The 144,179-nt window shown below is 28.5% G+C and overlaps 4 protein-coding genes and 1 long non-coding RNA gene across 8 annotated transcripts; 3 read left to right on the top strand and 2 right to left on the bottom strand.

Annotated features, from left to right (window-relative positions):
• Window positions 1-9,569: 9,569 nt before the first annotated feature.
• Window positions 9,570-64,884, top strand: LOC122505813 (peroxisomal membrane protein PEX14). Its single transcript, XM_043617658.1, has 5 exons — window positions 9,570-9,802; window positions 9,891-9,992; window positions 10,878-11,189; window positions 57,370-57,605; window positions 64,379-64,884. Exons 2-5 carry the CDS (start codon window positions 9,945-9,947, stop codon window positions 64,545-64,547), a joined length of 765 nt encoding a protein of 254 aa, XP_043473593.1. The 5' UTR covers window positions 9,570-9,802; window positions 9,891-9,944; the 3' UTR covers window positions 64,548-64,884.
• Window positions 64,885-67,228: 2,344 nt separating this feature from the next.
• LOC122505814 (CTD nuclear envelope phosphatase 1 homolog) lies at window positions 67,229-78,301 on the bottom strand. 2 transcript variants are annotated; one of them, XM_043617659.1, is made up of 5 exons: window positions 77,848-78,301; window positions 77,183-77,249; window positions 73,680-73,881; window positions 72,223-72,440; window positions 67,229-68,012 (listed from the first exon to the last, which is right to left on the bottom strand). In XM_043617659.1, the coding sequence occupies exons 1-5, from the start codon at window positions 77,944-77,946 to the stop codon at window positions 67,867-67,869; spliced, it is 732 nt and encodes a 243-aa protein (XP_043473594.1). In that variant the 5' UTR covers window positions 77,947-78,301; the 3' UTR covers window positions 67,229-67,866. The 2 variants fall into 2 exon arrangements, with proteins under 2 accessions (XP_043473594.1, XP_043473595.1); XM_043617660.1 differs by having other exon boundaries at window positions 77,857-78,299.
• Window positions 78,184-79,421, bottom strand: LOC122505815. Of its 2 annotated transcripts, none has more exons than XM_043617662.1 (2): window positions 78,778-79,421; window positions 78,184-78,689 (listed from the first exon to the last, which is right to left on the bottom strand). In XM_043617662.1, exons 1-2 carry the CDS (start codon window positions 79,165-79,167, stop codon window positions 78,582-78,584), a joined length of 498 nt encoding a protein of 165 aa, XP_043473597.1. In that variant the 5' UTR covers window positions 79,168-79,421; the 3' UTR covers window positions 78,184-78,581. The 2 variants fall into 2 exon arrangements, with proteins under 2 accessions (XP_043473597.1, XP_043473596.1); XM_043617661.1 differs by having other exon boundaries at window positions 78,766-79,416.
• Window positions 79,422-96,495: 17,074 nt separating this feature from the next.
• LOC122505818 (39S ribosomal protein L14, mitochondrial) lies at window positions 96,496-98,126 on the top strand. Of its 2 annotated transcripts, XM_043617666.1 has the most exons (4): window positions 96,496-96,688; window positions 96,828-97,018; window positions 97,222-97,428; window positions 97,953-98,126. In XM_043617666.1, the coding sequence occupies exons 2-4, from the start codon at window positions 96,832-96,834 to the stop codon at window positions 97,958-97,960; spliced, it is 402 nt and encodes a 133-aa protein (XP_043473601.1). In that variant the 5' UTR covers window positions 96,496-96,688; window positions 96,828-96,831; the 3' UTR covers window positions 97,961-98,126. The 2 variants fall into 2 exon arrangements, with proteins under 2 accessions (XP_043473601.1, XP_043473599.1); XM_043617664.1 differs by lacking the exon at window positions 97,953-98,126 and having other exon boundaries at window positions 97,222-97,547.
• Window positions 98,127-98,858: 732 nt separating this feature from the next.
• LOC122505817 lies at window positions 98,859-106,603 on the top strand. The gene is made up of 3 exons (XR_006301947.1): window positions 98,859-99,015; window positions 106,083-106,198; window positions 106,331-106,603. It is a non-coding gene; the product is annotated as an uncharacterized LOC122505817 (long non-coding RNA).
• The last annotated feature ends 37,576 nt before the right edge of the window (window positions 106,604-144,179 follow it).

Raw genomic sequence — 144,179 nt, forward strand, 5'->3', positions numbered from 1 at the left:
TACCACATTAGATCCACAATAATTTTAAATTTCGAAAATGTGACACCAGATTCTTAATAAGCGACCTCAAAAACACTCGAGTGAAGAGTTTCAAGCGAATCCGTTAAATTTTTTAAAAATATGTTGCCATATTACATCCGCCATTTTGAATTTCGAAAATCTGACATCGTATTCGTAATTAGCGACCTCAAAACCCCCCGAGTAAAAAGTTTCAAGCGAATCCGATCAATTTTTTATTTTGACATACGCCATATTGGATCCGCCATTTTGAATTTTGAAAATCCGACATCGGTTTTCTAATCAACAATCCCAAAATATTAAGAATCAGATGCTTTAAGTTAAAGTACTTTCCAATTATTCTTTTCTTCCTTTTTTCAGTTTTTAGGTCGTGTAACCTAAACTTTAAATTGTTGTATCTTAGTAAAAAAAAAAGTCGGATCGGATCGGGTGTAGAATATTTTAAAAGGTGAATAATTGTACTTTCTTTTAAAAGTTGTTCCAATGATACAAAAAATTTTTTGTAGATTTTATGGAGAGTCGAATGTTGCCAAAAATGGCCTTTTTTACTCTTTTAGGTTAGAATATCTCAGAATCCTGACGTGATAGAGCAATTTCGCTGCCAGTTTTGGATTCAGGGTGACAAATTACATCGGAAATGACTTATCCCGTTTCTGGGTCTGAAATTTGTAGGCCTGTGTTATTATTAATACTTCTAATAAGCAAGAAAATTTATAAATTGAGTTAAAATTCGAAATAAATTATGTGATCGAATTTAGGCATTACAGTAAAACTTATAATTAATCAAACCTTTATTCCAGACCTTTATTCCACTGTTGAGGAATATTGTAGCACAACACTAATAGAATTTTTATTTTCGGAAATGACCTTTTATTCTCTTTGAGAATTCACTCCCGCACAACACAACACAGGTTAAGCAGGTCAGGAACATGTAGATTGATCACCGCCAAGGAAGAAGAATCTCAGGATTTCTGAAGAATCGTTTTGTTGAATTCAGCAGCAATATTTTTTTTTTAGTGAAAGATTTGATATGGTTAAATATTTGTTTTTTCTATTTAATAATTACACCTTATTTACCAATTAACTGTATTTAATAGTGTAATTAATAGTTCATAAATAAAATAAACCATAAAATTGTCTATCTAGCAGCACTTCTATTCAGATATTAAAATAGAAATTCACTGATTATATGTCATTCTCCTTTTTGTGTAAAGAAAACAAAACAATAAATTTCAAAAATGAAAATTTAAATTTATAAAATTTCCAAATGTTTACAAGTTTATCGCAAACAAACACTTTAAAGGTCTTTAATGAAAAGAAGATTGTCAGCACTTGTTCGCAATAACTGAGTTCAAAAATGTCACTTCAAGATGCACTTTTAATTTTAAAGTTTCCGCAATCACATTAAATTTTGAATTTCCGTACCAAATCCCGGGCACGAGCCCCCAATTTATGTTACGAGCACAAATGTAAATTACTCGCGCAAACGCGATTACTGCTCGGTGATTCGTTGAGTTCAGAATTTGGTTAAATCCTTGATAGGAACCGGGAAATTTCAAATAATAAACGTGAATATTCCGTTAAAACGGAGGGAAAAAGCTCACAAGTAGAATAAATCATTCAATAATTAATAACATTAATTATTGAAGGAAATCAGTCTTCTTGAGAGTAAACCCAAATAATTTATTTGCTAAAAGTTCAAGAATACAAGTTATGACTAAGGAAGCTTAGAAGCAACCTTTCTAGTCAATAGTCAACTTAAATCTGACTATATACAACGTCTCGAGGTAGTCTGAGACTCATGCTCTATGGTGTGATCCTTGGTGAGGGAGATGCGCATGCTCAGCCTCACAGGACCAACACCCACACACACACACACACACACTATGTATTTACACTCCATGCTATTCTACACAAACATAACATATCTCAGTTATACATTTGCGAGGATTATTTTATATTACATTTAGTGGATAGTAATTATATTAATTATAACAATATTAATTAATATTTGCGATGTTACATACACGAATAACTTTAGTATTTATTAATTATTATACTAGAACGTAGAGCGTAGAATATTCTTTTAGTTGATATTTATTTACAACAATCTCATTCAACAATGAGGATATTGAATTAAACATATAGATTAAAATATCATTAAGATACAATTATGAATAATTAATTCTATTAATTATTACCGAGTGTGAAGTAATTAATTATATACAAATGCATATAATTAATGACTTAGTTAATATTCTATTTTATACAAAATGCATATTTGTCGTTGTAGTATATAAAAAATACGAAATCTGGAATTTCCCAATACGTGATTTTATCCTGAGAAAAAGGATAAAATGTGCATTGGTCAACCGATGTGTTTTATGGTTTTACCTCCAAAGAGGGTCTACTTGAGAATTGAAAGACAGTTTTTTATGACATCTTTGGGGTTATCTCTCTTAGTTTATGGTTGACAATTGTGTTTGAGTTTTAAGGGTATATTGTCTTCAGAGTGACAATACACAAACTCATATTGCTCGAAATTTGTTTAAGACCTTACTATCTTTTGTAGCGATATTTTCAAAGACATACTGTGTCTGCGAAACATATTTATTTTATCTTTTGTTATATTTCGGCTATTGATAGAGAGATATTTGAAGAATACAATATTTTAGGAACATATTTACTAAATTGAACGCAGAAAGTTCTTTTCAATCTATGGACAGGATATTATTTTAAATATAAAATTAATATTATATTTTCCCGCGATTTCTAATCGCATTTCGATTAATATCGAATCACGATTCGAGCGAGATAATAGTCGCTCGTTACATCGCAGTTAACATCAGAAAGGCGAGAATCTACTCCCGAAAGGTAAGCAGCAACTCCTCAGGGGCAGCAGCTCACCTTTCGGGAGTAGATGCTCGCTTTTTTGAGGTGAGCTGCGAGCCCTGAGCAAGAGGCACTAATTTCGGACATTAAAAGTCAGCAGCCTCCCCAAAAATTCTTTCAGTGTAGATACAAGGAGAGATGTCCCAGTTAGTCCCGTGAGGGGAAGTAGCCTTCCCCCACCATACGGCACACCAAGTTGAAACTGAGTCCCGAGCAACCCTCACAGCGGAGATCGCTCGGACCCTTAAACCCTCATTAAGGAAAACTGTTAATGACTTTTTCTATAAAATATAATTTTTTTAAATAGTAACATTTTTTATTTTTCATTAACATATTTAAATTCCTTACTTTCTCACGATTCTATACATATGTTGTTTACCAAAAAAAAGTTTAAATTAAAAAAATTAATTATTTTTTCCAGATACATAGAATGAAGTTAACTCTACCAAAAACCATATACCTACACGGAAAAGTTTTTGGGCGAGCAACTCTATTTGCTCTAGTAACGCTGCGCAACTTCACGTTTGGTGGAGCAGTAGTCGCAAAAAGATAACGCAGCAGGCCAGCATTGGACGAGCTGCTCTACCAGTCGTGTATCTACCACTGACTTTCAGCGCAGCTCGTCCAGCACTGGGTGAGCAACGTTCCCAGTAGAGAAAGAAGCTCACCCATTTACAAGGCGATATGCCTTCTCTCTTTTAGGAAACCTTCTCTACGCGCGAAGAACGCAGCTCGCCCGAAAACTTTTCCGTGTATTATTAAATAAATATTTACTGTTTCACATAGGTTTTATCTAAATCACTTTAATGCTATTTGACCCAATATTTGCAGTATTTGATGCAAATACCATTCAACTTAATCTTTAAATTTTAACATTTTTTTAGTAAACAACATATGTATAAAATCGTGAAAAAGTAAGGAATTTAAATATGTTAATTTAAAAGTTAAAAATGTTACTATTTAAAAATTTATATTTTTCATTATTAATAGAAAAGTCATTAGCAGTTTTCCTTAATGAGGGTTTAAGGGTTCGAGCGACCCCCGCTATGAAGGTTGCTCGGGACTCAATTCCAAGTAGCCCTCGCAGCGGGGGGCTCTATGTCCCTTCTAACGGCGAACAGACAAACTAAATGCGAACAGACAAAATATATATATGCAAACGGAATACGGACTTTAATATTGTTAATTCTATAAATAAATTATACAATGCTGATGATCGTGATATCCCTGCCGGAAAAATGGACTGAAATTGTACTGGGGAATTAGTACTGAGAGCTCAGTGCTATTTCAGTGAAAATTTGCTGCGTTTCAGCACTGAAATTGTACTAGGAAAAATTACCTGCAAAAGGGTCGCTATAGGGGATGTTTATGGCCTGACCGTCATTAAGTTAAAGGACGAATGTTTCTTTGTTAATCTTAAAAATATTTTTTATTTATATTTCAACATTATATTTGTTTTTCATGAACTCAAATTCTTTACAAGTAATTATTCTGTATGCTAAATATTCATGTGAACCTAAATTCAAAAATAATATCCGTTTTTACGTAACAGTTAGAGTTTGCTAGATAGTTTATAACTTTTTTAATTAAAAATTTCTTATGCTGAATTTTAGATATTTGTAATCATGAAACATCACAGATTAAAATTTTTTTGTTTTGAAAATTGAATTATTTAAATTGTAAACTTTTTAAGCCATAAAATTATAATCCCATACAACAATAGGCTTTCGGGTCTATTGTTAAAGCAGGGGTCGCAATATAAGTTTAAAATTTAACGGGAATTTCGTTGAAAATTTTGTTAACCTTTTTTATTTTCACTTCTAAACTGTTAACGATGGTTTGTTGACATAACCTACATTTGAAACTATTAGTTAAAGGACTTTAAAAATGTCTACTGAAACATTAAAAAAAACGGACTGAAATTGTACTGGAGGCCAGTACAATTTCAGTACTTTTTCAGTCCATTCTTCCGCGGCAGTGTAGTTATAACAAATTCATTGTTTAACTATAACTCTTAAAGGTAATTTATTTACAAGTGTTAATTCACTACTAGTAATATTATAATAGTTGATTAAATTTTAGATTGATAGAAATAATAAAATATAGAAATTACGATTATTTATAAAAAGTAGTTGAGCGATTAACAATTCTAAAAAGTAATGAAAACTGGGTTTTTTTCAGTACGTGACAATTTTGAAGTTAAAAAGATAGAAAGTTTTTAGGTGTACAATTTCGGTAGTATTACCTGAACAAAGGATCTGGTCTATAAAAGTAAGCTGTTCTGATTTTATGACTTCTTAAAGGAGTATACTTTTTGGGTATTTTACAATTGTAGAGGAGAACGGGGCGAGGCAGCCAACGGGGTGAGGCAGCCAATTGCTTCTTATTTCTGCATAATTTTTCCAAATCGTGCGCTATTGCATTATTGCTGCAGCAGTTTAGCAATGACAGTATCATTTTTATGAAAACAGACTTTTTATATGTAACTTTTCTAAGAGTTATTTTGGTGATTTTAGTTAATAGAGTTACACGAATAAAATTCTTGTAAAGTGATTTTTAATGCAGAATTTAGTGCTGAAGACGATGGTGTTAATGAAATTCCGATATTTTTAATATTACGGGTTTTGTGGATGTTTCCTTAAAAAAGTACTCTTGGGGTTAGGCAGCCAACACTAAATTTTTCGTCTTTTTGTGTTGATTTTATTGGTTCTTCTAAATGTTTTCTCTTTTTTCCTATTCCAATACATTTTAAACTTAACATTGAATTTTATAAACCATTTTTTAAGAATAACAAATTTATATATCCTTAAAATGTTAAATTGAATTTAATTAATGTTATTATTGTAATATTATTTAAATGTAAATTTTTGAAGTTTACCAACAAAATAAAAGTAAGTTAAGGACAACTACCTTGTTATGTTTCACTAATTTTAACTTTAAGTTATGTTTTTTTTAACTATTAAAATAGTTGGCCGCCTCAGGCTGCGGTTACACCTCTGCAGGCTGCCTGCCTGCGCAGGCAGGAGCAACGAGAGTAAGGGAGAAGTTTGAAGTCACTGACTCTCTTACTCTTGTACGTTACCATGACAACCTGCAGGCAGGCAGGCTGTCTGCAGAGGTGTAACCACAGCCTTAAGGCCAACGCACAACTGCTTCGCGAACGTCGTTCGCGAATGTAAAGCATGAGTTAGAAAAGGTCATAAATATATCTCTGTCCTTTTCTAACCCATGCATTGCGTTTGGAAACGACTTTCGCGAAGCTATATTGTGCGTTGGACTTTACCCCACGTTTTTTCAAAAATGCCAAAATGTGGTCCTTTGGGAAAAGGGTTGTAGAAATTGTTAAGTGCAACCTACGTCAAAATATTCTATGGCGATTTTTTAGCCAATAAGACAAGCTTTCTAACGCGATATTAAAATTGAAAAAACCTATTTAAATAACTGCCTCGCAAACCAAAATGTGCCGTCTTGGCTGCCTCGCCCCGTTCTTCTCTACCTAGTGTTAGAAAAACATATTGGTTTGGAAGGAAATCGAAGAGTTTCGATTTTATTAAAACATCTGTTTCTTAATCTAGATTATCTTTATGATGTTTTAGAAATATTTTGAGTTTCTTAAAGTACAATTACTCATTCTTTAGAATGTTTGAAATAACATCCGCTAAAGCATAAAAATTTGTTTAGGTACTTTATTATACTATTCCTTTGCCATTCTCAGTCTCAGGTTTATATTTATTGAAATATGAATTCGAATATTTTATTTTAATAATTTTGATTTCACCGCGACGTACAATCGTGATTCGATTAATCTCGAAGTGTGATTCGAGCGAGGTAATAGTCGCTCGTCACAGTCTCCACTTGAGGTTTAAGGTTGAGTCCACAATAGGCACTTTTCTTAAAGCGATGCATACCATCTACATCGATTTCTATTGTTCGAACAATGGAAATCGATGTAGAGGGTATGCATCGCTTTAAGAAAAGTGCCTATTGTGGACTCAACCTAAAGTCCAACGCACAATAAGGGTGCGATCCCATGTGAGCAGAATACGTCGACCGAAAGCAGAAAATTATGAGAGTGAAAAGAACAACAATATCTACCTATCTCTTTTGCACTCATGATTTTCTGCTTTCGGTCGACGTATTCTGCTCACATGGGATTGCACCCTAAGGCCAAGGCACAACTACTTCGCGAATGTCGTTTGCGAACGCAAGGCATGGGTTAAAAAAGGTCAGAGATATATTTGTGTCCTTTTCTAACTTATGCTTTACATTCGCGAACGACGTTCGCGAATCTATTGTGCTTTTTATACGTTTTATCAAAGCCTTGTATTTTTATAACAGTATACAGTTTTTATAACAGTAAATAAAAATTGGTTAAAAATGTTTACTATGGCAGGTCATCTATTTGAATCTCGTTTATTTTGTTAAAAGACATTCTTTCTCGTCAATTTATCTTTATATTTGTTTTCTTTGAGTTTGTTATTAATTGTTGATTTATGGGAAAATTATCCTAATAATATCTGTTAGGGTACAGTCACACGATCAATGCATCTGCATGATGCATGCATGCACAAACATTTGACTGATCACACCTCAATTTTTCGCTCTCGAAAAATCATTTTTCTGGCGGGATATTTAAAATTGATTAAAATTTAAAAATAACGTATTACTAATTATTAAAATAAAAAATAAAAATAATTGAACGTTTATTATAAGGAATTAATTGTAAATAAATTTCTCTTAATTTGTGGCATATTTTAATATTGTGAATTTTTATAATTTAAAATATGCCACAAATTAAGAGAAATTTATTTACAATTGATTCCTTATAATAAACGTTCAATTTTTTTTATTTTTTATTGTAATAATTAGTAATACGTTATTTTTAAATTTTAATCAATTTTAAATATCCCGCCAGAAAAATGATTTTTCGAGAGCGAAAAATTGAGGTGTGAACAGTCAAATGTTTGTGCATGCATGCATCATGCAGATGCATTGATCGTGTGACTGTACCCTTACACACTGAATATAGGTTATGCTATACGCCTTATATATAATTCTGACAGTTTAACCGATTTCTGAATAAGAAATTAAACGTAGAAAGATTTGAATCAGTAAACATTTCATTTAATTATTAATAAAATAATAAAAATTGTGTTAATTTAAAAATTGACAACTTATTGTTTAATGAGTGAAGTTATAATTTATTGAGAAATTTCAAAACGCCGCCTTTAAGATATGCCATCAAATGTAATGGCGTACTCACACCTTTGGTGGCTGTCTGCCTGCAGGTTGTCATGGTAACACATAAAAGTAAGAGAGTGAGACAATTGAAATTATATGTTTTCTCTCCCTCGGCCTCTTACTCGAGTTGTTGTGGCTGCCTGCGCAAAAAAATGTGTGAGTGCGCCATAATATACATCATGTAGAAAACTTACAACCTAATGTATACACTGTAAAAAAATCTGGTGTAAATTTACTATGTCCGACGTTGGAAAGTTTGGTCACTATATCCGACGTGGTATTTTTACACGCCGACTGTAATCTACATAACCTGCAAATATTTTTTGAAATAATATTTTCAGTCGTAACTTTTTGTATTTATGAAATATAGCCCAAAACTTTTTGTAATATTATTATTTACTTATAAATTAGCATATACTTTCTATAAATGTACATTATATACACTTTTTAAGAGTTATTTATAAAAACTTGAAAATTTTTTGAAAATCTTAAAGGAATAAGAAAATTACATTCGCCATGTAATTGTACAGATCGTGCGACGTAATATTACGTCAAAGTGTAGAAATACACGCAATGTAAAAATACCACGTCGGACATAGTGATCAAATTTTCCTACGTCGGACGTAGTTAATTTACACAAAACTATTAAATTACATAGTCGTATAATGTAAAATTATTAAAAATAGTAAAACTACTTTTGGAACGAAATAAATTTACTACGTACAACCTATAATTTTGATGTGTGAAATTACAAGTTTCGTGTTATTTTACACCAGATTTTTTTACAGTGTATACACTGTATTCGTATTGGGTTTACTCACGAAGTGAGTTGGATTAATAATTAATTAATATCAATGTTAATTATCAATTGATCCTTTTTATATTCGCGACGTTTTTCCCCCTTTAACGGAAATTATTTTATTTAAAGGCCTTTCTCCAATAGGATCCCAAAGCTCTGCGTTTGTCTGCGAATGACTGCGTTGCCTTGAGGCCGCAGTCCCATGGCAGCGTTTTGCGTTGCGTTGTAATGAGAGAGAATGCAGCAAACGTATATTTGCGTCTTTTTCTCTCCCATTACGACGCAACGCAAAACGCTGTCATGGGACTCCACCCTGATTTTAGCATATGTTGCCATAGCAACCGACGCAACGCAGAGTTTTGGGAACCTATTGGAGAAAGGCCTTAGGCTGCGGTTACACCTCTGCAGGCTGCCTGCCTGCGCAGGCAGGAGCAACGAGAGTAAGGGAGAAGTTTGAAGTCACTGACTCTCTTACTCTTGTACGTTACCATGACAACCTGCAGGCAGGCAGGCTGCCTGCAGAGGTGTAACCGCAGCCTTAAAATTTTTACGTAAAAATAATGTAACTCCGCACGTATCTAAAATGTAAATTCAGCTTATTAGACATACATTCTGAAAATCTGAACTTATGTTTTTGGTACAGACAGTAGCAATCAAAAAATTGTAATGTTTTAAAAATTTATATATATTATTACTCGTTTCATTTAAAAAATTATTTCTTTTTGTAAATAAGGGCAATATTATTTCCCCAGAATTAATATAATTTTAAACAATCAAGAGAAATTGCTTGAAAGTTGCAAGTTCCGGGTGTACTTGCGCTACTTTATAACCTATATTCATAAGACATGACAGGTAATTATTGTGCTTTTTTATGCTTTCAATGAAAATCTGATTAATCAGCTTGCTTCAGTGTTTATTGCATAATTATGTACGTTCAAAGGCTAAAAAATATAAGGAATACATAACCAAAGGGAAATAATTATAAAGTGCAAAAATGGCAGATAATAATACAAACAATGAAACTCCTCTTCGAGAACAACTAGTAAGTATTTTAAATTAATTCCATAATTGCTTTTCATATTCTTTCTAAGGCACTCATAAATTAAATATTCAGTTATAATTAGTTGTTTAACATAACCATTACAGAGTATCCTAACTATAACCTTTGAACCTGTAGAGAATTTGAAAGTTTATTTTCAGAAATAATTTTATTTTATTCATTTAGTTTCTTTTTGTTTATTAAGAAAAGACCGCTTAATAGTTTCTTTTTATTTCTTGTAATTCTACACTGAAAAAAATTATGTGTGGTGATGGCGCTACATTCTCTTGCCTCGAGTGCTCTGCCCTTCGGTTTTCAGGTGCGTCAAGTTGAGTCTCCAATAAGACAAGGTGCGCATCGATGTTCATAGCTATAGGTATACTAAAGTATGCTGTGGTATATCTATAGCTATGAACATCGATGCGCACCTTCTCTCACATTGGAGACTCAACTTCAACGAATCTCGAGAGCAGGTAGCCTTCCCGAATAGACGGGGAGGCTGTCATTCCGATATCTCGAGATTGGTGCAAGGATTGGTGCAACCTCGTATTGAGCACGCGGTATTCTCTCTCGCGGTGAGGTAGCGTTCCCTTGAGAGCTAATCTCCCTTCCGAAATCGGGATAGTACTTACCATCTGATCTGTGTGGTAGCGACATTCGTAGGTAAGGTAGCGACACAGAATTTTTTTCAGTGTATTAAAGAAAGTTATTTTTGTACATATATTTATTTATTTATTCAAATATATACGGGCTGTGCCATTCTACAGTGTACTAATAATAAGAAAAATAACATAATTAATTGCAGAAATAAGTTGGCCGCATTGACATTTGCACGCAAATTTTTAATAAATTATATGTTAGAAATAAATTTAATTTTTTGTTTTTTAGATAAGCACGGCAGTGAAATTTCTGCAGAATCCAAAAGTCTCAGCTAGTCCTTTAAGTCAAAAACAAGACTTTTTAAAAAGAAAAGGTCTCACCGATAAGGAAATACAAAGAGCCTGTGATTTGGCGAATTTGTCACAAAAATCTTCAAGTCAAAATGAATACACAGCTGTGACGATACAACCTCCAAGACAACTATATCCATATTATTACCCAAATTACCATCAACCGAGTTTATTTTTTAAAGTGAAAGAATTTTTTAATCTTGCAGCTTTAATTGGTACTACTGCGTATTGTGTTTACTGGTTTTATAAGGTAAAATCTTACAACTTAAATTCTCAATTTTTTAATTATTTTAATATTAGTAATTACTAGATAATGATTATTTTTTATTAGTTATTAGGGGCCATCCATAAATTACGTAAGTCACTTTTTTTGAAAATTTGACCACCCACCCCCCTTTGTAAGATTTTTTACATACATTAGCGCCATTTTTTCTACGGTTCGTAAGATTTAGCAGACCCACCCCTCCCCCCAAAATGTCTTACGTAATTTATGGACGACCCCTTAGAGCTGTGCAAAATAATTCGAACCGAACTGTTCGAATTTTTTCGCCTAGTTCGAATGTCGAAAATTCGACATTCGAGTTACTACAAAATTCGAACCGAACCGAGTTGTGTTCGGTTTTTAGTACGCTAAAATGTCGAATTCTAAAATTCGACATGTCAGTCGTCCAGTTCGAATGTCGAATATTCGACATTCGAACTAGCCCAGTTCGGATGTCGAACATTCGACATTCGACATTTCGGCGCCCCAAAACCGAAGAAAACTCGGTTCGGTTCGAATTTTGCACAGCTCTATTAGTTATCCTAAGTTATCGTGCAAATAATCACGTGTATTTGCACGCATCGATTTAAACATGTAACACATGTCGGGTATCCCACATGTCTAACAAACGTGTTAATAATTTTTCCTTGTGTATTTAAGGTAAATGTCCCAATTTGTGGACTACTTAAATTTCCACTACACTTAATAGTAAAAAAATGCCTTTTATTTTTTTTACAAAAATTTTTTTCCTATGATATAAGAAGATATATCAATTTTTTAAGCAAATATAACTTTGTATAAAGTCAGGGTGTCTACAACACCTCGAAAACCGGGAAATGTCAGCAGGACTTGAACTAGGTAGGTCCGTAAATCCCGTAAAAGTCCGTAACTTTGCTTAAAGTCCGTAAAAGTACATTTTTTTGAAAAAAGGTCCGTAAATTGTACAATATAATTTGGATAATTTTAGAAAAATCACAAATGATTGTAGAAATTCAATTTTTTTTAAAAGTAATAGAATTCTTTCCAAAAATTCAATTATGTTCAAGAATTTTAATGAAATTCTTGTCAAAATTTCAATTGTTTTCAAAAATTTTCCTCAATTCAATGAATTTTAATAGGTATCTACTATTCTAATAAAATTTTCCAAAAGAATTCAATTATTTAAAAATTTGTTGATAAAATTCTTTATGAGAATTTATTTTTAAGAAGTAATTTAATACTTTTCAACTAACATTTCTGTAGAATTAATTTTTTTTTAAAAAGTTCTCGTCAAAATTTTATTTATTTTCTTTTCAAATAATAAAATTCTTCCAAGAAATTAAATTGTTTTCAAAAATTTTAATAAAATTCTTGGCAAAATTTCAATTATCTTTAGAAATAATTAAATTCTTGTTAAAATTTCAATTATCATTAGAAATAATTAAATTCTTCTCCGAAATTCAATTATTTTCAAAAATTTTAATAAATTTCTTCGGAATCATTCAATTATTTTCATAAATAATAAAATTTTTACAGGGATTCAATTTTTTTGTAAATAGTAAAATTCTTATTAGGAATTCAATTATTTTGATAAATAATAAAACTCATTGCAGAATTTCAATTAATTTTGATTACAATTTTAATCGAATTCCTCGAAAAAATGTAATTATTCTTAAAAATTTTATTAAAATTCGTCAAAAGAATTCTATTATTTAAAAATTTATTTATAAAATTCTTTATGAGAATTCAATTTTAAGAAACATGCAATCATTCAATAAATTGTTTTTTTTTATTTAAATATTTGAATTATAGTAGATAGAGGTGTGCAAAAAGCTCGAAACCCGAAGCTCGAGCGGGTATTTTCGAGCTTTTCATTTTTCGAGCCGAGCCGAGCCGAGCCTATTCAGTTCGAGCTCGGGCCGAGCCGAGCTTTATAAAAAGCTTGAATAATTTCGGGTACTCGAATTTTTCGGGTACCCGAAACTTTCGGGTACTCGAAATTTTCGAGTACTCGATTTGATTCGAGCCCTTGAGAAAATCCAAAATTTTCTACATTAATTTTTAATTAAATTTTTTTTTTTTTCAAAAAAAAAATTTTTTTAATTTAAAAGCTCGAATTAAATCGAGAACTCGAAAATTTCGGTTACCCGAATGTTTCGGGTACTCCAAAATTTCGGGTACTCGATACATCGAGCCCGGCTCGGGCTCGGTTCGGCTCGACTCGAAAAAATTGCGGCCCGGCTCGGCTCGGCTTTTCGAGCTTTTTACACACCTCTAATAGTAGAATTTTCTCATAAAAATTGATTTAAAAATGGATTTCAGTTAAAATTTTGGATTATAATTGAATATTAAAAGCATTTGAGCGTAAATTTTTAGAAATAATTGAATTTTCAAAAGTTTTCAGATTAGAATCTTTGAAAATTTGAATTTTTCATATTTTTAATTAACAATTCTGTGAAATAAATTTTTTTTTAGAAAGTTTAATTGCGAATTTTTTTATATTATTTGAATTTTTTATTTTTTAATATATATATATATATATATATATATATATATATATATATATATATATATATATATATATATATATATATATAGGGGAGAGTGGTCCTAAGTTGGCCGTGGGCCTAAGTTGGCCACCCTGCATTTCTCAGCGATGGTATACTGGACGAATCTATAATTTTGTGGTATGATGTATTGATAAACCATGATATAATTTATGAACCTAATTATAATCTAAGATTTTTCTACGCATTGTGAGGACAATAATATTGTTTTCGACTAAAAAAATTTGATTTTTCTTGTTTTTTCGAGAGCAGCTACAAGAGATAAATAATTAAAAATTTCTATATGAGCGTGTGTGCGCTAGTTCCTTTATTTAATGTTGTAATAAGAGGTTTTGTTGATTTTTTAATTAAATTTTTTTTATTAGCGTAATAATTTGAAACTTGTAAAAATCTACAGTGGTCCTAAGTTGGCCACCTATTGTTTTTGTTTGTTTTTATTTATGTTTTATTTCTTTTTTGTGTTTTTTATCACGAGAAAGACCGTTAAAGTGTAACGTAGGAATTAAACAAAGACAAAAAACAAAAAAAATGGTTTAAAAAACATTAGAAAAAATATAGCCATCCACCACTGTAAATAAATGAAATAAAATATTGCTTCATTTTCTAAACAAAAATAGTTAAATAATGCGTTTTTATTCTCCTAAATGTATCAAATTTGTAAAATTTCTGCGTAATTGAAAAGAATATGCATTTCTTCCTTACACACAAGCGAAAAAAAGTGGTGGCCAACTTAGGACCGCTATTTCTGAAATGTCCAAAATGCAGCTTTTCACTATTTATTGTATTAAGACTACAAAAGCCATTCTATAACGTTCTAAATACCACAAAATTATAGCAGAACGATCTCTGAACACTAATATATACTTGCCGAGGTGATTAAATTTCATTTTGTTACTATTTTCGACCAATTTGCTTAGGCGGCCAACTTAGGACCACTCTCCCCTATATATATATATATATATATATTTAATTGAAGAATTTACGAATTATTGAAATTTCGTAAAGTTGAATATTGTAAAAAAATGGATTTCAAAATTGTCAAAGAACTTTTTCGAAAATTATTAAAAATAATAATTGAATTGATAATGATTTTATCACTCCGTCATCTTTAATTATTATAAAACATGAAGTAATCGATAACTCCGAGTCTTCGACTCGAAATGATCGATTTCTTCATGTTTTATAGTTATGAAAAATTTAATTTATAGTTTTAAGTAAAATTTTCTTTTATTTGACTCGGACTGGTTATATTTTTCTCAGTAATTAATCCGTAAATGGTCCGTAATTTTTCATTTTTGGTCCGTAAGGTCCGTATTTTTAAATAGGGGAGTATAGTCGAGGTTGGACCATTTGCGTTTTTTTGTCAAGTTTACTAGCGCCACCTACGCGCACGCTTGTTGAAGCTTGTCTTAGTAAAACCTAACTTTTTGTTCATTTACATTTTCGGAGCATCGAAAATTGTGTTTTCTGTGACGTCGGTACAAAAAAAGCTCAAAAAAAAGTTTTGTGCATCATATGAAAAACCATTAATACACGGAGAGACTTTTAGTTAGAAAAATTACTTTATCGTATTTCGATATTTCTAATAAAACGTAAGAATTTAGGGATAATCGAGGTATAGTTAGAAGAATTCTAATAAAGATTATGAAAAGACATAGTCAACGTCACTTTTGGTAATAAGTCTCAAAGTTTTTTGAATCTTTTCTGAAGCTTATTATACTAAAAGTGAAGATCAGGTGACGCTACATATATATATATGTCGTAGGCAAGTAGAAAAATCCGGCATTTAGCTTAATGCCTAGGCATTGGGCTGAATGCCGGCAAGTACATAAATGAATCGTGAAAAATGGTTATTTTTCTATTTGCCTGAAATCAATTAGTCATTTAGCTTATTGACTAGGCGTTAAGGAAATTGCCTAAGTAGCACCCGGCAAATAGAAAAATGAGAATATGTGGATGTGTCACTCAACAGAAATATTAAAAAAAAAATGTCAAAATGAATTAACACAAATATTTTATTATCAATAATAATTATTTTTTTATTTATTTATTGCGGCAAACCGCACTTAGAATTTTTTAAAATTGACTTCACATTTTCCAATTGATTTTCATTCCACATACTTCGATTACTACAACCTTTAATAACTTCCTTACATTTTTTTTCGAATATATAACTATCAACACAGGCTATTTTGATAAAATACAACTGTTAGTTGACAAAATCGAAGAGAGACTAACTACGATTTCCAATATTATAATATTGGAAATCGTAGTTAGTCTCTCTTCGATTTTGTACAATATAAATTACAATATAAATTTAATCATCAGTTTTCGAAAGTGTATATTTCAAATTTTCAATTAAAAACAAAAATACTGATTTACAAACAAGCACTCGAATCTATCCCACAATTAATATTGCATTATATTGGAAATCAAAACGTCTAAGTAATTTTATTTTGTGAATTATATTTTTTATTTTATTTCAATCATTTTACTAAATATTTTATTATTATTATTATTATTATTATTATTATTGATAATAAAATATTTGTGTTAATTAATTTTGACATATTTTTACATTCTCATCACATGAGAAAGTATTAGTTTTGTTCGAAAATTGACTTTTACTAATTTTATGAAATCTTCACGTTTTGGGGTCCCCTGAACCCAAAAAACATGGTTCGGCGATGGTGTCTGTCTGTATGTCTGTCTGTCTGTCTGTAGACACAAAATGTTGTTCCCATGATAACTTTTGAAAATCTTATCGGATCGTTTTTAAATTTAAATCACTTAAAGTTGGTGTAAAAATGAAGGCTAAGTTCGTTAGCCAGACATTTTCGTCAAAAATTACAAAAACTACAGTAATTTCAAAATTTTGAAAATTCAATTTTTTCAAATTTCAAAATTTTTAACTTTATATTAATTTAGATTAGAAAAATACAAACAACTTTTCTCTACAACTTTTTTTGTCAAAAAGTCAAATTTTTTTTTTTTTTTTTTATAAGTTTTTGGGCCTGACCATCTCAACTGTGTTAAAAAAATTTTATTGATTTTCTAAAATGTAAAAAAATTTAAAAAAAAATTTTAATTAATATCTATAGTTCACATGATTTCAAAAAACACTTATAACTGTTTTTTGAAATTTGAAATTTTTGTTATTAATTTTTGCATTAACAAATTATTATAACCTTTTTAAAAAAAATTAATAACTCAAAAACTTTTAAATGGAAATATATGCATGATTGTTACTTTAAATATTCCATATTTTTAATAACTATTTTATAAGCAATTTGAATTATTTATGTGTTTTACCCCTCCAGTTACAATGAAATCTTTACTTTAAATTTTAGGGAAAAAAGTAATGTGTTATATTATAGCTTATTTTTATTTTTTCAAATTATCTATTTATATAAAAATAATGTTATATTTAAATATTCTGTCATTAACAGAATTTTTTTTATACACCTTATGATATAGGGTAACTGCTCCAGTCGTTGGCACTGCGCTAGTGGTTGGCACCCCTCTTAGGTTTTCTTTAACCCTTAAACCGCACCCTGGGTGTGCGACACCCATATTCTAGCTTTTTACTCTAATATTTCGGTTAAATTGTGTCGTTATTGGACGATACATTTTGTACTTAACTTTATGTTCCGTGAGGGACATTAGTCTCCCAAGTGTTTTTTGTGTATTTGATAACTTTATGAAGTTGTCGGCGAAAAATTTCTGCTTGTTTGACACCCAGTTTTTGGTTTAAGGTAATTTCAGTAGTTTTTAAAAACTCTTTTTTAATTATTAAAATTAAATAAATCATTATGAAACCTATTTTCCTTCAAAATAGATGTACTGAGCTATATAAGATAATTTTTCCGAAAGATAATATCCTATTCCAGCTTGGAGAACACACTTAAAAGTCCCCGGGTGTCGCACACCCAGTGTGCGGTTTAAGGATGGATTCGGCAGTGTGCGGTTTAGGGGTTAAATAACAAGATATAGCAAAAATCTAGCATGTTTTGCATATGATTATTAAAATTTCCAACATTTTTTACAAAAATCTAGTATATAACTTATTAGAAGTAATTACTTACTTGCATTAAAAAAAATAAAATTAATATCATTCTCAAAGTGTTAGGAAATTTTCGGTTTTTCTAAAGAAAATCTTAAGAAAACTGAAATTTTTGAACTCAATTTATTATTATTAGAAGTGGGTAAATTTGCTTTTTTCTTTGCAAATGTTTTAGTAGAATATTTAAATATTGATTAGTTTAACACGTCTTGTCTTAAAAATTATTAATTAATTTATTTCAATGGGGTGCCAATGAAAATATTAAAAAAAGCAACTGTTCCAGTCGTTGGCACACCATGTCAACGACTGGACAAGCCATATTTTTAAGCAAGCTTCAGTCGTTGACACCCCTCATTTCGCAATGAAAAGTGAGGTTATGTAACAATGTTTACGTCTAGTCAATAATTTCAGTCTCTCTGAAAAATGATATATACATTTATTATTGAATTATATATAAGTACATTATCTTGTATTTGTTTATTACTTAAAATTATAATGAATTATTCTTGATTAATTAGAAAATAAAAAAAATTTTAATTTGCTTGTTTGAAACATAAGAAATTTAAAGGTTATGTATGGGTGCCAACCACTGGAAACTGGTGGGTGCCAACGACTAGTGCTTGCAGTGCCAACGACTAGAAATTGGTGTCATTATATTATTATTAATTAATTTAAAATTTTCAGTTTATTTTTATTCAAAATTGATCATTTTATCGTATGCTGCATTAAATTCTGAATACATACATTACTATAAGTATTATATAATATTAGTTTTTATCTATTAAAATAATTCTTAAAGTCAAAATTTAGCCTTAAGGTTGCCAACGACTGGAGCAGTTACCCTATTTAAAAATATTTTTTACCTGCTTATGAATTTTAAACATATTTTCTGTTTATTAAAACTATTTTTAATGCATTCGAAAAATTAACCATAATTTTGTGTTTAATGCAAATCAAAACTAATTTTTACAATAAAAACTATAGTATTTTAATGTTTTAAATAATTTAGTATTAAGTATTAATATTTAATGATTTAATTCCTTAAGATTAAATGTATTATTTATGTATTATTTATTAATATTATAATTGTAATAAAATCTTTTTATTATTATTTGTTTTAAATTAATTTAAAAAATTTTTTTACATATTCTCATCACATGAGAAGGTATTAGTTTTGGTCGAATTTTGACTATTGCTAATTTTATGAAATCTTTACGTTTTGAGGTGCCCTGAGTCCGAAAAACATGGTCTGGCGAGTGCGTCTGTCTGTGTGTCTGTCTGTCTGTCCGTCTGTAGACGGTAATATGTTGTTCCCACGATAACTTTTGAAAAACTTATCGGATCGATTTTAAATTCAACACACTTAAAGTTGGTGTAAAAATGAAGGCTAAGTTCGTTAGCCAGCCATTTTCGTTAAAAACTACAAAAACTACAGTACTTTTAATATTTGAAAAATTCAATTTTTTCAAATTTCAATATTTTTAACTTTATGTTACTTTAGATTCGAAAAATACAATCAACTTTTCTCTATAACATTTTTTCATAGAAAATTAATTTTTTTTAAGTTTTTGGGTCAGGCCATTCATTTGTCCACTTGAATGAAAATGGCGACCTTTTTTTCCCCTGGGCAAAAAAAACCGCTAGTCCCATGCGTTATTTTTGCTCATGGAAAAAAAGGCTGCCATTGTCGTACATTTCGAACAAGTGACTTCACTTGTGTCACAAAAATCACCGTAAATAAATGACTGCCTTTACGTACCTTGTTGCTTAATATACTATTTGCTAATTTTATGAAATCTTTGCGTTTTGAGGTGCCCTGAATCCAAAAAACATGGTCCGGCGATTACGTCTGTCTGTCCGACGTTAACTTTTGAAAAACTTAATTTATTTATAAAGTTTTTTCGAATTTTTGTCCCATTTCAGTAGAGGTGATTTATTTTTGCTTGTTAAAACGACGAGAAAATTTTGAAGGATTGTTTTTATTTTCTTAGTTCGAAATTCTGTTTGAAATGCTGTGCTATTTTTTATTATTTTGTTCTAATTTGGGTATCCTACCTTTGCTTTGCTTTCTAGTTACCAGAGTAACTTTTCTAGGAGATAAATACGTAATTAAAACAAAAATGTCCGAGTAAATCAACAAAGAGTGCAAAAGTTAGCCATTACGCTCCGATTTACACTATACAAAAAACTTGATACTAATACTTTAAAAATATTTTATTTGCTTCTGCAAATCATGTTTCTGTTAAGAGAGTTATTATAATTAAAGATAACTCGACAATTTTATTCATCAAGACTAAAAATATACATTTAAATCCACTTAATCTCGCAATCATTAGCAAAGAAAAACATGTGATGAGAATGTTATCCTTAAAGTCGTAGTAACTTTAAGGTAGTTCTCCGGCTGCTACTCTTGTAAAAATTGATTTTCGATAGATTTTCTTCTAATTTTGAGAAAATGTTTCTTTGGGTGCCCTTTAAATGTGGTAAAAATTTAAAAACCCTTTGCCATGTCAAAGAACGAGATATTGTGGTTGACATTTTTTATTTTTAACATAATCGCATGTAAAAGTGAAAGTTTGAACTTGAATAACTCAAAATTTAGCATCGCAAAGGGGTTTGAAATTTTTATCACATTTAAAAGTCACCCGAAGAATCATTTTCTCAAAATTTGAAGAAAATCTATCGAAAATCAATTTTTACAAGAGTAGCAGCCGGAGAAATACCTTAAGAAAAAAAATGGTTTATGAAACATATAATAGGAAACAAGAACAAGAACACAAATAATGCACAACAATTGCAGACTACGGCGAGCGAAGCGAGCCATTTGCGCGCGAAGCGCGCAACAACACACGGAGCGCGAAGCGCGACGTGTGAAATAATCGCCGGAGCGCGAAGCGCGACGATCAATATTTGCGCGCCCCGAGGCGCGCTGAAACTTGCGAGCGAAGCGAGCCTCCGCGCGAAGCGCGGATGAGAATGTGTCCGCGCAAGCGCGGACCAGATTTTTTTTAATATTTCTGTTGAGTAACACATGCACATATTCTCATTTTTCTATTTGCCGGGTGCTACTTATACTATCCGTTTCATTAAATCCTGGCCCCTCTAGTTTTCGGTGAATAACTTCGCGAAAAAAAATCGCTAATAAAAACGAAAAAAAGCATAAGAAAGACAATTTTACTCCGAACAAGTTGATATAAATTTCATTATTGCAAGTCAAATAGCGTTGATAACACGATAAGAAAATGGTGAAAAAACACGGAAAAAACGACCAATTTATCATTCTTGACTTTGAGCCCGTACAATTTAAATAAAGAAAAATGGTTAGAAACTGAAACAAAAAATCAGGTGTACACATTAATTCTTCCTAAATGATATTATTAAAACGAAAGTTTAAAATGTTAATTAGTTTAATGCATAAAGTGAAAAAATTTAAAAAATGCTATCTCAACTTCCAACAGTTGCATAAATTCGAATTTTAGCTTAAAGTGCGTAAAAAAATTCACACATATTATATTTAAATTTTCAAAGTTTTAAACAAATTACGAAAAAAGTTTAATGACAAAATTTTTTTAACCATTTTTTTTCGAACCAGAAGGCCTCGAGTGAAAATAAGTCTCCCATTGTTGACGGTCCAACAATGCTAAGTTTACTGCCCAATGCAGCAAGTGGCAGAAAATGCCAAAGGCGCAGAATAAGGGATTTCGAAAGGAACAAAATTTTAGACGAGTTGTGTACAAAGATATTCTTATTCGTTTGTAAAATCCCTTATTCTGCGCCTTTGGCATTTTCTGCCACTTGCTGCATTGGGCAGTAAACTTAGCATTGTTGGACCGTCAACAATGGGAGACTCATTTTCACTCGAGGCCTTCTGGTTCGAAAAAAAATGGTTAAAAAAATTTTTTCATTAAACTTTTTTTGTAATTTGTTTAAAACTTTGAAAATTTAAATATAATATGTGTAAATTTTTTAACGCACTTTAAGCTAAAATTCGAATTTATGCGACTGTTGGAAGTTGAGATAGCATTTTTTTAATTTTTTCACTTTATGCATTAAACTAATTAACATTTTAAACTTTTGTTTTAATAATATCATTTAGGAAGAATTAATGTGTACACCTGATTTTTTGTTTCAGTTTCTAACCATTTTTCTTTATTTAAATTGTACGGGCTCAAAGTCAGCAATGATAAATTAGTCGTTTTTTCACCATTTTCTTATCGTGTTATCAACGCTATTTGACTTGCAATAATGAAATTTATATCAACTTGTTCGGAATAAAATTGTCTTTCTTATGCTTTTTTTCGTTTTTATTAGCGATTTTTTTTCGCGAAGTTATTCACCGAAAACTAGAGGGGTCAGAATTTAATGAACGGATAGTAGGCAATTTCCTTAACGCCTAGTCAGTAAGCTAAATGACTAATTGATTTCAGGCAAATAGAAAAATAACCATTTTTCACGATTCATTTATGTACTTACCGGCATTTAGCCCAATGCCTACTATCGGTTCAAAAAGTATAGTCAGTTGACTTTGAAGGCTTGTAACTTGAATAAAAAAAATCGCACAATATTGAAACTGTATGGAATCAGTAAGTAATTTATTTCTACATTAATGTAAAAAATTAAAAACAAATAAAAATTTTTTTCTTAAAGTTATTAATTTTTGAAGGGAAAAAGAACATGTTTTTTGACACTATTTTCAATAAGGCCTACTTTGGTAACATGTAACTCGTTTAATGAGAGTCCTATGATATTCCTGATTTTTTTCTATGTTCCTTAAATCTTTCTGAATAATGTTATTTAAACAAATAACCGTTATTATAATAACTTTTTGAGATTATTAAACGAAACCGTAGTTGTGTTATCTTTGTTGGAAATTAAGGTACGAAGATGAGACAAAGTACACGTTACGGAGAATACGACACTTATTACGATTCATCAACAAAAGTTTGGAAAAAAAAATTATTTTAAGTAATTATTTGCAAAAGTATTTTCAGTTTTTTGCTTTATTGCACCATTAGCAGTCCGGTGCATACTACTGCAAGTCTTTTTGTCCGAGACTCCAAGTTTAGCACTACTACCTTTTTTTGTTCATTTTTTTCTGTGGTTGAAACTGATTTATAACTTTAAAGATCTGGTTTCTAAGGATGTACAGAGGTGTAAACACCCATAATATTTTTCCTGTCTTAAGAAATTCAAAATTTTATGTAGGTTTGGGTAAAAGTGACCTGAAGTCCTCACTTACCTGCTCATGTCTACACGGAAAAAAAAGTTCCCAGATATTTCAGGAATTATTTCCTAACTCTTGGATACGTGGTAACAGCTCTGAACTAGCGACGAACATTCAATGGTAATCAATGAATGTTTGAAAGAAATTCGGGAACTGTATTAGAAAAAGCTATAAATAGTCCATTAGTCTCTTTTTCATTACTTTCTCATGTAAAGTTCATGGCACTGGCCGCAACTGTTTCTGAAATTTTCGGGAACTCGTCAAGGAATCTTGGTGCGCAGAAACTGTGCGCACCAGTCTCAACAAGTCGAACTTTATAAAAATAATGTTTACTCCATCGAAGCTCTTAATTTGTTATAAAAAATAATTATTTATTATAAACAAATTAAAACTAAACGTGTTCTGGATAACCATATTTAATTTTATAAATAAGAACTTTGAGAGAATTTATTAAGGATTGCATACACCGAAAAAAATCTCAATGGTATTATTAACTATGACCCTATAGTTAATCTTAACCTAGTAAAAGTAATAAGGATTCCTAATCATTATGGTTAGTATCGCTAGGTTGATTCAACAAATTCAAGCCTGGCAAAAACAACCCTGCAAATCCTAGTCAAATTGACTAGGATTTTACTATCCGCGAGAAAATGATAGGCCCCTGAAAAATGTTCGAATTTGACTTGAAATATCTCTGTTAAAAAAATTGTTTGAAAAAAATGAGAAATATTTTTGGAAAGCGTGGAATCTTATATGTTTGTATACGAAAGGCCAATATTGGAAAAAAATTTTTGCACCGTACAGGTGCAGAATTACATCACAGTGTACCCCATTTTTCGACATTTTTAAAAATGGTCGACTTTGGTACAAGATTTTACACGGAAGCGATTATTCAAAAAATTCGAAAAAAGGACTATTTATTAACTGAATCTGTCCAAACGAATTTGCTTTATAATTATTAAAAAATCTTAATTATTATTGTATTTATTAACAATAATAGGAGACAATGTTATCTCTGGTTCTAATAGTCTAATTGAAATAAATCAAATTGGAAGTTGTAAATAATTAATCTTTTTATTATCTTAGCTGATTAAGAAAAACGAAATTCTTCTATTAATTACATTTTTCAACATTTATTTGGACAGTTTTTTTTTCTTGAGAACAAGTGTAAAACGGTTGCAAAAACCCAATTTTTTCGACGAAATCTTAACCCTGTCATAAATAAAAATCTGGCATGCACTGTATAGCCTATGTGAAAAAAATTCTAAGCTTTGTTCTGAGTCCACATTTTGGAGAAGTTCGTAGTATTATTTATGACAGGGTTAAGATTTTGTCGAAAAAAATTGGGTTTTTGCAACCGTTTTACACTTGTTCTCAAGAAAAAAAAACTGTCCAAATAAATGTTGAAAAATGTAATTAATAGAAGAATTTCGTTTTTTTTAATGAGCTAAGATAATAAAAAGATTAATTATTTACAACTTCCAATTTGATTTATTTCAATTAGACTATTAGAACACTGAAAAAAAAAAGTATTGAACCAAGAAAATTTTTCTTGGTTGAAGTAAATCGTGGGATTGAATACGGCCAAGACTATTAAAGTATTGATTCAAGAAAACGATTTTCTTGACATAGGATATTTGGGAGAAGAACATATATTCTTGATCCAAGAAAATATGGAATTCGACCAAGAAGTTAGTCTTATACGAAATATAAAATGTATTAAATGAATAAAATATTTTCTTGTTCTAAGAATATATATAGATGATTGAATTATTTTATTCGATTCATTCAATGTTTTGTAACGTTCGTTCAAGTAATTCAAGATTAAATGAAGAAAACATTTATTTTGTGAGAAGAACAGATATTCTTGATCCAAGAAAATATGGAATTCTACCAAGAAATTAAGTAGCATGTAAGAAATGCAGAATATATTAATTCAAAATCATTTATGTATCAAATCAAGAAAGTATGTTCTCTGTCCGAGAAAATATTTTCTTGATTTGAGAAAATTTATAGTTTTCAATCAAAAAAATACTTTCTCAATACAAGTAAATTATTTACTTAAATTACCCCCCCCCCCCTTACCTCCATCCCATCTTTTCTAATACTTAGGTCAAACATTTTTATTATTTAATTAATTAACATTTATATTTTTTATTTAAATAATTAAATAATTATTATTTTACATATATATTTACATTTAATTAATACTTAACACAAATACAACAAATATACCTTGAAAGAAAATTTTCCACGGTCGGAGGAATTGAACTCGGGTTGCACGCACTAGAAGCCGTCACGCTACCACTATGCCATCCTAGCCTCAATGGACAGTTTTCAAAAACTGATATTTAAGTTGCATATACATTTGAAGAAAAATATTTTCTTGGATCAAGAACACCGGCATTGTGTTAAGTAAAAAAAAGTTTCAAAGCAAATAAATAAAATGATTCGATTCAAGAAACATGAATTCTCCAGACAATACTTTATTATTTCGCTTAAGAACATATATTCTAGATTCAATACTTTTTGGTACTTCGGAAAAGTAAAATATTTGGTTGAAATAATTACATATTTAGTTCCGCCAAATACTACATTCTTAATTCAAGAATTCTGTTCAATGCTAATAATTACTTGACACAAGAAAATGAATTTCTTTCTTCAAATAAATATGGGATTAATAGAATATAATTTTTAATCGACTTGAAACAAATATTTACTTATATTAAGATCTTACACTTAATTGAATTGAATAAATAAAATATTTCATTCCAGAAAATATAACATTCTCGCAAGAAATTAATGATTTTGAAACATGAGAATATAGAAATGCTTCAAGTAAAAGAAATGCTTAGATTAATTAATATTTCTTTGAAACAAAATAATTTTTAATTGAGTTGAAACAATTATTAACTTGTATTAATCTTCCCATTTTCTTGGCTCAAGACTATGGGTGTTGGATGAAATAAATAGTTGCTTTAAAGGAAATAAAAAAATTATTTGACTCAAGATACCAAATGACTCAAGGTAAATTACTTGACGTGAGAACATGATATTCTTGATTCAATACTTTTTCGAGACTTGGCGCATGTAAAACAGTTCGTTTGAAACAGTAAGATATTTACTTATGTCAAACCCATATTTTCTTATTTCAATAACTTTGATCAATGCTCAAAATTACTTGACACAAGAAAATAAATTTCTTCCAATAAGAAAATATGGGTTTGTTTCAAGTAAATCAGGTCAAGAAAATGCATTTACTTGATTCAATGAACTTTTTTTTTCAGTGAACCAGAGATAACATTGTCTCCTATTATTGTTAATAAATACAATAATAATTAAGATTTTTTAATAATTATAAAGCAAATTCGTTTGGACAGATTCAGTTAATAAATAGTCCTTTTTTCGAATTTTTTGAATAATCGCTTCCGTGTAAAATCTTGTACCAAAGTCGACCATTTTTGAAAATGTCGAAAAATGGGGTACACTGTGATGTAATTTTGCACCTGTACGGTGCAAAAATTTTTTTTCCAATATTGGCCTTTCGTATACAAACATATAAGATTCCACGCTTTCCAAAAATATTTCTCATTTTTTTCAAACAATTTTTTTAACAGAGATATTTCAAGTGAAATTCGAACATTTTTCAGGGGCCTATCATTTTCTCGCGGATAGTAGTAATTTTGCCTATTTCCATAATGCGCACGCGTCTGCTTCTGTTCTGACAGTGTTTACCTCTATATCTTTCGCGTCATTTATCGTGATTTCGTAAAACGATTTTTTATCATTACTCGCGTCTATTTTTTGTACATAAAATGGAGTTCTTACATACATCAAAATTGCTGGTTTCTCGGAACCTCTGGAAATATAGATAGTCCATGTTTTGGAAAGTAAACTATTTAATTATATTAGTCAATTCTTTCAGATTTTTTTTGGTTAGGTTTCAATATAAATTTCCATTTAAATGGCATAAATAATTAAAAATAAATAGTTTTTGACAAGTGTATAAAATTGTGTACTCGAAATGTATAAAACATCATCTGATTAAGTATTGTATTTTGACTCGAAAATCTAGTGTCTATTAAAAAATTGAAATACCAAGTCGTGTTTAGTGTAGTGGTTATCGTTCCGGGTTTCAAAGTGCGTATTCGTTAGGTTCAGGTGCTCGCGTCCTCCCTGCGTCAAATATTTATTTCATAAGTTTAAATTAATTCTAAGGTATATAAATACAAAGTCAAATATAAATATGTTTAATAAAATAATTAATTATTTTTTTTAATTATATTTACTTTTTCTCTTTTATTGGATAATAAGAATTTGATTAAGAATTTAAAATAATTATGATACACAGTGTAAATCTAATATTATTATCCTAGTCATTTTGACTATTTTTTCCTGATTGCATCGACTAATTTTCCTGGTCACTTTAACTATGCTTGAATTTTATTACTTTGACTAGGATTCTATAGTTGGCTCCTCTCGTAACTAGGAAACCTAGTCAATTCCTGGTATACGGGTCCTAGGCATTTTTTTCGGTGTATCAAAAAGAAAAAATTGTTTCAAGCAAATATTTTATTAATTATGAATTTTTTTGTAAGCGCGCGCAAGCTCCTTGATGTGGGCTCCCGCGTCTGACGAATGTCGTGTGCCCCGCTTTGCACGCTTTAACTTGTTTATTTTGGAAGGTTTTCTTTCATAATTTTTTCAAATTTGGTTTGTATGTTTTGAACTAAATTTCAATTGGAATACTTGTTTATAATAAAATTAGTAATATATTATTTTATTAATATTTATTTATGTAATCTATTTTAAGTTTATTGTTTAATTGTTTTCAGTTGAATATTTCTTGCTTCCAGAAAAACAAGTTTTAACTAATTTTTTTGTATTATATAATTTAAAAATATTTTTAATTTACTTGTAAACTTCCGTACCTATTAAAATTAAAAAGTAGTAATACAATATATTTTACTACTAAACAGATTAAAATTTTTATGAGTGTTTTAATGCAATCTGCTCGGTAAGCATAATGTGGTAAAATTTTGTTCAAAATTACGTGAAGGTAAAAAAAATTTTACTCAAACTGAAAGGATTTTTATAAAATTTATTTTATAAAAAAATTATATTGTAATTTATATAGTATAAAATAAATTTTTTAAAATGATAAGGATTTTGTCAAATTTTATTTATAAAAAGATAATATTGTAATATAAATTTTTTAAAATTTCGTTCAGTTTGAGTAAAATTTTTTTTTACTTTCACGTAATTTTAGAAGTTATTCAAATGTTTGTGAAACATTGAAAATGACGATTTTTAAGAATATCTTCTACAAATTTTGGCCAAATGACTTCTGTAAGGTCTTATTCTCTTCAAAATTTGATCGTCTTTTAAAATATAAACCAAAAAAAAATTTAGTTTTCATGAATTTTATGTTAACAAATTTTTTTCATTCCTTTAAAAATGGGTGGACTGACAATTTCGGACGGTACTGTATGCTTACCGAGGAAATTGCCTTCAAACCCTCATAAAAAATTGTAGTCTGTTTAGTAGTAAAATATATTGTATAACTACTTTTTATTTTTAATACCCAGTGAGAAATTTCTCACCGGTCCAATATCGGTCCAATATTGGGAGCCAAGAGACCGATCATCGGTCCAATAAAGGCTCCCAATATTGGACCAATATGGGCTGATGCTTGGGATGTAACGGCATCGCCAATCATCGGTTGTCAATATTGGTCCAATATTGGCCGAATATTGGCAACCAAGAGAAAAAAATTTTTTTAAATAAATTTTTTTTAATTAAATAATAATAATAAAAAATTAATGTTTATAATTTTTGTTTAATATATTTATTTGTTTAATTATTTATTTTTAATAATTCATGTAAATAATAAATAATTTATTATTTATAAATTATAATTATTTAAAAATGCAGCAGCTATTAGAAAATAGCATTCTGCAAAAAAATTCTATCATTGAAAAATCAATGATAGGCGAGAGAAATCCGCGTCTTTAAATAGATTCGCAGATGATAGACAAGAGATATCCGCGTCATTAAACGGATTCGCAGATATACTCTGGTCTCGCGACGAATCTCTCGATACTTATATACACTGGAGTCGCCGTGTCAGTTGCGAGAACGGTTACAGCGTCCCTCTTTCGGCGGAGATAAGAATTGTCACGTAAACTGCGGGTATAATAAGGCCGTCGGTAAAGAGATTTAGCATTTTACGTGAAAATTTGTATCTCTGCCGCAAGAGGGACGCTGTAACCGTTCTCGCAACTGACACGGCGACTCCAGTGTATATAAGTATCGAGAGATTCGTCGCGAGACCAGAGTATATCTGCGAATCCGTTTAATGACGCGGATATCTCTTGTCTATCATCTGCGAATCTATTTAAAGACGCGGATTTCTCTCGCCTATCATTGATTTTTCAATGATAGAATTTTTTTGCAGAATGCTATTTTCTAATAGCTGCTGCATTTTCAAATAATTATAATTTATAAATAATAAATTATTTATTATTTACATGAATTATTAAAAATAAATAATTAAACAAATAAATATATTAAACAAAAATTATAAACATTAATTTATTATTATTATTATTTAATTAAAAAAAATTTATTTAAAAAAATTTTTTTCTCTTGGTTGCCAATATTCGGCCAATATTGGACCAATATTGACAACCGATGATTGGCGATGCCGTTACATCCCAAGCATCAGCCCATATTGGTCCAATATTGGGAGTCAATCGGCGCCCAGCACGGCAACCAATATTGGACCGATATTGGACCGATTAAAGTCTATTGGCAATTTCTCACTGGGTAGGTACGAAAGTTTACAAGTAAATATATAAAATTATAGAATTAAAAAAAATCAGTTAAAAAATAATTATTTTTTATAACAAATTAAGAACTTCGATGGAGTAAACATTATTTTTATAAAGTTTGTAATTTCATAGTTAATTTGCAAAAAGAATCATCAAGTTTCGTCAATTTTTGTCAAAGTTATGCATTTTATAGAAATGTTATGCATAAAATTTCAATTGTTTATGAAAAATAAACAATTGAATATTTTTTAATAAAATTTACAGGTTATTCGTAACTCTAATCTTTTTGCACATTTACACTGATAAATTTCAACTTTTGAAAATTTAAGGTCCACTTGAGAAAATCTAACCCTTATCCAAATTTTGTAGAATTTGTAATTTTTCAAAATTAATTTTGACTATTTTATTGCTTTCAAAACTTTTAAATTCTCCTAAATCTGTTAATTTTGTAAAACTTTTAAGCAAAAATTCATATCCCATTGATCCTTGATTGAATGGTGATGGTGATTTCACAGTTAAATTTTGTAGAAGTATTTTCTGTAGTCAAAAAGTCCGATTATTAAAAAATAATGTAATTAGTGTTAGACCTAGGATCGTTTTTAAGTCACAAAAAATCAATTATTTTCAATAAAATATTACAAAATTTAATTTTTATGAAGTCGCAGATTTTGAAAAAAAATTGAAGAAAGTTGTTCTTTCTATTAACTATCCGAGGCCTGAGTATAACTAAATTTGGATATAATTTTTTTTACTCTATTGGGTTCTATCATTGCTCGAAAATGTGTGGCGTTAGTGCCCCAAGAATTACAGGTTATTGTAGCACCATCATTATTGTTTATTAAAAATTTAAATAAAATATAATCTTTAGAAGCGTTTATTTCAGAAGTTTTTAATTTTTGTACTTGCTCGACGTAACAAACAACGGATCTGTAATTAATGTAAATAGCATCCTTAAATAATAATTATTTTAACCATTTATTTACTTTTAATTAAAAGTAAACAAAATTTAGGTTAATTAGATTTAGTCAAAGAGAAAATGAGGAAATTGTAAACAATTAATATTTTAAGTAATTTTTTTCACTAACCAAAAAAATCAAAAAGAAAATATATTTACATTAATTTATGGTTAAAAGGAAAAGAAATTTGGAAACCAAATTCCAAATTTACTAACCAAAGAATTGTTGGTTCTACCCAGTAAAAAAAAACTAATTCAAATGAATTGAAACGAATTAACATTTTTGGTAGGCTCCAATTCGTATTTGTAACAAAGCAGGATTCACTCAAGCTCTTTGTATATTCAATTGAATTTAATTCAATATGTACCAATTTGTCCAACCGAATTCGCATTCGAAAGAAATGGCCAAGGAATGCATTGAATTCGTGCTAACGAATTGAAAAAAATTAAAGGCTCAAAACTTGTCCAGTGAATTGGTACGGATAGAAGGTTCGGAAGTTCAAATACAGTTTCACGAATTCAGGAAAATTGCATCATGGCTCCAATTCGTATTTGTCACAAAGCGGGATTCACGAAAGCTCTTTGTGAATTATTTTTAATTCATTTGAATTAGTTTTCGTTTACTGGGTATGATTTAACCAACTATGATTTATTTAACCAATAAATTCACAAAGAAAGTAAATTTACATTAAATAGAGGTTAAAAGGAAAAGAAAGAAAAATTATGTTAATTAGACTTAGTCAAAGAGAAAATAAATTCATAAATGTTTATTTAAAAAAAATTTATTCAAAAAATCCAGTTTTCTTATTGAAATTTTATTTTACTGTAAATTAAATTAATTTATTCAACTAAAAAAATCAAAAAGAAAGTAAATTTACATTAGTTAGATGTAAAAATGAAAAGGAAGAAATTTAAAAAAAAAAACAATAATAACAATAATAACAATAATAACAATAATAATAATAATAACAATAATTGTTATTTACTAACAAAAAAAATCAAAAAGACAATAAAATTACATTAATTAAATTTGAACAAATTAAGAAAAATTTGAAATTGAAATTCTATTTTACTGTAAATTAAATTAATTTACCAAAAACATCAAAAAGAATGTAAATTTACATTAATTGGATTTAAAAACGGAAAGGTAGAAAATTCACTAACCAAAAAAATCAAAAAGAAAATAAATTTACAGTAATTAGAGGTTAAAAGAAAAAAATTTAGTCAAAGAGAAAATAAATCCATAAATGTTTGTCTAATAAAAATTTGTTCAAAAAATCCAGTTTTCTTATTGAAATTTTATTTTACTGTAAATTAAATTAAGGAATTTGGAAACCAAAGACTAACCAAAGAATTGTTGGTTCTATGATTTATTATTTTTATGTTATCAAGTAGAATGAAATATTCTATTATTATAATATAATTTTAGGATTATAACTAAAATATTACTTACGTAAATTTATCATTTATTTTAATATTATTTTCTAAAAATTCGGTGGTTGTAAACGGTAGATCAATATTTAATTTAATTTTCTTATTTTCTGACGATGATTTGTTGGATTGAGAATTTTTTCTTTTATTTTTCTCTATATTATCCATTTTTAAAATTTATTAATATAATTTAAAATTTAATTATAAGTTTATTATAAGTACTAATAATTTTGAAGTTCTTATTATGAAAAAAGGGTTAATAACATTAAATTTTGTAAAACTGACGTCATTTATTTTGACAACTTCATGTTATATATTTGATATGACTTACATAAATTTCCGTATTTCTCTGTAAATTAAATATGAACCTAAACGCAAGAAATTAATTTGAAATTCAAAAATATGATACAAATAATTACATATAAATAAAATAAATAAAAATAAATATGATAAAGGATAATTAAAAAATTGAATCTAATAAAAATTAAAAAACAATTTCGAACAAATATTTCAAGAAACAATATAAATGAATATAATTAGGAATAATGAAAGAATAAAAAATGTTGTGTCTACAAAGAATTTGAAAACAATTAATATTATCGGAAAAATATTTCAAAAATCACAGTTTTTTAATTCATAATCAAATGATGCCAGTATTATTGGAAGGTTTGCGTTTTAAACATAAAAATATTTGAAAAGAAAATTACGTGAGTAAACAATAACCACTATATACATTAATTTGTACTTATATTATTCAAAATTTAAATTTATGAATTATTTTTTCTTTTTATATTAATTTTTTACACTATTAAAATTAATTAAAAATTTAAGTTTAAGCAAAGTTTATTTAGGAAAAATGAATTTCGAAAATTCTAATATTAAAATTATCGGCGATGGGAACTGTTTATTTAGATCTTTTTCGTATTTTTTGTACACTGAAAAAAAAGTGTTGTTGAATCAAATATCTCCATGCTATTGAATTCCCCGTCATTGATTCAATGACACATTTATTAATCGAAAAGTATATTGCTTAAAATGAAAAAATGAAACTGTTTAAATTAAAAGTACGGTACTGTAGAATTAATGATATTGTGCAAATTGTTTCTGTAGTTCATCTATACATAGCAACAGAATAATTTATTGCTTCTTTGACATTATTCATTTGAAGCATCTAATAGATAAATTTGAAAAAAATGCATGTAAATTTAAATCAAATGAAAAATTGTTTGCTCTAAAGAAGCGCGCTCTGAAAACGAAAGCATATGCTTTCGTTTCAATGAGTGGTGCTATTGCGGACTGCCTATAGCATATGCTATAAAAATAAGAACACTATGTTTTGAGACATTGACAGGTACTAAATTTATTGAAATACTTACCCACATATATTTATATGTTTATTAAACCTGTCGTTTTTGAGATTCCAATATAAAAAAGTATTATTTAAATTCTTTTAATTAATTAATGACTAGTTAAATATAAATTCCCTATATAAATTCCCTTATATACGCGAAAAATCTCGAGCACGGTATTTAACCACAAAGTAAGTGCCCAACGTTGAGAAGCGGATGTATTACATTGCAGCGCGGCGGTTCTCGTCTATCACGGAAGTTAAGCGTCGTTGGTCGCGGTTACTAAATGGATGGGTGACCGCTTGGGAATAGCCGTATTTTTCTGACTAAAAAAGATAAGTGTGTTTGAATGTGTATGTGTGTGTGTGTGTGTGTGTTTAGCCGTTGGAAAAAATGAAAATAATAATAAAGATGTATATGTTAGTGTGAAAAATTGAAAAAAAGATGTGTATAAAAAGTGTTGTGTTAAAGGTGTGAGAATTAATTATAGTATATAAGAAACATGTGAACAAAAATTCCCTTTTTTCAATTTATCGTTGGTATATATTTAACCACATAAAAGAATTGAATTAACAGTATGGTGTTATTCAATCGATAGCAACAACTAAAAAAATTAAGAGTACAAATTTTTGAATCATAAAAATGATGCTTTTAAATTTAAAAGTTATAGTCATTGACTCAAAAGCATATACTGTTAAATTAAAAAATTTTGTTTATTCATTCAAAAGGATTCACCTTCGAATTAACATAGTATGCTGTCAATTTAAGAAATATGCTTTTGTTTCAAAGAAAGTGATACTATCGAATCATTAGAATCGGTGCTTTCAAAACAACAGCATATACGTTAGGCAGCCCGTTATGACACTATTCAATGAATCAAACCCATATGTCATTGATTCAACAGCATTTTTTTCTCCGTGTATAATGACCAAGAAATGCATAGGAGAGTACGATTAAATATTGTCTCATATATTTTAAATAATTGGAATTTTTATGAACCATTTATAGTAGGGGATAATTCATATAGTGAAATTTTAATTGATCAAAATTCTTATAAATTATACATGTCCAGAAATGGTAAATACGGGGGGGGGAAGTTGAAATTCAAGCGTTTGTAAATAAATATAAAATTTATGTAGAAGTTCATCATCAGATATTTAATAATAAATCAGTTTTTGGACACAATAATAGTGAACGCAAACTTATTCTTTTATTATCGGGAAGCATTGATAGTGGACATTATGATATAATTAATTGTATAAATAATTCTTTTTCCAAATTTTGTGAACAAAATTATAATAAGTTATGTTACGAAAAAAATAAGGAATTATTGAAATTAAAAAGAGAAAAAAATATTTCAAATGATTTATGTTCGGAGCGTAAAAGAGAAATTAATAGGGTTAGTAATATGAGTAAAGAAAGAGCAGAGAAAAAGAGAAAAGGAGACTTAGTTGAAAATTTTAGTATTAATCGTTTAGAGAAAAAGCACAAAAATGATTTAGCTGAAAACATGGCTATGGATCGTTTAAACAAAAAACGGAAAACAGACTTATAAGTTCAGAATATGAAGTCAGAACGTTTAGACAGAAAAAGAAAAGGAGATGTAATCGAGAATATGGATGCAGAACGTTTGGAAAAGAAAAGAAAAACACATTTGGTTGATAACATGGACATAAAACGTTTGGACAGGAAAAGACAGACCGATTTAGTAAGTAATATGGGAGAAGAACGTTTAGACAAAAAAAGAGCAAAAGATAAAGCAAATTTAATGTCAGGTGAAAGATTAAACAAAAGGAGAAAAAGGCAATTAATTTCTAAAATTTGTAAAAGTAATGTTAATTATTCTGATTTTGGAGGAATGGATTATAAATGTATTCATTGTGGAGCTATGTATTGGTCTATAGAATTTTCAAAAAAAAGTTGTTGTCATGGTGGAAAAGTAGAAATTTCTCCATTAAACGATTACGATAAAAATTTAAAAATTCTTTTGTATGACAAAAAATTTAAAGAATTAATTCGATATTATAATTCTTCTTTTTCTTTTGCAACTTTCAATGCTAATACTGTAAATTATTCTCAAAAAGGTGTGTATAACTTAAAAATCCAAGGTCACGTTTATCATTCCACGCCTAATAAAAGTATTGTCAAAAATGGTGAAAAGCCCCATTTAGGACAAATATATATCTATGATGATTATGCTGCAACTTTAGAACGTTTAAAAAACAATAAAAATTTAGTTCAGAAACATATTAAAATATTAACACAAATTTTAAATAATAATCCATATGCTGTTAAATGAGCAATTCCACGGGAAGTGATCTGAAGAATTTTCGATGATTTTAGCAATATTAATAATACTTACTGAATTTGTTCCCTCATATACATGGAATAAAAATGTATAAAAGTTTTTTCAAAATTTTCAAAATTTTTTGAGTTACCGCTTACTCAAAATTTTGGTCGGTTTTTCTAAAAAGGCACATAACTTTTTTCTTTGTTAACCGATTAAGATAATTTTTTTTGGAAAATACTCATAATAAGAAGCACTTTAAAAAAAAAAGAAAAAGAAAAAAAAAAATTTTTTTTTGCCCGAAAAAATTTTAAAAAAATTTTTTGAATCAAAATTTTGAAAAAAATACCTCTTCGATTTGAAAATTTTTTTTTTGTAGTTATTGTCTATAAAGTCAAGAATACTTCCTATAAATTTAATTATGGGACAACAATAACTTTACGAGAAAAAAAATAAAATGTCCAGCGCGGCATGCCGGGACTCGTGCATGTATTCGCTTATGGCGGCGCAAGTTTCGTTCCAAATAACTCTACAAGTTACAATTTTTTGCCAAAACGATTTTCTTTTTTTCTAAATCTTCGTAATTAAGTTTTCTATCGATCTCTCGAGCCCGGTTTTAAAATTTTGTTTTTAAACATTTTTTTAATAACAATAAGTTTTAAAAAAATCATAAAATCGTAAAATATATTTTTTTCAGCTTCAATCATTCAGAAAATTAATCAAAAAACCTATTAAAAGAATGTTTGAGTGTTTCTGATGTATAACAAAAGTATACCAATTTATTAAATTGTTTAAACAATTAATTGTTATTTTTTTCCTAAACTGTACTTAGAGTTAGAAACTTCTAGTTTTTTTTAATTGTGCATTTTTTGTAACTAAAACATTCAAGAATAAAAGAAAAACTAATAATTAATTATTTAAACATTGTTTAAACAATTTATTTTTTGTAAAGTTTTCAATTTACTGAACTTAAAACTAGAAACTTATTATTTAATTTATAGTTTTTTATTTTTTAATGAATTGTACTTTGAAAAAACTAGAAACTTTAGCCCTAAGTGCAATTTATGAAAAAATGGCAACAATTCATTGGCTAAACAGTTTTATAATAAATAATTTTTTATTTCTTATCATCAGTAGATGTTTTACTCATGAAAAATTGTAACAATTGAGAAAAAACTAGAATTTTCAAACCCTAAGTATATTTTATGAAAAAGTAACAACAATTAATTGTTCAAACAATGTAATAAATAAATAATTTGGTTTTTTTCAAATGTAGATGTTTTACTCCTGAAAAATTGAACAATTGAGAAAAAACTAGAAATTTCTAACCTTAAGTACAGTTTAGGAAAGAAATAACAATTTATTGTTTAAACAATTTAATAAATTATTATACTTTTGTTATACATCAGAAACATTTAAACATTCTTTTAATAGGTTTTTTGATTAATTTTCTGAATGATTGAAGCTGGAAAAAATATATTTTACGATTTTATGATTTTTTAAAAATTTATTGTTATTAAAAAAATGTTTAAAAACAAAATTTCAAAACCGGGCTCCAGAGATCGATAAAAAACTTAATTACGAAGATTTAGAAAAAAAGAAAAATCGTTTTGGCAACAAATTGTGACTTGTAGAGTGATTTGGAACGATACTTGCGCAGCCATAAGCGAATACATGCACGAGTCCCGGCATGCCGCGCTGGACATTTTATTTTTTTCTCGTAAAGTTACTGTTGTCCCATAATTAAATTTATAGGAAGTATTCTTGACTTTATAGACAATAACTACAAAAAAAAAATTTCAAATCAAAGAGGTATTTTTTTCAAAATTTTGATTCAAAAAATTTTTTTTAAATTTTTTTGGGCAAAAAAAAATTTTTTTTTTCTTTTTATTTTTTTCTTTAAAGTGCTTCTTATTATGAGTATTTTCCAAAAAAAATTATCTTAATCGGTTAACAAAGAAAAAAGTTATGTGCCTTTTTTGAAAAACCGACCAAAATTTTGAGTAAGCGGTAACTCAAAAAATTTTGAAAAAACTTTTATACATTTTTATTCCATGTATATAAGGGAACAAATTCGGTAAGTATTATTAATATTGCTAAAATCATCGAAAATTTTTCAGATCACTTCCCGTGGAATTGCTCTATAGACATAAAAGATATTTTTATAATAAAAAGATAAACGGAAAATTTGTTTCTCTAGATAATTCTATGATAGTTGCATACATCATTTTTTATTAAAAAAATATAAATGTCACATAAATGTTGAATATTGTGCGTCAATTATGAGTATTAAGTATATATACAATAATATCTTCATAAAGGTTATGATAGAGCATATATAGCAATAAACAAATGTAACAAAGATGACAATAAAGGTAAAGAAATATATGACGAAATTACAGAATACATTAACAGTAGATATGTTAGTCCTATGGAAGCTGCATGGCGAATAGAAGAATTACATTTATCAGGAAGATCACATTCTGTTATTCGATTAGCAGTACATGTCGAAAATCAACAAAATATTATTTTTGATGAGAATAAAGTATACAAAATTTTAAAAGAAATAATGATACTACTTTAACGGCTTGGTTTAAATTAAATGAAAAAGATCACGCTGCTAATCAAATTAAATATTCTAATATTCCAAAATTTTACTATTTTGATTCACTAAAAAAAAGTTGGATAAAACGACAGCAATTTTCTAAAACTTTAGGGAGAATTAATAGCGTCAGCCCAAAAGACACTGAAAGGTTTCATTTAAAATTAATTTTGAATAAAATTTCAGGAGCAAAATCATTTAAAGATTTAAAAACTTTCGAAGGTGTATTTTATGACTCATTTAAAAATGCAGCAATAGCTATGGGTTTGGTCGAAACAGACATTCAAGTATTTAAAATTTTCGAAGAAGCATGTAATATTATGATGCCATCTGAATTAAGAAAATTTTTTGCGTGGTATCTCATTTCCGACAATGCACCTTCCTTATCTATTAAAATTTGGACTGAGTTTAAAAAATATTTTTGTGAAGGATTTAAAGATAATCATGAGCAAAGGGCATTACAAGATATTAACATAGTTTTTAATTTAGAAAATCTTTCATGTTCTGATTTTGGTTTACCAGATCCTAAATATATTGAAATTAAACAATCAATAGAAGAAGAAAATTCCTTCTTAATAAAAAATAAAGAAATTGGAATGAATTTAATAAATCAATTAAATGATGATCAAAAAAATATTTTTAATGTTATTATTAATAATGGAAGTTCATTGATTTTTATTGACGGTCCAGGTGGTTGTGGTAAAACTTTTTTATACAAAACTTTAATTCATTATTATTTAGGAGAAGGTAAGAAAGTAGTATCAATGGCGTGGACAGGAATAGCGTCAATTTTGCTTCCTGGTGGAATGAAAAGTCATAAAACATTTAGATTACCGTTAGACTTTTCAAATATAGAGACAACATTTTTAAAATTAAAATCAGATAAAGAAAAACTACGTAAATGTGATGTGATCATTTGGGATGAAGCTTCAATGATTCCCAAAAAAGCTTTAGAAGTTGTTGATCAAACTTTAAGAGATTGTTGTAATTTAGAAAATTTACCTTTTGCAGGAAAATTAATAATTTTAGGAGGAGATTGTAGACAAATTTTACCAGTGATAAAGTATGGTTGTAGAATAAATATAGTTCAAGAATGTATTAAATATTCACATTTATGGCCTAAATTTGAAATTATGAATTTAAAAAATAATATAAGGTGTAGCGATTTAAATTTTTCCAAATTTTTATTAAACGTAGGAGAAGGTCACATTAATTCACTTCAAATTCCTGAAAAATGGAAAACAAACGATATTTGTAACAAAATTTATGGATCTCTAATTTCAGAAGACTCTGATCTATCTGATAAAGTAATTCTTTCAAGCCATAATGAGGACATTTATAATCTAAATTACAAAATATTAAGGAAAATTAAAAGTAATGAAACCGTATATTATAGTATAGATTATGCAAAAAATAAAGGAATAGACCAGACAGATGATGACGTACAGTTAAACTTTCCAGTAGAATATTTAAATTCTTTAAAATTTCCAGGATTACCGGTTCATAAATTAATTTTAAAATTTGGAGCAATAGTTATGCTTATAAGAAATTTAAGTATTAATGACGGACTTTGTAATGGAACAAGACTTAAAATTTTAAAATTATATAAATTTAATATAAAAGTTATGATAGTTACAGGAATAAAAGCAGGAAATACAGCTTTCATTCCCAGAATTATTTTAGATACAGGGGAATTTTCTTCATTACCATTTATTTTATACAGAAGACAGTTTCCAATTGTTTTAGCTTTTGCTATAACTATTAATAAATCGCAGGGACAAAGTTTTGAACAGGTAGGCATTTATTTTCGCAGACCTTTGTTTTCTCATGGACAATTGTACGTAGCACTTTCGAGATGTAAAAACCAAAATAAATTATTTGTTGAAATTGATTCTGAAGAATTTACAGAAATAAAAAATATTGTATGGAAGGAAGTATTTGAATAAATCATTTGAAATATTTTCAAAAATGTAACTTAAATTTTTAATTAATTGTATAATATATTTACATAATAAATAATTTTAATATATATTTTTTAGTTCAGGTGAGATGCTAAATTGGTTTGTAATAAACTTTAACCAATTTTAAAGTTTATTATACCTCCTCGCGGTGCATCTTGGAAACAAATTCATTAAAACTCAATTTTTGAATTTAAAAATTAATTTTTTAATTAAAGTTTGAAAGAATTTGGCTAAAAACCAAATATAAAAAGATGTTAAACAATCTTTACTATATATGATAATTAAAATTTTCAGATTTGCCAAAATCATAAAATCGCATTTTACCTTCTTCATATAGGGGGTTGGCGCGCGAAGCGCGCAGGGGGGCGAAGCCCCCCTAGTATATATATATATATATATATATATATATATATATATATATATATATATATATATATATATATATATATATACATGATTTATTATAATATTATTACACAATTCAATTGTTTAATCACTAATAACTTTTGAAACGTTTTTAACAAAATACTTTCAAGACGATGATGACGCTCGGTTGTTTGCACTACTTATTATTATAATAAGAACTATCATCATCGTACCTCGATTAACTCCAAACAGGTTATTTTATTTTTTAACGATTAATGCCCTTTGAATTTTAAACATGGACCGACCTTGTCTGTAAGGATCAACCTGGACTACAAATTTTTTTTTTAAATCTTTATAACTTTTTCATTTTAAAACCAATCAATTTACTTTGTACAGAAAAAATGTTCCTATTAAACAGGACTTTCCAACAATATACTTCAATTGTCCAAATTCATTTTTAAAAAAAAAGTTATAAACAAATGTCAAAAAGTGGGCCGACCTCGACTATGTTCCCCTACTTTGACTGGTTCGAGCCTTGAATATCTACCATTTTAATAAAATTTTTCCAAAGGAATCTAATAATTTAAAATTTTTTTAATTATTTTCACAAAATAATAAACATTTTACAAGAATTCGATTATTTACAAATTTTTTATAAATTTCTTTGCAATATTTCAATTTTTTTTATAATTTTCTAAAATTTTGAATTGTATATTATCATTCAACATAGAATATTATAAGCTTTCAAACGGTAGGTTTGTTAAGTTTCTGACATTAATTTTTACAGGAATATCATGATTTAAAGATTGGTATGTTTTTGGGCCATGCGCGTGGAGCCATACCAGTGGTAGTGTGATGTATTATAATTTTTTATAGGCGTTAAATTTCGTCATAAAATTATAAACCTGTATTCTAGAGATATTAAGGATTTTAAAAAAGCAACAAAAAAAATTCGAAAAATTTTTTTTCTCATGAGTAATCTCCCTTAAATTTAATAATTGAATTCCAATAAAAATTGATTAAAAAATGAATTTCAATTAAAATTTTAGATAATAAAATTGAATACTAAAAGCAATATAGCGTGAATTTTTATAAATAATTGAATTTTAAAATTAACTTTTTTTTAATTGAATTTTTTTATATTACTTGAAGTTTTTATTTGAAAATTGTCAAAGAACTTTTAGTTAAAAATTCTTGAAAATAATAATTGAATTGAAATGATGAAAATAATTCTGAAGAAGTACAATATTCTTATAATAAAAAATAATGATTTTATCTTTCGGAGATCTTTAATAATTATTATAAAACATGAAGAAATTTAATTTACAGTTTTAAGTCAAATGTTCTCTTATTTGACTCGGATTGGTTATATTTTTGTTCGTAAAGTACGTATATTTAAATACTGTCATTGGTTCGAGCCCTGATAATTTTGTTAAAAATCTTCACTTATATTCATAATTTATAACGTTGGTGACACTTACAAGATTTAGAAGAAAAAATAATTTTTTATTCAATCTTTTGTCTTAATAAAACTTTTACAATGTTTATTAAACAAAAAGTTATAAAAGAAAATTTTGTAAACGTAAAATATTATTTTCTGAGTGAAAAACAGTTTTTTTTCAAATCGTTGATGACAAACGTTGTGAACTTCTCCCATTTAATTTATAAGTGTTATCAAATAAAATTTAAGCAATGCATTTTTTGTAATCCCTTATTATGTCAATTCTTAAAACCTGGAAAAAAAATTTTAGAAGGCCTGGAAAACCTGGAAATGTCGGGGAAATTTTTTTTAGAATAGTTGTAGACACCCTGTAAAGTTTTAATGTCAAAATACAGTAAAATATTGTGTTTTTATGAAAAAATGTTAAATCACAAATTCAGGGTTCCTACAGAATCTGGAAATCATGAAAATCGGTATGGAATTTTTAAAAGGCTTCTGGAAATCAGGGAAATCATGGAAAAGGCCTGGAATTTTTAAAAGTTTCTATAAATTTTTCCTGTTTTTCATTTTTTCTCTTCAATATAAATTCAATTAGAAATTTTAAGATATAATATATTATATTGTGGAAATTAAATTTAAAATTCCACTGGAATTTCCTGAAAATTTGACCTGGAAATCATGGAAAAAGTATGGAATTTTAAATTCGGATTTCTGTAGGAACCCTGAAATATTGTAAACACTTACAATGTAATTGTCGCAATTTGTGAAAAGACGTGTACCAATTAGTGCACTTTCAAATATTTTAGTCAATTTATTAATTTATTGCAATAGTTTAATATTATTAATTTTGGTATCCGGACAAGAAGTCCAAATCAAATGAAATCCGAAAAAGGGGAAAAAGAATAGTTTCACTTTCGACATATTTTTTGGATTTTTTGTCCTGGTCAAAAAGTCTAAAGAAATTAAAAATCCAAAGAAAAAATTTGAGATATAAACATTTAAATGGTTGCCTTAATTGAAATCGTTTTTTTGAGTTTCTCATTTCGATGACTGTGAATCGAAAGTATGTAAACTTAACATTTTAAATTTCTGAAAAGAGCAATTCCACGCCAAGTGATCATAAGAATTTTCGATGATTTTAGCAATATTAAAAATACTTTCTGAATTTGTTCCTTTATATACATGTAATAAAAATGTATAAAAGTTTTTTCAAAATTTTTTGAGTTACCTTTTATTGAAAATTTTGGTCGGTTTTTCAAAAAAGGCACATAACTTTATTAAATTTTCTTGTTAACCGATTAAGTTAATTTTTTTGGAAAATACTCATAATAAGAAGTACTTTAAAGAAATGTTTCATAAGTAAAACATTCAAGTATAAAAGAAAAATTAAATATTTATTATTTAACCATTGTTTAAGCAGTTTATAGTTTTAAACTTTTCAATTGATTGTATTTACTTAGAAAAATTAGAAATTTCTAATCCAAATGAAACTTATGAAAAAATGACAACAGTACATTGTGAAAAAAATAGAAATTTCTAACCCAAATGAAACTTATGAAAAAATGAAAAAAGTGTACATATAAGAAACAAATATAAATTTCTAACCCTAAGTACAGTTTATGAAAAAAATAGCAACAATTAATTGTTTAAACAATGTTTTAATACATTATTTTTAATTTTTTATCATCAGTAGATAACTGATGACTTATGAAAAATTGCACAATTGAGAAGAAACTAGTAATTTCTAGGCCTAAGTAGTTTATAAAAAATAACAACAATTAATTGTTTAAACATTGTTTAATTAATTTATTTTTTATTTTTTATCAATCAAAAATTATTTTAATAGGTTGTTTGATTAATTTTCTTTATCAATAAAGCTAAAAAAATATATTTTACGATTTTTGTTAATACTTATTGTTATTTTAAAAATGTTTAAAAACAAAAATTTTAAAATAGGGATTGAGAGATCGATAGAGTAGAGTGATTTGAAACGAAACTTGCGCCGCCGTAAGCGATTACTGCGCTTATTATGAGTATTTTCCAAAAAAATTAACTTATTTAATCGGTTAACAAAAAAAAGTTATGTGCCTTTTTTGAAAAACCGACCAAAATTTTCAGTAAGAGGTAACTCAAGAAATTTTGAAAAAACTTATATACATTTTTATTCCATGTATATAAAGGAACAAATTCAAAAAGTATTTTTAATATTGCTAAAATCATCGACAATTCTTATGATCACTTGGCGTGGAATTGCTCAAAATAATTAAATTAATCGAGTAATTTAACTAAAAGTACATATATTGAAAAAAATAATTAAATTCTTGTAAAGAATGTTATCAAAATTGTTGAAAATAATCGTATTCCTTTGTATAATTGTTTTAAAAATTGTATATAGATAATTGAAATTTTTCTAAAAATTATTTTTTTATGAAAATAATTGAATTTTTGTGAAGAATTTTAGTATTTATGTAAAAAATTGAATTTTTGTAAAGAATTTTAATATTTATGTAAATAATTAAAATTCTGCGATTTTAACATTAACATTTAAATTTTTTTTTTTTTTTATAGCGTAAAAAGTAAAAACGTGGCTTTTTCACATGTTTGATTATTTATTTTGGACGTTTTTATTTATGTATTTTGTATTTTTTGACTTTGACATTTTTATTTTAGATTTTTTGTACTTTGGACTTTTTTTCTTTGACTTTATGGTCTGGATTTTTTGGATTGGATGTTTTGTCCTGTAATCATTAATTTTAAATCGTTCAATTATTAACTATACGGTTATAAAATGGGGGCCGTTGTTGTTGCCTACAATTTAACTGCTGACACTAAACTGCACAAAATAAAAGTTTATACGAGCTAATTTTTGAATAAAATTTTTTAATTAAAATTATAAACTGCATACATTTAAATTCTGCATACGGAAAAATTGTATACGAATTAAATTAATAATAGTGTATATTTATCAATATTGTATATTTATTTGCTATTTAACTGCATACCGTTAAACTTGATACCGGTCACTGTAGAGGGGAGTAACTGGATCAAAGGCTAGTTTGATTCTTTAAATAAAATTCGAAATCAGAAAAATTAAATAAAGAATAAAAGGCTCGAATTGAATAACCATAACGGCGCGGCTCGGTATTCGTGTTGTGTGTGTGTGAATGTGCTCGAGAGGAATCCAACTTAAAGTAACAGAGATGTAAAGTTAACGAGAGGATAACCAGCTCGATACTTTCTGATAATTAGAGTGTCGAGAGGATAACCAGCTCGGTGTTACTCTAATATTGAGAGGATAACCAACTCAATGCAATAGAGGTATAAAGATATCGAGAGGATAACCAGCTCGATACTTTCTGACAATTAGAGTGTCGAGAGGATAACCAGCTCGGTGATACTCTAATATTGAGAGGATAACCAACTCAATGTAATAAAGTGCACTGGTATTGAGAGGATATCCAACTCAATACTATGCTATGTTTAAAGACGCCGGGGGGGGGGGGGGGGGGTGCATGCAAATGAATGAATTGAATCGAGTCAAAAGCATGTAAAATTTCAAAGACAGTTTATTTTAAAAGTACAAGTCAATGAAAAAGTTTAAGTATCGGAGCTCGGGAAAATATTCTAAGTTCCTAAGGACGAAAAATATTCTGAGTCTAAAGTTGAACGAAAATATTCTAAGTCCGGAGTTGGACGAAAATATTCTAAGTTCAAAGTTGAACAAAAATTTTCTAAGTCCAAAGTTGGACGAAAATATTCTAAGTTCAAAATTGGGTGAAAATATTTTAAGTCCGAATTTCTTCGAAAATTTTCTAAGTCCAATTTTGGGTAAAAATTTTCTAAGTTCAATTTTCGGTGAAAATTTTCTAAGTACAAACTTCGGAATTCCAGTATAAGTATAATGTAGTGGTTTGGCTGAGCGGAGGAGGAAGACCAACCTCTAGGTGAGCTCAGGATAGAACCATAGGCGAGACACTCCCGTTGAAAGAAAGGGAGACTATATAGGTGAGTTCCAGGGAAAAGGTGTAGATGGCATCGCTGCATACTTGAAATAAATGTTTTAATGCGCATGTGCCAATTTGAATTTTATTTTTAATTAGTATTTTCATAGTATTTTGCAACAAAAAATAAATGACAATAGGAAACTAATTAACATTTTCACAATCGTGAGTAATATTAATTATCAAAGTGAAATTAATTTTTTAACAAACCATTTTTGTCTTCGAATTAAAAACAAAATATTTTCACACATAATGAAAAACCGCAAATAAAATATACAATAGGTTTTAAATGTGTCAATAATAAATGTCAATAATAGATTGCTTTAAAATTGCTTCAAAAGCAGAGTTACAGTAAGTTGCTTTAAAATTCCATTAAAAGCAGAATAAATCTATAAGTTGCTTTTAAATTGCATAAAAGCAGATAAATTTTGTGTCAATAATTAAAAAAATAATCGAATTTTTTTAAAAATGTTTAAAAAAGCAATAGGCTTTAAAAATTGCAATTAATTAATAAAAATAACTTGCGTAAATTAAATATTTGAATACATAAAACATAACATTTTTTAAATATATCATCTCCTTTTTCTACACCTGATATCCTCTTCTGAAAATAACAATTATATAATTATTAGTGTAAAATATTATTTAGGTAAATTATAAGTTTTCTTATTTAGTTTGCTAAATTACTTACTGCTTGTTTTTTCCGTGTGTACTTGCAGTATGTTTAATATACTCTTGACGTGCATTATTTTCTACAATGCTTCCTCCGTGATGTATTATGGTTCCACTTAATATTTTATTTAAGTGGATGCACCATTTATGAATGCAATTCACAATTAACATTGTTAAGAATTTTTCAGCCAATAATTCCTTGTGGTCTGGACAAGTTATCCACTCAAAATCCATTTTTGGCTTTAAAAATTCAAGCAATGTGCTGCATACATTTCTTCTAAAACACATTTGAGGCAACTTGCGAAAAATAAATGTTGTGCTTCTAAGATATCCCCTTTCAAAGTAATCCATAGCACGTTCATTTATTGTCGCAGAGACATCGTTGTTTAAGGTGCCAAAGAAAACAGTTTTACAACTTTTTCAATCCTCACAGTTTTTGTTAAGCAGCAACTTCCGCGCAAAAATTACTGCATGTGATTTTTGAATAGTAAAACTCCACTTTGTCACCCTTATCTGGTTCCGCTGTGGATGTTCTACTTCGTCATCTTCATTAAATTCTTCAGAACCACTACTACTTCCGAAGTTTAAAAATGTATTTAACCCAGCTAACATTTTTGCTGAGTCTGCCTCACAATTAGCATGTTTGGAGTGATTAGACGTAAAGGTATTTATCAATACCGTTTTGAAAATGCCTTGTACTTGCATACAATTAAGTTTCACAAAACGGTAAGAAAATCCTCGCAAAATAGAGAAGAAATTCTCTAAAACGTCCTGATTTAGCAAGCCCAACTTCAAGTATGGAAAGCCAAGGTCTTGGACCTTATTCCATACTTTTTCCATAACATTCAGAATGTCTGGCCATGCTTTTAAACATGGTGGATTTGAATAAGGTGCTTTTGTTTTTTTATCAACAAATCGCATGTTTAAAAGCTTCTGTTTGGGTTGCTGCCAAAATGCTATGTGAGCACTACCATTTTTAATTACCTCTTGTAAAGGTTTAACTGCATTAAATGATTGACCATTTACGGAATCAAATAATCTATCCTTAAACAATATGTAGTCAGATGTATTGATAGCATCTTGTGGCATCTTCAATAAGTTTCCACCCATTTTAACTTCATCTGTTAAAAAAAATATTTTTACCAATGTGCGAAAGCAAATAATTGAATTGAATTATTATTGTGGTTAACATCAATATATGCATCTGTGAAATGCTGACGACATACGACTAATTTTTTTTTAAAAATGTCCTTCAAGTCCAATGATCTAAGAATTGGATTATTTATAGCCTTCAACCATTTCAAACAAATAATTTTTTCCGATGGAAGTTGGTGTGTCTTTAACTTCCCTCTGGAATTGCATTTCGGCACTATGCACTTTTTCACCATTTTTTGCTATAAAAATCTGCCTAACTGTAATATAAAATTCATCATTTCCTTAAAAAAATAAAAATTAAAAATATGTTGGAAATAAATGAAAATATTTTAATCAAATATAACTAAAAAAAGTAAATATTATTTTATAAATAAATTATTATATTAAACTTTTAAAATTTAATTAATTTATGGCAATTAATTCATCAAAATTTCTAGATTAAATTTATATAATAAGATGTAAATATATGAAATTATATTTGATTTAATACTGCCTAATAGAAAATAATTACTATTATTAAATTAATAATTATTAAATAAATAAATACAATTTTAGTTTGTCTAACAAAAAACAAAAATAATAACGGATAAAATAATAATGTATAAATTTTAAACACACAATAATCAAGTATAGAATTAACGAGGAAAAGTAAACAATGTTTGAAAATATTTTGACAAGTGATTGTTTAGATCATTTATTAAGAGAAACTTAAACTTCATTTATAAAAATATATTTTTATTTTAAATTTATTCTACTTATGTAAATTAGAAAATTAAGGGGTTATATACAGTCACGATTTTTAAAAAATCGATTTTTTTTTGCATTTTCTTAAAGTATATGAGGCATTTTACGTGAAATGTCCTAAGTTGAAATTTCAACTTCTTGAAAAAAATTGAAACTCGAGGAATTTGTTGTTCTATCAAGTAGAAATGTGACCCAAAAAATATTTTTGATTTTTTCGAAAAATTGGAGGGGGTAGAGGGGGGTCAATTTGACCAATTTTGCCAACATCGGCTACTTTGTGAATTTTTTCTGAACATACTTGTAATGGGAAAAATTTTTTAGAATATGTTTCTGAAAGGTTTTTTCGACCTCTTTCCAATGGTGTATTTTATTTTTTAATATTTTAAAAATTTGCCCTAATTTTTGATAATTTATATTTAATTTTCAATTTCCCAAAAATCGGTCCGTTTTTTTTTTAAATAAATTATTGCAAACGAAAGCTGAGGTTTTTTCCTATCGGCATGTAAATTTTCAGAATGCCCTTTTTTTTGTTTTTGAGTTATTGAATTTCAAAGAATAAATTGCGGCGCGCTGCGTCGCGGTTGCACTGAGCCGCGTGGCAACCCATGGCAACCGGCGTGAGACGAGGCGCGCGGGACGCTGCGCGCCGCAATTTATTCTTTGAAATTCAATAACTCAAAAACAAAAAAAAAGGGCATTCTGAAAATTTACATGCCGATAGGAAAAAACCTCAGCTTTTGTTTGCAATAATTTATTTTAAAAAAAAACGGACCGATTTTTGGGAAATTGAAAATTAAATATAAATTATCAAAAATTAGGGCAAATTTTTAAAATATTAAAAAATAAAATACACCATTGGAAAGAGGACGAAAAAACCTTTCAGAAACATATTCTAAAAAATTTTTCCCATTACAAGTATGTTCAGAAAAAATTCACAAAGTAGCCGATGTTGGCAAAATTGGTCAAATTGACCCCCCTCTACCCCCTCCAATTTTTCGAAAAAATCAAAAATATTTTTTGGGTCACATTTCTACTTGATAGAACAACAAATTCCTCGAGTTTCAATTTTTTTCAAGAAGTTGAAATTTCAACTTAGGACATTTCACGTAAAATGCCTCATATATATTTGCCTGTTGTGAAAAAAAATTTTATTAAGATTCGAGAAATATTTTCGAATTTGCAGACAAAACTAGAAACGCGCGCCGCGAGGTGTAGAGTAGGTGCAGCGTCTTTAAGCGGTTATATACAGTCACGATTTTTAAAAAATCGATTTTTTTTGCATTTTCTTAATGTATATGAGCGATTCCATGTCAAGTGATCAAGGTGGAAAAAATTTTTTCTCCAATCGTGCCTAAACTTGGGGCTTTTGTAGTACTAGTGGATAGTGATTTTTGGTAAAAATATTTTTTAACTTAGTCCAATATTTTTCGAGGTGGAGGGGGTGAAAGTTTAGGGTTTTTCGGTACAATGCTTATTTTGATAATTTTTTACTCTTAAACAATTAAACATGGAAATTTGACCGAATACAGTTTCGAAAGGTTTTTTCATGCTCTTTCGATTGGAAATAAGCATTTTGAAAAAAAAAATTTTTTTGACCAAAAAAAATCAAAATTAAAAATAAATTTTAATTTTTGGGGGGGAAGGATACGATTTTTTTTTTTTTTTTAAACGAAAGCTGAGGTTTTTTCCTAAAAGGACATATAAATGAAAAAGTGGGACAAGAATGTTTAAACACTGAAAAAAAGAGATTTCTACCAAACAGAGCCAAAAACCGGGTTTTTAGCACTCCGGTCAGTAGAAATCTCTTTTTTTCAGTGTTTAAACATTCTTGTCCCACTTTTTCATTTATATGTCCTTTTAGGAAAAAACCTCAGCTTTCGTTTAAAAAAAAAAAAAAAAAAAAATCGTATCCTTCCCCCCCAAAAATTAAAATTTATTTTTAATTTTGATTTTTTTTGGTCAAAAAAATTTTTTTTTTCGAAACTGTACTCGGTCAAATTTCCATGTTTAATTGTTTAAGAGTAACAAATTTTCAAAGTAAACATTGCACCGTAAGACCCCTTGATCACTTGACGTGGAATCGCTCATATATATTTGCCTGTTGTGAAAAAAAATTTTATTAAGATTCGCGAAATATTTTCGAAGTTGCAGACAAAACTAGAAAGGCGCGCCATGGGGTATAGAGCAGGTGCAGCGTCTTTAAACTCGCTTTTCTCAAAACTATGTTTTTCAAGTCGGTGAACACGATTTCTCAAAAACCGCTGAACCGATTTAGCTCTAATTTTCACACAAGCTTAACAACTACTTTTTGCTGTCCTTGATCGTTGGTTTTTTAAATAAAATTAAAATTATAATTTTAATCAACATTTGAAGACGATTTTTTTCTTCATAAAAATGAACTTTTTTTTTCTTTGGCTGCCATTTTGTCAAAAAATGATATTTTTTTAATTCCAACGATCAAAGACTACATTTTTTCATACACTAACAGAATCTATTTAACTTTTTGATCTCAGATGATTCTATCAATTGTTATCTTGTTCACCGCGGGGCACTTTTTTTTCGTGGAGCTTTGGGAGATAAGCTACAGAGGCCAAAAAAAATAATATTTTTACAAATGAAATATATTTTTTTAAACTTTAAAAGATGTAAAACATTATAGAAAAACTTTCGCTTTAATAAGTTAATATTCCTTTTTAAAAAAAAATCCTGAAAAATTGCATTTTTCCGACCGCCTGACTGTATATAACCCCTTAAGCAAATTTAAATGTTTTTTAAAAATATTTAAAAATGATAAATTTTATTAATTTAAATGTAAAAAAATAAATAGAGAATATCACAGCTCTAATAATTAAAAGATTAGCATGACTTTTTTGAAATAAAGATAAATAAGAATCTCATATAAGAAATTTTTACGATCTTAAATATTTATCAAACAATTAAACATATAAAAAAAAATTGATATTTATAGTAAAAATTTCAAAAATATTCAAATAATTTTACTTACCACAAGAATTCGCATTAACTGTCATACGTTAAGCACAACACTAATTCACTTTCATAATTATAATCAGATTCGCGAAAATAAATAAACAAAAATACAAATGTAATTCAAAAAGACGGTATACAATTCAAGTAATAATACGATAAAATCCAAATCTGTGAAATTACCTTTAACAAAATTTAATTTACCAGAATTATAAATATAAATTTTAGTAAATTAAACATTTAAATATTTTATTAAAAAAATTTTTTTTCTATATTTAATTTTTTTAGGTTTCTTAAAATAAGAATTTCTACAAACATTTTATAAAAATAAAAAATTATTATTTTAAGTATAGATTTTCAGTTTTTATAATTATATATATATATATATATATATATATATATATATATATATATATATATATATATATATATATATATATATATATATTGTAATATCTATTCCATTTATTTATTGCAATAATAATTATATGGGAAATAATATAATTTCATTTCTTATTATTTATGTAGGTATATAATAATTCAAATTGGCACATGCGTATTAAAACATTCATTTTAAGTATGCAGCGATGCCATCTACACCTTTTCCCTGGAACTAACCTATATAGTCTCGCAAGTTTCCCTATATCTCAAGGAATTCTCTTAAAATAAAATTTAAAAAAAAATAAAATTACTCAGCCTTTCCTAATTACTAATTTACTTAACTTCTAATTAAAACTAAAATTATAACTAAGTCATAGGCGCGACTTCTTATCCCATATAGATGATTTACTAGAATATTTGCGAGATATTATTTTATTTCTCAAAACATCACTTTAGTATAATTTTAGCTCTAAAAAATAATTGTAAGACAGAATGCTTATAGGTAAATAATGTCTTATTAAGTAATGAATCATTAATCAAATTTTAAGTAAAAATACTTTTTAAACAACATAAGTCTTAATTGAAAGAATTTTTTAGAATAAGAATAATAATTAAACAAAAATATCTTTAAAACTAAAATAGATTTGAACGATATTTTATAGAAAAAGATTACAATTTGTAAAAAAATTTGTTAAGCAAATATTTAAAGTCTCAAATTCTTTGTTTAATAGAATATTTATGTGCCAATCTTTCAATTTTCAAAAAATCTTATTTATTGGAATATATATTTAAATAAACTTTTATTAATACAATGTATTATTTAGAAAAAATGATATATGAAAAAATGTATAATTTAATTAACTCTTGTATGACAAAAATTTTTCTTAGGCAAATGGTAATTTTATAGAATGTTAATTAAAAAGAATATTAATTTACAAGAAATGAAAGTGAAACGAATTCTAATTTAATAGAATACTTAAATGTCTGAATTATAATTTGGCAGAATGTCAATTCGATCGATTTTATATTTGTAAGAAATTCAATTTGACATAATATCAATTTATAAGAAACACTTTTTCGTAGAATTTTAATTTATCAGAATTGTAATTTTGTAGAATATTAATATTGCCAAATCTAATTTTAGTAGAAATCTGCTTTATCAGAATGATCAAATGTTCGAATCCCCAAAATTTCTAATTTCATTTCTACCCAAAATCAATGTGACATAAATATTTGGCGCAAATTTTAAAAATTTAATTTCTGATTGGTCAATTTTTAAATTTGCGCCAAATATTTATGTCACATTGATTGTAGGTAGAAATGAAATTAGAAATTTTGGGGATTCGAACATTTGATCATTCTGATAAAGCAGATTTCTACTAAAATTAGATTTGGCAATATTAATATTCTACAAAATTACAATTCTGATAAATTAAAATTCTACGAAAAAGTGTTTCTTATAAATTGATATTATGTCAAATTGAATTTCTTACAAATATAAAATCGATCGAATTGACATTCTGCCAAATTATAATTCAGACATTTAAGTATTCTATTAAATTAGAATTCGTTTCACTTTCATTTCTTGTAAATTAATATTCTTTTTAATTAACATTCTATAAAATTACCATTTGCCTAAGAAAAATTTTTGTCATACAAGAGTTAATTAAATTATACATTTTTTCATATATCATTTTTTCTAAATAATACATTGTATTAATAAAAGTTTATTTAAATATATATTCCAATAAATAAGATTTTTTGAAAATTGAAAGATTGGCACATAAATATTCTATTAAACAAAGAATTTGAGACTTTAAATATTTGCTTAACAAATTTTTTTACAAATTGTAATCTTTTTCTATAAAATATCGTTTAAATCTATTTTAGTTTTAAAGATATTTTTGTTTAATTATTATTCTTATTCTAAAAAATTCTTTCAATTAAGACTTATGTTGTTTAAAAAGTATTTTTACTTAAAATTTGATTAATGATTCATTACTTAATAAGACATTATTTACCTATAAGCATTCTGTCTTACAATTATTTTTTAGAGCTAAAATTATACTAAAGTGATGTTTTGAGAAATAAAATAATATCTCGCAAATATTCTAGTAAATCATCTATATGGGATAAGAAGTCGCGCCAAGTCATAATGTACGGTATTATTAGATTATAAAATATTATATATTAAACTATATATATAATACATAGCGTAAAATACACATATTAAAATATAACCCAATAACCCTTCATCATTATACGCTAAAATACATTTAAAATTGTTAATGAATGTTAATTACTAGTATTGCTTCGAAAAACTCTTGGTTTAAACAATTTACTTCGAAAGAAAGTCTAAAAAGAAAACTAAAAAAAACGGTATTACAATTTTCCTTTAAGATAGTAACATTGGCTCGGCCAAGACAATACGGGAACGACAAATAATGTTTTGTTTTTTCCCTACCATTTAGTGACCTGTATCAAACTGCAGACATTTCAACTGTATACAGCCAAATTCTCAGCATTGAGAGTTGAAAATATGTCTGTATACAGTTGAAATGTATGCAGTTTAACGGTATGTAGTTAAATAGCAAATAATTTTGTAAATACAATATTATTAATTTAATTCGTATACAATTTTTTCGTATGCAGTTTAAATGTAAGAAAATTCAATTTACGGCTCTGGCCCTGGAAGGCTATATTATTTTGTTTTGGTTTTTCTAATTTTTTGGCCATATTTTTAATGCAGTCAAAAAACCAAAAACGCTATCTTCTTCTTTATAAAAAACGAAGAAAATAACATATAATTAGGTTATTTTCCGTTAAACATGAACATTCCAGCAACAAAACAATTTTTGTTGTACTTCTACGTATGAGCCAGCTATGTTGTACTGTCTAGGGTTAGCATGTGCAGTTCCCCTGTAGGCACACAGAGAAAAACTGAACTCAAAATGAGTCGTAAAAGTTACTCATTATGAGCTGCAACAAAAATGAACCTCGCAGATGGCGCCACGTTCTATGTCATTTAACATTGACTCATTTTGAGTTGCATCAAAAATGAGTCCGAGTTTTTTCTGTGTAGTTAAATTGCAGGCAACAACAACCGCCCCATAAAATGTGATGTTTTGAAGTTTTGAAAATAAATTCCAAAACTTAGAACTCAATAACCCCAATATTAATGCTCTATTGGCAAAGAAACAACACTGACGTTGACAATGACCACTCACGTTGTCCAATGATTTAATACTTGAGAAGTCTGTTTATTTGAAAGTTAACAATATTTTTAAAAAATCCTAGTTTAAGGTTAGGGGCCGTACACATAATACGTCACGCGAACAGGGGGAGGGGGGTCAAGAATAAAATGGCGATAATGTATGGGACAGTGTTGGACTACATGGTGGGAGGGGGGGGTCTAAAATCGCGTGACGTATTGTGTGTACGGCCCCTTATTTAAAGTAGTATTTACTTTTATGTAATATAAAAGTTGTATTGTTTATAAACATTTTTTATTAAAACATTCGTTGTCCAAAATTACCATTTTACACTACCGTCCAAAAGTATCAGGACGATTACATTTGACTCTATAAAAAAACATGCCATCACTTTTTCAATCATATCTCGGAAATAAAAGGAGGTATAAAAAAAACTTAAATACGGTTAGAAAGCTGATTAAATTCTGCGTAAAATAAGCCGTCTTTGAAGTCATTTCGTTAATTATTTTTTGAGTTGTAGAGTGAGAAAGAAATAAAAAAAATTATCAAATTTTCTCATTTTTGTCTCTTGACTTCAACTTTTTCAAAAATCTAGACAAATTTAGATAAAATTTTTCTAAAAACACAGAAATCTTCGTTAGAATTTCAGCTTTAAAGTAAGTCTTCGAAAATTAAAAAAGGTTAATCAGTCTTTGATATATCATTAAAAATGTGAAGCCGTGTTTCGACCGATTGGTGTTGGTGCATTGAAATTCAACTGTGACGACTCGATTGTGGCTTCGCGCGGCAGCGAATGAGAGAGAAAACAGGAACAAATTCATGCGGGGGAACGATGAACTTTTGAGTTTCTTTATATTACTCGTGAAACATCATTATTTATTATTCTCCAGCAAAAATTCGTCCCTGTTTTCTCTCATTCGCTGCCGCGCGAAGCCAGAATCGAGTCGTCACAGTTGAATTTCAATGCAGCAATCGGTCGAAACACTGCTTCACATTTTTAATGATATATCGAAAACGGATGAACCTTTTTTAATTTTCGAAGGCTTATTTTTAAGCTGAAATTCTAACGAAGATTTCTGTGTTTTTAGAAAAATTTTATCTAAATTTTTCTAGATTTTTGAAAAAGTTGAAGTCAAGAGACAAAAATAAGAAAATTTGATAATTTTTTTTATTTCTTTCTCACTCTACAACTTAAAAAATAATTAACGAAATGACTTCAAAAGCAAAGACGGCTTATTTTACGCAGAATTTAATCAGCTTTCTAACCGTATTTAAGTTTTTTTTTTGTACCTCCTTTTATTTCCGAGATATGATTGAAAAAGTAATGGCATGTTTTTTCATAGAGTCGAATGTAATCGTCCTGATACTTTTGGACGGTAGTGTATATCAAAAAATACTTTATACAATAGGAATTAATTACTTACAACACTATATTTAATTGATTTCTATTTAAATTTGCACATATATGCGCAAATGTTAACAAATTGGAACATTAATTGCCTTACATGTGAATTACACATCTATTTCGTTATGATTTAAACATGTCAAATTTCGAAAAATAATATTTTTCTAATGGTTGTTCTTTCCAATAGACATTTTTACCGAAAACAAATAGTTGTATTAAATTGTCAGTAAATGATTAAATGAATGGCGACATGAAAAAATAAGAGGTCAAGCGCCAATTTCATAATTTTACAGGAAAACAAAAAAAACACATTTAAAAATTCTTCTGGTTATTTAAGAAAAAACTAAAAAAAAACAATTGCAAAATTTTGATAATTAATTATTTATCATTATTTTATTTTTACAATAATTTTGCGAAGAAATTATTTTATTAAAGATATATCCTGACAAATCCAAACTTGATATCTCAACTTATTTAGGAGTGAGACGACACGCGGGAAATCACTTGTTTGAAGGGGGTTTTCCCACATGCCCTTAATAGTGTTTGTTTTTTTAGAAATTTATTGCACCTCTGTTGTTCGGGAGTAAAAAACCTGATCATCCAAGAGATTCCGTAAAGGAATTAGACCAAACCATTCAACGTTCAATGAAAGAAGTTAAGGAATCTCTGACAAAAGTAGAAGTCGATGTTCAAAATTTGGCGAAAAGCCATTCAGTCGATCCAACAATTCCTCAGCTGGTTCAAGAATTAAAACAGGACTTGGCAAGCCTAAAATCGTTACTTCTATCCAAGTAAATACAAATACATTTATAATTATTAATTTTATAGGTACATATCATAAATATAGTTCAACTTTTTTTTATTCTTGAGGTATTTATACTTAAGGACGTGAGGCGCATGATTATTCCCCAAATGTCATTTGACCGAACTGTCATTTTACCGAAATGCATTTATCCGAAATGTTATTTTAACGAAATTTTACTTTTGTGAATCGACATTTTTACGAATTGTCACTTTTGCGAATTGTCATTTATGTGAACTGAATTTTTTTCGAATTGTCACTGTTGCGAATTGTCATTTTTTCGAAAATTGATATAGTAAACTTTTATGCATATATAGATTTACTATAGCAATTTTCGCAAAAATGACAACTCGCAACAGTGACATTTCGTAAAAATGACAATTCGAAAAAAATGGCAGTTCGCATAAATTATAATTTGCAAAGAATTCGTACAAGAATTTGAGATTTTCATAATAAGTTATATTATATTACACTGAAAAAAATTTTCTGTAGGTTAACAGTTTTTTTTATGGAATTTTATAGAAACTTGTAAATTAACGTCTTTAAAAGTAGCGAATTTAAAATCCCTTTTGTAAAATACATATTTTGAATTTTCTGTAAATTTACTATTCTGAAAGTAGGTAATAAAAAGACAAATATATTAACCTATACTTTGTGAGTACATAGTAGAAAATTGTAAAATTGACACATAAAATTAAAAGCATTAATTTTACAAAAGTAATTACAGTGAGTTCTCGCGAGTCGTTCAACTCACGAGTCGTTCAAACTCGCCAGTCGTTTAACAGCTGATCAGTGTCCGATTCACGAGTCGTTCAATTTCTAGCATGCGCGCGCCGGTGCTCAGTGCTGTGTAATTTAAACGGACCAAAGTCATTGAAATTGTGTCTTTCGGGGCGATAAATATGTTTCACACATCCCTGAAATCGCCTTGGAGGCGTGGAATTCAAGGAAGATAAATTAAATGAAACAATAAATTTTCATTTTTTTGACAACGTTTCGATGGACTGGTTCGCCATCATCATCAGGTCACTTTAATAAACAAATTCACAAGTCACATAAAATATATAAAAAAATAATATATAAAAGAATATAAATTTAAACAAATTCGATGATATTTACCTCATTATAAAATTATATAAAATTTTGGTCACAATCAAAATAATTATAAAAATAAATAAATAAAACTAGACGGAAAAATAAAATTTTAAAATTGAAAATCACAAACATTTTTCAATGAGTGATTAGTCAGACTGACTGCTTAGACGACAATCTTCATATTATATACAGGAGACGAGTTCAATGATCGCAAGTCGAAATATTATGAAAATGATCACTCTTTCAATTTATTAAGTAAAGGAAAATATGCATTACTAAGCTATTGTGTATCTTCCTTCTTGTTAATAGTAAAATCATTACATTTAATATGAATCATTTCGGAAACTAATCTTTTTTTATGAGAAGTTTCATTATCTAAAATTTGCACATCATCAAAATTGAAAGAATGACCATAATCATTTTGGTGCTTATTCACAACTGAATCTAAATTTTTACTCTTTTTATGTTCGTCGATTCGCTTTCTTACACGGAGAAAAAAATGCTGTTGAATCAATGACATATGGGTTTGATTCATTGAATAGTGTCATAACGGGCTGCCTAACGTATATGCTGTTGTTTTGAAAGCACCGATTCTAATGATTCGATAGTATCACTTTCTTTGAAACAAAAGCATATTTCTCAAATTGACAGCATACTATGTTAATTCGAAGGTGAATCCTTTTGAATCAATAAACAAAATTTTTTAATTTAACAGTATATGCTTTTGAGTCAATGACTATAACTTTTAAATTTAAAAGCATCATTTTTATGATTCAAAAATTTGTACTCTTAATTTTTTTAGTTGTTGCTATCGATTGAATAACACCATACTGTTAATTCAATTCTTTTATGTGGTTAAATATATACCAACGATAAATTGAAAAAAGGGAATTTTTGTTCACATGTTTTTTATATACTATAATTAATTCTCACACCTTTAACACAACACTTTTTATACACATCTTTTTTTCAATTTTTCACACTAACATATACATCTTTATTATTATTTTCATTTTTCCCAACGGCTAAACACACACACACACACATACACATTCAAACACACTTATCTTTTTTAGTCAGAAAAATACGGCTATTCCCAAGCGGTCACCCATCCATTTAGTAAACGCGACCAACGACGCTTAACTTCCGTGATAGACGAGAACCGCCGCGCTGCAATGTAATACATCCGCTTCTCAACGTTGGGCACTTACTTTGAGGTTAAATACCGTGCTCGAGATTTTTCGCGTATATAAGGGAATTTATATAGGGAATTTATATTTAACTAGTCATTAATTAATTAAAAGAATTTAAATAATACTTTTTTATATTGGAATCTCAAAAATGACAGGTTTAATAAACATTTAAATATATGTGGGTAAGTATTTCAATAAATTTAGTACCTGTCAATGTCTCAAAACATAGTGTTCTTAATTTTATAGCATATGCTATAGGCAGTCCGCAATAGCACCACTCATTGAAACGAAAGCATATGCTTTCGTTTTCAGAGCGCGCTTCTTTAGAGCAAACAATTTTTCATTTGATTTAAATTTACACGCATTTTCTTCAAATTTACCTATTAGATGCTTCAAATGAATAATGTCAAAGAAGCAATAAATTATTCTGTTGCTATATATAGATGAACTATAGAAACAATTTGCACAATATCATTAATTCTACAGTACCGTACTTTTAATTTAAACAGTTTCATTTTTTCATTTTAAGCAATATACTTTTCGATTAATAAATGTGTCATTGAATCAATGACGGGGAATTCAATAGCATGGAGATATTTGATTCAACAGCACTTTTTTTTCAGTGTAAAGTACGTTTCGATTCACCAATATACGTTGCATTGCAATCATTACAATTAAACTTGTAGACAATACCAGATCTATCCCACTTATCTGTAAGGTCCTTTCCCAATTTTACAACAGAAGTCAAGGTTTTTTGAACAATCGGAATCGATAATAAGTTATATTTTTTTAAAATATAAGATAACTTAAAGTAATTGTTATTATAAGAAATACAAATTTTTGGTAATCGACTATAAATCGAAGAAGTATTGTTAGATTGTATGTTATTTGATATTCTCTTATGTATAATGAAAGATCGGATTTTTATATGTTTTTTGATACATTCTGATGGATAATTATTGTTTTTTAAAATATCATTAACTTTCCTAATATTTTCCTTGTGAAAAGATTCGTGAGACAACAAATAGCCCTGTCATACAAATTGTATACAATGTTCTTTTTTTGTTAGATTGGATGATAGGAGTCATAATTTATTATTCTGTTAGATGAAGTTGGTTTTTGGTACCAATTGGTAATGAGATGGTTGTTATTTTTTTTAATTAAATTCATGTCTAAGAAATTTATCTGATTATTATTTTCTAATTCATAAGTAAAGTTAAGATGAATATTAAAGGAATTAAAAGTATCAATAACAAGTTGAACATGATCTTTATGAACACATAAGAGAGTGTCATCAACATATCTAAAGTAAAAATGAGGAATACAATTAAAATTCTTTTTTAGTAAATATAAACAATCTGACTCCATATCATCCATTGCAATGTCTGCGAAAAATGGTGATATTAGTGAACCCATAGGTGTACCTTCAATTTGTTGATAAATTTTTTTATTGAATGAAAAAAATGTGTTATCAAAAAGAAACTTCGTACAATGGACAATGTCATTAAAAGGAATTTTACAATTATTATTTATGGTGTTATATCTTCTATCTAGACTTTGAACAACTAAATCACAAGTAACATTGGTAAAAAGTAAAGTTACATCGAGAGAAAGCAAAACAGAATCGTTTGGTAAAATAAAATTTTTTAATTTCTCTCTCAATTTGAAACTATTGTTTACATGAGATTTAGGGAGAGATCAAGAAGGCTAGAGACAGGAGGTGAAACTTCGGTAGTGGGGATGAGTCAAATGCCTTTCATTAACCAGGCGTTTTTCGTTTCGAAAAGTCGCCGGCGCGGTGCTTCTGCACATCACTCACACATTCAAATTCTTGTATACCATATGTTTTACATATGTGTATGATATGATTTTAATTTGAGGTTAACTTTAAAGTGCAATCAGTGCAATCGAGACACAATTGACAATGTGTGTCATAACGGATATATAGAATTAATGTGAGTGATTATTAAATTAAGTGTTATTCAAATAGTTAAAAATTCCGAAAACGTGCTGTGTGAAAAGTTGTAACAAGAAGAAAGATAAACCTACACAACACTATGACTATTACTTTCTGTTAACTTTTAATACACTTCATGCTACAGTTTACACATTTTTTTGTTTTTAAAACGTTTTTTTAATAACTAAAAGATGTTTGAAAATATAAACACTTATATTTCATATTGTATTTGTATAGAATATATTTTCCTGTGTTTACGTGTGTAGCTGCGCAGAAGTCCGTGTGGTCTATTGCGGCGAAAACTTTTTTTGAAAGTAAACGCCTGACCATACATCAGCTGAGCGACTCAGCATTGCCATACCCCCACTACCGAAGTTTTACCTCCTGTCTCTAGTCTTCTTGGGAGAGATGATGTGCAAATTTTAGATAATGAAACTTCTCATAAAAAAAGATTAGTTTCCGAAATGATTCATATTAAATGTAATGATTTTACTATTAACAAGTTTTATTTATTTATTTTTATAATTATTTTGATTGTGACCAAAATTTTATATAATTTTATAATGAGGTAAATATCATCGAATTTGTTTAAATTTATATTCTTTTATATATTATTTTTTTATATATTTTATGTGACTTGTGAATTTGTTTATTAAAGTGACCTGATGATGATGGCGAACCAGTCCATCGAAACGTTGTCAAAAAAATGAAAATTTATTGTTTCATTTAATTTATCTTCCTTGAATCGAACAAATATTATTTATTAAAAATATACGGAAGGATAAAAAAATTATTTTAAAATGTTATTTTCTTATTTATAAATTAATTTTTTAACAAAAAATGCTGCAAGAAATTATAGGTTATCGCTGCTTAGATATTTCTCTTCTGAGAAATATTTTGGTTTCATTTTTTATTTTGTTAACAATTACATGAACAACTTAATAATCAAAATACAGTCAGGTCTCGCTAAGTGTCGTCACTGGGAATTTTTTGGGGCCGTCTGTCTCAGTAAGTGTCATTACCCTAAGCCACGCCCATTTAATAAAAGTGGTCATTTCATTGGTTTATGTTGCAAACCGGTTCGGGGAAGTCCATTTTTAGCATTGGAGAGGGTAAAAAAAGTGGGGAAAGTGACACTTGTCGGGTCTCGAAGGATGACACTTTGTGAGTCATGACACTTACATTCGCGTAAGTGCAATGTGCGCTGCAGGACAAAAAATTCGATATTTCGGTTAGTTATAACCTCCCTACGGTTTGTCCCGAGTTAACTCGGGGTAAATTGACTGTACCAAAACGGTTAACCCCGAGTATACTCGGGGTAACTAAATAAATATTTTATAACTCGTCAACAATACATCGGAATTACATGATCTAAAGTGGAAATTGAAGCTAATGCTATAAGCTTTTCAAAAATATTTGTTAGCAATGATAAGAAATTTTTTTTATCAAAGTTACATAACTTTAAATATTAGTTAAACAAGCAAGTTTTTTAATAAGTGGATAATGTGCATTAAATCAAAAAGTTTATAAAATCAGCTTATGAAAATCAATACTCGCGGGGTTTTCGGGGTCGCTGATTACGAATCTGGAATCAGATTTTCAAAATCCAAATTAGCGGATCCAATATAGCGGATATTTATAAAAAATGTTTTGATTAAAAATAAAAAAATTTTGAAAAAGGTCCACCATTTTGAATTTTTAAAAATGGACACCGGATTCGTAATCAGTGACCATAAAAACTATTAAAGCATGTTGAGATATAAAATTTTCTATGCAGGGTAAATTGAACCATTTTATTACCGATTTCTGCAATTTAATTAAACCGTAGGAGGGTTAAAGTCTCCAGGAATTTTTTTTCGCAAAAAATTCTGGAGAAGATAAGGAATCCAAATATCATAGTTACAAAAAAATTGAAGGTGTGCTTTTGTCCGAAATCAAAATTTTTTTTTACTTTTTTTGGGGCAAATTTTGAAAAAATTTTGTTTGCGTTTTATTGCATTACAATTGTTGGTATAACAATTATAAGTCAAATAAATAATAACAAAATCGATTGAAGAATATCAGAGACACTACATTTACACCAAATTTTAGAAAAATTGACAGACTCAATGCCAACATTGAATTTTTTAATTTTAAACATTAATTTAGTTTATCAGTTTAATATTGACATTCTGAAGAATTATTCAAATAAATTTTCAGTTTTTCATTTTCTTTTATTATCGTACAATTTCATAAAATGATGTAGTACAGCATGTTTTGTAAAAGTGACAATCGTATATAATTTCTATTGCAATTGAAAATGAGTTGCTCAGACATCATTCAAAGGGATTTTAATTCTTTCTCGCTGACTTATTATTATGTATTAGAATTTCACATTTCACAAACACTGACACTGTTTCTTTAAATCACAACCTTGATAATGTTTTAACAATCAAATGTAGCAATAAGAAAATTTCCTTTTCTATTCGATAAAAATATGTTTCATATATATTTTTCATTCTTATTACTTTTTTTTAGAAAACAATTTCCAAGTGCACCGCCTTCTATTCCTGCTTGGCAGTTACATACTGCGAATCAAAATCAAGAAAAATCCACGGAACGAGAAGACGACGCTGGTAGCGGAAGCAGTACCAATAATTCGGACAGTTCTTTGGAAATGATTCGAGAAGATCCACCCAAAGAGTAAAAATAATAAAAAGAATTAACACTTTAGGCTTCCAATTCTTGTTGTTATTTTTAAATTATGCCAGAAACACTGCCAGTGAGAAACAAATTCTATATATTTCGGTGTTAACTTTTAACTCATTTAATAAATTGTACATGTATTTCGAATTAAACACCGAAATATAAATACGAATTTTCGTAATTATACATTAAAACCAAATGTACAAAGTACTAAATAATTATTGCATGACAGTGGCAGTATGAACCAAGACCCGTAAATTGTGTTTTTTAGAAAATAAACTAAGTGTTTTTTATATATTCTTACGTATCTAATAAAAAGTTTTTCTTGTTTCTCTGTACATACACAATATATCAAGTTACTTTGTTCTCTCTCCTTAAATAATTTTCGATCAAATTTTAATTGTAAAAAACTAAAGTAAAGCTCATTTGGAAAAAATAATTATAAACTATAAATCTCGGGAATATCAACTATAATTGTGATTTACATTGGAAAAAAATTTATAAATAAAAAATTTTCCGACAGTTTAATCCTGCGGACTTTATCTTGCTACTTTAGCTTAACGTTTTTTTTATGTTTTATATATTTTTTTATTGATCATAATTAACTTCGATTTATATTGTATATAAATATACGGAGTTTTCAAAAAAAATATGGAAAAGGTATAATTTGTTTCTATTAATAATTTTTTGTTTCAATTACTTTTCTCAATAATCATAACATTTTGTGATATTTAACCGTTTTCATATTTTTTGAATACCATGCACATGTATATCATTTTAATTAAGATCCAATCACTCATCTCGAACAAACGCATCAAACATTCTTTTTCACATTACAAATATTCACTGATTTCTAATATGTACAAATCTACAAAATTCTTTGACATACATAACTCATTAGACAAGCCGATAAAGTACACAACGATGTACCTGGGATTTTCATCTTGAAATTGCTCTCTCCTTCTTTCTTTCTCTTTCTCTTTCTCTCTCTCCCTCCATCTCTATTATCTTCCTTTGAAGATTTATTTTAAGGTTTTGACTGATCACCTGATTATTATATTTTTCATTTAAAAAAACTTGTTTTCTAGTACTGTAAATCTTTAACAAAAGAAATTCCGTCGTTTTGCAAGGGTCACTAATACTCTTTGTTTATAGATTATATTATATAAAGCGAGACAAGTCGCCTCACTGATACAGTGAGTTGCGACGCAGTCCATTTCAAATCACTTAGTACTAGGCCTGAGCAAACACTTTCGGTGTTATAACATCTATTTAACAAAAGTATCACAAGTCAGAAAAAAAATTCATTAGGGAGAAAAAAATTACACTTTTGCAAATTATTTCTATCATCGATTTAATAATGATTTATTCGAAAAGTCATTAGTTTTATTGAGTTTCGAATCGTTTTCATAAACGGACACTTCTTTCATTAAATTAAAATTAACTCAAATTTTATTATAATTATTTTTTATTATTAGAATTCATTTAATTGAATTTCATGGTCATTGCGTTTTATTGTCATAGAAATTAATTTTATTGAACTTTGTAAGATTGAAATTTATTCTATTAAATTTAATTAAAAATTTGTTTAGAAGAAAAAATCCTTTTTTATATTGTTGCTCTTAACACATCTTATTTATCGTTAAATAGTAAATCGCACTGAACATTCTGACTGTAACTACTATCTCAAAAAAATGAGAAATCACTTGACTATAATAATGGAAGACTGAAAAAAATTCTTTAAAGTATTTCAATTACTTTCGACTATTTTTTATTGTCGATGAAATAAGTCAGAAAAAAATATATGTATATTGGCAGTAGTTACTTGATTACTAACAGAAAAAAACTATATTAAAATATTACTAAACTGAAGTATCAAATAAATAATTACTTGAAATATTTTGCACATGAAACTTTTGTTTAAGAGATGTCAAAACACGATTGAAATTCATAAGCGAAACTTTTTACTGAATAAACACAAAAAAAAATGTAAAAAGTCCATTAAACCGAATTTTTTCGGTTATTTTAAATTTCGCTTTCATGACAATATTAGAATCCGGAGTGCATTGCTTCGAGAGATCGTAAGCACGAAAATTTTATTTGTATTCGCGCAGGCTTATTTTAACACTTTTTTTCTTTCTCAGACATATTAAAAAGTCAATAGTATGCATAATGGAGAAATAGTACTGTGGGTTTTATTAACAGATGTCGGACGATATTAACAGAATAATTTAATTTGTTGTTAATTGAAACAAGAGAGTGTGCTTCAAAAAAAAGAAAAAAAAACTTAAAATCCCACGAGACTAAAATTTTTTATATTTTTAATTGTATAAAATTTAATCCACATCATATTTAATATACAAATATATTATTTAACACATACATTTTTAATTGTTATATTTTCAAATAATATTTATTACTAAAGTTATTTTTTTGCATGAAAAATAATTTGCTTTTTCCTTAGACAGAACCAAAATAAATTATTTTAAGAAATTATAAATTACTACTATATTAATTCTTCATGGTTCGTTTAAAGTTTTACTTTCTTTCTTACTTCTATAAAAAATGTAACATCAATTTAACAGACTCTGTTAATTATCAATTTCATTAATTACTAAAAATTTATAATGGTTTTATTAATCATTTAAAAACTACAATTCATAATTTACTAATTATTTTTCCAATTAATTTAAAAATTAATTGTCAATATTGCCAATCATTGATGAATTGTTGTTAATAAAGAAAATAGAAATATATTTTACGCTTACATCTGCAATCAGAATCATTTACTGAAAGTTTATTCTTTCTTTTTTGACGCACACTCAATAACAAATTACAAAAAAATTAAATTCTCTGCTACTATTGACAATATTTTCGATTCACGATAATCGCATTTTCCGTAGATATATCGGCATTTCTTTAAATACTATTCATTACAGAAAAATGTACGAAAAAGTCGTTTTTACTCGAAAGTCTGTTCTTTGGTTAAATTGAAAATGTAATAAATTGGAAAAACAAAAATTAACTAAAAAAATGAAGATTATTTTATGTAATTTTGTGCTAACATAAATATTGGCTGACGGTCCCCCTCCTCTCATCCCAATGTCTAGTAGACTCTTCTTTCATTTTCTTTTAAATAGAATATCCGTTTATAACAGATACTGTAAAAAATTAGTGTAAAAAAGAGGGCTCCGTCTCATTATTGGATAGAATTCTAATGTATCTAGTTTTAATAACAACAAATGAATCTGTCCTAGACACACTAAACTGTCAGCGGTTTACTTCTATTTAATTTTTTAAAACGATGGATGATGAATATGCTACCACGTATGATGTAAATGTAAATTTCTCGAAAGAACAGATCGCACATCTTGCGTAAAACGAAGGGCGTCCAGAACAGGAAGTAAACTAAGAAGCGCCGTATCGCTAGCATCACTGAACCACGATTTTATTGGAATCGCGTTATCTGAAATTATGAAACAAATTATTATTTAGAAACACTGCTCTTTATTTTAAAATCTTTAAAATTTTTACCATATGTTTAGTAACATTTTATCAACAAATTCAAATCTTTGCAAGTAATAATATTTTAAAATGATTTTTTTTAAAACGTAATTTTTTGTGTTTATTTTGTCGCATAAAGAAGAAACAATCATATTTTAATTCGGAGACCTCAAAAACATTGTAATACCAAATTTGGTTCAGAACCAAGCATTTTTAAAAAGTTCAATCCGCTTTATTGGATACGACATTTTGAATATTTTAATCAAACCATCATATTTGAATTCATATAGATCTCAAAAACATTAGAATATCAGTTTTTGTTCAGATTAGCTAATTTTAAGAAACTTTAGAAATTTAATCAGACATTTTTGATACGCCATTTTGAATTTTCAAATTTCAACATTATTTTTGTATTGAGCGATATTAAATCAGGGTGGTCACAAGTTTCAGATTATCAATTTCCCTGACAATTTACTGACATTAAACTTATTTTCCCTGACAAAATTCGAGGCACATGCTTATTCCCGAAATCTTTTTTGACCAAATAGTTATTTTTATATAGAACTACTTAACATAAAATTCACATAATATGAACATTAGGAGAGAGTGGGGCAAGACGGGGTAGCGGGTAAGACGGGGTACCGGCCCTATTTAACAAACGAATTAACCAATCGCGATTATATTTTACATAATACTGCACCGAGACGATAGTTTCTTGTTTATAAAACCTAAAAGCCATGAGAACAAATCTTTTATCTGTTTTACTAAAAAAACTATTTTCGACGATTTTGTTGTCATTTTTTCACATTTTTTAGGAGGCGTTTATTATTTAATAATAACAGTTAATGAACTGTATAAATTTTTTTCTAACTGGCAAGGGTTATAGAAGAAGGGAAGCATATGTTTTTTTTGTTGAATCGTAAATTGTAGTAATTAACCTTTTTCTTCAATTTCGTAGGTGGGGGCAAGACGGGGTACACAAATTAAGCAAAAGAAAAGAGAAATAAGAGAAGTTAAGAAAACTACTCAAATCAAGACTGAATAAAATAAAAGTGGCCAAAAAGAAAAAAGTTTGTCAGGTTAAATCATCAATTAGCGACGGTAAAGTGGAAAATACACCTTGTCTCTATTGCAATGGTTATTATTTAGACTCAAATGAAGACTGGGCTGCTTGTTCTGTCTGCGGCCAATGGGCTTTGAGCACACGGGAAAAAAAAGTACTGTTCACACATATATATTACATATATACATATATACATATATATTAAATATATATGTAAACACACACTTAACACTTAAAAGTACGTATTGAATTGTTCTTATATACCACATGGTGAAATTTTTCACGACTTCTGAGATATGCTATTTCACTGAAAACTGAGACTTACATGACATTCTGTTTTGTGAGAAACACAAAATAAAAAATATTTTTTTGAAAGTCAATTCTTGAAGACAAATATATATTAACAGTATTTGTTTTTCATAAAATAATAATTGACATTTTTACGAATCGCCATTTTTACGAATTGTCACTTTTGCGAATCGACATTTTTACGAAATGTCATTTTTGCGAATAGCCATTTTTGCAAAAAGTAATTTTTACGAATTGTCGTTTTTGCGAATTGTCATTTTTGCGAAATTTCATTTTTGAGAAATGTCATTTATGCGAATTGTCACTTTTTGCGAATCGCCATTTTTACGAATTGTCACTTTTCCGAAAAGTCATTTTTGCGAATTGTCATTTTTGCGAAAAATAAAATAGTAAACTTGTAGGTATATATAGATTCACTATTGTATTTTTCGCAAAAATGACAATTCGCAAAAATGACAATTCGCAAAAATGACTTTTCGGAAAAGAGACAATTCGTAAAAATTACTTTTCGCAAAAATGGCTATTCGCAAAAATGACATTTCGTAAAAATGTCGATTCGCAAAAGTGACAATTCGTAAAAATGGCGATTCGTAAAAATGTCAATTCGCAAAAGTGACAATTCGTAAAAATGGCGATTCGCAAAAATGACAATTCGCAAAAATGAAAATTCGTAAAAATGATTTTTCGCAAAAATTACTATTCGCAAAAATGGCTTTTCGCAAAAATGACTATTCGCAAAAGTGCAGTTCGGTAAAATGACATTTCGGAAAAATGACATTTGGGGAATAATCATGCGTCCCTAATTAAAAAAATAATAAAGTATATATTCGATAATTTTCATTTTTTTGCGCTTTAAACCTTAAGTACCCCGTCTTGCCCCACTCTCCCCTATTTGTCATAAATTTCATTGCACACAAAAACCATTTAACATAAATATCATTTGTCATAGAATTTATTTAACAGAAATATTATGTTACATAAAACTCAGATAACTTAATTCCCATTTGACATAAAAATTATGTAACATAAATTTCTTTTGACAAAAAAACCATTTAACATAAATTTCTTTGACATAAAATTCATTTAACGTAAATTTTATTTGTTATAAAATTCATTTGGCATAAACGTCAATTGTATTTTGACGTCAAATAATATTTCGGGAAGTCATGCGTCTCCAAAATTCTTTTTACAGGAAAATAAAAACTAAGTGTAGCGTTGGTGCACTACACCGCGCCAATTTAATTTTCATTATAACTTTAAAAAAAAAAAAATTATGTATAAAAAAGTTATTAAATAATTATTAAAAAATAAACTTTTTAAAAATTTTCTAATTCTAAACGAAAGTATATTTTATCCTCTTTATATTCCCACTTGGTTCATTTAAATCGGTTCATTCATTTAGGAGAAATAAAATTTTGTTTTAAAAGTTGCAAAAAATTCAATTTGCAATAACTTTTATAAAAAAATTTTTTTTTTGTTTTTTCAACATTTCGATTTAAAAAAATACTTTTTATTTTTCATGATAATTTCACGAATTCTGACCCAATAATTTCTAAAAATTACAATTGAGGAGCTGGAACGAAGAACCTGCTCAACACGTTGTAGGGGGCTCGGGTCTGGGTTGTGTACCTTCTAGTACCAACTAGCAAGTAAATTTGACTCTCTTTCTGTGTGCACAGAGCAAGGGCACACGACCTGAGGCGGGCTTCGCCCGCCTCCCAGCTGTTCCCCCCTTGGGCCCTAAAAAAAGTTTTTTGGGGGGGACACGTTGTAGGGGGCTCGGGTCTGGGTTGTGTTCCTTCTAGCACCAACTAGAAAGTAAATTTGACTCTCTTTCTGTGTGCACAGAGCAAGGGCACACGACCTGAGGCGGGCTTCGCCTGCCTCCCAGCTTTTCCCCTAGGGCCCTTAAAAAAGGTTTTTTGGGGGGGACTTGTTGTAGTGGTCTCGGTCTGGGTTGTGTACCTTCTAGTACCAACTAGGAAGTAAATTTGACTCCCTTTCTGTATGCATAGAGCAACGGTACACGAATTGAGGCAAAAAACCACAATTTTATGGTTATTTTATGGGTTTTTATGGTTTTTTACCATAATCATTAAATTTGCACCAATTTTCATTATGATTTTCGTGATCAGAGTATCAAAATACGTAAAGGAACTGTATTTTTTGTTAAAATTGGCTGTTATTTTGAGCAAAAGTATTTTTTGACCCCTTTTTATGGTATTTTATGGTTTTTTACATTTTTCTCGGAAAATGATGGATTTTAGCAAATAATGATAACAACATAAAATGTGTATTTTGGTGAGTTCTATAACTTTTGTTTAAAAAGTTTTTCAAAATTTTTCGTTTTTTACGAATTATACGCAAAAAACCACAATTTATGGTTTTTTTATGGTTTTCACCATAAAGATGAAATTTGCGCCAAATTTCATTATCATTTTCGTAATCAGCGCATCAAAATACGTTGGTATACCAATTTTTATTGAAATCGGAGGTCCCCCTTATTCTGAAGTACACCCACAATTTTTGAAGAATTTTATTATTCTGCTTTGTTCGCTTTAAACTTAAGTTTTTTAAATTACAAAAATTATCTGTACACCTCCCTTAACAATTGAGGCTCCGGATCTTATAAAAGGGCACTTTTACCATTTAAAATCAATGCTGAAAGTGCACTTTTAAGATCCGGAACCATCAATTTTGAACCCATCACAAGGGATGACCCCCTTAAATTATTATTTATTTTGTATTTTAAATATAATGAGAAAAATTAATATTTACTAATGATTTTCAATGAACTCACTTGGATATGCTCTGTAAGCTCCAGGACTATTATCAAGTATAAAAACTGAAGCTAAATCTGAACAAATTGCAGCCAAGTCCTTAGTGTAGGAACCCATTTCCGGCGTGCAGTGCTGCCTATAATATCTGCGCCTCAATATACCCCTATTGTTGTCTAATTTGTCAGCAACAGCGGCTCCATAAATTTCCATGGAAGCTGTAAATACTACCAATTCATACCTAAAAATTGAAAAAAAATATAAACTTTACTTTATATAACTCTAATACTTATTTGAATTAAAAACCAAAAATCAATTTTACAGTAAAATATCTAGGTTGTCATAAAAATTCGATTTTGTTTTTCTCTAACTTTCCCATGATTTCCAGATAGAATTTGGACTTTTTCCCTGACTCAAAAGAATATTCTGATTCACTCTAAAAATTAATATTTAGATACACAAGAAAATGTTTATAATACACTTATTTATGAATATCTCCAATTCAAATATCAATAATTATTTTTAAACTAAATATTTAATCATTATTTCTATTATTATTATTCCACGAATTAGGATTTTCAAAATTAAAACCTTTTCAAAGTGAATTATTTATAAAAAAAATTCTAAATAATTAATAATTAACCCTCTGCTGACGCTAACTTATCCCCACTCTATCGCCAAAGAACGTAACTCCCATAGTCCCCACCAGGCGTCCAGAATGACGATTTTTGACGATAACGGTCGTTAGCATCAGCAGAGAGTTAAATAATGCATAAATAATAATTTCACGAAAGTTCTTCAAGAATTAAATGATCTACAATAAAAATTTAATTTCATACTCTCTAATTATTGTCTAATAAAACTAATAAAACTCTAATTAATTATTGTCAAAATAAGAAAAAATTTTAAGTTTTATATTAAAAGTCGTGGTGATATCAAAATTCATAACAAAAAAATTCAAGAAGAATTAAATATTTTTTTTAAAAATTGAAGGACATTTTATTGCAAGATATGAATCAATTAAAATTTAGAGCAATTGAGGAGCTGGATCGAAGAACCGGCTCTTCACTCGGACCTCCAGCGCTAATATCAGTCGGGTGGCAGTGAGCGCCTCTGGGCCACTCACTCCTACCCGACTGGTATAAGCGCGTGCGGTCCGAGCGAAGAGCCGGTTCTTCGATCCAGCTCCTCAATTGATACGGCAATAGATTAAAATTTTGATAAGTTGAAAATTCATATAATTTGTTTATGCGATTTGATCATTATGAATCGATTAATGTTTGAATAGAATAAAATTTCAATCAATATAAATCATTAACAAAGTAAATTTTCAAGTTATAAAAATTTCTATGTCGTCTAAATTAATTAGAATTCATTAGAATTTAAAACGGTTATTCTTTTTAGGATAAATAAAATTTGTTTTAACTGTGAAATTTATAATAAATAAAAAAAGAGTAAATGAATGAATGTGTGTGCTTACCACTGGCTGACAATGTCCAAAAAGAAGTCAACGTGTGGTCTTTTGTGTACAAAAAATCGAACTGGATGTCGATCAATTTTCACCTTCAGAACAAAATCAGGTGGTGTTCCAGGTCTGACTGTTGGTCTCGCTACTCCATCGTGATGAGAATGAATGAGTGTCTCATCCAAGTCAAGGACCAAAACTTTTCTTTTGACTATACCTACAAATTCATAATTTTAAAAATCAATTACCTTGTGAAAGTATTTTTCAATAATTAGGGTAATGTCACATTGAGTGGACCACTTGAGCTTTTAAGTTATCTGACAGCGGAAACGTGAAATAAATAAAACGAATAGCAGCACCGCACCTAGAAACCGTAAGAAATTATGTTCCGCGATAATCATATACGTTATTGTTTGATGTAACGCATTTTTAAGAACACAACCCAAAAAAGAAGTCGCTCTTGCAATGAGTAAAGTGATTCGGAAGTGTAAAAGTAGTGTAAAATTTAAGTTTTAAAAGGTAACTTATTTTTTTCCTACTACTTTGGACATTGAAATTGATTGTCTTAGATTAATTAAGTGATAATTTTGGCTCAAAAAAAAATTGTGGTGTCTGCCATAAACAGTTGCATGTCACCATGAGTGGACCACTGTTTACAACCACGAGTGGACTGCCTGTTTTTTATATTTTTAATGACAGTTTACCATTTTTATGGAAATTAATTGACAATAAATTGGTTTGGTTTTATGTTCTTTATTCATTTTTTTGTGATTTTAATGTGATATGTGCCAAAATTATTAAAAATGGTTTCACTTGTAAACATTTCGACACAATCATTGTCTGAAGCTGCATAAGCATAAATTTTGTTTCAATATATCAGAAATATTAAATAAATTAAAGAATTTAGAATAACTTTTACAATTTTTAGGAGTGGTCCACTCAAGGTTACACTTTTTTAATTCCTTAAAAATTAGCTATTTTTTTAAAGTCAATTGTTTTTTCCAAATAAAAGAAAATCAAAGCTATTATGGTATAAACACTTATCTAGGGATCTAAACTAAAGCTTGAAATAGAAACCTCCGATTAATTTGCTTTCATAAAGAATTTTTTGGAAAAGAAGCTTAGGCGGTCCACTCAAGGTGACATTACCCTAATATATACTAGCAACATACACACTCTAAAGTGCGCGGCTAACTTTTTACGTACTTTTTAAAATAAAATTATCAATTGAAAAAAAATCGAGTTAAAACATTTTTAATTCAAATGTTTTTCCATAAAGTCAGGCATTTTTATTAAAAGTACTGGAAAACATTAAATTTTTAGAATTCATAAGAAAATTCTGAATTTTGATGTCTTTTCTGTTTGCATCATAAATTATGAAATCACCACGAATTCTAATACAAAACGTTCAATTTTTTCTATTTCTGACAATAATTTCTTTTTAAAAAACTGAACAACAATCATAAAATTATTACCAATAAATTATTTAATGAATAATTTTACTTAAATATTTCAAAATTAATCCAATTTTAAGAGTTGCGTTTACAATTTTCATAAATAGATAAACTTCAAAAGTTTTAATTTGAAATTTTATAAAATTTCAATTTTTAATATGAATTTAATTAGAAATTTTAAAAAACTTAAATTTTTGCAAAATGATAATAATTTAAATTCATCTTGAAATTTGTTAAATTTGTCAATAAATATTAAATTAACTTTATTAAAAATAATAGTTTTATAGAAAAAATTTAGTTAAAAACATTTTAAAAAATTGATTTTTTGAGAAGTTATAAATATTATTGCAGAAATTCAATTATTTTCAAAAGTAATAAAATTCTTCTTACAAAGTTCAATTATGTTCAAAACTTAAAAAAAAATTCTCGTCAAAATCACAGTTATATTTATACATAACAAAATTCAATTATTTTCAAAAATTTCCCAAAAGAATTCAATTATTTGAAAAAAATTTTTATAAAATTGTATTTAAACAATTAGTTATTTTCATAAATAATAAAACTTTCACAAGAATTCAATTATTAACAAATTTTTTTTATAAATTTCTTCGCATTAAGTCAAATAATTTCATCAATAATACATTTTTTTATGACATCAATTATTTTTATAAATAATAAATTTGTTTTAGGAGTTCAATTATTTTCATAAATAATAAAGCTCATCGCAGAATTTTAATTATTTTTAGTACAATTTTAATCGAATTCCTCTAAAAGTGTAATTATTCTTAAAAATTTGATTAAAATTCATCAAAATTTTAATTAATTAAAAATTTGTTGATAAAATTCCTTATAAGAATTAAATTTTAAAAACATTTAATTATTCAATACATTATTTCCTTTTCTATTTAAATAATTGAATAATTTTGAAAAGGTTTCAAATTAAAATATTTTAAAATTTGAATTTTCTATCATTTTAATTGGAAATTCTGAAGAATTAATTTTTTTGAAAAAGTTTATTTTAATATTTTTAAAATAATTGAAGTTTTTATTTTCTAATATAAATATTTAATTGAAGAATTTCTGAATAATTGAAATTTCGTAAAATTGAATTGTAAACAAATGGATTTGAAAATTCTTAAAGAACTCTTTCAAAAATTATTAAAGATAATAATTGATTTAAAGAAGAATTTTATTTAAAAATTCTAGAAAATAATAATTGAATTAAAATAATGAAAATAATTTTAAAAAAATTACAGTAAAAATATTTCTATTATATAAAATAATGATCTTATCACTCGATTATATTTAATTTATTATAAAAAATGAAGACTCGGAGTAATCAATTTCTTCATGTTTTATAATAAATATTCTTATAAGTTGTTAAATTTCAAAAAGTTTTGAATTTGAATTTTTTGAAAATCTTGATTCCTGTGGAAAAATAATAATGATTAAATAATTATTTATTCAGAAAAGAAGTTATTGATGTTATCGAATAATTTTACAATCGTTTTTAACAAGTAAAAATTTTGTAAATCTTTTTTCCAAAATAAATTTAAAATTTCTTAAACAAAATTTGATTTATAACATTTTTTTACTTAAAACTTGTACTTTGTTTATGAATTGTAATTGAGAAGCCGAAAATGTGCAAAATATTTTCTACTTTCTAATTTTAATTTTCCAACAATTTTTTATTTTTTTTTTTTAGAAAAAAGGAAAAAATAGTTGCATAATTTCTATTTGTCAAAGAATTAAGTTTTTCATATTAAAGAAAGGATAATATTTTGCAGGATTTACATTTGTTAATTACGTTTAAAACGTTTGTTACAAAATGCTAAGTTTTTTAGAAATAAAATATTTTTGAATTATTTGAAAAATAAAGATAATATTATTAAATTAAAAAATAAAGAAGTAGGTATAATATTATCTATCAAAACATATCAAAAAAAGAAAAGTATGCACAAAAGTCTAACTTCAAGTGTGGACAGACTGGACAGAATACGACGATTATTATAGTTAATAATTAATAAAAATATTAATAATTAATTTTTCTAAACAAACACTTACTAAGTCTGTGCCTGGATAATGGAGACAATGGGAAGATTTCATATTTCACTGGTTGCATTTGAGAAATCTGAAACATCAATAATTTCACTTGTAAAAAGAAAAAATACAAAATTTCATAATACTTGAAAATATTTTGCTATTTTGCCAAAAAATATAATTCATTTTCAACTTGGTTAACAATTTCATTATCATTGATATTAAACTATTTAAATTTATGATCTTTGAAAATAAAAAAAATAGTATAACAATGGAAGTTTTAAGATAAAGGGAAACCTCTAAGAAAAGTAAACAATGAAATTAATAATTTACCAAGGAAATTATTTCTAGTAAAACTAGTAAAAATTGCATTTACGTAAGAAATAAAATAATAAATATAAATAAATTGGTTAGAATTATCGCTACTTTGCGAAATTGACAGAAAAAAAAATATAAAAAGGACAGAAAAACAAAGTTCGCGCGCGCATACAAAAGTGATGAAATGTTAAAACTGTATACTGTATACATAATGAAATCCGAAACATTTAAATTAAGAAATATGACATCATGATACACTTGACATTGAGATGATTGTGAGAAAAATTATGTTGCTTGGTCCACGTGGTAATTATTTGTGACCGGTTAGGCGAAAAAAAAGAAAAAAATTGAGGCGCGAAGCACCTACTTACGGATCTAACCTGCTTCTTCAGTAGAAAACAGATGCATGTCCACACACGGGAGGCTATCAAGAGAAAAGCTCTCATCCCCATTTGCAATTGCTTCAGCATCTCTACCAGTCTTTTTTCACCGGGCCAAAGTCCGGTTTCACTTGATCTCCAGTCTCGTTTTCAATTTTGAGGGGTAAGTGGGGGAGAGGGGTTTTGTCCCTTTTTCGTACTCGGCTTCCCGTTGTGATGGTGTTACACAAGAGACCGACGTGGTAAACAAAACGACACTTGTGTCAAATCTTATTACAAAACAGGAACAATCACTTGTAATAATAAAAATCCCATCCTGCACTATTCAATTACATTTTGCGTCAACAACTCGAACGTTTCTCATCGAATTCTTGGCAGCGTTTGTCCGGAAAAAAGCCTTTTAATATCTCAAACACCACACAGCGGTCGCCATCTTTTTCACATCGACCCAATTTTTTTTCTTGCCTTGCGCGCCTCCCCCGCGCATAAGCATAAGACTGTCAAAAGTCACAAAAAATTCAATTTGTCTTTTTTTAACACTTTTTTTTATACTCTATTTTACAAATAATTTTAATTCTATTTAATTTAATAAACTTAGAAAAAAAATTAGTTTACATGTGTTTATTAGAAGAATTTCAAATAATTATCAAGTTTAACTGTAATTTGAGGTTAGGTTTAAAACGCCGGGATATTCAAATCTTTAAAGATCCAATTTTTCTCAAAACTTAATACTTTTCTTTTAATTCTCTCAAATTTGTCATTGCTTTCTTCCTCGATACTTCTGATTGTTTAATATTTTCTTGCAAATTTAAAATAAGAGTTTTTTTCTGTTTCTGTAAAAAAAATGTTAAATTTCAAATTTTTATCAATTATAATTTTAACAATCACGAAAAAATTTATATATTTTACGTTTATACAAACTTGTTGAAACATTGCATATGAGTTTAATTCTTGTAATCTTTCCCCTTTCCAACTGCGATTTAATTTTATTCTACCCAACTGTGACATAAGCTTTTGCTTTTCTTGTAAAAGTATTTCTTTCCGTTTTGATATTTGACGTTGAATATGTTCTTGCATCGATCGTTCGGGCAATCTTTGATAACATTCGTGAACAATTTTGAATTCTAAACTCAAATTTTCAAATCTGTGCGTCAAATCATTTATAATACAATTTACTTTAGCTGTCATTGATTTTGCATGATTTATTTCGAAATTTAATTTTTCCATTTGTTTTGAAGTTTCCTTTACTTGTTTATTGAAATCAGAAATTTCTATTTTGAGTTCTTGAATTTTGATCGTCATTGATTTCATTTTCTTTCTTATACATATGCAGTATAATTATTGTCTTTTTTAATAATTGTTTACAAATTTATGCACGTTTTATTGCTGCGTTGTATGCTTTGAGCAGAAAGTTAGGCTGCGGTTACACCTCTGCAGGCTGCCTGCCTGCGCAGGCAGGAGCAACGAGAGTAAGGGAGAAGTTTGAAGTCACTGACTCTCTTACTCTTGTACGTTACCATGACAACCTGCAGGCAGGCAGGCTGCCTGCAGATGTGTAACCGCAGCCTTAATATTAACAGAGATTAGTGCAGAGCTGCCATAAACAGAATGGGTTGGATAAAGAAAGGAAGATTTAACACCAGTATATCTGTCCTTCAATGTGTGACGTCACGCCTAGTGTCGTCTTTGGTAATGCTGATTCCACACTTACCCAGCGCTCCGCTTTTCCATGGCGCTTTGCGTGAGATAGAAAAAGACAGAGACTATCTCTATCTTTTTCTGTCTCACGCAAAGCGCCACGGAAAAGCGGAGCGACTGGGTAAGTGTGGAATCAGCATAAGGGTGGAGTCCCATGACAGCGTTTTGCGTTGCGTCGTAATGGGAGAAAAAAAGACGCAAATATACGTTTGCTGCATTCTCTCTCATTACAACGCAACGCAAAACGCTGCCATGGGACTGCGGCCTTATTTAATAATAAATTTAAAAAAGTACAAAAGTCACTATAATTCACTATCATAGGAAATTTCGTTTTAAGTAATTTGGTAGACTTCAATCACTAAATATTCAAATTAATAATTAAATAAATAACAAATTAGACAAATAAGATTAAATTAGTATTAGAGTAGAGTGGGGTAAAAAAGACACATTTTTACATTTGATGCTATAAAATCTGTATCAAGATTCGCGGTAGAGAATCGCCGCCAAGTAAAAAGCAAAAACCGCGAATATATATTCTCGAAATATCGGCTGTTTTTCGATAAAATTGAATAACTTGAGTAAATCTTCACCGATTTGGCTCATTAATTTTTCGTTGGATAAAGAATCAAAAAAGAAAGAATTCTGTTAAGTTTATTCAATATTTTATATAGTTTTATAGAATTTAGGCTAGGAAAACCGATAAAATAGCGATTTTTTGAGATTTTAGACAAACGTGGAGCGTAAACTCCTAAATGGATTTCTGAAATATTCTAGAATATTATTAATTAGGTTAAGATCTCGATATACATTTCAGGAAATTTTAATACACTTGGAATCCCTGCTAAAAATAAAATCAGGAATAAAGAGAAAACGTCAGAAATTTTGATGTTTTGTGACTACTTTGACGGTTCCTGAAGCTTTTGGTTAATTCTGACAAAAGAGTTTTTTATGCTCCTGTTGAATCCTGATGTTTATGGATTGTGATTATTGAGTATTGAAATCTTTTTTTTTTATTTACACCCCCTCACCGAAATATAGTCGGTAAATGTAAAGTATAGTTAAAACTTGAAATTTGTGCGTAGCCCTTTTTTCACAATAGAATCGCGGGTCTATTGTTACGAGGTTCGGGTTTCTAACCTAATTTTTATTGCTCAAAAGTTTTGCATTTTTAAAATTTCAAGTAAAATGAATATAAATTCAAAATCTAGAAATCTCCACAATTACAAATATCTAAAATTTATTATAAAAAACATTTTTTTAAGAAAACTGTAACGCATCTCGAAAACCGTAATTGATAAATAAAAAAGGATATCATTTTTGAATTTAAGTTCTAAAAGATATATTGCATATACATAATAAGAGCATATTGTTAGATGAATTCTAAGTCGATGAAAAACAAGTATATAATGTTTAAATAAATATATGAATATAAACAAATAAAAAGATTTCCCTTCAATTTTATGACGGACAGCTGACCTTTTTCCAGGTAAAAAAGGGTGTCGACTTTCTATAAAAAACCTGACTACTTTTGAAGCTTTCTGATTAAACATGACTCAAGCCTGACGTTCTGTGGCTGCAATCGTAACAAATGCAGCCTAAAATCATCAGAGATTCTGACTAAATTTCTGTCGTTTTGTGATTTTATTTTTAGTAGGGATTTTTTGAAAAATTTTAATTTTTCTCAAAAAAATTGAATTTTTTGACATTTAGACAAACGCAGAGAGGAAACTTCTAAACGGAAATGTAAAATATTCTAGAATGTTATTGATTGGGTTGAAATCTCGATATATATTGCAGGAAGTTTTAATGCACTCCATATTTTTAAAAAAATTTTGATTTTTCTCAAAAAAATTGAATTTTTTGACATTTAGACGAACGCAGAGATTAAAATTTTAAATGGATATGTAAAATATTCTAGAATGTTATTGATTGGGTTAAAATCTCTATATACACGGAGAAAAAAATGCTGTTGAATCAATGACATATGGGTTTGATTCATTGAATAGTGTCATAACGGGCTGCCTAACGTATATGCTGTTGTTTTGAAAGCACCGATTCTAATGATTCGATAGTATCACTTTCTTTGAAACAAAAGCATATTTCTTAAATTGACAGCATACTATGTTAATTCGAAGGTGAATCCTTTTGAATCAATAAACAACATTTTTTAATTTAACAGTATATGCTTTTGAGTCAATGACTATAACTTTTAAATTTAAAAGCATCATTTTTATGATTCAAAAATTTGTACTCTTAATTTTTTTAGTTGTTGCTATCGATTGAATAACACCATACTGTTAATTCAATTCTTTTATGTGGTTAAATATATACCAACGATAAATTGAAAAAAGGGAATTTTTGTTCACATGTTTTTTATATACTATAATTAATTCTCACACCTTTAACACAACACTTTTTATACACATCTTTTTTTAAATTTTTCACACTAACATATACATCTTTATTATTATTTTCATTTTTTCCAACGGCTAAACACACACACACACACATACACATTCAAACACACTTATCTTTTTTAGTCAGAAAAATACGGCTATTCCCAAGCGGTCACCCATCCATTTAGTAACCGCGACCAACGACGCTTAACTTCCGTGATAGACGAGAACCGCCGCGCTGCAATGTAATACATCCGCTTCTCAACGTTGGGCACTTACTTTGTGGTTAAATACCGTGCTCGAGATTTTTCGCGTATATAAGGGAATTTATATAGGGAATTTATATTTAACTAGTCATTAATTAATTAAAAGAATTTAAATAATACTTTTTTATATTGGAATCTCAAAAACGACAGGTTTAATAAACATATAAATATATGTGGGTAAGTATTTCAATAAATTTAGTACCTGTCAATGTCTCAAAACATAGTGTTCTTATTTTTATAGCATATGCTATAGGCAGTCCGCAATAGCACCACTCATTGAAACGAAAGCATATGCTTTCGTTTTCAGAGCGCGCTTCTTTAGAGCAAACAATTTTTCATTTGATTTAAATTTACATGCATTTTTTTCAAATTTATCATTCTATTAGATGCTTCAAATGAATAATGTCAAAGAAGCAATAAATTATTCTGTTGCTATGTATAGATGAACTACAGAAACAATTTGCACAATATCATTAATTCTACAGTACCGTACTTTTAATTTAAACAGTTTCATTTTTTCATTTTAAGCAATATACTTTTCGATTAATAAATGTGTCATTGAATCAATGACGGGGAATTCAATAGCATGGAGATATTTGATTCAACAACACTTTTTTTTCAGTGATACATATATTGCATAAAATTTCAATACATTAAATATTTTTTGAAAGACTTTATTTTTTTTTAAATTTGATTTTTTGACATTCATACACGGAGAGACCCACATTTGTAAAAATTACTAAAAATGGTTGCAATGACCGGAAATAAGGGGACTTTTAGCATAATATACTACAGAATTAGATAAATTTACAAAAGAAATAGATAAATTTGCTACATTGAAATAGCAAGTTTTAATATTTTGTGTAAGAGTTGTAAATGTAGCAAAAATTGAATATAGTTTTCTCTAATTTAATTAGACAAAATCTGACAAATGAAAACATTTTCCACTAAAACCTACTATCCACTGTAGTAATTTTTGGTGAGCAAGTGTGGCTAGCGAGTGCAGTCATATGGCGCCTGCATTTCTATTGGTTGCTAACTTCGTCAATCTCCGTAAATGAGCCGATGCCATCCGATCATTGACAGTGACTATGTTTCGCGTATGAAAAATAAATTTGGATATTATTATCTACAATAAATAAATATAAAGTGAAACGTAGGTCGTTCGTTATCTCAAAAATTGACCATTATAAATTAATAAATTTTGCATTTATTCCTGTCCCAAGAACTACCCTGCCGGAAGAATGGAAAAAAAATTAAAAAAAAAAGGAATGAAATTGTACTGGAGGCCAGTACAATTTCATTCCTTTTTTTTTTAATGTTTCGGTAGACATTTTTAAAGTCCTTTAACAATAGATTTAAATGTAGGTTATGTCAACAAACCATTATTGCATATACCATGAAGTAGTATAAGGAGACCCAACCCCAATAGTTATAGTGGCAAAAATCAGCATCATTTTGGGGGATCAGAGTTACTATGAGAAAATATAATCTGCACAACGTTCAGAGGCAGCGCGCTCATGCGGAGAAAATGTAAAGTACAGAATAAGTTTTAAGCAGACGATATTTTAATACCAAATTTAACCACAGAAGCGCAACCTCTGAACGTTTTGAGAACTCTCATAACTCTGATCTCCCAAATGCAGACTGATTTTAAACCCGCGTGAGGTGTCCTTATACTACTTCGTGTATAAGAGATACTCTTTTATGTGTATATAGAATTCACAGTGTCGTGCCTTAAAAGTGTTAGTGTCTCGATGTTGAATACATAACCAATAAGAGTGCGCGTCATAGCGAGCATGCGCATTCGGACTAAAATGGACACAAGACGGAGAGCATCTCCGTCTCGTCTGACAACAAACTTGTAGAGTTCCAATCTTGCGCTTGACTAGAAAGGTTCTTGTCGTCCAAGTTCCTTAGCCAGCTTGATTGAACAAAGTACTTCAATAAACTTAAAGGGTTTTACCTTCGAAAGGAGACAAATAAATTATCTTCTTTCGAACGGGTTTCCCTTCCGTTATACGGAATTTAATATTGTTTCATTTCAATTATCCCGCTTCCTTTTTAAAGGATTTAACCTGGATTTAACCAAGTCGAATCCAGCCAATCAATCACTTTTGTTAGAGTTGCGTATTAATCGGTAACTCGGCGCGTAACATGTATGTAACGCGCCGAGTCAGATTTGCGCGGTAAAGCTCTCAAAATTTAAACTTTTAAGAGTTTTATTATTGTCTTTTTAATTTAAATTAGGGATTTATTTTCGAAGCGGAATCCTCGACGATGATGGCTCGTTTCCGCAACAAAGAGCTTAGAAGATGATTTTGACAGGTTTATGACGGGACAGTATATTGTATAGATTATGTTTACGAATTCTATTTGTACCACTTGTACAAAAATTTAGATAAATAAGTAATAAATAAATAACTCAATCATAATTTGTATATTCAAAATACATTTATTTATATAACAACTTATAATTTTCATTCAAATTTACCTGTAGGTTCTTAACCTTTCTTCGGATGTATTAGAGAAGGTTTGTTTGCATCCTTGATAAAAATCCACACTTTTCCCATTTTCCTTTTGTGATATAAATTATAGTTCATTCTAAAAGTTTTGACGCGGCTTTGCACCTCTAAAAATTTTTTAAATGCAATTTGTTGGGACACAGAATCAAGAAATAGTCAACGGCAATCATGTCAACAATTCAGCCATTTTGAAAAAGTAAATTACGTATAAAACTGAGCACGTAAATTACTGACGTAATATACTGTAAAAAACTATGTAATTTACGTCAGGTAAATTACGTACGCAACCCTGCCTATTGGAGACTCAGCTTGAGACAAACGCAGATTTGGGATCCTATTGGAGAAAGGCCTTTAAATACGGAAGCTTCTACGCGCCACCATGCGGCACTCACTCGTGTTGTGCGGCACGTATAGAGAGGAACCGGCCTGTTCGTAAGTTCCTTGATGCATGCCTCCCTACGTGCCTAGTAGCGTTCCTAGTTGTAGCAGAAAAGTTTTGAAAATATTTTGTTACTGAGTATTTTATTTATGAAATTGGAATAAATCTAATGAATTATGTTTTATTAATATTATTTCAAGTCTTTTATTTTGCATATCGTCGGGTTAGCGCAATATCATACTTATTCGATAAACAAGGCAAGAACATACTTATTCAGAAAAGAGGCAAGAACATGTTTATTCAATAAAATATAAAGTAAAAACAAACGAATTCGCAAATTAACCTTTTTAGTCAGACTTTAAATTATCAAGAATATTATAATTTTATTTCAATAATACTTTTCATATTAGAAAAACAAAATATTAAAAAAATTATTCTCAATGGAACTAAATAAAAGTTATTATTCGTAAAACAATTGTACAAAAGTAAAATTTAAAATCTGACTAAAAAGGTTAATTTGCGAATTCGTTTGTTTTTACTTTATATTTTGAATAAGCATGTTCTTGCCTTTTTTCTGAATAAGTATTTTCTTGCTTTGTTTGTCGAATAAGTCTGATATTGCGCTAACCCGACGATATATTACATTGGTTTGCTAGAAAATTACAAAATTTCAATTTAATACCTTGAGATAAACATAACCGCAAAGTAAAAAGTGATTATTTTGAATAGCAAATAAAACTATATAATTTAAATTTATTTCAACAATATCAATTGCAATGTTTCTTGTAATTAAGATGTTTTGTTTGTATTTAAAGTCGATCTGTAATAATTATAATTAAGGAAATTTTAAGGTTTTGGGGTTTTGGTAATTTTCTATAAAAAATGAAAATTAGGTACAATTATTCATTTAGGTTATGGGCAGAATTAAACAGAATTGAAGCAAGCGAATGTATCAAAGATTATAAAAAATTGAATTTATAATTGAAGAACCCTATTAAAAATAAAATCAGGAATGGTCAGACAAATGGTCAGGCCGCCTGACCACTTTAATCCAGTTTTCTTACGATTCTGGATGGATCTCGTCAGAAATCTATCACAACTGATCAGGAGGAAGTTTAAAGTGGTCACAAGTTTGCTACTATCCCCTCCTCTTTGTTGACCCCGCCCATAACACAGTGCAACATTTTTGAGGTCATCGAATGTGCACTAAGTTTTGACTTTAGTTTCTGAAAGTACTTATCAAAACTAGCAAAAACCTATTTCAGTTTTGCTAGATTAGCTCGGATTTGAATTTTATCGACATTTGAATTTTTTTTTTTTGAATTTTCACATTTTTCGGTTTTCTGATACGGGCGGATGGGAACACTGGCTATTAAAAGTTTATTAAAAAACTTCGCAATGGTCACAATTTGAAAAGCAATAATCCCTCTTTAATTACAGAGAAAGAAAAAAAATTTGGTCGAAAATTGTTCCAGTTACGAATTTTTTTTTTGGCTTTTTTACATTTTTTGGTTTTATGAAAAGGGCGGATGAGAAAGCTGGCTATTAAAAGATTCTTAAAAAAAATTTCGCAGTGGTCACCATTTGAAGAGCAATAATTCCTCTTTAATTTCTGACCTTGAAAAAAAAATTTGGTCGAAAATTATTTGAGTTATGAATTTTTTTTGTAATTTTTCAAATTTTTCGGTTTTTCTAATACGAGAGGGTGGGAACGCTATCTATTAAAAGTTTATTACACAAAATTCCCAATTGTCATAATTTAAAGTGCAATAATCACTCTTTAAATTCTGATAAAGAAAAAAAAATTTGGTCAAAAATTGTTCGAGTTATGAATTTTCTTTTGACTTTTTCACATTTTTCGGTTTTTTGATAAAGCGGGTGGAAACGCTGGCTATTAAAAGTTTATAATAAAAAAATCGCAGTGGTCACCATTTGAAGAGCAGTAATTCCAACCTAATTTCTGACATTGAAAAAAAATTTGGTCGAAAATTGTTTAAGTTATGAATTTTTTTCGTACTTTTTCAAATTTTTTTTGTTTTTGATCCGGGCGGGTGAGAACGCTGGTTATTAAATTTTTCTTTTTTAAAAACGCAATGGTCACATTTTGGAGAGCAATACTTCCTTTTTAATTTCTGACAAAGAAAAAAAAATTTGGTCAAAAATTGTTCCACTTATTAATTTTTTTTTTGACTTTTTCACATTTTTCAATTTTTTGATCAGGCGGGTGGGAACGCAGGCTATTCAAAATTTATAAAAAAATTTCGAATGATCACAATTTGAAGAGCATTAATCCGTCTTTAATTTCTGCCCAAGAAAAAAAATTTGGTCAAAAATTGTTCAAGTTATGAATTTTCTTTTACTTTTTTTTAATTTTCGGTTTTCTGATAACGGAAGTGGGAATACTGAATATTAAAAATTTATAAAAAGAATTCGTAATAGGCACAATTTAAAGAGCAATAATGCCTATTTGATTTCTGCCCAAGATAAAATATTTGATTCGAAATATTTGGTTTCGAAAAAAAGTAAAAAAAAATCAAAACCTTTGGTTGCACAGGACCGCGGGTACACGGAAAAAAATGAATCTCTAAATTAGAGATTAAATCTGAGATTTAGGCATAAACTATCACTGGAATCGGACGTAAGATGTAAGCAGATCACTAAAACTGAAATTTGGTATTATATCTAATCCGAATATTAGTATTGTGAAGAACACGTATTTCTTATGCCTAAAAATGATATTAGGAATCTCAAATTTTATGACATATGGAACATATGTTCTAAACTATCAACTTACTTGAATAAATTCAAATCTAATATATTATTTGAATAAACAATATTAAAAATTTTAGTCGTATATTTATATAATTCTTATTTTTGTAATAACTCGATGTAATAAGAATTTATAATTTATCACAATTTAGAGTGAGAATTATTCACAAAATATTTATATTGTTTTCCCTGTATGAACTATACATTGACAAGTATAAAAAAGTAGTTGGATATTTTTAAAACACAATACGAATTTTATATTTTTATTTCATTTTTTGTTTTAACGGCGTTGGAAGGTCTGTAAAATTTGTAGGTTACAATTATCGCCCGACAAAATACGACACTGACTGATTTAAATGACGTGAAATAGGTAAATAAACATTTTTCAACCACTTTTTCTCTAAACACAGACACTTTTTACAAAATAGGCCAACATACAACGAGTAGGAATCTTCTTAATTACCTAAATTCAAAAGATGGTTTAAATTCATGCAGAAACGCGGTTGTAAAATGTAAAATTGGAAAGTGATGTAATGCTAAGAATATAACAGCTGGACCATTGTGCTCTCTGCATGCTTCTGCCCTCTTCTGGCGACTGGCAGTAATCCGCTTCTTGTTGTCTGTCATTACATTACTTTCCAATCATTTCCAATTTTACATTTTACAACCGCTTGACAACCGCCCCAGATAACAAACGTGCCTGGCACGTCACAGGCACGATGGGCGGCGGACCGCGTGCCGGCTATTACGCACTGTTCTTGCCGTTCATTATTTTCAAGACCAAGTGTGCCTGCAATATGCCGGAATGTTTTCAACACTCTATAATTTGCTATTTATTAATTATTTCTTTTTGTTATTTAGTAATTACATTTAATATATTTTAATTATTATAACTTAAAATAATTATTAACAGAATTAATAGTTACATTGTTTCTTTTGAATTAATGTTGAATTATTATATTATCTGCTCTGGTATAATATATTAATTAAAAAAATGAATGTCAATCTTCTTAAAAATTTATATTTATATATAATATATAAAGTTATATAATATAAAAAATTATTATAGATTATTAAAATAATAATAATAATAATTTTGTATTACACTGCAAGCCCGATCAGCGGTCAGCTCCGGGGGTGCTCGACCGCTGATCGGGCGTAAACATATAGGACCGTACGAACTGTTTTATGATGGGGTACCATTACTTGACTACTGAATTTTTTTTAAGGGGCCAGAGCGTCTTTAATGTATACGCTACTGCCACAACTTTTCGACTTCCTCTTTGCCCCTCGCCCGCCCCATCTACAAACGACGTAAACAAGCGACCACTGATAGGGTGACCGCTGATGGGGCTTGCAGTGTATTACGAATAATAAAAAAATTTTTTTTTTTTTAAATTGAATCCTTATACATACTAGTAAATGGTACGCGCGAAATATTTTGTTGAATTTATTATTATTATGCAAATTACAAAACATTTTATTTTCAAATATGAATTTTTGAAAAGTTTCAGATTCAAACTTTCAAAAAATTACATTTTTAACTAATCTACTAATTAATTATTCTTGTTTATTAATTCCTAAATTTTCAATAAAATTCTTTCCGCAAAAATTCAATTATTTTCATAAAGAACAATATTCTTTGTATGAATTAAATTATTTTTATAAATAAAATATTTCAAAAATTAAATTCACTTATTTTTAGAAATAATAAAATTTTGCGCAAAAATTACCAATAATTTTCAATAAAATGAATTTCATTTTAATAAAATTTCACGAAAGAATTCATTTTTTTTAATTTTTAAAAAAATTTTCGATAGAATTAAATTATTTTCTAAAATTTTAATATGTCCTTGGAAGCAATTCCATTATTTTTAAGTGTCGCAGTTAAATTAATTGCTAAATTAAATTATTTTTGTAAATAATAAAATTGTTCTGAAGAAATTTTATTTTTAAATTGAATTTTGAAAATAATTGAATAACTCTGAAGAAATCTATTATTTATGGACAATATTGTATTATTAAGAATAAACACAAATCAATAACTATTTCTTTAAAGAATTTTATTAATATTTGAAAATAATTGAACTCCTGTGAAGAATTTTATTAATTTTAGAAAATAATTGCATTTTTGTGAGGAATTTTATTAATTGTTGAAAATAATTGCATTCTTTCCAGGAAATTTATTATATTTGTGAAAATGTAATTGAATTCTTGAATAAAAAAAATTAGTAAAATCTTCACAGAAATTCAATTAATTTCAAAAATAAAAAATTATTCTAATTTTTCGAAAGACTTCAATTATTTTCTAAAATTAGTAAAATTATTCGTAGGAATTCAAATATTTGCTTAAATCATAAAAATTCTTCACAGAAATTCAATTATTTTTCTAAAATCTGTAAAATTCTTCTCAGGAATTCAATTATTTATAAAAATTAGTTAATGTTTTCACAGGAATTGAATTATTTAAAAAAAATTAAAAATAATTCTTAAAAAAAATTTAATTAGGGTTTTGAAATATTTTTTAATAATTCTTAGCGAGAATTTAATTATTTTCATAAATAATAAAATTCTTTGAAGGAATTCAATTATTCTAAATTTTTTTGCAAGAATTCAATGATTTTCAATACATTAATTTTAAAATTAAAAATATTGAAAAAGAAAAATTAATTATTTTGCGTTTTAATAAAATTTTTCGAAATAATCAAATTTTTTTCTCAAATTTTAATAAATTTCAATTATTTCTATAAATAATAAAATTGTTTGCAAAAGTTCGCAATACTTTTTAATGAAATTTCTTGAAAGGAATTCAAGTTTTTTCAAAACTTTTATAATATTTTTCGAAAAAAATAGAATTTGTTTTTAAAATTTCAATAAATCCTTTAAAACAATTCAACTTTTTAAAATTTTTAATAAAATTCATTGACAATTTTAAAAAGCTGAAAAGAATTTTTTGTTTAATTCAATTATTTGAAAATTTTTATTTCAAATTATTTTAGAAAAATTACACTTTTTTATAAAAGAATATATAGAAATACTTCAAAAAAATTTAATTAATAGAAAAATTCTAATAAAATTTTATAAAAGAATTTAATTTTCAATGAATAATTTTTAATAAAAGTTTAATAGTAAAATTATTTATGAAAATTATTAAGAAAATCGATTATATTCAATAAATTAAAGAGATTTTTTGAAGGAATTCAATTATTCTCAAATTTTTTGCAAGAATTCAATGATTTTCAATATATTAATTTTAATGAAAATTAAAAATATTGAAAAAGAAAATTATGAAAAATGTTAGGAAACAACAACTAACTTCACACTGCGAACAGAACGAATGAAAAATCACAGAGATTAATATAGTTAATTCCTTATAATTAATAAAATAATAATTAAAATTAATAAAAATATAATTTTATCAGATTACAAATAGCAGGCACGTTCGTGCCGGACCATTTCTGGCACGACTGTGCCAGACTGACGGGCTGGCAATATCGCTAGCTATGGCGCGCACATTCAGCTGCTTATGTGCCGGCATTTCGGTCCGATTAATCGGCCCGAGGTCCGGCAAATACGCACCCTATTAGCGGACATTTTGTTATCTGGGGCGTTTCTGCATGAATTTAAACAATCTTTTGAATTCTGGTTATTAAGAAGATTCTTACCCATTGTATGTTGGCCTATTTTGTAAAAAGTGTCTGTGTTTAGAGAAAAAGTGGTTGAAAAATGTTTATTTACCTATTTCACGTCATTTAAATCAGTCAGTGCCGTATTTTGTCGGGCGACAATTGTAACCTTAAAATTTCACAGACCTTCGCTTTTATTTGGATATTTGAAAATAAAATTAATACTTAATTAATTAAAACGGTTTAAATCTTTTTTGTCACTGATTAACTTAAAACACAATGTACCTAATTCATATAAAAAAAATTGTGAAATTAACAAATCTCTAAATCAGAGATGTGAATTTATGGCGTTTTCTGGTATAAAGTTTGACAGAATCAAACACAACTTATCACAGTAATTGTGACTATAATGTTTAATTTAGATACACTTATATTTCATTGGACTTCAAATTAATATTATTTCAAGTTTAGAGATTAATTTTTTTCCGTGTATACAAATGTACAGAAATAAATAAATAACACGAATAATTTTCTACCAATTTTTTTTCTTTTATCAGAAATTAAAGAAGGATTATTGCATTTTAAAATTTGACCGTTGTGAATTTTTTTAATTCATTTCTAATAGCCAGCGTTCCCACCCGCCCGTATCAAAAAACCGAAAAATGTGAAAAAGTAAAAAAAAACCATAATTAGAACAATTTTTGACCAAATTTTTTTTCTTTGACAGAAATTAAAGAGGAATTATTGCTCTGCAAAATGTGACCATTGCGTTTTTAAAAAAGAAAAATTTAATAACCAGCGTTCTCACCCGTCCAGATCAAAAACAAAAAAAATTTGAAAAAGTACGAAAAAAATTCATAACTCGAACAATTTTTGACCAAATTTTTTTTTAATGGCAGAAACTAGGGAGGAATTACTGCTCTTCAAATGGTGACCATTGCAAATTTTTTATATATACTTTTAATAGCCAGCGTTTCCACCCGCTTTATCAAAAAACCGAAAAATGTGAAAAAGTGAAAAAAAATTCATAACTCGAACAATTTTTGACCAAATTTTTTTTTCAAAGTCAGAAATTAAAGAGGAATTATTGCTCTTTAAATGATTACCACTGCGAATTTTTTTTTATAATCTTTTAATAGCCAGCTTTCTCACCCGCCCGTTTCATAAAACCAAAAAATGTAAAAAAGACAAAAAAAATTCGTAACTGGAACAATTTTCGACCAAATTTTTTTTTCTTTCTTTCTAATTAAAGAGGGATTATTGCTTTTCAAATTGTGACCATTGCGAATTTTTTTAATAAACTTTTTATATCCAGTGTTCCCATCAGCCCGTATCAGAAAACTGAAAAATATGAAAATTCAAAAAAAAATTCAAATGTCGATAAAATTTAAATCCGAGCTAATCTAGCAAAACTGAAATAGGTTTTTGCTAGTTTCGATAAGTACTTTCAGAAACTGAAGTCAAAACTTAGTGCACATTTTATGTGTTGCACTGTGTAATTGGTGACTATTTGAGACCATTTGTATCTCATTTTTGACCATATTTTTAAGCCACTTCTGTTTTATTTATTTAAACAATATGCAAAAAGTTGCAACAAATTAATTTTAAAATATATATTTTATTAATTAATATCAGTTTGTTTACATACGGAACAACTTGAAACTAATTCCCGGAATTAAATTAAAATTTGGACCCTACGGGGATCGAACCCCGACGCATGACCTAACCTAGTGCCTAAACTAACTGCCCTAACGACTGCGACTACCGAACCGACTTACATATTTCTGGATTCAACTGTCTATATAAAGAGCAACTGTAAAATAGTAAAATTCAATTACCAATATTATCAATAAATCAGAATGAACTGTTAAATAACTTTTATTAATTAATTATATTTCAATTTAGTCATAATAGGTTATGTGAATTAATAAAAATTAACATTATTAATTGAACCAATAATAAATTAAGTCTTAACTTTACAATTTGAAATGTTTCATAAACTATAATACGAATACAGATTAATAATAATTTTTATTATATCTGCATTTAAAATGAATTTAGTATTTAATATTAATTTAATTTAACATTATAATTTATAATAATAATGAATTATTAATGCAATATTGAAATTTTTATAAATTTAAAATTCAAATTATTAATAATCATTATAGTAAGAAATTATTCTATTAATGATTAATAATAATTTAAATATAACTGTATTTCAATTATAATGCAAATACTTCTCATAATAAGTACTGACTGGTATAGTAAATTACTAATATTATGAAACAAAATTTATTATTAATTAACTATATTAAATAATTACAAGTAAATATACATATATTAAATTAATATATTATAAATATACATTAAATAAATATATTAAAAGAACGGTCCGAATGTTTTGATTTATTTACCTACTTTTGCTGTATAATTAATTCAATAATTATACCAATTTGAAAAATGAGAACTTTTGTTAAGTTAAAAGAACAATTTTTATAATAGAATAATGTATTCTGAAATGTAAAAAATAAATTTGAAAGATTTTATATGTATATATATATAAATTTTCATGAGACTTTACCAAAATTAGAAAGATGTACCAAAATTTTTATAGGTTATGTGTTCACACATTTCAGAAATAGTTAAGAATTTCAGAAATGGTCAGGAATTACAGAAATGGTCACAGCTTCGAAAATGGTGGGAGTAAAGTGGGAGGAGCTTGGAAAGTATTTGGTTAGGAATGGTGAGAAACGTTCGAAAACGTCAGAAGTGGTGAGACTGTTCAGGAATGTTCAGAAATTCTGACCATTCATGACGATTCCTGATTTTATTTTTAGTAGGGAACAATTTTTCAAAAGTCGATAAAACAATGTATTTTTAAAGAAAATTGAGATGAAAGCAGATTTAAAATATTAATGACCTTCTAAATCGATCTGTCACTATTGAATTAAAAAAATATTTTGTTATCAAAGAATTTTTTATTTTAAATACCTCAATTGTATTTATTAAAATTAAAGGAAGAACACAAATAAGTAATTTTTAATAACAATAATTTATTCTAAAAAATTGATATTGTTGAAATAAATTTAAATTATATACTTTTATTTGCTATTCAAAATAATCACTTTCTACTTTGCGGTTATGTTTATGTCAAGGTATTAAATTGAAATTTTGTAATTTTCGAGCAAACCAATGACAATATATGCAAAATAAAAGACTTGAAATAATATTAATAAAACATAATTCATTAGATTAATCCTATTAATCAAAATAATCATTTTTTACTTTGCGGTTATGTTTATCTCAAGGTATTAAATTGAAATTTTGTAATTTTCTAGCAAACCAATGTAATATATGCAAAATAAAAGACTTGAAATAATATTAATAAAACATAATTCATTAGATTTATTCCAATTTCATAAATAAAATACTCAGTAACAAAATATTTTCAAAACTCTTCTGCTACAACTAGGAACGCTACTAGGCACGTAGGGAGGCACGCATCAAGGAACTTACGAACAGGCCGGTTCCTCTCTAAGGCCTTTCTCCAATAGGTTTTAAAAACTCTGCGTCTGCGTCGGTTGCTATAGCAACACATGCTAAAATCAACGCAACGCAGTCATTCGCAGACAAACGCAGAGTTTTTGGATCCTATTGGAGAAAGGCCTTTACGTGCCGCACAACACGAGTGAGGGTGCGATCCCATGTATGCAGAATACGTCGACCGAAAGCAGAAAATCATGAGAGTGAAAAGAACAACAATATCTATCTATCTCTTTCGCACTCATGATTTTCTGCTTTCGGTCGACGTATTCTGCTCACATGGGATCGCACCCTGAGTGCCGCATGGTGGCGCGTAGAAGCTTCAGTATTTAAAGGCCTTTCTCCAATAGGTTCCCGAAACTCTGCGTCTGCGTCGGTTGCTATAGCAACACTAGCTAAAATCAACGCAACGCAGTCATTCGCAGACAAACGCAGAGTTTTTGGATCCTATTGAAGGCCTTTCTTTTTAAGGCCTTTCTCCAATAAGGCCTTTCTCCAATAGGTTTTAAAAAGTGTGCGAATGACTGCGTTGCGTTGATTTTAGCATGTGTTGCTATAGCAACCGACGCAGACGTAGCCCTTCGCACACTTTTTAAAACCTATTGGAGAAAGGCCTATAGGTTCCCAAAACTCTGCGTCTGCGTCGGTTGCTATAGCAACACATGCTAAAATCAACGCAACGCAGTCATTCGCAGAGTTTTTGGATCCTATTGGAGAAAGGCCTTAATAGGTTTTAAAAAGTGTGCGAATGACTGCGTTGCGTTGATTTTAGCATGTGTTGCTATAGCAACCGACGCAGACGCAGAGTTTTTAAAACCTATTGGAGAAAGGCCTTTAGAGAAAGGCCTTTAAGGCCTTTCTCCAATAGGTTTTAAAAACTCTGCGTCTGCGTCGGTTGCTATAGCAACACATGCTAAAATCAACGCAACGCAGTCATTTGCAGACAAACGCAGAGTTCTCGCTATTCTCCAAAGGCCTTTCTCCAATAGGTTTTAAAAAGTGTGCGAAGGACTGCGTCTGCGTCGGTTGCTATAGCAACACATGCTAAAATCAACGCAACGCAGTCATTCGCACACTTTTTAAAACCTGTTGGAGAAAGGCCTTTAAGGCCTTTCTCCAATAGGATCCAAAAACTCTGCGTTTGTTTGCGAATGACTGCGTTGCGTTGATTTTAGCATGTGTTGCTATAGCAACGGACGCAGACGCAGAGTTTTGGGAACCTATTGGAGAAAGGCCTTTATGCTCTAAAGGCCTTTCTCCAATAGGTTTTAAAAAGTGTGCGAATGACTGCGTTGCGTTGATTTTAGCATGTGTTGCTATAGCAACCGACGCAGACGCAGTCCTTCGCACACTTTTTAAAACCTATTGGAGAAAGGCCTTTATCATTTGCGAATGTATGCATTTCTTTCTAACAATTTTGTGTTTTTAAGTTTCCAACCCTGTTATTGACAGCATGTTTACATAACCTTAGATATCGCCGATAGAGCTGAAAGTTTTTAAGATTGAAATTATTTCAACAAAATTAATTGTCATAAATTAATGAATATTTATCTAATAGATGACTGAAAATTGAAAATAACATTAACAATAGTTCATATTGTTTTGTATCCAAATATTTTTTTATAAGGTAAAAATTGTAATATTTATCAACTTAAAATTTTTTTGTTTCATATAAGTAAATGTTAATTATTCATTGTAATATTTGTTCAATTATGTAAAAATAATTATTTTTTAAGAATGTTTAATAAATTGTATTACGATTTCAGAAAAATGGTACTAAACTTAGCATCAATGAATTTATTCAGATCTTTTAAGACATCTGCTATTCATAATAAAATTATTAAACTTTCCCGACTAAGGGTCGTAGACAATAGTGAAATCGGAAAAAAGGCCATGAAAATTGGTAAACCACCAAGATGTATTCACATTTACAACAAAAAGGGCACCGGATATATTGGTAAATATTTAAAAAAATCTATTATAAAACAATAATTCCATTTATTATTATAAATAGTAAATAAGTCATAATTTTGTAGCATAATTATTATGCTATAAGTATAAAAATAAAAAATATTAGCTTATTAAGTTTTTGAGAAAATATTCTACAATATTTTCTAATAAAATTTCATATTGTAAATTGAATATGTATTTAATTTAAAGGTGATAAAGTAATGGTCGCAATTTGCGGGGAGAAGAAGAAAGGAATTCTTGTTGGATTAAAAGCACCGCAAAAGAAGAAAGTAGCAAAATTTGATAGTAACAATATTGTGCTTATTGATGACAGCGGTACACCATTGGGAACAAGGATTCATGTTCCTATACCTCATGTTTTAAGGACAATTTTAAAAGAAAAAACTTTCTCAAAAGGTGCAGATTTTACAAAACTTCTTGCTATTTCATCGAAATTTGTCTAATTAATTTTAATAATGAATGTTTGTACAAAATAGTGCAAAAATTCTTTCAATAAATGTTTTATTACAATTAAATTAGGCGCATAAATATCCAACATCCATCTGTTTGACTTAATTTTTTTTAAATTTATTCAGCTATTTTTTAAATTTTCTGTTCAAGAAAAAGTAATTTGTTTAATAGAATAAAAGATATTTCCTTTATTCAATTAAATTTAAATGTGGGAACAAATTCTTATGGTTAGTAGTTATTAATTCGATTAGTCAATTATTTCATATAATTCTTATAAATACAATGTTTGCGAAACATTTACACGAAAATACAAAAATTAATTAATTGTAAAAAAGTTTATAAAAGTAATGTTGTAAATAAAATAACATTGAATTGAAAATAATAATTTAAATGATACATTATTTTGAATAATATTCATGTATCTCTTTTTAAACTTTTATAAATTAATTAATTTGATTTTTTGTTTACAGGATACTGAGTTATACTTACTCTGAAGTGTACTTCAAATTGAAAATCTAACACAATAAATAAAGCAACAAATTGAGTTATATTTAACGGTATATACATACATATATATATATGACGGGTTCCACGTTAAGTGACCCAGGTCAAAATTTTAAATGTTTGGGATCGGGTTAAAATTTTGCAGAAACAGTAGTCCCATTAGATACAATTAAAAATACTAAATATTATTAATTTATTTAAACAAATATTAAAACTGGAGGGGGTCAAAGTTTAAATTTTTGGTCTAACATGGAATATTTGAAAAATTTGTAGTTTCTTTAAAACAAAACGAAAATACGTTTTCTATTTTGGGTTTTTCTGCTGTTTTTCAACACTCTCTAATGGTGTAAACAAATGTAGAGAAAAAAAATGTTTGACCTTGAAAAATTAAATTAAAAAATAAAATTTCATTTTTTCATCAAATGGACAGTTTTTATTTTTTAAAAAAAATTTTTATCATAAAGGTGAGGTTTTTTCCTAAAAAAAATGTATAGGTCAAAACGTGGGACAAGAACTTTTAACTGGTCAAAATAAACATTTACTTCTGCAATCCACCGCCCCTGCTCGTTGTTGGGCTATATATTGTTTATAACAATTGAAATAAATTATTTTATGCTTAACTAATTATCTGGTGGTCATATTGGATGAATTTAAATTGATTTAGATCATGTGCATCAACAGAATAAGAAAATAAACCTCCTTTTTTTAAAAAAGTGTATTAATTTGTTAACAATTAATCAATATCCTGATTTAACTTTTTTTCAATGACTGCTAAAAACTTTAAAAAGATTGAAATGCGTTGTTTTGATTAAACATAACCTCAATTTTTCCACGTTTGTCAAATATTTATATGCCGACAGACGGACGTGACGTAGCAGTAGTCGTGCGCAGGTGAGAACAGATGATCATTTGGTTGCAAAATAATTGTAAACAAGCGAATCATTGTTTAAATTATAAGTGATTGAAAAACTCGATCAACTTTTTCTCTTCGGAATATAAAAGTGTGAAAAACAAGGAATTTTTTGGTTCGTAAGTCATTTAATTTTGAATTCTTGCTCAAAAGTTAATTTTATTTATTTAAATAACTTTTTTAATTAACAAAATACGAGAAAATGTATTAATAACATTTTTGAAGCGTCTCGTCTTTATGAATGTTTAGCAAAAAAGAAAACTCAATTATCTTGTACCGTTTAAAAGATATGGGCATTTAAACAATTTTGAGCAATTGTTGTAACTTTTAAATAAACAATTGATTTTACTTAAAAAATTGATTTTCTGAAACTTTAGACCAACAAATGTAATACTACCAAGTTTAAAGGAAATCGGTGAGGGTGCTCCGAAAAGAAGTAAATTTCTCCTGGAATGCCACACTATTTTTTTGTTTTAACCTACAGGTAAAAAATTGACAAACAATTCCCTTTACCTTCAAAATGTAGGTCAATTTTAAGGGCAGTTTTGACCTTAACGGAAAAAATTGACGAACAATTCCCTTTGCCCTCAAAAATTAGGTCAATTTTAAGGTCAGTTTTCATCTACACCGCAAAAATTGTCGAAAAAACTTCCTCTGACCTGACCTTTCCTTAAAATTTAGGTCAAATTTGACATATTTTTTAGCCTATACATGAAAAAAGCAAATTAATTAGGATTTTTTAAAAAGTTGTACCCTTATATTAAAGTTTGACGGAATTTTCGACCTATTGGTTAAAAGAAGTTTGACCTAAATTTCAATATTAAGCTTTAATCAATAAAAGATGTTATAAATTGACATATTTTTTTTTTAAATTCTGTTAAAATTATTTTTCTGTCCTCAAAATGTACTTTAATTTTAATGGCAGTTTTTTCCTACAAGTTAAAATTTGACTAGAAATCTCCCTCTGATCTGATATTTTCTTAAAATTTAGGTCAATTTTAAGGTCAGTTTTGACCTACGGGTAGAAATGAAGCCCACAAACGTCTATTATTTTACGTCGAAATCTTTAGTCCGTCCATAAATTACATAAGACATTTAGGGGGGAAGGGGGTCAACAAGATCTTGCGAACAATAGGAAAAATGGCGCTAATGTATGTAAAATATCTTACGAGGGAGGAAGGGGGTCAAATTTACCCAAAAAATGACTTACGTAATTTATGGACAGCCCCTAATGGCCCTTACATTACGTCAACATTTATGTCAACTGCAGGTAAAAAGGGGCCAATAATACTTTTGACACTGAGAAAAAAGAATTATCAAATTTACTATGAGGAGTGTCAAACTTGAAAAAGTTGACACTATAATCACTTCCGTAAAGTAGAATTCTCTATTAGTTATCTTTTTTAATATCTCCTGTTATAATTTACTCTAACTCATTACTATGCCATCATATTAAGATAACATGATTTTAAAAATTAAAATAAATATTAAAAATAGTTAGGGGGTTGGCGCGCGAAGCGCGCAGGGGGGCGAAGCCCCCCTAGTATATATTAGGGTGGTTCTTATTTTGGAAAAGTTGGAATTTCTTAGGTCGCCGGCCGGAATTTGAATTAAAATGTGAAAAAAATGAGATACCCAAAAGAACAGCCCATTTGATAAATTTTAACCCGTGCCGCAAAAGGGTTAAAGTTTAAATGGGGTTTAACATGGGTTTGGTGCACTTCTGCAAACTTTGTATTATAACTTTTACATTTTTTAAAAATTTGACTTGGGTCTAAGTATTCCCATAGTTTTTCGTACGCTGAACACGAATATGATGTAAAAAATAACTTTTGACAGCTACCAGTTGTCAAAAAAGCTGTCAAATTTTGAAGATGAGAATTTTCACGACTTTTACATTAATTTCTACGAATAAAAAAGTTTCTTGTGAATATTTCAGTTTATATTTAGCAAATTTATACCCTTTGACAGTTGCCATCTGTCAAATGAGTCGTCAACTTTTATAAAAATCAGTTTTCAAAGAGTTTTAAATGAATTATCAAAAAAACGGTTCTGTAGGTAAATTTAGTTCATATATAGGTATTTAATATATTTTGGCAGTTGACAGCTGTCAATTTAGTAGTCAACTTCTATTAAATAGGATTTTTAAGACGTTCCCAATTACTTCTTATAAATTTTAAAATTTATAAAAAATTATTTCCTCCTCAAAATAATTTTTAAAAAAATTAAACTTAAAAACATATATGTATTAGACAAATTAATACAAAATATAATTTTTTAATTAATTAATTAAATTATGAAAATCAAATATGTAAATACATATAATAAGTTGTACCCAAGTGGCACGTAATAATTAATATTTTTATACTACATATATTTTAAAGTTTATTTGTCTTTAAAAAATTATTTTTAGAAAAAAATATTCATTTAGCAATTTTCGAAGTTTTTTGTGATAATTGATTTATAAAACTCTTTGAAATCTGATTTCTATAAAAGTTGACAACTCATTTGACAGCTGGCAACTGTCAAAGGGTATAAAATTGCTAAATATAAACTGAAATATTCACAAGAAACCTTTTTATTCGTAGAAATTAATGTAAAAGTCGAGAAAATTCTCATCTTCAAAATTTGACAGCTTTTTTGACAACTGGTAGCTGTCAAAAGTTATTTTTGACATCATATTCGTGTTCAGCGTACGAAAAACTATGGGAATACATAGACCCAAGTCAAATTTTTAAAAAATGTAAAAGTTATAATACAAAGTTTGCAGAAGTACACCAAACCCATGTTAAACCCCATTTAAACTTTAACCCTTTTGCGGCACGGGATAAAATTTATCAAATGGGCTTTTCTTTTGGGAATCTCATTTTTTTCACATTTTAATTCAAATTCCGGCCGGCGACCTAAGAAATTCCAACTTTTCCAAAATAAGAACCACCCTAGTATATATATGAGGCATTCTTTCTCAAGTGGGCCACCCCTTCTCTCCATTTCAAATTTAATCCAAAAATCTTTTATAATAGCTCAAATTAAAGGTAAAAATGTCAGCTTTTCAATGCCGTTGGGCCCTTTTTGAAATATTAATCTCCAAATAAACTATATATAATTTAATGACAAAAAACACTATGAACAATTCTTTTTCATATTAAAAAAAGAAGAAAAACCCAATTTTAAAAATGCTACAGGGCCTACAACATTAAATTATATGATAAATTAACAAAATTTCATATTATTTCCTAAAATTAAAGATGGCGAATCCAATATGGCGCCCAAAATTTAAAAAATGTATAATTTTTGTTCAAACTCACCATAAAAAGGTTATTGGGATCGCTGATGACGAATTTGGTGTTAGTTTTTCAAAATTCAAAATGGCGAATCAAAAATGGCGGACTTAGAAATTAAAAATTAATCGGATTTGTCTCAAATTTGTTATTTGGGGGTTTTTGGGATCGCTGATGACGAATTTGGTGTTAGTTTTTTAAAATTCAAGATGGCGAATCCAAAATGGCGGACTTAAAAATTAAAAATTAATCAGATTTGCCTAAAATTTGTTATTTGGGGGTTTTTGAGATCGCTGATTACGAATTTGATGTCAGATTCTCAAAATTCAAAATGGTAGATCCAAAATGGCGGACTTAAAAATTTAAAAAGCAATCGGTTTTGCCTAAAATTTGTTTTTCGGGAGTTTTTGAGATCGCTGATTACGAATTTGATGTCTATGGTTAGGAATTTGATGGCAGCTTTTCAGAATTCAATATAATGGATCTAATATAGTTAACGTAATATGAAACATTAATCAGATTTGCTAAAAATTCATTACTGTGATATTTTTGGGATTGCCGATTCTATATTGAGTATTAGAAATTCGATATTTTGAATGCAATAACGCTGAAATATTAATTGCCAGCTATGTGATTGCTGCTGATTTTTATGTTTTGTATAGAAATTATTATGAATAAAGCGATACTCAAATAACCCTAAAGAACTTAGATTTTTAAATAAATAAATAACGATAATTTGTCCAATTTGTATTTAATTCTCAAAAGCTGACATCAAATTCGTTATCAGCGATCTCAAAAACACCCGAAAAACAGGTTTTAGGCAAAGCGGATTGATTTTTAATTTTTTAGGTCCGCCATTTTGAATTTTGAAACACAAACACCAAATTCGTCAACAGCGATCCCAAAAACCCCCAAATAACAAATTTTAGGCAAATCCGATTAATTTTAAAGTCCGCCATTTTGAATTCGCCATTTTGAATTTTGAAATATAAACACCAAATTCTTCATCAGCGATCCCAAAAACCCTCAAATAACAAATTTTAGTCAAATTCGATTGATTTTTAATTTCTAAGTCCGACATTTTGGATTCGCCATTTTGAATTTTAAGAAACTAACACCAAATTCGTCATCAGCGATCCCAAAAACCCCTTTATGGTGAGTTTGAACAAAAATTATAAATTTTTCTAATTTTGGGCGCCATATTAGATTTGCCATCTTTAATTTTAGGAAATAATATGAAATTTTGTTAATTTATCATATAATTTAATGTTGTAGGCCCTGTAGCATTTTTAAAATTGGGTTTTTCTTCTTTTTTTAATATGAAAAAGAATTGGTCATAGTGTTTTTGTCATTAAATTATATATAGTTCATTAGGAAATTAATATTTCAAAAAGGGCCCAACGGCATTGAAAAGCTGACATATTTACCTTTAATTTGAGCTATTATAAAAGATTTTTGGATTAAATTTGAAATGGAGAGAAGGGGTGGCCCACTTGAGAAAGAATGCCTCATATATATATGTATATACGATTTAGTAAGGTTAGTAACGAGATTATAAATATTTGCTCTCAAGAAAAAAATGAGAAATTATAATATTCATGCTCCTTCTGATTCTTCTCTATTATCACAAACAGATATTGAACTGAAATTTTTTTTATTTATTATTTCAATAGATAGAATTAAATTGCTTACTATTGTTGTTATAATTGCAGAGTGTGAGGGACAGAAAAAGTGAAGGAATGAAAGAATGAAAGAACATTCAAATTAATATAGTTAATTAATTAATTAATATTAAATAATTCAAAAATTTGTTAGTCAGGGAAAAGCCAGGAAATTTTGAAAATAAAATTTTGCGGCCACCCTATGGGAATTAAATTTTAAGAAACATTCAATTGTTCAATAAATTATTTATTTTTGTACTTAAATAATTGACTTCTCAAGGAAATTTTCTAATTAAAATTGATTTAAAAATGAATTTCAGTTTAAATTTTAGATAATAATTAAATATTAAAAGCAATATAGCGTGTGAATTTTTAAAAATAATTGAATTTTGAAATTAATTTTTTTGAAATTATTTCAAGTTTTTATTTTCTAATATATATATTTAATTGAAGAATTTACGAATAATTGAAATTTCGTGAAATTGAATATTGTTAACAAATATTTAAAGAAGAATTTTAGTTAAAAATTCTTGATAATAATAATTGAATTGATAATGATTTTATCACTCGGTCATCTTTAATTATTATAAAACATGAAGAAATAATCACTCCGTTATCGATATCTTCATGTTTTATAGTTATGAAAAATTTAATTTGTAGTTTTAAGTTAAATATTCTCTTATTTGACTTATGGTATGGTTATATTTTTGTCAGTAATTGGTCCGTAATTTTTCATTTTTGGTCTGTAAAGTCCGTATTTTTAAATACTTTCACTGGTTGGAGCCCAGTAATTAGATTAATATTAATCATTAATCATAACACAGGTCAACAAAAAAAGACTAACATTTTTTTTATGAGATATAGGAATGGTTTCCGATGTATTTTTGGACGCTGAACACGATCCCGACTTCCAAAATTGCCCATCACGTCAGGATTTTGAGAAAAGTGGGGGTAAAGACCCCAAAAACGCTTTTTTGAGGATTTTCAACATTTTTTTTCTCTTTAACCTGACGTGCTAGAGACTTCCACAAGGTCTTAAATTAAAGCTTGTAATGTGCACTACAAGACCCATATCCATAAAATAAAAAAAAATTAAGATTTTTTTTTAAAAATGGGGTTGAAGACACTAAAAAATGTGTGTTTTTGAATTGCTTTAATAGACTTCTTGCAATTGCTTGGATTCGATTGAAAATGGTTACTTAGGGTTTTTGGGGTCGCTGATTACAAATCCGATATTAGTTTTCAAACATTCAAAATGGCGAATTCGTAATCAGCGATCCCAAAAACCCTGAAGTAACAAACTTTTAAGCGAATCCAAGAAATTCTTAATTTTTATATCTGCCATCTTGGTTCCGACATTTTAAATTTTTAAAAACTAATTTTGGATTCGTAATCTACGACTCCAAAAACCCCGAGTAACAAATTTTAAGCGAATCCAAGCAATAGCATGAAGTCTATTAAAGCAATCGAAAAACCCACCTTTTTGGTGCCTTCAACCCCATTTTTTAAAAAAACTTCTAATTTTTTTTTATTTTATTGATATGGGTCTTCTAGTGCACATTACAAGCTTTAATTTAAGACCTTGTGGAAGTCTCTAGCACGTCAGGTTAAAGAGAAAAAAAATGTTGAAAATCCTCAAAAAAGCGTTTTTGGGGTCTTTACCCCCACTTTTCTCAAAATCCTGACGTGATGGGCAATTTTGGAAGTCGGGATCGTGTTCAGCGTCCAAAAATACATCGGAAACCATTCCGATATCTCATAAAAAAAAAGTTAGTCTTTTTTTGTTGACCTGTGTAATAAATACAGGTAATTATATTATTGCACTGAAAAAAATGTATTTGATTCAAATAACCGTTTAATTGACTATTATCAACTAAATATTTACTTGAAGCAAATACCATTTAATTGAAACTAGAGGCATTTCACGTCAGAAATATCACGATTAGCAAAGGATATGCCAATTTTTGTAAAACTTCGTGGGATTATAGTTCTATAAAAAGAGACTTCTTTCTCCCAAATTTAAAAAAAAATCAAAATTGTTGAAAAAATTTGGGGGAAAGAAGTCTCTTATATAGATGAACTATATAATCCCACGAAGTTTTGCGAAAATTGGCATACCCTTTGCAAATCGTGATATTTCTGACGTGAAATGCTTCTCCAATAAATATTATTTGATTCAATTAAATATTTAATTGATAATAGTCAATTAATCGGTGAATTTTAAAGTTCCAAAATCAATTTCAGATGTATTTCCAAACAACTTTGAGGGAGCTAAAATAATTTTGAATTAAAGGCTTAAGCAGAAACTTCCAAGTTTCGCATATGATAAATTTATCTTCTCAGGCATTGCCTGGCTATAGGTAATTAAAGACGATTTTTTTAGTTTTAAAAATTCAAAATTTTAATGAAGACAGAAAAAAGACTTAAAGATATAGATTGAAATTAAATTCTTTGTATGTACATATATAAAAAGAAATTTTTTCTGTTTATAGATTTAAAGCAATGTCTGTTGGGACAAAACGAATTTCATCAACAGAAATGTTTCAAGTATTGTTGGGTGAAATGAATTCCAGTGGCAATCTTAATGCAAATATTATACGTCACTTTTGACCCCAAGAATTAAAGGCAAATTGGTGGCACAAATTCAACGTAATGGGACCATCCATAAACCACGTAGCTCCGATTTTTAAACTTTTCGACCCCTCCCCTCCCCCACGTAGCTTAACGTAGCATATTACCGAACCCCCTCCCCCCTACCTAATGAAACGTAGCTTTTTTCTTTTTTTGAATATTAAAATCTCTTTTCTAAAAATAATCAATAAAATCGTATTGAAACATACTAAACAATATTAAATGTTTTTAAATCACAGTTTATTTTTTTTTACAAGTAAGAGTTTGATACAAGATTAATTCTTAATTTTAATCAATATATGAGCGATTCCATGTCAAGTGATCAAGGTGGAAAAAATTTTTTCTCCAATCGTGCCTAAACTTGGGGCTTTTGTAGTACTAGTGGATAGTGATTTTTGGTAAAAATATTTTTTAAATTTTATTTTATTTTATTTTATTTTTTTAAATTTTAATTTTTGGGGGGGAAGGATACGATTTTTTTTTTTTTTTTTTTAAACGAAAGCTGAGGTTTTTTCCTAAAAGGACATATAAATGAAAAAGTGGGACAAGAATGTTTAAACACTGAAAAAAAGAGATTTCTACCAAACAGCCAAAAACCGGGTTTTTAGCACTCCGGTCAGTAGAAATCTCTTTTTTTCAGTGTTTAAACATTCTTGTCCCACTTTTTCATTTATATGTCCTTTTAGGAAAAAACCTCAGCTTTCGTTTAAAAAAAAAAAAAAAAAAAAATCGTATCCTTCCCCCCCAAAAATTAAAATTTATTTTTAATTTTGATTTTTTTTGGTCAAAAAAATTTTTTTTTTCAAAATGCTTATTTCCAATCGAAAGAGCATGAAAAAACCTTTCGAAACTGTACTCGGTCAAATTTCCATGTTTAATTGTTTAAGAGTAACAAATTTTCAAAGTAAACATTGCACCGCACAGTGGGCAAAAATGGAATCCAAAATGGCGGACAAAATATTAAAAATTTGTTCGGCTTTTCTTGAAACTTGCTATCTATAGGTTTTTTGGGTCGCTGATTACGAATATAACATCAGTTTTAAAAAATTCAAAATGGCGAATCCAAAATGGCGGACAAAATTTTTAAAATTTGTTCGGCTTTTCTTGAAACTTGCTATCTATAGTTTTAAAAAAATTCAATTGAATTCTAAATTTCATTTTTGCTAAACTGGATTTGCAATTTTAAATTTTTGAAAACTAATATCAGATTCGTAATCGGCGACCCAAAAAACCTATAGATAGCAAGTTTTAAGAAAATCCGAACATTTTTTTTATATCTTGTCCGCCATATTGGATCCGCCATTTTGAATTTTTGAAAACTGATGTCAGATTCGTAATCGGCGACCCAAAAAACCTATAGATAGCAAGTTTCAAGAAAATCCGAACAAATTTTTAATATTTTGTCCGCCATATTGGATCCGCCATTTTGAATTTTTGAAAACTGACATCAGATTCGTGATCAGCGACCTCAAAAACCTTAAGTAAACAAGTTTCAAGAGAATCCAAAAATTTGTTACATTTTGTCAGCCATATTGAATTCGCCATTTTGAATGTGCAATGTTAACATCAGGTTTTAATCAGTAAGACAAAGTCTTCAAGTTTAATTAATTATTTAGTTATTGCCGATGTTTTTCTTAGCTGTGCAGGCGAAAAATGATATTTTTCATAGAAAAACTTAACTTTATCGGGATTTTTAATAGGTTAGGAATTTTTTTTTCACTTTTTCCATATTTTTCCTGTATTCTGTAGGAATTATTCTTTTGTTTCCCGTTGGATTTATTAAAATTGATCACTTCTATCAAAAGTTCTTTGATTTTGACACAAAAAAGAGCATTTTTGCACCGTAAGACCCCTTGATCACTTGACGTGGAATCGCTCATATGTGACCTGGTCTATGAAAAGGGACCTTACACGGAAAAAATTAATTTAGTACATTTTACGAAACTAATTTTAGAATAGCGGATACGGAGAGGAGTTTAGTATAAGATAAAACAGAATCAATAGTAATATATGATGACTGCGTTTCTCGAAAACTCAAAAAAAATTCTATGGACTTCACAAATGATCGGTTGGACGTTCTAATTCAAGAGTTTTGTAAAATGTTTAGCCTGAAGCGCATGCGCCACGGAAAAAAATATTCACGGAGAAAAAAACGAATAAAGCAGAAAAAAGAATTTCTTAATGTACCAATGAGCTCTCAAGACTATTTTTTCTCGACTTCTATAGGAGATAGATGATTGGTTCGACACATGTGACTGCACTCTACAACGTAATGGTTCGCTTGGATTGGCTTATTTTATTCTGACACTAACTTAACGGAAATACGCATACATATAAACGAATTCTGACGCAACGCACATACAATATAACTCGCACTTGTAGATGAAAGAATTGAGTTTCTTTATATACTAACTGAGGAGATTAAAACTGCGCTTGTGAGAAATGTCAATATACTGAATATTAATTTTTAAAAAAATCATTTTTTTAAAAGTTATACAAAATATTTTATAGTCTAAATTTTTTAAATTGCCTTCAGAAATCTCAGTAACATCATTACTTCTTATTCAAGAAGAAGAATTATTTCAATTAAAATACAATATTACACATAGTTATGTAAACAAAAAAATACTTATCAATTGCGATTTCGAATCAGTATGTATCAGATGGGCATAGTATAAACAATATGTATATTGAATCAGAAGGAATAGTCTTTTTAAAATTAAATGAAATAATGACCCCCCACATAGCACCATATTTTGCGGGAAGCTAACGGGAAACTAACCATGTTAGCTTCTATAGCTAACATGGTTAGCTTCCCGTTAGCTTCCCTTGGCCTATAAATGTCCTACGCTTTTTAGTTTTCCGTGTTAGCTTGCAGAAAGTTATCTAAGAAACTTTTCTGAAAACAAGTAGAGAAAAGTTCTTTAAAACTATCTCTGGTAAGTATCTGTAAGCATTAGAAGTTAGTTTTAAAGAACTTTTCTCTACTTCCCAGATAGCAAAGTGCGAGCACTGTGCCAGACACAGTGCTCGCATGCGTGCGAAATAATTCGCACCGCGTGCTATCACAGGACCACACAGATGCGTCCTCGTATGCGTCGCATATGAATCGCACGTCATGATGGTCGCATATGACTCGCATGTAGAAATATTACAGCGAGTAGCTAATCTCGCGTTCATTCAATATAATATATAAATATATATGAATTGTTAATCATTATAATAATAAATATTATTCTTATTATTTTTTATTCATATATGTGTATTTATATATTTAAGGACAATAAGTTACTATTTGAATAATTATATTATTTTCATATCAAAAATAAATTACTGACAATATAAATCTCATTAAAAATAGTAATATTAAAAAATAATTTTAGTAAAAAAAGATAATTTGTGTTAATGTAGTACATTTTTTAACAGATTTTTAATATTATTTACAAACATGTTCACAAGTGTTTATTTACAACACTTATAATTTATACAGATTAAATAGTAATTTTATTATTTTATATAACGCTTAAAATGAAAAATATCCGCTCGCAAGTGGGATCGAACTCACGTTCCCCCGCCCCGACGCATACCGGAAGACTACAATGAAACGCATTTAAACCGCACGGCCACTGATGGCTGGATGAAAACTTTCCTAATCTACTATATCAATTCCAGTGCCGTATGACTACAAATTTTTATACACAATAATCCTGAATTATTTTAATTATTAAAAATTATTATTCAAATAATTAAATGATTATACAATTTTGTTAAGTAGTCCTTTCAGTTTTAAAAATTTTAAAAAATTTTTAAAAACCGTCCCCTTATTGCCCGTAAATCCTCATTAGGGTGGTCCAAAAAAAGTAAAATCGGAATTTTAATGCTCTCACCCCCTAGGATTGTTCTATATGGAGAAAAAAAATACCCCTATTTTTTTTTGAAAATAAAAAAATATTTAGAGGTCGCTCAAAGCGCTCAAAGTTAAAAAAAAGTGTAAAAAAAAAAAAAAAAAAAAAAAAAAAAAAAAAAAAAAAAAAAAAAAAAAAAATTAAAAAGTGTAAAAACACTTTTTCGTAGAATTGGAATAGAATCCTTGAAAATCAATATTTTTCATTCAGTAAACTCTGTTTCTCTTCAGAAGACTTCAAAGAATAGGGATAAATTATATATTTAATCATTTATTAAATTAACTTTTTTTTGTAGTACCCCAAAAAAACCCCATAAATTTCCAAATGACAAAAAAATCGTTAAAAAATATTTTTTATTATTTTTATCAAAGTTTTTTCCTAGATTATGAATAAATAACACAAATATTGATTTTTAAACATTATTCCATGTAATTGCTAATTTGTTTAAACAAATTATTATTGTTTATTTACAACTTTTTATCAAATTGAGCTAAAGAGTTTCGACTTTTTCTCAATTTTGCAACTTTTCAGGCCGAATGTAACCAGGCACTATCAACTAACTAAGAATATTAATTTTACCAATTGTTTAAACAAATTACTATTGATTAATTTTATCTTTTTATCAAAATGAGCTACAGAGTTGCAACTTTTTTTTAATTGTACATTTTATTTTTTTTGTGAGGTAATAATTAATGTAAGACTTAATTTTCGAGTAAAAATTGTGAACAATAAATTTATTATTATAAAAATGATAAGTACAAAAATGTTTATTTACGTCATTGAAATTACTACTGCGATAGCTTCAAATTTAAAATAACAATTTGTTTAAACAATTGGTAAAATTGTAATCCTTAGATTGTTGTTATTAACTTTAGTTACACTTGGCTTGGAAAAATACAAAATTGAGAAAAAATTGCGACTCTGTAGCTCAATTTGATAAAAGGATAAAATTAAACAATAGTAATTTGTTTAAACAATTGGTAAAATTAATATTCTTAGTCAGTTGATAGTGACTGGTTACATTCGGCCTGAAAAGTTGCAAAATTGAGAAAAAATCGAAACTTTTTAGCTCAATTAGATAAAAAGTTGTAAATAAACAATAATAATTTGTTTAAACAAATTAGCAATTACATGGAATAATGTTTAAAAATCAATATTTGTGCTACTTATTAAAAATCTAGGAAAACACTTTAATAAAAATAGTAAAAAATATTTTTTAATGGTTTTTTTGTAATTTTGAAATTTATGGGGTTTTTTTGAGGCATTATAAAAAATAGTTAATTTAAAAAATTATTAAATAAACAATTTAGCACTATTCTTTGAAGTCTTCTGAATAGAGAAACAGAGTTTGCTGAATGAAAAATATTGATTTTCAAGGATTCTATACCAATTCTACGAAAAAGTGTTTTTTCTCCATGCATTTTTCATGGGAAACTTCCAGCGCTTTGAGCGATCTCTAAATATTTTTTTATTTAAAAAAAATAGGGGTATTTTTTTCTCCATATAGAACATTCCTAGGGGGTGAGAGCATTAAAATTCCGATTTTATTTTTTTCCTATGTATTTTTGGAACACCCTAATCCTCATTCACAATAAATTATATTATACTATAATAAATATAAATTAACTCCTGTTTAAATGCGTTTAAAAGCCTCGTAAAATTAATCTGACCAATTAAATTAACTATACAATTAATCTTCATATTCTTTCATTAATTCTGTCTGCAGTTTGAAGTTAGTTTTTATGTATGCTTTTTTTTCTTTTTCTTTAAAAAATATTGTTTGACAAATCGAAAATGTGCAGGTATTTTTTCATGATTCATATAAATTAATAATAGATATTCGAAAATTTTCAAAAATCGATGATTAACAAATGGAAAATATACTTAGTTAAGATGTAATTTTTGTTTAAAGTAAATTCATGATCTTAGTAAATGAAAATAATTTATTTATAAGCTTTCGTTCGCTTTATTCACCACCCTATTGAAAATCCCCATATGGGAAACCACATGGGAAACCACATGGGATCCTATGTCAAAAACCATGTAAAACCCTACTTCCATGAAGGATACCACGTGGTTTACCATGTGGTTTCCCATGTCAAACCATATGGGAAATTGAGACAGGATTTTAGTTAGGAATAGACATGGGAAATTTGAACAGTTCATCTATGCATAAAACCATATCAAATCCCACATGTTTTTCCCATGTCAAATCCTAAACCGAATCCCATGTGAGAAACAATATCATTTATTTATAATTATTTTCCCAAGTCAATCCCCAAGTGAAAAACAGTATCATTTATTTATAATGATTTTCCCATGTCAAATCCTAAACCAAATCCCATGTGAAAAACATTATCCGCCTTATTGAATATCCCTACATGGGAATCCACTTGGAATTTTACAAGGGATTTCACATAGGATTTTATATGGGAATTGACATAGGATTTCATGCAAGATTTCACCTAGGATTTAATATGAGATATGACATAGTATTTTATTAAAGATCCAATGAAGAAATTTTCAAAGGATTAAAAATTATTTAATAAAAAATTAAATAATAAATAGTATTAGTGTTACAAGTCATCAAAAAAGTAAAAAAACGATCATTTGAAACACGTCCTCTCTGCTACAGGTTCTCAGCTTTTATATACTTCCAGAATCGTCTCAACAGCGAGAGAACTCACTTTCGCCACCTAGCGGTGAAAGTATAGGAGCGACAGTAATCTTTATCATTACTAAGGAAACCATGTGGAATACCACGTAGGATTCCATGTGGTTTCCTACATGGGGATTTACATGGGATTTTACTTAGGGATTCATTTGGGAATTTATTTCTACTTAAATTCCTAAGTAAAATCCCATGTAAATCCCCACGTAGGGATCGTATTTAAGTAGAAATAAATTCCCAAATGAATCCCTAAGTAAAATCCCATGTAAATCCCCACGTAGGAAACCACATGGAATCCTATGTGGTATTCCACATGGTTTCCTTAGTAATGTTAAAGATTACTGTCGCTCCTATACTTTCACCGCTAGGTGGCGAAAGTGACTTCTCTCGCTGTTGAGACGATTCTGGAAGTATATAAAAGCTGAGAACCTGTAGCAGAGAGGACGTGTTTCAAATGATCGTTTTTTTACTTTTTTGATGACTTGTAACACTAATACTATTTATTATTTAATTTTTTATTAAATAATTTTTAATCCTTTGAAAATTTCTTCATTGGATCTTTAATAAAATACTATGTCATATCTCATATTAAATCCTAGGTGAAATCTTGCATGAAATCCTATGTCAATTCCCATATAAAATCCTATGTGAAATCCCTTGTAAAATTCCAAGTGGATTCCCATGTAGGGATATTCAATAAGGCGGATAATGTTTTTCACATGGGATTTGGTTTAGGATTTGACATGGGAAAATCATTATAAATAAATGATACTGTTTTTCACTTGGGGATTGACTTGGGAAAATAATTATAAATAAATGATATTGTTTCTCACATGGGATTCGGTTTAGGATTTGACATGGGAAAAACATGTGGGATTTGATATGGTTTTATGCATAGATGAACTGTTCAAATTTCCCATGTCTATTCCTAACTAAAATCCTGTCTCAATTTCCCATATGGTTTGACATGGGAAACCACATGGTAAACCACGTGGTTTCCTTCATGGAAGTAGGGTTTTACATGGTTTTTGACATAGGATCCCATGTGGTTTCCCATGTGGTTTCCCATATTGGGATTTTCAATAGGGCAAGATCATGAATTTACTTTAAACAAAAACTACATCTTAACTAAATTTTTGTTTATTATATTTTTTTTCTATAGCAAACTTCGTTTTACTAATCTAAATTACGCAAATTTTTCTCTTCTTTATTTATAAAAAATAGAAAGTTTTTAAAAAATTATGAGTTAGAAATTTTATACATAATTTTTATTTTTCAATAACAATGTTGTTCACAAACTCATTCTTTTATTTTGGAAAAAAACATTACATATTCCCGTTTCTTAATATTTTTGTAAAAAAATTTCAATTTCGGTAAGGAAATAATTTTCATCATTTCTATTTCTTAATTACAGTTGTTTTAATAAAAATCAAAGTTTTTTAAAATTGAAGGGAAAAAATGTTAATAAATTCTATTTGTTAATTACAAATTTTAATTAAAAATGAAAATTTTTAGAAAATAAAGGAAGAAATTTTATTCAAAAAAATGTTCTTTTATTCTTTATGTTTTTTTATTCTTTTTATTTATTTACGAATTTCTTAAATTGTGAAATTATTTAAAAACATCAATAACTTCTTTTTAAAATAAATATTTAATAATTATTATTATTTTTCCATAGGAATTATGTTTTTCAAAAATTTCAAATTCCAACCTTTTTAAAATTAAATAACTTTAAAAATATTGTTATAAAACATGAAGATATCGATTGCTCCCACACGGAAAAAAAAGTTTACTTTCGGATGGGACACAAAATTTCAAAATTTTCATTCACTTTTGATTAGAAATGGCGAACGTCAACGAAAAACTGAAACAAAGTTAATAAATTTTTGATGAACTGTGTTAAGGATGAGTAGTTCGTCAAAAGTAGAGGTACAAGTTCACGAAAAAATCGTGAACTCGCGAGTTTCAGTAGTATGCGCAGTTCGTAATGCGCATCAAATATGGCTGATCAAGCATTCATTATTATTCAGTCGGTGTCATCGGTGTTTACATTCGGGCAAATTCTTTGATGAAAGTTATTATTTAGAAACAGTGTTTTTTATTATTTAGTGAATATTTTTGTGTGGTATTTTCTTTTGTGAAACAAATAATTCATAAAATAAATTAAAGGTTACGACAAGGGTCTTTTTCTACTTTGCACGGTCCTGAGTTTTACAGCAGACAAAGCTAATCAAAGCTAATTGTGTATTCTGTGTAGTTGGGTGCGTATAGGCGTCAAGTTATCAAATTAAGTGAAATACTATAAAAAAGTAGTGTCTGGAAATTATTTTTTCTTGTTTTTAGCATTTTTTAAAAGTTCACGAATTTTTCGTTAACTTTGACGAAAAGTTCGGAAACCGTACTATGTTTCTAGTGAAGGAGTTGATGAAATTTTGACGAACTGTGTTTGATGATTTTCAAGAATTTTGTGTCCCATCCAAAAGTGATATACTAGTTCACGAGAGATTCGTGAACTTTTTTTCCGTGCAGTCGAAGACATGGAGCAATCGATTTCTTTATTTTTTATAATAATTAAAGATGTTCGAAAGATAAAATAATTATTTTATATTATAAGAATATTGTTATTGTAACTTCTTCAAAATTATTTTTATATTCAATTATTATCTAAAATTTTAACTTAAATACATTTTTAAATCAATTCTTATAAGAAAATTCTACAAAAATTCAATTATTTAATTACAACAGTAAATTATTTATTGAATAATTAAATGTTTCTTAAAATTTAATTCTTATAAAATAATTAAATGTTGAAGAAGAATTTTATTATTTATAAAAATAAAATAAAATAATAAAATTGGCATTTTAAAGAGATTTTTTTCCAATTTTAAACATAATTGAATTTTGTGATAAGAATTTTCTTACTTTTGACAGTACATAATAGAATTTCTGTAATCATTCGTAACTTCTTCAAAATTCAATATTTTTTTAGTGTTTTTAACTAAAATTCTTCTATAAAATGAATTATTAAAATTTTTCAAAAATTTAAGTTCTTTAAAATTTCTAATTATAAATTCATTTAAAATTAAAATTTTATAAAATTTCAAATTAAAACCTTTTAAAGTTGAATTATTAATGAAAATTGTAAACGCAACTCTTAAAATTATTTTTGAATTATTTAGGTAAAATCATTCATTTAATAATTCATAAGTCAAAAGTTTATGATACTTTTTGAAAAATTCAGTTATTTAAAAAGAAATTATTGCCAGAAATTGAAAAAATTGAAGGTTTTGTATTATAATTTGTGGTAATTTCATAGTTTATGAGGCAAACAAAAAAGACACAAAAATTCAGAATTTTCTTATTAATTCTAAAATTTTGTTTTCACTACTTTTAATAAAGATCCTTGACTTTTCCTTGAATTCCCTGTATCAGAATATGAGGCATTCCATGTCAAGTGATCCAGGTGTCTTACGGTGTAATGCTTATTTCGATAATTTTTTACTCTTAAACTACACTGAGAAAAAAGAGGGCGCGTTACAGCACATTTTCGATTCATGTTGCGCGACTCAACCCTGAATTCTTCTACACACTTTCTGGGGCGTGCAGCACGCCCCAAAGAGCGTGTAATACGCTTCAAATACAGCTCGCCTCGACTCAGGGGTCCGCTGCACGCCCCAGAAAAGTGTCTAGCAGAACACAGGGTTGAGTCGCGCAACATGAATCGAAAATGTGCTGCAACGCGCCCTTTTTTTTCTCAGTGTATTAAACATAAAAATTTGGCAAGGTACATTTTGGAAAGGTTTTTTCATGCTCTTTCGATTGAAAATAAGCATTTAAAAAAAAATTTTTTTTTGACCCAAAAAAATCAAAATTAAAAATAAATTTTAATTTTTTGGAAAAAAGGTCCCATTTTTTTTTTTTTTTTTTTTTTAAACGAAAGCTGAGGTTTTTTCCTAAAAGGACATATAAATGAAAAAGTGGGACAAGAATGTTTAAACATTGAAAAACAGAGGTTTCTACTCTCTAAACCCGGTTTTTAGCTCTGTTTACGAGAAAATTCATTTTTTCAATGTTTAAACATTCTTGTCCCACTTTTTCATTTATATGTCCTTTTAGGAAAAAACCTCAGCTTTCGTTTAAAAAAAAAAAAAAAAATGGGACCTTTTTTCCAAAAAATTAAAATTTATTTTTAATTTTGATTTTTTTGGGTCAAAAAAAAATTTTTTTTTCAAATGCTTATTTTCAATCGAAAGAGCATGAAAAAACCTTTCCAAAATGTACCTTGCCAAATTTTTATGTTTAATAGTTTAAGAGTAAAAAATTATCGAAATAAGCATTGTACTGAAAAACCCAAAAATTTAACCCCCTCCCCCTCGGAAAATATTGGACTAGGTAAAAAAATATTTTCACGAAAAATTACTATCTATTAGTACTACAAAAGCCCCAAGTTTTGCTACGATTGGAGAAAAATTTTTCTCCACCTGGATCACTTGACATGGAATGCCTCATATATGATTATTATAGTTATAATAATATTAAAACTGCCTATTCCAATTCATATTTTATTTTTATGAAAATAAATTTGATTTAAAATTTTGTACGTTGTATTATTTTTAAAATTGCTAATTTTAATTTAAAAAGTGAGGAAAAAGTTAAAAGGCTCGCGAATAAATTATTATTCTACATGATTAAAAAAATTTATTTCAAAAAAAGGATTTTGGTAAACTTTATTAAATTTTGACTTTTTGATTTTAAAGTAAATTTTTTATTTTTTGAACATTAAAAAATTTAAAAACTATTTTCCCAAATTTTTAAGGTCTAAAAAATTTCAATTTTAATTTTTATACACGAACTCAAAGCGATTTTTCAAATAAGATTTAAAAATATTTTGTCATAATCCGCATATATACTACTCATATGACTCGCACTTATATACCGATCACTGATGACTGCCTTGTGCGAACACATCGTGCAATACAGTGTGCGACAAGCATACGGTGATGCTTGGGTGCGACTCATATTACTCGCACCTGTGACTGCATCACAGGTGACTGCTAAATTGCACGCAAAATGCTATCACTAGTGCGAATCTCATGTGGTGCGAGAAACGTGCGACACGATTGTTATCTGGGTTGTTTTCAGAAAAGTTTCTTAGATAACTTTCTGCAAGCTAACACGGAAAACTAAAAAGCGTAGGACATTTATAGGCCAAGGGAAGCTAACGGGAAGCTAACCATGTTAGCTATAGAAGCTAACATGGTTAGTTTCCCGTTAGCTTCCCGCAAAATATCGTGCTATGTGGGCCCTTTTTATGTTATTAGTGAACAGGATTCAGAATTAATTAATTTGCAAAACGGATTTATAGATTACAAAGAAGCTCGTGAAGCAGGATTATACAATTAATAAAAAAGGTTATCTACTAAAGTATTGATATATTTTTCATTCTTTTTGTTTAAGAATTTTCGAAAGAAAACATCATGGCAAGCATCCTAACCTTTATGTTATTCATAACGGGGATCTTCTTTCCTATAACAACGGTACAAGCAATTATTGGATACGATTGTGCTTCAAACCGACTTAATATCACAACTATTTCATTTTGAAGTAGGTGACTGTGATATCCCTGAGATCAAATTAAAATCTAAAGAAACATATATTCAATTAATACAATTTAGTGAAATAACTACTACTAAGGTAATACAATGCAAGGTAGAAATTAAACGTACTATATATCATTGTGGCATGCATTCACACAATTCAATCGTTTTAAATGGTCATGGAGAATATTTAAGGAAAATATCTTATGATGTATGTAAGGGAATTCATTCTACTGGAACTTATAAGGTTGATGATAATTTAGTGATAAGTAAACTATCAGTAAACCAGACTAGTTCACATGGTTTAACCTTAGCAGGTGATATAGAAGCAGACGGAAGTTGTTCTGGAGTTAAATATTCGGATCCTTACGGTAGTTGGAAAAACGTAATAGTTCAAGATATAATAAAAATTACATTAACTGAACAAACAGCAATAGTAGATTTACCATCAAATAGTGTTCGTCTAAATTCAGGAACAGTATGCCTCTTATCAAAAAGCACTTGTGTTGACGAAATGGGTGGAGGATATTCTTTCTGAGAACCTTCCCAGTAAGAAACGAAAAATTGAAAAGTATTAAAAAGATTCTATTCTTTTGAATGCCATTTCTGTCCAATACTTTTCTATCCAGTGAGAGCAATATAAATAGTAACGATATCAATCCTCTTGAATACCCAGTAAGAAAGCAAAGATTAAGAAGCATTAAAAAAATTCTATCCTTTTGAATACCATTTCTGCCCTATGCTTCTGAATTCCGCAACAGTAGTATAATAATATAATACTAATATTGTTGACATATAGAATGTTCAATTACTTTCAAATAACTGCACTCATGAATTTATTTGCTATTTTAAAAAGGAATAATTATTAAATTATCAGTTAAGAAGGTTAAAAGTGTTTAAAGGTCTCTGAAATTTTTAGGTTATGATTTATTGTCTAACAGAATAACGGCCCTGACTCGTTTAAATGACGTTAAATTGGTAAACAATCAATTTTTCAGCAAGTTTTTCTTTGAACACAAACACTTTTTACAAAATCTGCCACTGTATGTATCTTATAAATTACAAAAATCCAGAAGATTGCTTGAATGCATGCAGAAACGCGGTTCCAATGAAAAATTGAAAAGTGATATAATGACAGGCTGTAATAATTTCGGATGGGATTGGAAAGCATTCAGAAAAAAATTTTGTCTTTGTTAAAAATTACAAAAAGAATTGAATAGCATTCATTTTTAGACGAAACGTGGTCCTATCATGGTATAAAAAAGTATTGGACAGAAATGGCATTCAAAAGTATTGGATAATTTCTACTACACCATACAGAGTTTGAATTATTTCAATCCTTTTCAATTTTTCGTTTCTTACTGGGTTTACCAAAAGAAATTTGCCACTTTAACAAATACCAACTACTATATGAAGGATTCGCAAACAAACTTTACGATGCCGCAACAGACGAGACATTATTTTCATTAATAACGAACGATAGTATTTTAAATACACTTTATTATTATTTAAATACTTTTTTGATTATCAACTGAGAAATATAAAAAAATTTACCTTAAAAATGAACCATTCTTCATTTTATCGGGATTTTGAATGTTTGTAACTTCGTTGGAGAAAAACCGATTTATGCCAAATTTTTGGAGCACGTAGATTGAAGCAATATCTTCCTGCTACTAAAATTTCGCGATGGGTTTTGCACTAGTTTTCAAAAGAAATTGATTTTAAAAAATTGTTTATTTTGAAGGTTAATGACAAGTATTATAGCTGACTTGAAGTTGGTTTGTTTTAAACTGACTTTAAAAAAATCGTTTTATTTTGAATTTGACTTTTATTGCAAGTAGCAAACCAACTTCAAGTTAGTTATAATACTTGTCTGTAACCTTCAAAATAAACAATTTTTTAAAATCAATTTCTTTTGAAAACTAGTGCAAAACCCATCGCGAAATTTTAGTAGCAGGAAGATATTGCTTCAATCAACATGCTCAAAAAATTTGGCATAAATCGGGTTTTCTCCAACGAAGTTACAAACATTCAAAATCCCGATAAAATGAAAAATGGTTCATTTTTAAGGTAAATTTTTTTATATTTCTCAGTTGATAATCAAAAAAGTATTTAAATAATAATAAAGTGTATTTAAAATACTTATTATTTAAATAATTCTGATTTACGAAAATTAAATTACTTTGTCAAAAAAAATTGTTAAATATGATCGATTTTTGACATTTCATACAGAAACTTAAATAACATATTTTACAGTTTATTATAAATTATTTGATACTTTTATCAAGTTTAAATCACAAATTAAGTCTTTAAAAATAATATCAATCGCTTTTTTTATATTTCTTAAAGAGATTACTCCTTTTTTAAATATTTTGTAATGCCTGTCAATGTAACCTTTTTTCATGTACTCTCAATTTATAATATCTTTTTTTATATGAAATGAAATTATTTTTTACAAATCATTGTGCATTTCGTAATCCCAAAACATATAAGAATATTTTCCCGAAATATTGAAATTTTTTATAAAGATCAAAAATACATTAGGCGAAATAAAATGGTTTCACCCTTTGAAAATATGTAGAGTTTGTATCTTCAGAAATATTTGTGCTTGATTTCATCTTCATTAGTTTTTATAATTTATAAATCCCTTTTAAAATTTAAGTTAAGTTAGTTTAGTTGGAAAAATTCCTCTTTTGGAGGTTATGGTTATGGTCATAATTAAAAACACTAGTGTTAAATACACTTCTCACTTTTTTAGAAATTTTTGTATTAAAAATATTAAGTTCACTTAATATTTACACTTATTATTCAATATGGAGGAGATAATAAAAACTTGCAGCTGTTACAGCTGTCAGATGGAATATATATAAAATATACACAGTTATGCATGTGTTGGGATGTGCAGAAGACTAGTGCGCCTCGGGGTAGTACGCCCAGTCGTACGTTAAAATCGGGACCATCGGAAATACTCGAGTTGTTCCTCCTGTATATAGTCTTCTTGAGTCGATTGTATGAAGTCAACTTTAAACTAAGTCGAATAATTAGACTAATTTCAAAGCATATTTGCATTGTATGAATTTCATAACCTTAGAGTGGCAATACTGACTAGTAAACATATGTCATCAACATCCTAACCTTATTTTAAACTTATCACAAACAAGTTTACAAAACAAATTTCGAATAAAATAAAATCCATTTTCTTTATTCCTTCATTTGTATATATTAGGAATATTTATATAATTTTTAATATATTCATTTATTTATATGCAGAAAATTTCATAATTCTTTTAAATTTCGCTTTTCAAAAGTGTAATCATGCGCATGCGCAAGATTCCAATATATTCTTTAAAATATTGTTACATGTATTTTAACATAACAATTTTATCTGTACCTTTAAAAAAAGAGAGAAAGAGTAATAAATAAAAAATATAGCCATAAAATACCATAAATAAAAATTTCGTCTTGATATAAAACAATAAATAAACAACACATAAATAATAAATAATTAAATAACAATTCACAAAATAACTTATCAATTTGGTAGAATTATAATGCAAACTGCAAAGTCAAATTAAATTTTTCTTTTTTCTCACAATTTATATATAAAATTCTTAATTTTCTTATTTAAAGAAGCAATTGCTTAGATTCTTAAATAAAAACACTATAATTTCTAATACTATACTAACATCTTTAATATTAATTTTAATTTCAAAATCAAATAAACTTACCTTTCATAAAATTAACTGCCTCTTCCCTCACTTTTAAATTTGCGAGTTGATCCACAGGATCATATGTTGAATAACCTTTTATCATTAAATCCGTTATCATAAAAACTATTTTAGAACTTTTCATCAAATCTATAATTCCCTTCTAAAAAAAACACTTTGTTTTAAAAAAAATACGCATATATCTTGTCCGGTTACTCAAAGCTTCTGAAGCTCGTTTTGAACAGTCTTTCCACGTTGGATACAATTCTCTCTTTTTGTCTAGAGAAACATCACTTATTTCCACATCTTTTAAATTTCTTGTAATTGAACATTTAGTAGTAAAATTTCACACTTCATTCTAATACACATTTTATCAACATTATAAACACTAGGCACAATTTCATTGTCAATCCAATCAACAGCTCTGTAAGAAGGATTTTTTTTACGTTCCATTTTGGAAAGAAAATAAGACAACCTTGTCTAACAAATTTTTTTTTGAAAATGGCATGCATAGTGCAATATACATCCCTTATATATTTTGAGAAAACAGAGATAAGACTCCTCAAACATAGAAATTTTCACCACCTGTAAGGTGCTGCTTCAAACAAAAATCAAGTTTTACCTGTAATTTTCTAAAATTCGTAAATTTTGTCTAAAAACAACTTTTTTTTCTCTCGTAAAATTTGCATTAAATTAAAAAGAGGGTCATCAATTTCTTTTTGTAAATTAAATCGAATTAGTGTTTTTTCCCCAAAATTGTCTTAAAATATTTTCGAAATTTTGCAAATATTTTTTCCTATTTTTTCTGTTGTATAGCTCAATGGAGCCTGTCAATCCGATAACATGTTCAATTATACAATTAGAAAATATTTGCAACGACTACCGCTTATCGAAACCTGAATATTTTGTCAGAAATGTGCATAAACATAAATATTTGCGAAATTTGCCTTATTCTCCGTTTGTGCAAACAGTTTGTAAAATCCTTGTAAATTCCGACATATTAAAAGTAATAAGTAAAAAATTTCACACAAACAGAGAATCAAAAAAGGACGCCTCAAATTTAATGTTAAAAAGATTAAAAAATCGTTATGAATTTTGCGAGACATTTCAACCTACTAATGTGGAAAATGAAGAAAAAATTAAATTATATAAGCAAAATTATTTCTGAATAATACAAAAAAGGGAAACAAACAATACATTGTATTTTGCGCCAGGTACATCTTTGGCCACACGCCACGATCAACCATACCTTACGGATGTTTAATTACTAAACAGATAAATTAGGCTTATGCGACGCGCTAAGTTTCGATCTTAACATGCACAAATCTTTTACCTGCAGGAAGAATACTCAAATTTTATTTTGTATTCTTTTGTAAGGGGGAAGGGTAGCAAAGCATTTATTAAATTCAACTTATATGAAAGATTTCTGCATTTTCTACTATCAACATGTTAATTTATAAAATGTTGACTATCTATGAGTATACATAACTATAGTAATTATATTCTAACAAATATGTATAATTATTGTAATTTTTGCAATTTGCTTTGAATATTATATGCATAAACTTTTGATCATTTAAATAACTATCTATTAAAATATTATGCACTATTGTAACCTTCTATACTATTTTATGCATAACCTTTTACTATTTGAGTGACTATCTAATTGACATAATTTATTATTGTAATTTATCCTGACTATTTGTAACTACTTCAATAACTGTTTATTTGATATATTAATTACTATTAACTACTATTTAAACTATAAATTATTCAATCAATATATTAACTATTTTTCAATACTATTCAATTGCTAACTATTTGCCTATTTGATTGATATATCAATATATTCACTATATATATTACTATTTATACTATTTGAATTAGTAGTATATCTACCTAATTATATATCTATGTCTATTCCTTAAATATTTTGACTATCATCCCTGTAAAAAAAAGTATTGGGAGGTACGGGATTCCGCATTGCGAGTGCCAACCTGCCAATGCGGTATTCGCGAATTACCGCATTGGGTGTCGTGGTGAATACGGAAATCAAGGGGTCCCAATGCGGTGCCAGTTTTAAGCTTTAAAAAAACGAAAATACGTGACAGGAGGAAATAATTAGTGTCAGTGGAGAAATATGCGAGTTAAAGGAATGAGAAAATAATAATAGTGAGTGTGAAAATGAAATTTTAAGAAAAAAAGGTAAGTTGAACTGTCAAATATGGGCCCAATGCGGCATAGGCTGATTTCAATGCGCCACAGCAAAAGCAACTTTGACTGGTTTGAATGGCGTGAAATAGGTAAACAAACATTTTCTAACACATTTGTCTCCGTACACAGACACTTTTCACTAAATCTGCCAACGTACAATTGGTAAGCATCTTCTAAATTACAATAATCGAAAATATTGTTTAGATTCATGCAGAAACGTGGTTATAAAATAAAAAATTGGAAAGTAATGTAATGCAAATCATATGTCAGCTGGGCCACTGTGTTCGCTCGATTCGCTCTGCTTGCTTCTGCTCTCTACTGTCGACTTGCACTATGTACCGATTGTGTACCGCATTGAAAGCAGCCTACGCCGCATTGGACTCATATTTGACAGTTCAAATTACCTTTTTTTTTTAAAGTTTCATTTTTACACTCACTATTATTATTTTCTCATTCCTTTAACTCGCATATTTCTGCACTGACACTAATTATTTCCTCCTGTCACGTATTTTCGTTTTTTTTAAAGCTTAAAACTTGCACCGCATTGGGACCCCTTGATTTCCGTATTCACCAGGACACCCAATGCGGTAATTCGCGAATACCGCATTGGCAGGTTGGCACTTGCAATACGGAATCCCGTACCTCTCAATACTTTTTTTTACAGGGATATTATATGTGTGGTATTAACATTTCTAATTTTAAAATAACTTTTAATGTATTTAAAACTAAAATTTCTAACCTCAAATTGTATGTAATTTCAAAATAACTTTTAATGTAACCATCTCTAATATCAAAATGTGTGTAACCTTTTAAAAACTATCAATGTATGAGAGAGATTTCAAATTAACATTTCTAACCTAAAAATGTATTTATATTAACAAATCTTAAATAACAACAAAATGTATGTGTGATTTTAAAATTAAAATTTTAAATGTATGTAAAATTCTAAACTTCAAAATTATTTGTAACCCTGGTAAGAAGCGTAGAATAGAAAAGAATTCAATTTTCAGAAAATATGCTTGAAAACGAGAATTTTGAATTATTCTGAATACGCGAATTTACCTCGAAGCTCTATTCCACGGGAACCATCAAAATTTTAGAAAAATCAATGTTTTCTTTATTGCTCACGTCGATGTGCAGATAGAAAAGAATCCAAATTTTCTATTTTTCTTAATGCGCAAAGTTTTATGGTATTAAAAGTTCTTGAAAAAAATATGGAGTTCTATTCTTTTGAATTAACTGGATTGACTTCTAACTATTCAAGGTAGTCAATTCAAAAGAATAGAATGTTCGACGAGTAAATATGAAATGTTTATTCTTTTTAATAAACTGCTTCGAATTTCAGAAGCGCATTAAAAGGAATACAACTTTTGACAAACAATTTGGAAAAGCCTAATCTTTCCAATTGTCTGTAGGAGCTCCTCTATAGTTATTGTCTTAAAATAAAACACAGTGACAGTTATGTTTCGCGTCCTGTGAATTTCATTGTAATTTCAGTGCTAAACTATTAAAAGTTAATATTAAAATTAGTGAAAATATAGTTAAAAAACGCAAAGTGCTTACGATAAAATATAAAATGCTCTTACTGAAAGGAATTTTCATGTGTTCAATGTTTAACGTCAAGTTTTGAAACCTAACCTCACTTTCTAGTGGAATCTTGAGTGGTAGTGAGTCAATTCAGTGAAATAGAAATTTCTACTGATTTGATGTAGATTCTGATTCTTTTGAATGCGCGTTTCATATTTTTGTGAAGTCAATTCAGAATAATAGATTTTTTTGAAATTTTGGTGGTTCCCGTGGAATAGAGCTCCGAGGTAAATTCGCCTATTAAGAAGAATACAACTTTTGAATTCTTTTCAATTCTACGCTTCTTACCGGGACATCAAATGTTTGACCTTTCATTAAATGTGTGGGTTATGGAATTGATTAAATCAGTGCAATGACATCTCCCTAAAAATTTTTAATTCTAAACTATTACTATGATACCAAAACTGAATTCGGAAAATTATCAATTTCATTTTCTATTTTCCGAATTTTAAAGGGGGGAGGTGTCACGTGCCCGTAACTTGTTATAAATAATATAAAATATGGTGAAAATTATAATTAAGAAATTGTCCAAAATTAAAAGAAAAGAAGATATGTCACACATGTCACGGGTGTCGAATCATAAGGAGCCGGCTAAGAAACAATGAAAGTATACCTATATGATGTTATCGATCCCCTACGGCCTGGCTAGGCCTGGCTTCCCACCTAAAAAATTTGTAAAAACACGACTATAAAAGACCTGCATTTTTGGAGAGTGATCAGTAGTTAATTTTCCTGCGTTTCAATTGTGTCTTCAGTTGTAGTTAATTTTCCTGCATATATTTTGTATCTTCGGTCTCATCTAGTATTTCAATCTTACTGATTAGTAATTATTCCGAAGTTAGTACTCGGTTTAATCTTCGTTCTCCACTATATTTTAAATCTTTGTAAAATACTGTCAAGTATCCATTTAACTATTTCAATTATATAAAACTCTTGACAAACAATCAAATAATTGTGTGCCAACCGTGGGACAACCTTTTGCCAACCGTTCGCCAATCTTGTGCCAAAGAAGTACCAATAAATTTTCAACCAGATACCAATCTATTGCCAACCATTCACCTATCTTGTGCCAAAGAAGTACCAATCAATTGTCAACCAGATACAAATCTATTGCCAAAGAAGTACCAATCGATTGCCAATCAAGTACCAAATCAATTGCCAACCAAGAGCCTACTAATTGCCAACCAATTAGTGATCAACTATCTACTTCTTTAAAGAGTTTAAATTATTCAAGGAATTTAATCTTGGTAAATATAAACCAAATTATTCTCTTATTTTAAAGATTCTTGAATTTAGTATACTAAGGTATAATTCTGCTTTCAGTGGAGTTATACCGAGTTTTGGGAAAACTACTCACCTGCCAATTTCTTCGAGAACCTGTGTATTGTGTGATAAAATAAGAGGACAAATTATCTTTAACCTAATCGTTTGTTTTCTTAGCCTGTTCCCTTAGTTCAAAGCTTTCCGCTTTGTAAATAAATCAGGCAAAAACTTGACATACTAGTACTGGTCTCCTTCTGAGACGTAACAATAGCTTTAAAATGTGAAAAAATTGAATTTTTAAAATTTTGAAACTAGTGTAGTTTTTGTAGTTTTCAACGAAAATGGCTGGTTAACGAACTTAGCCTTCATTTTTACACCAACTTTAAGTGTGTTGAATTTAAAAACAATTCGATAAGTTTTTAAAGAGTTATCGTGGGAACAACATTTTGGTCTACAGACGGACATACATGAGGCATTCCATTTCAAAACGACCTCCTTCGTAAACAATTGCCAATGTAAGACAATTTTTAAATGAATATTTCTTTCATTCTGTAGAACCAAATTACTTTTTATATTAGTGATTTCGAAAGTAAAATTTCTGAACTTTCTGATAATAAAAAAATATATTTTTTTTAATAATTTAATTTAAATAGAAAATTGAGTTTAAAAGATAAACTTTGAAAAATCTCAAAACACGTCTCCGATTTTAATAAAATTCATATCAAACGAAAGCTTGAATATTCTACTTTTTATTTATCAAGCCTTAATAATGGACATTTCAGTGGATTTTGAGAAAATAATTAAATTTTACAAACATTTCGAAGGTTATATTGAGAGAACCATTTATTAAGTATAGGGCGGCATTTGTTTTTCTCAATTTATGCATAATAACCTTCTAAATGTCTGTAAAATTTATTTAATTAATTAAAATTTACTAAAATGTCCATTATTATCGTTTGATAAATAAAAAGAAGAATATTCAAGCTTTCGTTTGATATGAATTTTATTAAAATCGGAGGTAACGTGTTTTGAGATTTTTCAAAGTTTAACTTTTAAACTCAATTTTCTATTTAAATTAAATTATTTAAAAAAATATATTTTTATTATCAGAAAGATCAGAAATTTTACTTTCGAAATCACTAATATAAAAAGTAATTTGGTTCTACAGAATGGAAGAAATACTTATTTAAAAATAGTCTTACATTGGCAATTGTTTACGAAGGGGGTCGTTTTGAAATGGAATGCCTCACATACATACATACATATGTCGTAGGCAAATAGAAAAATCCGGCATTTAGCTTAATGCCTAGGCATTGGGCTAAATGCCGGCAAGTAGATAAATGAATCGTGAAAAATGGTTATTTTTCTATTAGCCTGAAATCAATTAGTCATTTAGCTTATGGACTAGGCGTTGAGGAAATTGCCTAGGTAGCACCCGGCAAATAGAAAAATAAGAATATCTGCATGTTTCACTCAACAGATATATTTAAAAAATATGTCAAAAATTAATTAACACAAATATTTCATTATCAATAATAATAATAATAATAATACGTAAATAATAAAGATGTTTGTAATAATTAAATAGTATGAACAACAATAATAGTAATGATAATAATTAATATTATTTGTTAATCACAAATATTATTTAATAATATGAGCATAGTTATATTGTATAGTACTTATTAATATAGTAATATAAATAGTATTGACAATTTTAATAAAAACTAACTAATAATAATAATAAAATATTTAGTTAAAACATTAGAATAAAATAAAAAATATAATTCACAAAATAAAATTACTTAGACGTTTTGATTTCCAATATAATGTAATATTAATCGTGGGATAGATTCGAGTGCTTATTTGTAAATCAGTTTTTATGTTTCGAATTGAAAATTTAAAATATACACTTTCGAAAACTGCTAAGTAATTTTATTTTGTGAATTATATTTTTTAATTTATTTCAATCATTTTACTATAAATACTTTATTTTTATTATTGATAATGAAATATTTGTGCACGGAGAAAAAAATGCTGTTGAATCAATGACATATGGGTTTGATTCATTGAATAGTGTCATAACGGGCTGCCTAACGTATATGCTGTTGTTTTGAAAGCACCGATTCTAATGATTCGATAGTATCACTTTCTTTGAAACAAAAGCATATTTCTCAAATTGACAGCATACTATGTTAATTCGAAGGTGAATCCTTTTGAATCAATAAACAACATTTTTTAATTTAACAGTATATGCTTTTGAGTCAATGACTATAACTTTTAAATTTAAAAGCATCATTTTTATGATTCAAAAATTTGTACTCTTAATTTTTTTAGTTGTTGCTATCAATTGAATAACACCATACTGTTAATTCAATTCTTTTATGTGGTTAAATATATACCAACGATAAATTGAAAAAAGGGAATTTTTGTTCACATGTTTTTTATATACTATAATTAATTCTCACACCTTTAACACAACACTTTTTATACACATCTTTTTTTCAATTTTTCACACTAACATATACATCTTTATTATTATTTTCATTTTTTCCAACGGCTAAACACACACACACATACACATTCAAACACACTTATCTTTTTTAGTCAGAAAAATACGGCTATTCCCAAGCGGTCACCCATCCATTTAGTAACCGCGACCAACGACGCTTAACTTCCGTGATAGACGAGAACCGCCGCGCTGCAATGTAATACATCCGCTTCTCAACGTTGGGCACTTACTTTATGGTTAAATACCGTGCTCGAGATTTTTCGCGTATATAAGGGAATTTATATAGGGAATTTATATTTAACTAGTCATTAATTAATTAAAAGAATTTAAATAATACTTTTTTATATTGGAATCTCAAAAACGACAGGTTTAATAAACATAAATATATGTGGGTAAGTATTTCAATAAATTTAGTACCTGTCAATGTCTCAAAACATAGTGTTCTTATTTTTATAGCATATGCTATAGGCAGTCCGCAATAGCACCACTCATTGAAACGAAAGCATATGCTTTCGTTTTCAGAGCGCGCTTCTTTAGAGCAAACAATTTTTCATTTGATTTAAATTTACATGCATTTTCTTCAAATTTATCTATTAGATGCTTCAAATGAATAATGTCAAAGAAGCAATAAATTATTCTGTTGCTATGTACAGATGAACTATAGAAACAATTTGCACAATATCATTAATTCTACAGTACCGTACTTTTAATTTAAACAGTTTCATTTTTTCATTTTAAGCAATATACTTTTCGATTAATAAATGTGTCATTGAATCAATGACGGGGAATTCAATAGCATGGAGATATTTGATTCAACAGCACTTTTTTTTCAGTGTGTTAATTAATTTTTGACATATTTTTTTAAATATATCTGTTGAGTGACACATGCAGATATTCTTATTTTTCTATTTGCCGGGTGCTACTTAGGCAATTTCCTTAACGCTTAGTCAATAAGCTAAATGACTAATTGATTTCAGGCTAATAGAAAAATAACCATTTTTCACGATTCCTTTATCTGCTTGCCGGCATTTAGCCAAATGCCTAGGCATTAAGCTAAATGCCGGATTTTTCTATTTGCCTACGACACATACATACATACAGACAGACAGACGTACTCGCTAGACCATGTTTTTCGGGTTCAGGGGACCCCAAAAAGTCGAGATTTCAAGAAATTAGCGAAAGTCAATTTTCGACCAAAACTAATACTTTCTCATGTGATGAGAATGTAATAAAAATTAGTTTTTTAAAATAACTCGAAAAATTCAGGGTTTGGCAAAAAGATGTCAACAGCAAAGTTGTATCTCATGCAAAGGCGAGAAAAAAAGTCTGTGCTAGAAAAATCGCATATGCAAAAATGTCGGAGATAATGGAGTCGGAATATTGATTTTTTGTCAAAAAAGCGCACAAAAAATATATATATAGAGAGATTTTCCTGCAAATTACGACTTTTTTGTGTATAAGTATGTTTTTCGAGTATTTTAGGGTGAGAATATGTCAAAATCAATTAACTGACTTTTATTCCTTTCAAAAATTCGATTTTCAGTATTATTTTTGGATTTTTTTAGTTTTTTTGACCATTTAAGAGACTATAACTTCGAAAATTGAGTTTTTATGAAAAAATGTTATAAAGAAAAGTTGTTTGTATTTTCCTAATCTAAAAGAATATAAAGTTAATAGCTTTAAAATGTAAAAAAATTGAATTTTCAAAATTTTGAAACTAGTGTAGTTTTTGTAGTTTTCAACGAAAATGGCTGGTTAACGAACTTAGCCTTCATTTTTACACCAACTTTAAGTGTGTTGAATTTAAAAACGATCCGATAAGCTTTTAAAGAGTTATCGTGGGAACAACATGTTGGTCTACAGACGGACATACATACATACATACATACATACATACATACATACATACATACATACATACATACATACAGACAGACAGACGTACTCGCCAGACCATGTTTTTCGGGTTCAGGGGACCCCAAAACGTCGAGATTTCATGAAATTAGCAAAAGTCAATTTTCGACCAAAACTAATACTTTCTCATGTGATGAGAATGTAATAAAAATTAGATTTTTGAAAATAACTCGAAAAGTTCAGGGTTTGGCAAAAAGATGTCAACAGCAAAGTTGTAGCTGATGCAAAGGCAAGAAAAAAATTCTTTGCTAGCAAAATCGCATATGCAAAAATGTCGGAGATAATGGAGTCGGAATATTGATTTTTTGTCAAAAAAGCGCACAAAAAATATATATAGAGAGGGATTTTTCTGGAAATTACGACTTTTCTGTGTTAATTCGTGAACATACTTTGAACTTCGCTTGGGGTGCCTAATCACCTCAATTTTTTGTTCAAGGGTTAAAAATGGTACTAAAATTCAATTTTATTTAACCTCGCCTCACGCAGGTTTCCACGCGGCTCAGTGCAACCGGGACCCCCGAGTAACAAGTCAACAAGCATTGAAATTCAACTGTGACGACTCGATTCTGGCTTCGCGCGGCAGCGAATGAGAGAAAACAGGGACGAATTTTTGCTGGAGAATAATAAATAATGATGTTTAACGAGTAATATAAAGAAACTCAAAAGTTCATCGTTCCCCCGCATGAATTCGTTCCTTTTTTCTCTCTCATTCGCTGCCGCGCGAAGCCAGAATCGAGTCGTCACAGTTAAATTTCAATGCATCAATCGGTCGAAACACGGCTTCACATTTTTAATGATATATCAAAGACGGATTAACCTTTTTTTAGGGTTCCGTACCCGGTAGGAACTCTATTAACCCTTTAACGCCTGCGAGACCTATATGTTCCACTTACAATAAAACCATACTGTAACTTTTTTAAATATTAATATTTTTCAACCAGGTTGGACTTGATTTTATCAGAATCGGTCTAGGTATCCAAAAAAAATTAAAGTAAACAATAAAAATTTTTTTTTAATATAAAAAAATAATAAAATGTTTATGCAAATCGGAAAAATTGTTTAAAAAAGTCAGTTAGCTCATGTACAGACGCTGAAGTCAAAAAATTTTTTGAAGCTCACTATGTGAAGTGTTTTGAACCCCTCAATTCAAATATCGTCGCTATTTTGAAAAAATTCGCAAAAAATAAAAAATGGCGTATTCAAGATGGCGCACACTTCGAAGCAAAATTGTCTTACATTATCCGAACATTAAAAAACTAAAAAAGAAAGAAAAAGTTCCTTAAGGTTTTCGGGGTCGCTGATTACGAATTTGATGTCAAATTGACATTTTGACAGCTGTCAGAAGAACTGTCAACTTTTGCATTACTGAATTATTTTGTATAAAAAAGACTCCGTAAAGGGTTTTCGGGGTTTGCTGATTACGAATTTGATGTCAAATTTACATTTTGACAATTGACAGCTGTCAAAACAACTGTCAACTTTTGTAAAACAGATTTATTTTGTATAAAAAAGACTTCAAAAGAGTTTTCGAGGTCGCTGATTACGAATTTGATGTCAGATTGACATTTTGACAGTTGACAGCTGTCAAAACAACTGTCCACTTTTGTAAAACAGATTTATTTTGTATAAAAAAGATTCCAAAAGAGTTTTCGGGGTCGCTGATTACGAATTTGATGTCAGATTGACAATTTGACAGTTGACAGCTGTTAAACCAACTGTCAGCTTTTATAAGATTGTTTTTTCTTTAATAAAAGTGACGGAAAAAGGTTTTTAGGGATTACGAGTTTGATATCCAATTGACAATACGCAGACAATACTAGCATAATAACAAAGAAAAAAATAATAATTTCGTTTGTGAACAGTATTCCACATCACCTTCGAGGTTCCGATAAAGATGCGTTAGATTTTTTTGGTGAATCTTCGCCTGTAGCCCTATTTTAACACAACTCTTGTAATAATTATAACTTGTATAATTTTTGCTGATTTTATAGACACTTTTGCATAAACAAAACTACTTCGTTTAAAAATTGACAGTTGTTTTGACAGCTGTCAATTGTCAAATTGTTAATTTGACGTCAAATTCGTAATCAGCAACCTCGAAAACTATTTTGGAGTCTTTTTTATAAAAAGTAAACCAGTTTTACAAAAGTTGACAGTTGGTTTGACAGCTGTCAACTGTCAAATTGACATCAAATTCGTAATCAGCGACCCCGAAAACCCTTTACGGAGTCTTCTTAAAAAAAATAAATCAGTTTTACAAATGTTGACAGTTGACGGAGAAAACTGGAGTGTTAACCCAGTAAGAAACGAAAAATTGAAAAGGATTGAAATAATTCAAACTCTGTATGGTGTAGTAGAAATTATCCAATACTTTTGAATGCCATTTCTGTCCAATACTTTTCTATACCATGATTGGACCACGTTTTGTCTAAAAATGAATGCTATTCAATTCTTTTTGTAATTTTTAACAAAGACAAAATTTTTTTCTGAATGCTTTCCAATCCCATCCGAAATTATTAAAGCCTGTCATTATATCACTTTTCAATTTTTCATTGGAACCGCGTTTCTGCATGCATTCAAGCAATCTTCTGGATTTTTGTAATTTATAAGATACATACAGTGGCAGATTTTGTAAAAAGTGTTTGTGTTCAAAGAAAAACTTGCTGAAAAATTGATTGTTTACCAATTTAACGTCATTTAAACGAGTCAGGGCCGTTATTCTGTTAGACAATAAATCATAACCTAAAAATTTCAGAGACCTTTAAACACTTTTAACCCTCTTAACTGATAATTTAATAATTATTCCTTTTTAAAATAGCAAATAAATTCATGAGTGCAGTTATTTAAAAGTAATTGAACATTCTATATGTCAACAATATTAGTATTATATTATTATACTACTGTTGCGGAATTCAGAAGCATAGGGCAGAAATGGTATTCAAAAGGATAGAATTTTTTTAATGCTTCTTAATCTTTGCTTTCTTACTGGGTATTCAAGAGGATTGATATCGTTACTATTTATATTGCTCTCACTGGATAGAAAAGTATTGGACAGAAATGGCATTCAAAAGAATAGAATCTTTTTAATACTTTTCAATTTTTCGTTTCTTACTGGGAAATTTCGAATGTTAAAAATTTATTTAGTCATTCTAATCTTCTTCATAAATCTTTCCCCTATTTTGTGTTGTATAGCAAGAGAAAAATTTTTTTGATATAAAATATATTTTATTTCAGTTATTTGTCTCAGAGCCATCTAGGTTATTTAGTTGTTTTAAAGAAAAATTTTATTCAACATAAATAAAACTTTTATTTAAACAAAATAAAGTTTTTTTGAAACAAATAAAGTCTAGTTGAAATTTTACTTATTTTGAATATATTGATATTTTCAATGTCGATAATTTATTAATTTATAAATTTTGATTAAAATATTTATTAAGTGAAGCTATAAAAAATATTACATTTCTTAAAATGATATCCGACCATTCACCAGAATTTACCTAAACATATTTTTCACCGAATACATTTTGATGAAAAGTATATTAAAACAGCACAAAATTAATGTTCAAAGATAACAAATTGAGGGTCCCTATCAAAGAACCGGTTATAAGTTTTTGTGACTCAAAATTTTCGACCTCTAAATAAAAAAAGGATTTAAAATTTTAATTTCTTGAAAACATTTTATATTGGTATAAAGATTACTCAAATGTTTCTCAAAAAATGAGGATTAAAAACAGATTAATTTTTTATTTACAGGGCAATGATTTCGAGCTTAAAAAACTTATAACCGGTTCTTTGATGGAACCCTCAATTGTGTTTAAAAAGTGCTAAAGCACAACAAAAATTCAATTTATTTTGAAAAACAATTTTTTTTCAAAAATTTTAAAACAACTTTTTTCGGAAAAAATGGATAAAATGTTTTTTTTCGGGGATATGAATTCGGGAGAAGTGCATTCGGTAAAACAGTAGGGAAAGGCTTTTTGAAGAGTACTCATGATTATCATTATCAAAGGGTATTTTAATTTCATTCAAACACTATATTTTAAAAGTAAATAATGATAAAAACAATAGCTGAAAATAGTTTCAAAAAAAATTGTTTTCTAAAAAGTTATTAACAATTGAATTTGTTAATACATTTTTCGAAAAAAATTAATTACTTAATGAAAACTAATCGACAGAATTTGATAAAATTTTAACCACTTACTTAAAAAATCTTTCTTTTTAAAACTCCAATTCTAGTTTTAAATTTTCATGTAATTTGTTTAAATAATAATAAATTTTTATAAACAAATGAAAATTTAAGCATGTTCTTAATGAGATAATTAAATTCTCTTTACAGCATTTTATTCTACGTAAAATGTGGAACTATTACCAAAAAAAATTTTAAGGTCCGCATTTTATTTTAATTAACATTTTCAAAATTGACCCCTAATAACTAACAAATTGAAACCAATTCAACGCATTTAACGCGACAGTGCGACCGCCCACGAAACTGCACGCGCCATGTCTTTGTTACAGCGCGTAACAAAAATAGTTGTAATTTGTAAATTAAATATGGGACCTAAAATTTTTTTTTGGTAATACTTTCAAATTCTACCTAGAATAAAATGCTGTAAAGAAAATTAAATTATTTCATTAAGAACAGGCTTCAAAAACCATTGGTACACTTCAGAAAGCCTTACCCAGTACGTACCAATTCGGGAAAATTATTCGGTATTTTTAATATTAGGGATTAAAATATTTAGATTTGCTATGAAAGCAATAAATAAAATGTAGAAAACACAAAACAAATAATAGAAATAGAAAAATAGAAAACAAAATAAAAGTATCGCACAATTTAGGAATTATATAATGTGATAAATTTTATAAATTAATGTTTAATAAATGTTATAAACTAAATTAATTTTAAATTATAGTTATTTTTAAAGCGGTTTTATAAAATAAGAGTCCAAATTGAACTAAAAAATATGTTTAGATTTTCCCCTTTTTTTCCCCTATTTTGAATAAAAAATTCCCCTATTCCCCTTTTTTGAACTTATTTTGCACTGTGAAGCTTGAAATATGGGTTATTGTTTATTTGTGATTTATTTCTGTGGATGTTATAAAATAATAATCTCTACTGAAACAAAATTTAAATTAATTAAAATGTTCAATATTTTAATTATTTTTCTTTTCAACAAAAATTTTTTTTTAAGAATTATTACTAAAAAGACTAAATGAATTCTGAAACTCTTTTATTGACTGAAAAGTTAAAAACTACTTAAAAAAATCAAAAATGTTCTGCGATTTAAAATTTTTATTATCTTAGTTAAATATTTTTAATTGTTTAAATAAATTTTTTACAAATAAAAGTTTATTTTTAAAAATCTAATTAAACAGACAAAATAAAGTACTACACATTCCTGGAGTGTAAAACTAATTACGTTTATTTTACACTATATAAATAGTAATTTATAAACAACAGAGTGTTGTCCTATAGTTGACACTGAAAATTTGTCAAGTTTTACAATCCTCAGGGTAAATTTAAGTATCCTTTTTTCTCCGTGTTGGTTTGACAGCTGACAACTGTCAAATTGTCAATTTTACATCAAATTCGTAATCAGCGACTCCGAAAACCCTTTTAAAGTCTTTTTCATAAAAAATAAATCAGTTTTACAAAAGTTGACAGTTGTTTTGACAACTGTCAACTGTCAAAATGTCAATTTGACATCAAATTCGTAATTAGCACCCCCGAAAACCTTTGGAATGGCATCTCATTGGTTTATATCTTTTCTATGTTTATCTCGGGTGTTAAAGGGTTAAAATGGTTCCGGAAAATGACCATTCGAAAAAATCAAAAATATTTTTTGGGGTACATTTCTACTTGATAGAACAACAAATTCCCTGAGTTTCAATTTTTTCAAGAAGTTGAAATTTCAACTTAGGACATTTCACGTAAAATGCCTCATATGCATACTAATTTTCATCTTTCTAGGTAAAAAACTGTGAGCGCTAGGGAAGGGGGTACATGCCTTTTTTTGCGAAAAACGGACAAAATTTGATGTTTTTCGCGGAAAACTTTTAATAGGGTTCCTACCGGGTACGGAACCCTAAAAAGGTTAATCCGTCTTTGATATATCATTAAGAATGTGAAGCCGTGTTTCGACCGATTGGTGCATTGAAATTTAACTGTGACGACTCGATTCTGGCTTCGCGCGGCAGCGAATGAGAGAGAAAATAGGAACGAATTCATGCGGGGGAACGATGAACTTTTGAGTTTCTTTATATTACTCGTTAAACATCATTATTTATTATTCACCAGCAAAAATTCGTCCCTGTTTTCTCTCATTCGCTGCCGCGCGAAGCCAGAATCGAGTCGTCACAGTTGAATTTCAATGCTTGTTGACTTGTTACTCGGGGGTTCTTGGGGTCGCTGATTTCGAATATAATGAAAGTTGTTGAAAATTCAAAATGTTGGATCCAATATGGCCGACCAGTTTTGTAAAAATGTATTGGATTCACCTGGAACTCTCTACTGGGGAGTTTTTTGGGGGCGCTTTTAACGAATAGGATGTCAGTTTTCGAAAATTTAAAATGACGGATCCAATATGTTGGGCGCAAATTTAAAAACTCTTCGAATTTGCTAAAAACTCGCCTCTTGGGGTTTAAGGGATTCCAATTGACTTAAAACTTTTTACTTGTGGGTAATCAAGGTCGCTGATTACGAATCCTATGTCAGTTTTTTAAACTTTAAGATGGCGGATCCAATATGGCGATTAATTTTTAAAAAATTATCTAATTACCCTTAAATTTCTTACTTGGGTGTTTTCGTGGTCGCTAATTGCGAATCTGACGTCATTTAAAAAAAAATTCCAAATGGCGGTTGAAAATGGTTTATGTCGTCTATTTCACTTGAAACTCGTCACTACGGGGTTTTCGGGTTCGCTGATTACGAATATAATGTCAGTTTCCAAATCAGCGACCAAGAAAACCCTCAAGTAAGAAGTTTCAGGGTGATAAAATTAAGTTTTATAAAAGTCATCTGCGATATTGGATCCGCCATCTTGAACTTTAGAAAACTAACATAAGATGTGTAATCAGTGACTTTGAAAACCCACAAGTAAAAAGTTTTAGGTCAATCATGATAATTTTTAAACAATTTTGCTATATTGAAACTGTCATTTAAATTTTGAAAAAATAACACGGAATTTGTAATCAGTGACCTCAAAAACCCCCGAGTGACGAGTTTTGAGCAAATTCGAAGAGTTTTTAAATTCGCGCTTGTCATATTGGATGGGACATTTTTTTTTCTCCTGCCTGGACAAGTTAAATAAAAACACAAATAAATAAACAAATATATAAAAGGGAGAAGAATAAAAATGTTAAAGGACAGTAAAAACCCAAAAAAGTAATTTAAATAAATAAAACAAATTATTTAAAGTTATTCGCTCCTTTTAATAATTCTTATTTACTTTTGGTCCTTGCGAGAGTCTTCTTCGCCTCCTCAAGGGCCGTCCTGAAGACTCTGCATCCTCCGCTGCCTGCAATATGGGTGGTTGACACCTTATTGCCAAACTTTTCAGCGCACAAAAAGCAGTTTGGGCCTCTTTTACAGTTTGCGAACTTATAATCGACTTCTCCGCACTTGAAGCACGCAGTCAATCTGTCCGTCGCTTTACATTCTTTTCCTATATGGCCATAGTCTAGGCATCTATGACACCTAGTGATCATTACTCTCTTCCTAATTGGGCACGACATAAAGCCAATCTTTATGCGTCCCACTTCTTGCAGCCTTTTCGCTTCCTCTGGGTCGGTGACTATAACCGCGAGCTTCACCCCTTGCCGATTTTGGCCCAAGGACCGTCACCTTCCTGCTTCCTGGCTTTTTTCTAACACTCGTTGGACTTCTTCTACTTGGGTAAGGCAATACAAGTCGCGGATCTCCCATGCCTTCCACCGCTTTGGAAACCTCCGCGGTGAAGGCCTCTTTATTAGAGTCGCCTCTGATTTTAATTAAGAGGTCTCCTCTTTTTGTAACCTTTGCAAAGACGACCTTTGTGTGGCTAACGTCCGGATCAACCTCCTTACGAAGCTTACCCAAAACGTCGGCAAACGTCCGACCTTGAGCCACTCGGATGACCATTGTCGATCCCCTCGCTGTCTTTTGCTCCATTTTTTGACATTCTGGCTTCAGTTTATCCTCCGCACTCTTGTCCACATTCTTTGAAGGTGCTTCCTCCTTTTTCTTTTTCGTAGTTGCATCTTGAGTCCCCTCTGGACTTCCGGAACTACGTCTTCTCTTCGGCGCGTCTATGATTGCACGCCTTAACTGTCGTTTGTAGCGACGCTCTCGCCTCTTCTTTCTGTCCTCACGGTTACCTTCTGCCATGCCGATAGTACATCCGAGGTGCATATCCGCTTCGTCAGCTTCCGCGTGCTTCGTCTTTGCTTCTTCCAGCAGAACCTGAATAACTTTCAGTCCGTCCTTAACTGTCCTATTTACATTCTTCCTGATGTCACAAGAGTTACTAATCCTTGTGACCTCCAGTTGTATCTTTTCAAGACACAATGCTTCTTCCTTCCTTAATCGAAGGCTGTCCTCGCGATTCTCTCTAATCGCCTGGATGCGACATTTTAAATTATCTTTTCAACAAATTATCTTATGTAGCTCTGTGCATCTATTTTAAAGAAAAATAGGATTCATAATGATTTATTTAATCTTAATAACTAAAAAAAATTTCTTTAACTACTGAAATTAAGCCTCCCAATTCAATAACTCGATCTGCGCTCGGACGATCAGTATGAAGGTTGTCAAATGCTCCAAAATATGACAAAAATTAAAAGTTAAAATAAAAATTTTTTAAAAACACTATCTTATAGAGCATGAAAATACGCATCTTTTTTCTCTTGGGAATTTTTTTGTAAAGTAAATATTGTAGTCACTAGAGACAAAAAACAAGAAAATTTTCATTACTCAATTTCATTGATTTTTAAAACATAAATAGTCATAAGTTGGACAAATATTAACGGATTTTTACAAAAATTAGTATGCATGCGTATTATGGTCTGCTAAAGACGATAAGATGATAAAAATATTAAAAATGACACTTGGTTAAGTAATATTTAATTATAAATCAATGAGTGTCGGTAATGACAGTTTCCTTTTTTCGTCGACAAAAAGACTGCACGGAATTTTCGAATTGAACAAACTTCCAGTGAGAAATTTGTTCATTAGGAATCAAAGAAGTTTTTTGGAAAGTTTGGTGCAAATTGATGGAAAATTATCGAAAATATATTACAAAAGAAAAAGAAAAAAATTAGAAAAACATAGCCATTAGATCAGGTGTTTTTATGTAATATATTGTATTGTACAATATATGAAAACATCTGAAAGTCGTGACTAGAGAAATATTTTTCTAATGGCTATGTTTTTCTAATTTTTTTTCTTTTTCTTTTGTAATATATTTTCGATAATTTTCCATCAATTTGCACAAAACTTTCCAAAAAACTTCTTTGATTCCTAATGAACAAATTTCTCACTGGAAGTTTGTTCAATTCGAAAATTCCGTGCAGTCTTTTTGTCGACGAAAAAAGGAAACTGTCATTACCGACACTCATTGATTTATAATTAAATATTACTTAACCAAGTGTCATTTTTAATATTTTTATCATCTTATCGTCTTTAGCAGACCATAATATGCATGCATACCAATTTTTGTAAAAATCCGTTAATATTTGTCCAACTTATGACTATTTATGTTTTAAAAATCAATGAAATTGAGTAATGAAAATTTTCTTGTTTTTTGTCTCTAGTGACTACAATATTTACTTTACAAAAAAATTCCCAAGAGAAAAAAGATGTGTATTTTCATGCTCTATAAGATAGTGTTTTTAAAAATTTTTATTTTAACTTTTAATTTTTGTCATATTTTAAAGCCTTTGACAACCTTCATTCTGATCGTCCGAGCGCAGATCGAGTTATTGAAATGGGAGGCTCAATTACCCTAAACCGAAAACTGGGCGTCAGCCCCATATAAATTTTTCGCCGTCAACTTCATAAAGTTATCAAATACACAAAGACACTAGGGAGATTAATGTCACTCACAATAAATGAAGTTAAGTACAAAATGTACCGTCCAATAGCGATACACGTTCAATTTTTACAAATTTAAACGAGATATTAGAAAAAAAATCCATATTAAATATAGATGTCGCACACCTAGGATGCGCTTTAAAGGTTAAATTTTCAAAAACTGACATCATATTCGCAATCAACGCATCCGAAAACCCCCTGAGTAGAGAGTTTCAAGTGAATGAAATAAATTTTTACAAAACTGGTCCGCCATTTAAAAATTTGGAAAACTGACATCATATTCGTAATCGGCGACTCCAAAAACCCCCGAGTAGAGAGTTACAAGTGGATCTAATAAATTTTTACAAAACTGTTTCGCCATATTGGATCCACCATTTTGAATTTTTGAAAACTGACATTATATTCGTAATCAGAGACCACAAGAACCCCCGACTAACGTGGCTCAGCCGATTGCAGTGACTTGAAAAAGTTGGAGCACTATGTTTCATTTGTGAGTCTTTTTTTAATTATAGTCGCCATAATGGCTTCCGCCATTTTGAAATTTTGTGAAAAATTCATTAAAAATTTACTTCTTCAAAATTTCAGAAATGTAATTATCTGAAAATCACCTGATTTCTAGTAGGGACTGAGCCCTACACACTCCTAAAGAATAGAGAATTTTATTTACATTTTTAAGTAGTAGCAGGTCCACCCGAACGCCATCAGACAATCAAAATTTTTTAAAAATTTCATTAATAATTTATTTCTTCACAATATAAGAATTCTAATTATCTGAAAATCACCTGATTTCTAGTAGGGAGTAAGCCCTATACAATCTTGAATAATAGAGAATTTGTTATCAATTTTTTAGTAATAGCACCCTTGACGGAACGCCATCAGACAATCAACATTTTGAAAAAAAGTCATTAAAAATTTATTTCTTCAAAATTTAAGAATTCTCATTATCTGAAAATCACCTAAGTTCTAGAAGGGACTGAGTATTACACAGATTTAAAGAATAAAGAATTCTCTATCAATTTTTTAGTGGTAGCACCCTCGCCCGAACGCCATCAGACAATCAAAATTTTTGAACAAAATCATTAAAAATTCATTTCTTCAAAATTAAAGAATTCAAATTATTTGAAAATCACCTGATTTCTAGTAGGGACTGAGCCCTACACAGTTTAGAAGAATAGAAAATTTTAATTACATTTTTAAATAGTAGCAGGTCCACCCGAACGCCATCAGACAATCAGAATTTTTAGAAAAATTCATTGAAAATTTATTTCTTCAAAATTTAAGAATTCAAATTATCTAAAAATCACATGATTCCTAGTAGGGACTGAGCCCTTCACAGTCCTAAAGAATGGAGAATTTTATGTACATTTTTAAGTAGTAGCACCCTCGCCCGAACGCCATCAGACAATCAAAATTTTGGGGAAAATGCAATAAAAATTTATTTTTTCAAAATTAAAGAATTCTAATTGTCTAAAAATCACCTGATTTTTAGTAGGGACTGAGTCCTACACAGTCCTAAAGAATAGAGATATTTATTTACATTTTGAAGTAGTAGCAGGGGTACCCAAACGCCATCAGATAATCAAAATTTTAGGAAAAATTCATTAAAAATTTATTTCTTCTAAAATAAAGAATTCTTATCATCAAAAGAGCACCCACACTACCGTCCGTGAGAATCAGGACGCCCCTTTTTTCATGAGTGGAAAAATGCTTAAAACGTAGAAAATAAGAATGACAAATATTTTTCGTATTTTTTTCCTGAAAGCTAATGAAATTATAAAAAGACTGACACCTGATCAAAGAATTTTCGTTGACTATTCTGTCAGATACAGAAAAAATACTGGATTTTGCATGCTTTTCGTAATTTTTTAATTTCTCGAAAACTGATTAACTTTTTTAGCGTTCTTGGTCTTGTTTCAATCTCTATTCAATGTAGAGTCTAAATTAATTAATTGTATTGTGGTATAAGTATTTTTTCTGTATCTGACAGAATAGTCAACGAAAATTCTTCAATCAAGTGTCAGTCTTTTCATAATTCCATTAGCTTTCAGGAAAAAAATATGAAAAATTTTTGTCATTCTTATTTTCTACGTTTTAAGCATTTTTCCACTCATGAAAAAAGGGGCGTCCTGATACTCACGGACGGTAGTGTAAGTTCTAGTACGGAATGAGAATTACACAGATCTAAAGAATAGGAAATTTTCTACTAATTTTTTAGTAGTAGCACCCTCGCCCGAACGCCATCAGACAATCAAAATTTTTGAGACAAAATCA

Source organism: Leptopilina heterotoma, unplaced genomic scaffold (genome assembly GCF_015476425.1).
Source record: "Leptopilina heterotoma isolate Lh14 unplaced genomic scaffold, ASM1547642v1 Lhet_372, whole genome shotgun sequence".
NCBI lineage: Eukaryota > Metazoa > Arthropoda > Insecta > Hymenoptera > Figitidae > Leptopilina > Leptopilina heterotoma.

What these genes read in the sequence shown, in the direction of transcription:
- LOC122505813 (XM_043617658.1), top strand. Translation starts at nt 9,945, where the DNA reads ATGGCAGATAATAATACAAACAATGAAACTCCTCTTCGAGAACAACTA. An exon ending in CTCCTCTTCGAGAACAACTA is followed by an intron (nt 9,993 to 10,877) that starts GTAAGTATTTTA and finishes TTTGTTTTTTAG; the next exon opens with ATAAGCACGGCAGTGAAATT. An exon ending in AAATCGTTACTTCTATCCAA is followed by an intron (nt 57,606 to 64,378) that starts GTAAATACAAAT and finishes ACTTTTTTTTAG; the next exon opens with AAAACAATTTCCAAGTGCAC.
- LOC122505814 (XM_043617659.1), bottom strand. Translation starts at nt 77,946, where the DNA reads ATGCTGAAGCAATTGCAAATGGGGATGAGAGCTTTTCTCTTGATAGCC. An exon ending in TGAAGAAGCAGGTTAGATCC is followed by an intron (nt 77,250 to 77,847) that starts GTAAGTAGGTGC and finishes TTGATGTTTCAG; the next exon opens with ATTTCTCAAATGCAACCAGT. An exon ending in AGCTTACAGAGCATATCCAA is followed by an intron (nt 68,013 to 72,222) that starts GTGAGTTCATTG and finishes TCATAATTTCAG; the next exon opens with ATAACGCGATTCCAATAAAA.
- LOC122505815 (XM_043617661.1), bottom strand. Translation starts at nt 79,167, where the DNA reads ATGAAATCAATGACGATCAAAATTCAAGAACTCAAAATAGAAATTTCT. An exon ending in TTCAACAAGTTTGTATAAAC is followed by an intron (nt 78,690 to 78,765) that starts GTAAAATATATA and finishes TTTTTTTTACAG; the next exon opens with AAACAGAAAAAAACTCTTAT.
- LOC122505818 (XM_043617664.1), top strand. Translation starts at nt 96,832, where the DNA reads ATGGTACTAAACTTAGCATCAATGAATTTATTCAGATCTTTTAAGACA. An exon ending in AAAGGGCACCGGATATATTG is followed by an intron (nt 97,019 to 97,221) that starts GTAAATATTTAA and finishes TTTAATTTAAAG; the next exon opens with GTGATAAAGTAATGGTCGCA.